Here is a 109658-nt window from a genome sequence, read left to right on the forward strand (position 1 = left end):
CGCCTTATAGAGGGCAGAGTAGAAATCCACTGCACGTTGGCACATCTCACCGTCATCTGTGGTCACCTTCCCATCAGGGAGAGGAAGGCAGACCATCTGTTTGCATTGCAATGTAGACTGCCCTAGGTTTTTAAAAAATGCATATCCTTGAGGGTAGCAAAACGAGACCTAATCAAGGCACCTTTCATGTAAAAACGACCTCAGTTCATGTCTCTCGTCCTGTATGTTCATTAGTCTGGGTCATTCTGAGAGAGCAACTTCAATTCAATAGATTTGATGTCCTGTTCAAGGGCCCTGATAGTCTTTTTAACTTCAATATTATTTCCCAAAACAACAAAAACCTTTCACAAAACATGGCATCATGTAACATTAAAATACCAATAAGGTGATGACCTTCGTGGACAGGACAAGTGAATATCAGACATATCATGGTGATCATAAAAACACACAGGAGTAATGGCACACCTTCCAACCCTACTACAGTAGTGATCAGATACATACAACCTGTCTAACCTTCCAACCCTACTACAGTAGTGATCAGATACATACAACCTGTCTAACCTTCTAACCCTACTACAGTAGTGATCAGATACATACAACCTGTCTAACCTTCCAACCCTACTACAGTAGTGATCAGATACATACAACCTGTCTAACCTTCCAACCCTACTACAGTAGAGATCAGATACATACAACCTGTCTAACCTTCCAACCCTACTACAGTAGTGATCAGATACATACAACCTGTCTAACCTTCCAACCCTACTACAGTAGAGATCTGTCTAACCTTGCTGCACTGACACCACCTTCATTAACTTTTAACCATGTGTACCGCCTAACTTTTGCATTCCTTACTCTCCACACATCAGAAAGCTCAAATTCAGTTAATAGACCAGACAGGCAGGTAGCTGACCGCAGGTGAGGTTCTTCAGCAGTGCGGTCAATAGTAAAATCCACTGTACAGTTCCAGTCTCCCCCTAAAACCATACACCCCTCTTGGTCACACTGTCTTCAGGTTTCCTTTATTTGATCAAATACAACAATACGCTCTGAACCCTCATTAGGAGCATAAACAGAAAACCTATAAAAACATAACATCTGCCTTGACCAATAAAACCCGACCCTTGACCATCTCTGTTGTAGACACCACAGTCACCCCTAAGCCTGAGGAAAACAAAATTGCCACCCCAGCACTGAAATGAGTTCCATGACTGAGTATATGCTGCCCCTCCCACCACATACCCCAGTCAACCTCATTGGCCTCATCACTATGTGTCCTGTATTAAAAAACACATGAAGCCTTTTCTGTTTTATTACTTCTAATACCCAAGCCCTCTTATTCCTATCCCTTCCCCCATTAATATTGAGAAAACCTACCCTTAGTACCTCCATGTAGAAAAGAGAAAAGAAAAGCAGAAGAAACCACAGAGAAACCAGACAAGGAGAAAAAAACACTCTATGAGGCATGATCATCATCGTTGTTTTAATTTTCTCTGAACCTGACCATGTTTCCCACTACCTTTTGCTGCTGTGATAACAGTAACACATTTTCTCAAGCAAAAACGCTTCTTCTCACTCAACTGGTCTAACCCCACCGTCTTCTGTAACGTCACAGCTGACCTCACACACTTCTTACCAATTTGACAGATTTCCCAAAAGTCTGATCCAGGAACCCATTTACCTCCTCTTGATTGTAAATTGAATCATCACCAGCTGCTTTCATATCAAAAGAGATATCAATATCCTTCTCCTGATCTTCCTCAACTGAGGACACAGACCTCTGACTCCCCTCAGCCACATCCCTCTCAACACTCCCCACTTGCACCCTATCAATCGTAGTGGGCATCTCTTCCACTACCTGGGAGACTAGCCCAACCTGAACCCCCTCCTGTTCCCCATTACTCGTACAGGATATCTCCTCCACTACCTGGGTGACTAGCTCCACATGAACCCCCTCCTGTTCCCCATTACTCATAATGGGCATCTCCCCCACTACCTGGGAGACTAGCTCCACATGAACCCCCTCCTGTACCCCATCACTCATAGTGGGCATCTCCTCCACTACCTGGGAGACTAGCTCCACATGAACCCCCTCCTGTACCCCATCACTCGTACTGGGCATCTCCTCACCAGTCTGAGGAAATGGCTCTCCAGATCCGTCCTTACCTCCTACAACAATATTTTTCCCTTCATACGATCAACAAAACACTCTTCTTTAAGAAGTACACCATGCTCAACCATAAAATCAATAAAACGCTCTTCATTAAGAAGTACACCATGCAACCATATGATCAACAAGACACTCTTCTTGAAGAAGTACACCATGCAACCATATGATCAAACAAGACACTCTTCTTTAAGAAGTACACCATGCTCAACCATAAAATCAATAAAACGATCTTCTTTAAGAAGTACACCATGCAACCATATGATCAACAAGACACTCTTCTTGAAGAAGTACACCATGCAACCATATGATCAAACAAGACACTCTTCTTTAAGAAGTACACCATGCTCAACCATACGATCAACAAGACGCTCTTCTTTAAGAAGTACACCATTCTCAACCATACGATCAACAACATCCTTTAAGAAAAACCACCACCGCTTTCCTCATCCACGACGCATAAGCAACATTCTCATAGCCTACATTCTCTCCTATGGGAACCAGAAACTCCACAGTGACAGTAGCTTCAGTAACACACCTAAAGCCGTGCCGAAGTGACAGGGATGGCGTCTCCATGTGGGTCGCCATTCCCGCCAAAACCAGGGCAATTCCGACAAGAAAAACACACAACAAATTAACCAAATAAATAATCACTGTAATCATGCATAGAAAAAGAAAAACCACCAAGAGAAGTAAAACAAGTAGGGAAAAATAGGCGATCTAACCCCAGACAACACTCGCTCATACAATTCCCAGCACACACCACTTTATGGAACTTCTGTGAGTGTAATGTTCACTGTTCATTTTTATAGTTTATTTCACTTTTGTTTATTATCTACTTCACCTGCTTTGGAAATTTTAACATGTGTTTCCCATGCCAATAAAGCCCCTTGAATTGAATTTATTTGAGAAATGATAGAAAGAGAGAGACGATAGAGAGAGAGACGATAGAGATAGACGATAGCGAGAGAAAGGCGATTGAGAGACAGACAATAGAGAGAGACAGAGAGAGAGTGTGAGAGAGGGAGGGAGGTAAATAGACAGACACAAAGAGAGAGAGTGTGAGAGATGGAGGGAGGGAGAAAGATGAGAGACGATAGAGACGACAGAGAAAGAGACGCTAGAGAGAGAGACGATGGAGAGGATAGAGATAGACAATATAGAGAAAGAGAGAGGCGATAGAGAGACGAGAGAGAGACGATAGAGAGAGACAGAGACAATAGAGAGAGACAGCAAGATAATGAGAAATCTCTTAGAAAGTATATAATTACATTGTCTTATTTTAGGAACACAATATCATATAATAAAGACAGGAGCTGTGTGAAGATACTCCCACACATATAATCCTGGAATTCCTTCAGTTCTACTGTACGATCCACACAGCTTATGTGTCTACGGGTGGAATCTCTTCAGTTCTAATGTACGATCCACACAGCTTATGTGTCTATGGGTGGAATCTCTTCAGTTCTACTGTACGATCCACACAGCTTATGTGTCTACGGGTGGAATCTCTTCAGTTCTACTGTACGATCCACACAGCTTATGTGTCTACGGGTGGAATCTCTTCAGTTCTACTGTACGATCCACACAGCTTATGTGTCTACGGGTGGAATCTCTTCAGTTCTACTGTACGACCCACACAGCTTATGTGTCTACGGGTGGAATTCCTTCAGTTCTACTGTACGATCCACACAGCTTATGTGTCTACGGGTGGAATCTCTTCAGTTCTACTGTACGATCCACACAGCTTATGTGTCTACGGGTGGAATCTCTTCAGTTCTACTGTACGATCCACACAGCTTATGTGTCTACGGGTGGAATCTCTTCAGTTCTACTGTACGATCCACACAGCTTATGTGTCTACGGGTGGAATCTCTTCAGTTCTAATGTACGATCCACACAGCTTATGTGTCTACGGGTGGAATCTCTTCAGTTCTACTGTACGATCCACACAGCTTATGTGTCTACGGGTGGAATCTCTTCAGTTCTACTGTACGATCCACACAGCTTATGTGTCTACGGGTGGAATCTCTTCAGTTCTACTGTACGATCCACACAGCTTATGTGTCTACGGGTGGAATCTCTTCAGTTCTACTGTACGATCCACACAGCTTATGTGTCTACGGGTGGAATCTCTTCAGTTCTACTGTACGATCCACACAGCTTATGTGTCTACGGGTGGAATCTCTTCAGTTCTACTGTACGATCCACACAGCTTATGTGTCTACGGGTGGAATCTCTTCAGTTCTACTGTACGATCCACACAGCTTATGTGTCTACGGGTGGAATCTCTTCAGTTCTACTGTACGATCCACACAGCTTATGTGTCTACGGGTGGAATCTCTTCAGTTCTACTGTACGATCCACACAGCTTATGTGTCTACGGGTGGAATCTCTTCAGTTCTACTGTACGATCCACACAGCTTATGTGTCTACGGGTGGAATCTCTTCAGTTCTACTGTACGATCCACACAGCTTATGTGTCTACGGGTGGAATCTCTTCAGTTCTACTGTACGATCCACACAGCTTATGTGTCTACGGGTGGAATCTCTTCAGTTCTAATGTACGATCCACACAGCTTATGTGTCTACGGGTGGAATCTCTTCAGTTCTACTGTACGATCCACACAGCTTATGTGTCTATGGGTGTAATCTCTTCAGTTTTACTGTACGATCCACGCAGCTTATGTGTCTACGGGTGGAATCTCTTCAGTTCTACTGTACGATCCACACAGCTTATGTGTCTACGGGCGGCCTTTCAACCTCAGTGGTCTTACACTGGCAACATGAGCTCACGGAATTACAGAGCAGGTATGTCTATCAACAAACAAAAAGTCAGCAGAACATCAAATATATTTTTCAGCTGCGAGTGCACTGATCTCATCAGATACATGAGTGGAGAGTAGTACACTCTACTCCTCCATCCCTCTCCTCTTTGTATGTGGCAAGGGAATCCCTGAGACTGAAGTCCTTTCCCTATCCAGATTTGTAACTAAGCCTACTCTACAGAAGCTCATTCAAGGCAGTTCACGTCAGTTCAAGTCATCTGTTTATTCCCCAAACAGTAAATAAACTGCTAATATTGATGATATTGTATCACCAGGAGAATCCAGTGTACTGTGCAATAGCCCCCTCTTCCTCCAGCTAAGCACCATCGTGCGGAGGCCAGCGGCCCAAAGGATCTGTCTCTGTGCAGTGCCTCCGTCAGTGCTCGGGCCTGATATAATGTGGCTGGTCCCTAAAGTGCATGGCATTGCATGACAGACACAGCTGTGTTCCTCTAAAACAGCTCTCACAATCCCGATCTGGGGGAGCTGACTGGAATCTCACATGACAACAGGGAGAGAGGGCATACAACAGCGCAGACAACTCATAAAAACGTTTAAATAGAGTGAGGAATATAGTAATTTGTTTTCTTATATTGCCGAAGGCTAGGGTACGCTGCATCTCAATACTGTCAATCATCTCGGAGTCTCCTCACATTACTGGTAAGAGAGAGAGGCAGCCTTTAACACCTGAAACACCTGAACTGATATCTATACATCCAGCTGGACGCCGTGACAATCCACAAAGACGGTCACGTACACCTGGTGGAAGGCGCTGGGGGCAGGATGGAGGTCATACATCTAATTCACACAATATAAAATGGGAAAAGAGCTACAGTATAGTTCCATTGACTTCCACTGACTGTCAGTCTCAAGGGAACTGCTGTGCTTTCCTCATTCAGGTGTATATTGTGCCTTCTCATCCCATGAGGACAGACACCATTAAATGGAAGGAGATGACGTTTTGACATCATATTCTAGAGCAACCTTTAATATTGCAATGCTGAGAAAGAGAGTAAAAACAATATGTCAACTACATTTTCAAAGTGAACAATGAGGAAAATATTCTTCAGCGGATAAATATCCAGCCTCCTATCTATGTGTTTTCATACTTTTAGTTATTACTTGAGTTGTCTTCTATCAGCCACACATCTGAGATTGACGGCTCAGCCGGGCTGGCTAGCACAGCCTCTTCATACAGATGTAAAAGATAAGCACTCTGAGATGTGGACCACGCACGACAAAAGGATTTCCAAAAATCACAGTGTCATCTTCTCTTGTTGAAAACAATTGTAGGCACCCTCTAGCTCAGACAGAAGGGGTAAATCTCAGCCATCCTGACAAGCTGACTTGAGTGTCCACCATACAAAACGTAAACAACCGGATATGACACAATACATCTGTACATAATCTGGCAAACAGGAAACAGTTACTATCACAGTAACCCAAACTGTAGCAACACCCTCGTTACAGAATCTAGTGAAGCATGCCTTCCTAATTTATAACATCCACATGGGAGTGAACCTCAGGGTCTCCTGAAACCCACTGTGAGGATGTCTCATTGTGCTCATTTTAGAGTCCATCCCCACAATCTGATCCCACTGAGACTTTCACCACTAGGAGAGAAAGAGACACTTCAACAATGACGGAGTTGAGCAAAGCCTTGAAAATGTACACAAATGCACTCGTAGGTCAAATGAGAGATCACTTCCAGCCCACGCAAACACATATAGCAGCTGAATCGCACCAACATGTTGGTACATAATCTTTTGTAGATGGTGTTGAAATATACTGAAGAAGATGAAATGATAAGATGGAGGATGGAGGTTTGAGTTACCTCTACGTGGTTTAACAGGATAGAGGTTTGAGTTACCTCTACGTGGTTTAACAGGATGGAGGTTTGAGTTACCTCTACGTGGTTTAACAGGATAGAGGTTTGAGTTACCTCTACATGGTTTAACAGGATAGAGGTTTGAGTTACCTCTACGTGGTTTAACAGGATGGAGGTTTGAGTTACCTCTACATGGTTTAACAGGATGGAGGTTTGAGTTACCTCTACGTGGTTTAACAGGATGGAGGTTTGAGTTACCTCTACGTGGTTTAACAGGATGGAGGTTTGAGTTACCTCTACGTGGTTTAACAGGATAGAGGTTTGAGTTACCTCTACGTGGTTTAACAGGATAGAGGTTTGAGTTACCTCTACGTGGTTTAACAGGATAGAGGTTTGAGTTACCTCTACGTGGTTTATCAGGATAGAGGTTTGTGTTACCTCTACGTGGTTTAACAGGATAGAGGTTTGAGTTACCTCTACGTGGTTTAACAGGATAGAGGTTTGAGTTACATCTAAGTGGTTTAACAGGAGAGAGGTTTGAGTTACCTCTACGTGGTTTAACAGGATAGAGGTTTGAGTTACCTCTACGTGGTTTAACAGGATAGAGGTTTGAGTTACCTCTACATGGTTTAACAGGATGGAGGTTTGAGTTACCTCTACATGGTTTAATTAACCTCTTAAGCCTACCCCCCTACTTTGTGCAATGGTTTGAGTTACCTCTACGTGGTTTAACAGGATAGAGGTTTGAGTTACCGCTACGTGGTTTAACAGGATGGAGGTTTGAGTTACCTCTACATGGTTTAACAGGATGGAGGTTTGAGTTACATCTAAGTGGTTTAACAGGATGGAGGTTTGAGTTACCGCTACGTGGTTTAACAGGATGGAGGTTTGAGTTACATCTAAGTGGTTTAACAGGATGGAGGTTTGAGTTACATCTAAGTGGTTTAACAGGATGGAGGTTTGAGTTACCTCTAAGTGGTTTAACAGGATGGAGGTTTGAGTTACATCTAAGTGGTTTAACAGGATGGAGGTTTGAGTTACATCTAAGTGGTTTAACAGGATAGAGGTTTGAGTTACCGCTACGTGGTTTAACAGGATGGAGGTTTGAGTTACCTCTACATGGTTTAACAGGATGGAGGTTTGAGTTACCTCTACATGGTTTAACAGGATGGAGGTTTGAGTTACATCTAAGTGGTTTAACAGGATGGAGGTTTGAGTTACCTCTACATGGTTTAACAGGATGGAGGTTTGAGTTACATCTAAGTGGTTTAACAGGATGGAGGTTTGAGTTATCTCTACATGGTTTAACAGGATGGAGGTTTGAGTTACCACTACGTGGTTTAACAGGATGGAGGTTTGAGTTACATCTAAGTGGTTTAACAGGATGGAGGTTTGAGTTACATCTAAGTGGTTTAACAGGATGGAGGTTTGAGTTACATCTAAGTGGTTTAACAGGATGGAGGTTTGAGTTACATCTAAGTGGTTTAACAGGATGGAGGTTTGAGTTACATCTAAGTGGTTTAACAGGATGGAGGTTTGAGTTACATCTAAGTGGTTTAACAGGATGGAGGTTTGAGTTACCTCTACGTGGTTTATCAGGATAGAGGTTTGTGTTACCTCTACGTGGTTTAACAGGATAGAGGTTTGAGTTACCTCTACGTGGTTTAACAGGATAGAGGTTTGAGTTACATCTAAGTGGTTTAACAGGAGAGAGGTTTGAGTTACCTCTACGTGGTTTAACAGGATAGAGGTTTGAGTTACCTCTACGTGGTTTAACAGGATAGAGGTTTGAGTTACCTCTACATGGTTTAACAGGATGGAGGTTTGAGTTACCTCTACATGGTTTAATTAACCTCTTAAGCCTACCCCCCTACTTTGTGCAATGGTTTGAGTTACCTCTACGTGGTTTAACAGGATAGAGGTTTGAGTTACCGCTACGTGGTTTAACAGGATGGAGGTTTGAGTTACCTCTACATGGTTTAACAGGATGGAGGTTTGAGTTACATCTAAGTGGTTTAACAGGATGGAGGTTTGAGTTACCGCTACGTGGTTTAACAGGATGGAGGTTTGAGTTACATCTAAGTGGTTTAACAGGATGGAGGTTTGAGTTACATCTAAGTGGTTTAACAGGATGGAGGTTTGAGTTACCTCTAAGTGGTTTAACAGGATGGAGGTTTGAGTTACATCTAAGTGGTTTAACAGGATGGAGGTTTGAGTTACATCTAAGTGGTTTAACAGGATAGAGGTTTGAGTTACCGCTACGTGGTTTAACAGGATGGAGGTTTGAGTTACCTCTACATGGTTTAACAGGATGGAGGTTTGAGTTACCTCTACATGGTTTAACAGGATGGAGGTTTGAGTTACATCTAAGTGGTTTAACAGGATGGAGGTTTGAGTTACCTCTACATGGTTTAACAGGATGGAGGTTTGAGTTACATCTAAGTGGTTTAACAGGATGGAGGTTTGAGTTATCTCTACATGGTTTAACAGGATGGAGGTTTGAGTTACCACTACGTGGTTTAACAGGATGGAGGTTTGAGTTACATCTAAGTGGTTTAACAGGATGGAGGTTTGAGTTACATCTAAGTGGTTTAACAGGATGGAGGTTTGAGTTACATCTAAGTGGTTTAACAGGATGGAGGTTTGAGTTACATCTAAGTGGTTTAACAGGATGGAGGTTTGAGTTACATCTAAGTGGTTTAACAGGATGGAGGTTTGAGTTACATCTAAGTGGTTTAACAGGATGGAGGTTTGAGTTACATCTAAGTGGTTTAACAGGATGGAGGTTTGAGTTACATCTAAGTGGTTTAACAGGATGGAGGTTTGAGTTACATCTAAGTGGTTTAACAGGATGGAGGTTTGAGTTACATCTAAGTGGTTTAACAGGATGGAGGTTTGAGTTACCGCTATGTGGTTTAACAGGATGGAGGTTTGAGTTACATCTAAGTGGTTTAACAGGATGGAGGTTTGAGTTACATCTAAGTGGTTTAACAGGATGGAGGTTTGAGTTACATCTAAGTGGTTTAACAGGATGGAGGTTTGAGTTACATCTAAGTGGTTTAACAGGATGGAGGTTTGAGTTACCTCTACATGGTTTAACAGGATGGAGGTTTGAGTTACATCTAAGTGGTTTAACAGGATGGAGGTTTGAGTTACCTCTACATGGTTTAACAGGATGGAGGTTTGAGTTACCGCTACGTGGTTTAACAGGATGGAGGTTTGAGTTACATCTAAGTGGTTTAACAGGATGGAGGTTTGAGTTACCTCTACATGGTTTAACAGGATGGAGGTTTGAGTTACATCTAAGTGGTTTAACAGGATGGAGGTTTGAGTTACATCTAAGTGGTTTAACAGGATGGAGGTTTGAGTTACATCTAAGTGGTTTAACAGGATGTGGGCGATATTGAAAGAAGACTTAAAAGAAACATTTGTAAAAATACATAAAAGGAAGAGGTATTCCTCTATCTGCATTCTTACACATCAGATTGCACGATTGCAGTGATGTTGAACTATGCAGGTCCTTTCCACAATCAGCAAGAAGAGGACATTTCACCCATTAAGGGGGAGTTGCATACCTAAACTCACAAGTAAAAAATAATGTTTTAGAAATAACGTGTGTGTGCACACGCCTGGGAATGCTGAGAATGTAGGATGATGATAGAAACCTGCCTATCACTCTTCTTCTCTCTTCCTTTCTTCTTCTCTCTAATGCCAAGGCCATGTCAAGGACACCATATGCTCCTCCAAGCTGACTGCAAAGCCATTAGACAACGTGGGATTATGATCGGAGTCTGAGGTCTGGGTCATTAACTTTTGTTGTGTGTGTGTGTGTGTGTGTTTCAGTGTATGAAAGTGGATTGATTTCCTCAGCTACAGTTTAGCATTAGCTTCACTGACAGAGCAAAAAACCCAGACTTGGTATCCATTTGATTAGGTAATCTTCCAATTTGGGTAAATAATACTGTTACTTTAATATCAGTTGATGAACTTCTCCAGCCCGTAATGATGGCACACATGATCACAGTGACCATGATAACAGTTCTCTCTCCAGGTGGGATAAACATAGACATGCATATCTGTATCTGACAGGTCCCGACCACACACCCTGCATTCTCTGATGGTGAAGTAACACACATAACAGAGTTCCCACTCACTGTGACACGCTAACGGCAATATCAAATCATTAGGATAATCAAAACCATCACACATTTAAAAAATGTATTTTAATGCATAGGACAGGGAGTGTGTAAATGAGAAACAAACCAAAATCAAACTAGATTTGAATACATCTCTGAACAAATAATTGCTAGTTTAACAAATAAAAACTGTCCTGGAAGTAGTAGATATAGTCAATACAGAGCCTCTATCAGACCGCTGTGTCACGTTCGTCATATGAAGGAGACCAAGGTGCAGCGTGATATGCGTACAGTCTTTTTATTAAAAGAATGAACACCAAACAAACTAACAAAAAACATGAAGATGAAGACCACAAAGGTGCGGACTCCCGGCTGCAAACCTGAACCTATAGGGGAGGGTCAGGGTGGGCACCTACCCTCGGTGGCGGCTCCGGTTCTGGACGCAGCCCCCCCTCTTTATGCTGATCCCTCCGCCTTTGTAGAACCGAACCGTGGATCATCGCAGGAGGCCTCGGACTGGGGACCGTCGCTGGAGACACCGGACAGGGAATCTGTCGCCGGAAGCTCTGGACTGGGAACTGTCACCGGAAGCTCTGGACTGGGAACTGTCACCGGAAGCTCTGGACTGGGAACTGTCACCGGAAGCTCTGGACTGGGAACTGTCACCGGAAGCTCTGGACTGGGAACTGTCACCGGAAGCTCTGGACTGGGAACTGTCACCGGAAGCTCTGGACTGGGAACTGTCGCCGGAAGCTCTGGACTGGGAACTGTCACCGGAAGCTCTGGACTGGGAACTGTCACCGGAAGCTCTGGACTGGGAACTGTCGCGGGAAGCTCTGGACTGGGAACTGTCGCTGGAAGCTCTGGACTGGAAACTGTCGCCGGAAGCTCTGGACTGGGAACTGTCACCGGAAGCTCTGGACTGGGAACTGTCGCCGGAAGCTCTGGACTGGGAACTGTCACCGGAAGCTCTGGACTGGGAACTGTCACCGGAAGCTCTGGACTGGGAACTGTCACCGGAAGCTCTGGACTGGGAACTGTCGCCGGAAGCTCTGGACTGGGAACTGTCGCCGGAAGCTCTGGACTGTGGAGGCGCACTAGAGACCTGATGAGTGGTGCCGGCACTGGTGGTACCGGGCTGAAGACACGCATCTCAGGGCGAGTGCGAGGAGCAGACATAGGACGTACTGGACTGGACTGTGGAGGCGCCCTGGAGGCCTGGTGCTTGGGACCGGTACAGGTGGCACCGGGCTGAAGACACGCACCTCAGGGCGAGTGCGAGGAGCAGGCACAGGACGTACTGGACTCTGGAGGCGAACTGGAGGCTTGGTGCGTGGGACCAGTACAGGTGGCACTGAGCTAAAGACCCGCACCTCAGGGCGAGTGCGGGGAGGAGGCACAGGACGTACTGGACTGTGGAGGCGCACTGGAGGTCTGGTGCGTGGTGCCGGCACTGGTGGTACCGGGCTGGTGACACGCACCTCAGGGCGAGTGCGGGGAGGAGGCACAGGACATACTGGACTGTGGAGGCGCACTGGAGACACAGTACGCAGAGCCGGCGCAGGATATCCTGGTCCAATGAGGTGTACTGGAGACCAGGAGCGCTGAGCCGGCACCATCCGTCCTGGCCGAATGCCCATTCTAGCCCTGCAAATGCGAGGAGCTGGAATAGAGCACACCGGGCTATGAATGCGAACTGGAGATCCCGTGCGCATCACTGCGTAACTCGGTGTCTGACCAGTCACACCCTCCCCACGGTAAGCACGAGGAGTTGGCTCAGGTCTCCAACCTGACTCAGCCAATCTCCCCGTGTGCTCCCCAAAAAATGTTTTATGGGGCTGCCTCTCGTGCTTGTCTCGTTGGTACAACTCCTCGTAATATCGACGTTCCGCTTTCGCTAGTACCACTCTCCTCCCCCAGTCAGACCAGTAGTATTTATAGCAGTACCACTCTCCTCCCCCAGTCAGACCAGTAGTATTTATAGCAGTACCACTCCCATCCCCCAGTCAGACCAGTAGTATGTCTAGCAGTACCACTCCCATCCCCCAGTCAGACCTGTAGTATGTCTAGCAGTACCACTCCCATCCCCCAGTCAGACCAGTAGTATGTATAGCAGTACCACTCCCATCCCCCAGTCAGACCAGTAGTATGTATAGCAGTACCACTCCCATCCCCCAGTCAGACCAGTAGTATGTCTAGCAGTACAACTCCCATCCCCCAGTCAGACCAGTAGTATGTCTAGCAGTACCACTCCCATCCCCCAGTCAGGCCTGTAGTATGTCTAGCAGTACCACTCCCATCCCCCAGTCAGACCAGTAGTATGTATAACAGTACCACTCCCATCCCCCAGTAAGACAAGTAGTATGTATAGCAGTACCACTCCCATCCCCCAGTCAGACCAGTAGTATGTATAGCAGTACCACTCCCATCCCCCAGTCAGACCAGTAGTATGTCTAGCAGTACCACTCCCATCCCCCAGTCAGACCAGTAGTATGTCTAGCAGTACCACTCCCATCCCCCAGTCAGACCAGTAGTATGTCTAGCAGTACCACTCCCATCCCCCAGTCAGACCAGTAGTATATATAGCAGTACCACTCCCATCCCCCAGTCAGACCAGTAGTATGTATAGCAGTACCACTCCCATCCCCGAGTCAGACCAGTAGTATGTATAGTAGTACCACTCCCATCCCCCAGTCAGACCAGTAGTATGTATAGCAGTACCACTCCCATCCCCCAGTCAGACCAGTAGTATGTATAGCAGTACCACTCCCACCCCCCAGTCAGACCAGTAGTATGTATAGCAGTACCACTCCCATCCCCTAGTCAGACCAGTAGTATGTATAGCAGTACCACTCCCATCCCCCAGTCAGACCAGTAGTATGTATAGCAGTACCACTCCCATCCCCGAGTCAGACCAGTAGTATATATAGCAGTACCACTCCCATCCCCCAGTCAGACCAGTAGTATGTATAGCAGTACCACTCCCATCCCCCAGTCAGACCAGTAGTATATATAGCAGTACCACTCCCATCCCCCAGTCAGACCAGTAGTATGTCTAGCAGTACCACTCCCACCCCCCAGTCAGACCAGTAGTATGTATAGCAGTACCACTCCCATCCCCCAGTCAGACCAGTAGTATGTATAGCAGTACCACTCCCATCCCCCAGTCAGACCTGTAGTATGTATAGCAGTACCACTCCCATCCCCCAGTCAGACCAGTAGTATATATAGTAGTACCACTCCCATCCCCCAGTCAGACCAGTAGTATGTATAGCAGTACCACTCCCATCCCCGAGTCAGACCAGTAGTATATATAGTAGTACCACTCCCATCCCCCAGTCAGACCTGTAGTATGTATAGCAGTACCACTCCCATCCCCCAGTCAGACCAGTAGTATATATAGTAGTACCACTCCCATCCCCCAGTCAGACCAGTAGTATGTATAGCAGTACCACTCCCATCCCCCAGTCAGACCAGTAGTATATATAGCAGCACCAGAATCCCCAGTCTCAGCAACAGCCCAGTCCTCTCTGGCTCACTGATGTGATTAATCACTGGCCCCCTTAATGCCCAGAGGTATACATTCAATCAAACGTTATCTTTTTAATATTCCGGTCCTCGCACACACACACACTTACAATGAGCAAATACTGGGAATAATTACTGGGAATAATTGGAACCAAATGACTAAATCAATCAAGGTTTCAACTGATTCTAAATGTCAAGTATTTTGAGTGTTTAGAATAAGTGTTGATATCCATGAGGTATGGACTTCATGAAGCCCATTTAGGAAACAGGCAACGCAGCTTAATGTAAAGCCAATACTGCACATCAATTTTATCAAAAGTCAGCACATTGTTTTATTGTCCAGTTAAAGTTTATTGTCCTGTGAAAGTGAAAGGCTCAGACAACCAAAGCCTTCAGTCGACCTTCCTTACACTCTTACCCTATCTCAAATTCCTGCCCTAGCCAGCACCAAACAGACTTACTACATCACAATTTTTATTGTCTGAATGCCAAAGACAATTTGCAGAAACAACAACTTTCTGTCCCCGTAGTGCAGACATACAGTACCTCCATTACACACCTCAGCTCAGAGCTGCAAGGCAGGATATGTAGGTGTCAGATTCCAATAGGTGGCATATGACAGAAATGGTAATACTACCATAAAGCTGCTAGCTGTGGGGCACAACCATGTGACTAATGCTCTCAAAGGCCCAGGAAATGGAATCCGTATGCAGCTTATCTACTCCTATACTGTGGCCCGGAGGAAGACTTCCTACCATAACTCATAATGATAACTTACACTTTTACCGCCTATACACCTCTAACATGTATCTGAGACTTATTCTAATCTATTGAAATGGCCATTGAAAAGAAGGATAGACTTAAGTGCCCACCTTTTTAAGCTGACTTTAAAGTGCTTCTATTATAATGTGCCTGCGAAAATTAGCCAAGCCACATAAAGACATGGGCTAACAGAAACAAAAAGAGGGAGTGAAATCCCCTGGCTGGATTAGGTGGATCCTTGCTAAAGAGAGACAGACAGACACAGACAGACAGACAGACATCACATGGCCTGCTTTGAACTCTCTGGAGAAATTAAACCAGCAGGTATCTACATCTCCCTAGCAACATTAGAAAGGTTACTACCGGGCTCTTAGGTCAGATCCCAGACAGAGAAAATAATGCTGTGCCCATCATCAATGCTACATTTAGCCAACCAGATATTGTTGGAAGACATGGAATTGCTTAATTGCATCAAGGGAATATAGCTCCACATGGTGAATGTACTATATGCATTCAGGGGTGGGCAACTCCAGTCCTCGGAGGCCTGATTGGTGTCACAGCTTTGCCCCAGCCCCAGCTAACACACCTGCATCCAATAATCACTTAATCGTGATCTTCAGTTTAGAATGCAATTTGATTTATTCAGCTGTGTTTGCTAGGGATGGAGAAAAAGTCTGACACCAATCAGGCTCCTGAGGACTGGAGTTGCCCACCCCTGCGACAACTGTAATGGATCTTTGCTACACCTCATTTGGCGACCAGCAGCAGCACAGCTCACGGATGAAGGCCATGTCAAGTGAAAAGCCATTGCAATGCTTTGCGTGTAATGACTACCGCAAAGTCATGGTTAGTTGTTGTTGTATTATAGAACAGCATAGTCTATTGCCTCTAGCAATGTTTCTGTGATGTCACAATCCACGCATCATTACCTGTCCTGTCTTTTTCCTCTTATTCTCATTATCCAACACATACAATTGTGTCAGAGGAGGCTGGTGGGAGGTGATATAGGAGGACATTGTAATGTCTGGAATGGAATGAACGGAACAGTATCATACACATCAAACACATGGAAACCATGTTCGACTCCATTCCATGGATACCATTCCAGCTATTACAATGAGCATGTCCTCCTCTAGCTCCTCCCACCAGCCTCCTCTGGTGTCAAAGGCTTTCTATTTCACCTACTCACAGGAAATGGTCTGGCAGACCTAGACATACTTAAAGGTACATCTGTGTCTTGCTAAACAAACACTACAAACTCCACTACCCACCAGTTGCTATGATCTGATAGAAGATACAATGTTTGAAAAGTACTGTAGGTATTTCAGGAAAAATCTGTCTCTTTCCCAGGTGTTCATATCCTTCCTTCACTGGCTCATAAAAAAAGCAAACATGCCCTTGTACGACAAGGATTTAAAGCGCAGATCCATTGTAAGACCGTCACAATATGACCTGTTTCCATAATTACCCAAATGTTTATGCAACTCTCACTGCAGAACTGGGGCAGACATAGTCAGAATACATTCAATGTAATTAAAAAATGCAGCTGCTATTCACTGTCAAATAAAAGGTATGCTATCTTACCAGATTGCGTTGATACGGCTGCGAGGAGAGAAGAAGAAAAAAACAGTCAATCAAGGCTATGATCAAATCTTTCAAAGCCAACTCCATCCACTCAAAACAGAAAGTCAGGGTCTTGATCAAATCCTTCAACGTCTACTCCATCCACTCAAAACAGAAAGTCAGGGTCTTGATCAAATCCTTCAACGTCTACTCCATCCACTCAAAACAGAAAGTCAGGGTCTTATTCAAATCCTTCAACGTCTACTCCATCCACTCAAAACAGAAAGTCAGGGTCTTATTCAAATCCTTCAACGTCTACTCCATCCACTCAAAACAGAAAGTCAGGGTCTTGATCAAATCCTTCAACGTCTACTCCATCCACTCAAAACAGAAAGTCAGGGTCTTGATCAAATCATTCAACGTCTACTCCATCCACTCAAAACAGAAAGTCAGGGTCTTGATCAAATCCTTCAACGTCTACTCCATCCACTCAAAACAGAAAGTCAGGGTCTTGATCAAATCCTTCAACGTCTACTCCATCCACTCAAAACAGAAAGTCAGGGTCTTGATCAAATCCTTCAACGTCTACTCCATCCACTCAAAACAGTCAGGGCGTTGATCAAATTCTTCAACACCTACTCCATCTACTCAAAACAGTCATTCAGGGCGTTGATCAAATCCGTCAACACCTACTCCATCCACTCAAAACAGTCAGAAAGAGGTTTCAATCAAATCCTTCAACACCTATTCCATCCACTCAAAACAGTCAGTCAGATCAAATCACTTAACACCTACTCCATCCACTGAAAACAGTCAGTCAGGGTGTTGATCAAATCTTTGAACAACTACTCCATCTACTCAAAACAGTCAGGGCTTTGATCAAATCCATCAACACCTTCTCCATCCACTCAAAACAGTCATGACAATGTCTGCCTTTTGAATGCTTTTTATAAAGCATACTCTAGTCAGTCTCATGTAGGCAATATACCATGGATATAAATATTGTTTAAGATGATCTTAGTATGCATTCTTCCTGTTTGTGCACCCAGTAGCAGAAAAGCCACACTGCTCTTTCACTGTTCACAAATGTCCTCACGGTTAGCAGACAAGTTGTTGTGCCGGGATCACAAAGTGACAGTAGGTCAACAGTGTCCTGAAACATGAATGGACAGCTACAGCATGTGAAGCTGGGTTATTTCAACTGAGTAGACATACCAGTTCAGCTGTCCTCCTTTACCTATGCCTCAGAGTGGCGCAGTGTTCTAAGGTACTGCGTCACAGTGCTAGAGGCGTCATTACAGACCCTGGTTCGATTCCAGGCTGCATTACAACCGGCTGTGATTGGGAGTCCCATAGGGTGGCGCACAATTGGCCCAGCTTCGTTAGGGTTTTGCCGGGGTAGACTGTCATTGGAAATAAGAATTTGTTCATAACTGACTTGCCTAGTTAATAATAAAGGTTAAAACATTTTTTATATGTGAAATTCATTCATTCAGGTCATGTGATGTGAAATATACGGTAGACACAGGTATAGAGAGCAATAGTACTGGAGTCTTTTTGTAGGCATTTCCGACATGGCTCGTTGGCCAAAGCCTTTGGGGAAATAAATGTCTTGGGGGGGGGGGGGGGGGGTTGGATACATGCAGAAAATAAGGTCTGTGGTAAACACAGGCTTAGGAGATCTTATACGTTTTGTTCTATGAGAATATCTTTATCAGCTAAACGTCACTTTCTGGTGTCAAGTCGGAGGGCCTTTTGTCCGGATCTCTGGCAGTCTCTGTGGGGGTGCCACAGGGTTAAATTCTCAGGCCGACTCTCTTCTCTGTATACATCAATGATGCCGCTCTTGCTGCTGGTGATTCTCTGATCCACCTCTACGCAGACCACACCATTCTGTATACTTCTGGCCCTTCTTTGCACACTGTGTTTACTAACCTCCAGACAAGCTTCAATGCCATAGAACTCTCCTTCCGTGGCCTCCAACTGCTCTTAAATGCAAGTAAAACTAAATGCATGCTCTTCAACCGATCCCTGCCCGCACCTGCCCGCCCGTCCAGCATCACTACTTTGGACGGTTCTGACTTAGAATATGTGGACAACTACAAATACCTAGGTGTCTGGTTAGACTGTAAACTCTCCTTCCAGAATCACAGTAAGCATCTCCAATCCAAAATTAAATCTAGAATCGGCTTCCTATTTCGCAACAAAGCATCCTTCACTCATGCTGCCAAACATACCCTCGTAAAACTGACTATCCTACCGATCCTCGACTTTGGAGATGTCATTTACAAAATAGCCTGGCTACAGGTCATCTACAAGTCTTTGCTAGGTAATGCCACGCCTTATCACAGCTCACTGGTCACCACAGCAGCACCCACCCAAAGCACATGCTCCAGCAGGTCTATTTCACTGGTCACCCCCAAAGCCAATTCCTCCTTTGGCCGCCTTTCCTTCCAGTTCTCTGCTGCCAATGACTGGAACGAACTGCAAAAATCACTGAAGCTGGAGACTCATATCTCCTCACTAACTTTAAGTACCAGCTGTCAGAGCAGCTCACAGATCACTGCACCTGTACATAGCCCATCTGTAAATAGCCCATCCAACTACCTCATCCCCATACTGTATTTATTTATTTTGCTCCTTTGCACCCCAGTATCTCTACTTGCACATTCATCTTCTGCACATCTATCACTCCAGTGTTTAATTGCTATATTGTAATTACTTTGCCACTATGGCCAATTTTATTGCCTTACCATCCTTATCTTACCTCATTTGCACACACTGTATATAGACCTTTTCTACTGTATTACTGACTGTATGTTTGTTTATTCCATGTGTAACTCTGTGTCGAACTGCTTTGCTTTATCTTGGCCAGGTCTCAGTTGTAAATGAGAACCTACCTGGTTAATAAAGGTGAAATAAATCAATAAAAAAACTTGGTGAATTTGGAAGAATTGATGTAATCAAACGACGCACGTAAAGCACATAAAGGCTTCATAATTCATGAAGGTCATGTTAACTGACCGCTATTATCTCATAGAACAAAACATAGAAGATCACATAAGCCTGTGTTAAATGCCAAAAATAAGGTCAGAGGTTATCACAAAACCCCATTCTTTCCCCGTTCATTTTCCCCATAGGAATGACTGAACAAACTAGAGGTAACTAATTTCCCCATTTATTTTCCACATAGGAATGGCTGAATGGCTGAATGAACTAGAGGTAATTCATTTTTAGGACTACAAGCTTTTAGGACTACAAGCTGGCAAGCTCTTTGATACCATAGACAGTTTGAGTACAAAATTCTGTATGGATCTACCTCTACATGAGATGCAAATATCCATTAAAGCTGCTTCCTTCATTATCTCAAGTACTTTTGTCAAAACCATAAAGGAAAATGGTGCTAGTACAAAAAATATTTGGTGGTTAGAATCAGTAATAGGAGTGACGGTATAGACACTATTCAAACGGTTTCTTTGGACAGCTCAGTAATTGGCAGTTAACAAGAAGGAACCATGTCATTATGTAGCCTAGCTAGTTTGTTAGATGTTTGACCCTGAAATGAATGCCTGTGTCAGCTAGCTAGCGATGGAGAAAGGATGCAGCGTATTACGACGCTGTTCGAACCAGTGAGCAGCAGAGCAGTGTGTTAGTCTAGCTGTAGAAGGACTGTAATTGCCGATCCTTTCTGTTGACTGGAAGGCAGGGCAATTGCCATGGCGACAGGATGAATACTTTGATCAGCAAAAGCTCAACTTATTCCTGTCTGAAGCAAAGTAGTAAATGATCATGTACTTGATTGAAGGCATTACTTTTGATATGTCTGACATTCAGTATTAATACCAAAGCCCACATGGACAGTTGACACCACACCTCACTCTGAATGGTAATGGCACTCACAGCGTTATCTAGATTAAGACCCAGTATTCATCAGTAGGTACTGGGCTCTCTTTGTTTATTTAAATAGAAGTAACCAGAGGAAGCCATGTGGACATACAGATGCAATTGGTGAATCTAGGAAGCTTTGTTTTCCTCCTATTAACTGCAGAGTATTGTCTATATTAAGTGCTCTATGTCTTTTTGTATTAGGTACATCATCTAGAGAGAGCATCAAATGCTGTCCATGAACAATTCAAAGATGTATTAATTTGGCTATAATTTGTTCATGAAAGATGAACAAATCTGGTGGTCCAATATGGTGCGTCAGCTTGCCTGCCTGTCATCCTTCTGTGTCGCCGTCTGTCTGGCTGCGACTGTTCGTCTGATTTGTCTCTCAATGTTTTCATTCCTCTAGAATACCTCCCTGTTATGCTATTAACGTACTGCTGGGAAAGAAAACTCATTCTGTTACCAGGAAACCTTGATGTAAAGGCCTGAAATGTGTATTTATATCTGGCTGGCCTTAGGACAGGCATGCCTAAATACTAACTAAATCTGGATCTTAAAGGCATGCAGATTAGATTCATGTGTGCAGCACAGCCATGCATAATTCTGCCTGGAAAATGCAGATGCACAAAGATAATATTTTCCTAGTCACTTGAATAATGGAACACTTGTCACTTTAATAATGTTTACATACTGTTTTAACCACTTCATATGTGCAGTACCAGTCAAAAGTTTGGACAAACTGACTCATTCAAGGGTTTTTTCTTTATTTTCACTATTTTCACTAAGACATCAAAACTATGAAATAACGAATATGGAATCATGAAGTAACCCCAAAAAAGTTTTAAACAAATAAAAATATATTTTACATTTGAGAATCTTCAAAGTAGCCACCCTTTGCCTTGACGGCTTTGCACACTTTTGGCATTGTAACGGTCTGAGTGTAGTGGGTGAGGAGTCAGGCGCAGGAAGCAGAGAGTTCAGGGGAGTGCTATTTTAATGCACTGAGAAAACGCTGAACATAAGCCAACCCTCACAAAAACACAGGGCGTACTGAACAAACAAATGCCCCAAACAGGGGACTTAAACTGTCCAGGGAAAACCCACAAAATGGGAAAACACAAAACCCATAGACGTGCACACAAGTACACCAAACAGACGATCACAATAATTAAAGCCTTACTACCTAACTCAAAACAGGTGCATACAATCAACACATAAGGAGGGGGAGGAAATATTCAGTAGCAGCTAGTAGGCCGGCGACAACGACCGCCGAGCGCCACCCGAACGGGAAGGGGAGTGTCCTTCGGTCGGAGTCGTGACAGGCATTCTCTCAACCAGCTCCATGAGGTAGTCACCTGGAATGCATTTCAATTAACAGGTGTGCCTTGTTAAAAGTGAATTTGTGGATTTTTTTTCCTTCTTAATGCATTTGAGTTAATCAGTTGTGTTGTGACAAGGTAGGGGTGGTATACAGAAGATAGCCCTATTTGGTAAAGACATGAAGGTCAGTCGATCCAGAAAATGTCAAGAACTTTGAACGTTTCTTCAAGTGCAGTTTGAAAAACAATCATGCGCCTTCATGAAACTGGCTCTCATTAGGACCCACACAGGAAAGGAAGACCCAGAGTTACCTCTGCTGCAGATGACAAGTTCATTAGAGCTACCAGCCTCAGAAATTAACTGCACCTCAGATTGCAGTCAAAATAAATGCTTCACAGAGTTCAAGTAACAGACACAACTCAACATCAACTGTTCAGAGGAGACTGCGTGAATCAGACCTTCATGGTGAAATTGCTGCAAAGAAACCACTACTAAAGGACACCAATGAGAAGATGAGACTTGCATGGGCCAAGAAACACGAGCAATGGACATTAGACCGTTGGAAATGTGTCCTTTAGTCTAATTCCAAATTTGAGATTTTTGGTTTCAACCGTCGTGTCTTTGTGAGACGCAGAGTAGATGAATGGATGATCTCAGCATGTGTGGTTCCCACCGTGAAGTGCGGAGTAAGGGCAATTTGACCAAGAAGGAGTGATGGAGAGCTGCATCAGACGACCTGGCCTCCACAATCACGCGAGCTCAACCCAATTGAGATGTTTTGGATGAATTGGACCACAGAGTGAAGGAAAAGCAGCCAACAAGTGCTCAGCAAATGTGTGAACCCCTTCAAGACTGTTGGAAAATAATTCATCATGAAGCTGGTTGAGAGAATACCAAGAGTGTGTAAATCTGTTTTCAAAGCAAAGGGTGGCTACTTTGAAGAATATAAAATATATTTATATTTGTTTAACACTTTTTTGGTTACTACATCTTCACTGTTATTCTACAATGTAGAAAATAGAAAAAATAAAGAAAACCCCTTGAATGGGTAGGTATGTCAAAACTAATATATACACACATACACATACAGTTGAGGTCGGAAGTTTACATACACTTAGGTTGGAGTCATTAAAACTTTTTTTTTTTTTAAACCACTCCACAAATTGCTTGTTAACAAACTAATAGTATGGCAAGTTGGTTAGGACATCTACTTTGTGCATGACACAAGTCATTTTTTCCAACAATTGTTTACAGACAGATTATTTCACTTATAATTCATTGTATCACAATTCTAGTGGGTCAGACGTTTACATACACTAAGTTGACTGTGCCTTTAAACAGCTTGGAAAATTTCAGAAAATAATGTTATGGCTTTAGAAGTTTCTGATAGGCTATCTGACATAATTTGAGTCAATTAGAGTGGATAGCAATACAATAGCACGCTAGTATAAACACCATGAGACAACGCAGCCATCATACCGCTCAGGAAGGAGATGCGTTCTGTCTCCTAGAGATGAACGTACTTTGGTGCAAAAAGTGCAAATCAATCAAAGAACTACAGCAAAGGACCTTGTGAAGATGCTGGAGGGAACAGGTACAAAAGTATCTATATCCACAGTAAAACGAGTCCTATATCGACATAACCTGAAAGGCAGCTCAGCAAGGAAGAAGCCACTGCTCCAAAACCACCATAAAAAAAGCCAGACTATGGTTTGCAACTGCACATGGGGACAAAGATCATACTTTTTTGAGAAATGTCCTCTGGTCTGATGAAACAAAAATAGAACTGTTTGGCCATAATGTCCATTGTTATGTTTGGATGAAAAGGGTGAGGCTTGCAAGCCGAAGTACACCATCCTAACCGTGAAGCACGGGGGTGGCAGCATCATGTTGTGGGGTGGCAGCATCATGTTGTGGGGGTGCTTTGCTGCAGGAGGGACTGGTGCACTTCACAAAATAGATGGCATCGTGAGGCAGGAAAATTCTCAAGACATCAGTCAGGAAGTTAAACCTTGGTCGCAAATGAGTCTTCCAAATGGACAATGGCCCCAAGCATACTTCCAAAGTTGTGGCAAAATGGCTTAAGGACAACAAAGTCAAGGTATTGGAGTGGCCATCACAAAGCCCTGACCTCAATCCTATAGAAAATGTGTGAGCAGAACTGAAAAAGTGTGTGCAAGCAAGGAGGCCTACAAACCTGACTCATTTACACCAGCTCTGTCAGGAGAAATGGGCCAAAAAGCTTCCCACAACTTATTGTTGGCTCCCGAAACGTTTGTCCCAAGTTAAACAATTTAAAGGCAATGCTACCAAATACTAATTGAGTGTATGTAAACGTCTGACCCACTGGGAATGTGATGAAAGAAATAAAAGCTGAAATAAATAATTTTCTCTACTATTATTCTGACATTTCACATTCTTAAAATAAAGTGGTGATCCTAACTGACCAAAGACAGGGAATTTTTACTAGGATTAAATGTCAGGAATTGTGAAAAACTGAGTTTAAATGTATTTGGCTAAGGTGTATGTAAACTTCCGACTTCAAATATATATATATATATATATATATATATATATATATATATATATACACATAGTTTGGACATACCTACTCATTATATACATACATACATACGTACATACGTACATACGTGTATATATATATATATTTATACTCCGGTCTCTGACATTGGTCGTCCTAATATGTATATATTTCTTAATTACATTCTTTTACTTTTTAGATTAGTGTGTATTGTTGTGTATTGTTAGATATTACTGCACTGTTGGAGCTAGGAACACAATCATTTCGCTAAATATGTGTATGTGACCAATACAATTTGATTTGATTACGACTGACTACCTTTTCAAACTCAACAAACATTGTCGATGAGCAAACAGACTGCATAACATTAACTTTTAAATTATTGGGTTAATTGTGTGAATATTAATTAAACATTGTACATATTCTCCTATTTCATCTTCATTCAATTGTATCATAACGGAAGAGAACCATAGTGTATGTATACAGAAGAAGCAACATGTATGTTGTAATTTCAAAGACAGATTTAAGAGCAATTGTCATCACGAATCATCTGAACTGTAATCACAAATCATCTGAAGCACGAGGTATGTTTTCTCTTGGAAAGGATCACCGATGAAAGACTGTGGGCGTAAAAGCTTTACCTTGGCGAAAGGCTGTAGAGGTCAAAGGTGAAGTTCCAGTAGCTGGCCAGAGGTGGGGACAAGGGTTTGACGGACATAGTTGAAGTGGTGTGGGCACAGATAGCACAACATGACAGGAAGCAGAAATGAAAGGACAAGAAAATGGAAGGGGGAAGAGGAAGGGAAATGTCAGTGTGGTACAATGAAGTAAAATGATTTCAGGGAAGTAAAATGATTTCAGGGCAGTGAGATAGAGTGTGTAGGTGGTTGAGGGAGGAAAAGAAAACCAACAGACCCCATACCTTGGCGGTTTAACATCAAGTGCGCCAGACCTTGAGGGAGAGAACAGAAAAAAGAATAGGAACAACAGGAAGGTCATAAAAAGGATCGGGAAGAAACAAAAGCATTGTCACAACCGATGGACTGCAGTTTGTGACAGACATCCTGGGATAGGTACGGATGTCAGAGTTCAAATCAAAACTAAAACGGAGGAGGAAATTAAACTAAAAACAGACAAACGCCTCAGTCCCTTCAACAGGATGAAGGTAGTGAGGACTGATACAAAGAGTGGGAAGAGCGGGATAAGAAAAAAAGCTTCTAAATTGGTGCAACCCTCTAGGGTAGTTGCTCACACAGAAGCTTTTTTTCTAATGGAACACACAGGCTTACTCTTGAGCAGACAGCTTTCTCACATAAGGTTTTTGTCACTTTTACAATAAACATTTTCTTCATATGAAGTTCTCCAATGTTCTCCAGTGTAAATAAATCGAAACGAGCACCGCAAATATATACCTCGAACAATGCATGCGACAGGGACACAAACCAGTCCCTTCAATAGGATGAAGGTAGTGAGGACTGTATCCTTAACTAGATTCAAACCGGTCCCTTCAATAGGATGAAGGTAGTGATGACTGTATCCTTAACTAGATTCAAACCAGTCCCTTCAATAGGATGAAGGTAGTGAGGACTGTATCCTTAACTAGATTCAAACCAGTCCCTTCAATAGGATGAAAGTAGTGAGGACTGTATCCTTAACTAGATTCAAACCAGTCCCTTCAATAGGATGAAGGTAGTGAGGACTGTATCCTTAACTAGATTCAAACCGGTCCCTTCAATAGGATGAAGGTAGTGAGGACTGTATCCTTAACTAGATTCAGCATTACAACATAAGCAGGTCCAGGGCCAGGGAGGGCCATAACAATCAATAACCCAGGGTGTGGGAGGCATAATGTGACAGCTTTAATGTAATCATAGTGCTGCAGTTGTTGGCCAGGGAAGAACACATCATATGCAAAACACATTCATAAAATACAATGTAACTCAATAAACTAGAACTGGAACGCACCGATTCTGTGGACATCACAGAATCAATTATATTGTGTAAACAAATGGACCAAAGGCCTTGTGGCTTGCAGCTTGAATGTGAGCATTTAGTAATTAAAATGAACAGGAATTGTGTTAGACAAGGAATGTGGCTGATTGAACAAGTCTTTAAATGACCAAAGATAAGCATTTGCCTCACACAATTACGCCATAAGCATCCACACGCAAGAAATTAAGGGAATTGTTCAGCCCGAACAAAGACCAGGTAGAATTTTTTAAGCGATTTCTTGCAGTCTTTTTTTGACAGTTATATATTTTTTATATATCATCTTCAGGGTGCTGGAAGTTTCCTTATAAAGTATCTGTATAATGTAGGACATTTTAACACTTTTAGAGATCAAAATGGTAACCATCTCATATATGCTGCGTCATCAGTGATGTTCCTCTCCCTGGCATTTTAGCAGGTTATTTGTGGTATAACCTTTTTTCCAGCTCAACAAACCTCATACATTGTCATTTCACGTACAGATTAATCAAAAACGAATAGCATTCCTAACACATTTAGATAAACAGCTATGCCTCAATTGAAAACAAAGAAACCGTGAACACAATTGGATTAAACAAAACACAGCCTTGTGTATTGGAAGGACTTTTCCACCAGTAACAGACAGACAGTAATCACTCCATCAGCACATCTATGGTATTTACTGTGTTGACAGAGACAACAACATTTATTCAAAAGGGCATTGAGTCTTCCATAACAAATGTGATTCACGGAGCTAGCTGGTTCTCTTTGTGAGACCTGTGTTGGAGGAAATTGGCAAATTTAACTATGGAATGAGATGTTATCGATCATCTAATCAGAACACAAGAGATCTTTAGACTATGTCCATGTACCAGTTTTTCATGAATAAGGTGTCACGTCCTGACCTTAGTTCCTTTTTATGTCTCTGTTTGATCCTGGTCAGGGCGTGAGTTGGGATGGGCATTCTATGTTTTTGTTCTATGTTTTGTATTTCTGCTTTTGGCCTGGTATGGTTCCCAATCAGAGGCAGCTGTCAATCGTTGTCTCTGTGTTATTATTTTTACCCCAATTTTACCCCACTTGTTATTTTGTTTTGTGCGTTATGTCAATAAATTATGACGAAATCTTACCACGCTGCATATTGGTACGATCCGTCTTACTCTTCCTCAGACGAAGAAGAGATCCGGTGTCCCCGGTGCGCAGGCATAGCCCGGTGCGCTACATCGCAGCGCCTCGTATCGGCCGGGCTAGAGTGGGCATCGAGCCAGGAGAAATTAAGCAGGATCAGCGCATCTGGTCTCCAGTGCGTTTCCTCGGCCCGGGGTATATGGCACCAGCCCTACGCACGGTGTCCCCGGTTCGCCAGCACAGCCCAGTGCGGTCTGTTCCACCCCGCACTTGCACTTGCCGGGCTACGGGGAGTATCCAGCCAGGACAGGTTGTGCAGGCTCGGTGCTCGAGACCTCCAGTACGCCTCCACGGCCCGGTCCATCCGGTGCCTCCTCCACGCACCAGGCCTCCTGTGGCAGCCCCACGCACCAGGCTGTATCTCCGTCTCCTCCCTGCAGGTGCTCCCGCCAGTCCAGCACTTCCGGAGTCTCCCTCCTGTCCAGACTCCTGCCAGAGTCTACACCTTTGGGGAGGGGGGGGGGGGGGGGGGGGGCTATTGTCACGTCCTGACCTTAGTTCCTTTTTATGTCTCTGTTTTAGCCTGGTCAGGGCGTGAGTTGGGGTGGGCATTCAATGTTTTTGTTCTATGTTTTGTATTTCTGCTTTTGGCCTGGTATGGTTCCCAATCAGAGGCAGCTGTCAATCGTTGTCTCTGAGTGAGAACCATACTTAGGTAGCCTGTGTTCCCACTATGATTTGTGGGTAGTTGTTTTTTGTTTAGTGTATGTCACCTTACAGAACTGTTTTGTTTCTTCCATTTCACTTTGTTATTTTGTTTTGTGCGTTCAGTAAATGATGACGAAATCTTGCCACGCTGCATATTGGTCCGATCCTTCTTACTCTTCCTCAGACGAAGAAGAGATTTGTTACATAAAGTGTTTACACATGTATCGGTTTGTTATACACATTCATTGACCTTTCAGAGGGCAGGAGGAAATGGGGTCAACACAAGGCCTTAGGCTAGAGGTCAGAGCTGAGCAGAGCTAGACAGCATCAAAGAGCTTTGTCACAGCTGAAATATTCTGTTTTTGACTAAGATAAACATCACCAGCTTTATTTTTCCTTTTGAAGTATCAAACCTGACCGTGGTGGATGCATCTTGTGCATACCCAATCTGTGTTGGCATAGCAACAGGCTCTCGTGTTTCCCCCCAGTATGACGTGGACCACGATCCCCCTTTCCCCACTCCCCTCCTCCATGCTCCCTTTCCCCACTCCCCTCCTCCATGTTACTTTTCCCCACAACCCTCCTGCATGCTCCCCACTCCCCTACTCCATGCTCCCCACTCCCTTCCTCCACGCTCCCCACTCCCCTCTTCGTCTGAAGAGGAGAGGCGAGAAGGATTGGAGGACCAATATGTGGCATGGTAAGTGTCCATGGTTTTTAATGAGAAAAACTGAACATGAACACATAAACAAAGTAACAAAGTGAAAACCCCAAAACAGTCCCGTGTGGCACAAACACTGACACAGGAAACAACCACCCACAAAACCCAACACAAAACAGGCTACCTAAATATGGTTCCCAATCAGAGACAATGACTAACACCTGCCTCTGATTGAGAACCATATCAGGCCAAACATAGAAGTAGACAAACTAGACACACAACATAGAATTCCCACCCAGCTCAAGTCCTGACCAACACTAAAACAAGGAAATCACACAAGAACTATGGTCAGAACGTGACAGATCCTGGCTGACTGGCGGCTCTGGCAGATCCTTGCTGACTGGCGGCTCTGGCAGATCCTTGCTGACTGGCGGCGCTGGAAGATCCTGGCTGACTGGCGGCTCTGGAAGATCCTGGCTGACTGGCGGATCTGGCGGCTCCATGCTGACTGGCGGCTCTGGCGGCTCCATGCTGACTGGCGGCTCCATGCTGACTGGCGGCTCTGGCGGCTCATGACAGACGGGAGACTCTAGCGGCTCTGGACAGATGGGAGACTCTAGCAGCTCTGGACAGACGGGAGACTCTAGCAGCTCTGGACAGACGGGAGACTCTAGCAGCTCTGGACAGACGGGAGACTCTAGCAGCTCTGGACAGATGGGAGACTCTAGCAGCTCTGGACAGACGGGAGACTCTAGCAGCTCTGGACAGACGGGCAGCTCAGGCGGCGCTGGGCAGACGGGCAGCTCAGGCAGCGCCGGACAGGCGGGAGACTCCGGCTGCGCTGGAGAGGAGGAAGGCTCTGGCAGCGATGGGGACAAGCGAGGCGCACTGTAGGCCTGGTAGGTGGTGCCGGCACTGGTGGTACTGGGCCGAGGACACGCACCTCAGGGCGAGTGCGGGGAGCTGCCACCGGAGGGCTGGTGCGTGGAGGTGGTACTAGATAGACCGGACTGTGCAGGCGCACTGGAGCTCTTGAGCACCGAGCCTGCCCAACCTTACCTGGTTGAATGCTCCCGGTCGCCCTGCCAGTGCGGTGAGGTGGAATAGCCTGCACTGGGCTGTGCAGGCAAACCGGGGACACCATGCGCAAAGCTGGTGCCATGTACGCCGGCCCAAGGAGATGCACTGGAGACCAGATGCGTAGAGCCGGCTTCATGACACCTGGCTCGATGCCCACTCTACCCCGGCCGATACGAGGAGCTGGTATGTACCGCACCGGGCTATGCACCCGCACTGGGGACACCATGCGCTCCACAGCATAACACGGTGCCTGTCCGGTCTCTCTCGCCCTCCGGTAAGCACAGAAAGTTGGCGCAGGTCTCCTACCTGGCCTCGCCACACTTCCTGTGTGGCCCCCCCCAATACATTTTTGGGGCTGACTCTCGGGCTTCCATCCGCGCCTCCTTGCTGCCTCCTCATACCAGCGCCTCTCCGCTTTCACCGCCTCCAGCTCTTCTTTGGGGTGGCGATACTCTCCTGGCTGTGCCCACGGTCCTTTCCTGTCTAGGATCTCCTCCCAAGTCCATTTTTCCAAATAATTCTGCCTCTCTTGCTGTTGCTGCTGCTGCCTCTCCTGCTGTTGCTGCTTTTCACCACGCCGCTTGGTCCTGTTGTGGTGGGTGGTTCTGTAAGGGATATCCTCCTCTTCGTCTGAAGAGGAGAGGCGAGAAGGAGGACCAATATGCGGCGTGGTAAGTGTCCATGGTTTTTAATGAGAAAAACTGAACATGAACACATAAACAAAGTAACAAAGTGAAAACCCGAAAACAGTCCCGTGTGGCACAAACACTGACACAGGAAACAACCACCCAATTATTCCACCTTCACACTGTTATTTTTCCCCACTCCCTTCCTCCATGCTCCCCACTCCACACACCCCACTCCCCTCCTCCACGCTCCTCACTCCCTTCCTCCATGCTCCCCTCCACAACGCTCTCTACTCCCTTCCTCCATACTCCCCACCTCCACGCTCTCCAATCCCTTCCTCTACACTCCCCACCTCCACGCACCCCACTCCCCTCCAAAACGCTCCCCACTCCCTCCACCATGCTCCACACTCCCCTCCTCCACGCTCCCCTCCATCACGCTCCCCACTCCCCTCCTCCACGCTCCTCACTCCCTTCCTCCATGCTCCCCTCCACATCGCTCTACACTCCCCTCCTCCACACTCCCTCCTCCATGCTCCCCACTCCCCTTCTCCATGCTCCTCACTCCCTTCCTCCAAGCTCCCCTACACCACGCTCCACACTCCCCTCCTCCACGCTCCCCTCCTCCATGCTCCCCACTACACTTCCTCCATTCTCCCCACTCTCTTCCTCTACACTCCCCACCTCCACGCTCCCCACTCCCTTCCTTTACACTCTCCACCTCCACGCACCCCTCTCCCCTCCACCACGCTCCACACACCCTCCTCCATACTCATTTTCCCCACTAACCTCCCGCATGCTCCCCATTCCCCTCCTTCACGCTCCCCTCCACCACGCTCCCCACTCCCCTCCTCCACACTCCCCACTCCCTTCCTCCATGCTCCCCTCCACCACGCTCCCCACTCCCTTCCTCCACGCACCGCTCCACCACACTCCCCACTCCCCTCCTCCACTCCCTTCCTCCATGCTCCCCTCCTCCAAGCTCTCCACTCCCTTCCTCCACACTCCCCTCCTCAACACCCCCCACTCCCCACCACCATGCTCCCCACTCCCTACCTCAACGCTCCCTGCTCCCCTCCACCACGCTCTCCACTCCCCTCCTCCACGGTCCCCTCCTCCACACCCCCCACTCCCTTCCTCCATGCTCCCCACTCCCTTCCTCCAAGCTCCCCTCCACCACGCTCCCCACTCCCCTCCTCCACACTCCCCACTCCCTTCCTCCATGCTCCTCTCCACCACGCTCCCCACTCCCTTCCTCCATGCACCGCTCCACCACACTCCCCACTCCCTTCCTCCAAGCTCCCCTCCACCACGCTCTCCACTCCCCTCCTCCACACCCCCCACTCCCTTCCTCCATGCTCCCCACTCGCTTCCTCCATGTTCCCCACCTCCATGCTCCAAACTCACCTCCTCCAAGCTCTCCACTCCCTTCCTACATGCTCCCCACCTCCATGCTCCCCACACCCCTTCCTCCATGCTCCCCACTTCCCTTCCTCCATGCTCCCCACTCCCCTCCTCCACGCTCTCCACTCCCTTCCTCCATGCTCCCAACCTCCATGCTCCCCACTCCCCTTCCCTCATGCTCCCCTTCCTCCATGCTCCCCACTCCCCTTCCCCCATGTTTCTATTGTCGAGGTAAATTATTCCACCTTCACAGTGTTATTTTTCCCACGAACCTCCCGCATGCCACCACCCCACGCTCCCCTCCACCATGATCCCCACTTCCCTCCACTACGCTCCCCACTCCCCTCCTCCACACTCTCCACTCCCTTCCTCCACGCTCCCCACTCCCTTCCTCCACGCTCCCCTCCTGCACGCTCCCCACTCCCATCCTCCACACTCCCCTCCTCAACGCTCCTCACTCCCTTCATGCTCTCCTCCACCACGCTCTACACTCCCCTCCTCCACACTCCCCACTCCCCTCCTCTACGCTCCTCACTCCCTTCCTCCATGCTCCCCACTCCACTCCTCCACACACCCCACTCCCTTCCTCCATGCTCCCCTCCTCCAAGCTCTCCACTCCCTTCCTCCACACTCCCCTCCTCAACACCCCCCACTCCCCACCACCATGCTCCCCACTCCCTACCTCAACGCTCCCTGCTCCCCTCCACCACGCTCTCCACTCCCCTCCTCCACGGTCCCCTCCTCCACACCCCCCACTCCCTTCCTCCATGCTCCCCACTCCCTTCCTCCAAGCTCCCCTCCACCACGCTCCCCACTCCCCTCCTCCACACTCCCCACTCCCTTCCTCCATGCTCCTCTCCACCACGCTCCCCACTCCCTTCCTCCATGCACCGCTCCACCACACTCCCCACTCCCTTCCTCCAAGCTCCCCTCCACCACGCTCTCCACTCCCCTCCTCCACACCCCCCACTCCCTTCCTCCATGCTCCCCACTCGCTTCCTCCATGTTCCCCACCTCCATGCTCCAAACTCACCTCCTCCAAGCTCTCCACTCCCTTCCTACATGCTCCCCACCTCCATGCTCCCCACACCCCTTCCTCCATGCTCCCCACTTCCCTTCCTCCATGCTCCCCACTCCCCTCCTCCACGCTCTCCACTCCCTTCCTCCATGCTCCCAACCTCCATGCTCCCCACTCCCCTTCCCTCATGCTCCCCTTCCTCCATGCTCCCCACTCCCCTTCCCCCATGTTTCTATTGTCGAGGTAAATTATTCCACCTTCACAGTGTTATTTTTCCCACGAACCTCCCGCATGCCACCACCCCACGCTCCCCTCCACCATGATCCCCACTTCCCTCCACTACGCTCCCCACTCCCCTCCTCCACACTCTCCACTCCCTTCCTCCACGCTCCCCACTCCCTTCCTCCACGCTCCCCTCCTGCACGCTCCCCACTCCCATCCTCCACACTCCCCTCCTCAACGCTCCTCACTCCCTTCATGCTCTCCTCCACCACGCTCTACACTCCCCTCCTCCACACTCCCCACTCCCCTCCTCTACGCTCCTCACTCCCTTCCTCCATGCTCCCCACTCCACTCCTCCACACACCCCACTCCCCTCCTCCACGCTCCTCACTCCCTTCCTCCATGCTCCCCTCCACAACGCTCTCTACTCTCTTCCTCCATACTCCCCACCTCCACGCTCTCCAATCCCTTCCTCTACACTCCCCACCTCCACGCACCCCACTCCCCTCCAACACGCTCCCCACTCCCTCCATCATGCTCCACACTCCCCTCCTCCATACTCACTTTCCCCACTAACCTCCCGCATGCTCCCCATTTCCCTCCTCCATGCTCCCCTCCACCATGCTCCCCACTCCCTTCCTCAACGCTTCCCGCTCCCCGCTCTCCTCCACCATGCTCTCCACTCACTTCCTCAATGCTCCCTGCTCCCCTCCACTACGCTCCCCACTCCCCTCCTCCACGCTCCCCACTCCCTTCCTCCACGCTCCCCTCCATCACGCTCCCCACTCCCCTCCTCCACACTCCCCTCCTCCACGCTCCTCACTCCCTTCCTCCATGCTCCCCTCCACCACGCTCTACACTCCATCCTCCACGCTCCACACTCCCCTCCTCCACGCTCCTCACTCCCTTCCTCCATGCTCCCCTCCACCACGCTCTACACTCCCCTCCTCCACGCTCCCCACTCCCCTTCTCCATGCTCCTCACTCCCTTCCTCCATGCTCCCTTCCACCACGCTCCACACTCTCCACCTCCACGCACCCCTCTCCCCTCCTCCACGCTCCCCACTCCCTTCCTCCACACTCCCCTCCATCACGCTCCCCACTCCCCTCCTCCACACTCCCCTCCTCCACGCTCCTCACTCCCTTCCTCCATGCTCCCCTCCACCACACTCTACACTCCCCTCCTCCACACTCCCCTCCTCCACGCTCCACACTCCCCTCCTCCACGCTCCACACTCCCCTCCTCCACGGTCCCCTCCCTTCCTCCATGCTCCCCACTCCCTTACTCCAAACTCCCCTCCACCACGCTCTCCACTGCTCTCCTCCACATTCCCTTCCTCCACGGTCCCCTCCTCCAAGCTCTCCACTCCCTTCCTCCACACTCCCCTCCTCAACACCCCCCACTCCCCTCCATCATGCTCCCCACTCCCTTCCTCAACGCTCCCTGCTCCCCTCCACAACGCTCTCCACTCCCCTCCTCCATGGTCCCCTCCCTTCCTCCATGCTCCCCACTCCCTTCCTCCAAGCTCCCCTCCACCACGCTCTCCACTGCTCTCCTCCACATTCCCCTCCTCCACGGTCCCCTCCCTTCCTCCATGCTCCCCACTCCCTTCCTCCAAGCTCCCCACCACCACGCTCTCCACTCCCCTCCTCCACACCCCCCACTCCCTTCCTCCATGCTCCCCACTCCCTTCCTCCAAGCTCCCCTCCACCACGCTCCCCACTCCCCTCCTCCACACTCCCCACTCCCTTCCTCCATGCTCCTCTCCACCACGCTCCCCACTCCCTTCCTCCATGCACTGCTCCACCACACTCCCCACTCCCTTCCTCCAAGCTCCCCTCCACCACGCTCTCCACTCCCCTCCTCCACACCCCCCACTCCCTTCCTCCATGCTCCCCACTCGCTTCCTCCATGTTCCCCACCTCCATGCTCCAAACTCCCCTCCTCCAAGCTCTCCACTCCCTTCCTACATGCTCCCCACCTACATGCTCCCCACACCCCTTCCTCCATGCTCCCCACTTCCCTTCCTCCATGCTCCCCACTCCCCTCCTCCACGCTCCCCACTCCCCTTCCCTCATGCTCCCCTTCCTCCATGCTCCCCACTCCCCTTCCCCCATGTTTCTATTGTTGAGGTAAATTATTCCACCTTCACAGTGTTATTTTTCCCCACTAACCTCCCGCATGCCACCCCCCCACGCTCCCCTCCACCATGATCCCCACTTCCCTCCACTACGCTCCCCACTCCCCTCCTCCACGCTCTCCACTCCCTTCCTCCACGCTCCCCACTCCCTTCCTCCACGCTCCCCTCCTCACGCTCCCCACTCCCATCCTCCACACTCCCCTCCTCAACGCTCCTCACTCCCTTCCTCCATGCTCTCCTCCACCACGCTCTACACTCCCCTCCTCCACGCTCCCCACTCCCCTCCTCCACGCTCCTCACTCCCTTCCTCCATGCTCCCCTCCACCTCGCTCCACACTCCCCACATCCATTCTCCCCACTACACTTCCTCAATTCTCCCCACTCTCTTCCTCGACACTCCCCACCTCAACGCTCCCCACTCCCTTCCTTTACACTCTCCACCTCCACGCACCCCACTCCCCTCCTCCACACTCCCCTCCATCACGCTTCACACTCCCCTCGTCCATACTCCATTTCCCCACTCTCCCCCTTCCCCATGCTCCCCACCCCCCTTCCACCATTCTCCCCACTCTCTTTCTCCACACTCCCCACCTCCACGCTCCCCACTCCCTTCCTCAACGCTACCCGCTCCCCTCCACTACGCTCCCCACTCTCCTCCTCCACGCTCCACGCTCCCCTCCACCACGCTCTCCACTCCCCTCCTCCACACCCACCATTCCCCTCCTCCATGCTCCCCACCTTCATGCTCCCCACTCCCCTCCTCCATACTCCCTTTCCCCACTAACCTCCCACATGCTCCCTATTCCCCTCCTCCACGCTCCCCACTCCCTTCCTCCATGCTGCCCTCCTCCACGCTCTCCACTCCCTTCCTACACGCTCCCCACTCCCTTCCTCCACACTCCCCTCCTCCACACTCCCCACTCCCCTCCTGCACGCTCCTCAATCCCTTTCTCCATGCTCCCCTCCTCCACGCTCCCCACTCCCCATCTCCATGCCCCCCACCTCCATGCTCCCCACTCCCCTTCCTCCATTCTCCCCACTCTCTTCCTCCACACTCCCCACCTCCACGCTCTCCACTCCCTTCCTCTACACTCCCCACCTCCACGCACCCCACTCCCATCCACCACGCTCCCCACTCCCCTCCCACACGCTCCCCAACTCCACGCACCCCACTCCCATCCACCACGCTCCCCACTCCCCTCCCACACGCTCCCCACCTCCACGCACCCCACTCCCCTCCACCACGCTCCACACTCCCCTCCTCCATACTCACTTTCCCCACTAACCTCCCGCATGCTCCCCATTCCCCTCCTACACGCTCCCCTCCACCATGCTCCCCACTCCCTTCCTCAACGCTCCACGCTCCCCTCCACCACACTCCTCACTCCCCCCCTCCACACTCCCCACTCCCTTCCTCAGGCTCCCCACTCCCTTCCTCCACGCTCCCCACTCCCTTCCTCCATGCTCCCCTCCACCACGCTCCCCACTCCCTTCCTCCACTCTCCGCTCCACCAAACTCCCCACTCCCCTCCTGCATGCTCTCCACTCCCCTCCTCCACGCTCCCCTCCACCACGCTCCACACTCCCCTCCTCCATACTCACTTTCCCCACTAACCTCCCGCATGCTCCCCATTCCCCTCCTCCACGCTCCCCTCCACCATGCTACCCACTCCCTTCCTCAACGCTCCACGCTCCCCTCCACCACACTCCTCACTCCCCTCCTCCACACTCCCCACTCCCTTCCTCAGGCTCCCCACTCCCTGCCTCCACGCTCCCCACTCCCTTCCTCCATGCTCCCCTCCACCACGCTCCCCACTCCCTTCCTCCACTCTCCGCTCCACCAAACTCCCCACTCCCTTCCTCCACACTCCTCACTCCCTTCCTCCACGCTCCCCTCCTCCATGCTCCCCACTCGCTTCCTCCATGTTCCCCACCTCCATGCTCCAAACTCCCCTCCTCCACGCTCTCCACTCCCTTCCTTCATGCTCCCCACCTCCATTCTCCCCACTCCCCTTCCTCCCTGCTCCCCACTCCCCTTCCTCGCTGCTCCCCACTCCCCTCCTCCACGCTCTCCACTCCCTTCCTCCATGCTCCCCACCTCCATGCTCCCAACTCCCCTTCCTCCATGCTCCCCACTCCCCTTCCTCCATACTCCCCACTCCCCTTCCTCCATGCTCCCCACTCCCCTTCCTCCATGCTCCCAACTCCCCTTCCTCCATGCTCCCCACTCCCCTTCCTCCATGCTCCCCACTCCCCTTCCTCCATGCTCCCCACTCCCCTTCCTCCATGCTCCCAACTCCCCTTCCTCCATTCTCCCCACTCCCCTTCCTCCCTGCTCCCCACTCCCCTTCCTCGCTGCTCCCCACTCCCCTCCTCCACGCTCTCCACTCCCTTCCTCCATGCTCCCCACCTCCATGCTCCCAACTCCCCTTCCTCCATGCTCCCCACTCCCCTTCCTCCATGCTCCCAACTCCCCTTCCTCCATGCTCCCCACTCCCCTTCCTCTATACTCCCCACTCCCCTTCCTCCATGCTCCCCACTCCCCTCCTCCATGTTTCTATTGTCGAGGTAAATTATTCCACCTCCACACTGTTAATTTTTCATTGTAGTAATTACATGTCTATGAATACATTTACAATAAATCTTTGAAACAATAAAATTAGTGCTAAATGCTAAATCTAGTTAACTGCTGTCTCTGCTATGCTCCATAAAACAATCAAAATGAGTGCAAACAAGCTATAAAGGTCATTAAGACTGATTAAAAAAAGAGAAAAAAGGTGTTCTATGCAATAAGTCGATTTTCTTGTGGGTTTAAAGAAATATTGCAATAATATTTCTCTCTGATAATTCTTTCTCCATTACTACTACAGATATATATTTGCCATTCAGCTCTGTTTGCAGGTGCGTAGAGAACCTTTCAACATATTAAAACTTATCTGTGAAACATGTTGCTGTTGTTTGTTCATTCATTTCTAACCAGTTCTAACTATTCAGTTCATCCATGATTCCAAGAAAAATATGAGTGAACCCATTTCTTTGAAAGGGAAATACATGTGTCACTGTGTATATAACGTTGCACTATGCAGAAAATTGCCCCGCCATTTCCTGGTTGCTAAAACTTTAATAGTTCGCTTAGTTTCAGTTTATATGACAAGATAAGATAGTATAGTGTAGAGAATCATTGTACCACATAAAGCACTGAGAAAAATATATGTTCCATAAGCAAAAATATTGTTGTTTCAGCTGGTGTACAAAATTGAAATTAAAAGATGCAAAAAACAAAACTTAAGAACAGAAAGCATAGAACATTAGCACATAGAACATATATACCGCTTCTTAGACTTGCTTTCAAGTAGAGTGATAGATCTATAACTCACATTTCTATGTGAATTTGGTCAGGTCACCCAAAAAGTGACATATTGCCACTTTTAAATAATGCTAGTTAACCTCCAACCTAGCAGTCTGATCCAATAACATCTGAGCCCTAAAAATGGGGGACTATGTACAAAAAGTGCTGTAATTTCAATATGAATGAAAATACACTGAAATTAAAGCTGACAATCTGCACTTTAATAACCTCATAGTTATTGTATCAAATCCAAAGTTCACAAGTGGACTATGAGAAGGCCATCTGTGAAATATCCACTCAGATTTTACATTTAATGTGTGAGAATATTCTGAAGAAAAAGGCAAAGCGTAAAGAGTTAGGATTTGTGCTTGTGCTGAGTTTGTTCCTCCATGCAGTTGCAGTGTTTTGTAGGAGAGTATTCTTGAGGGGATTAAACCAAGGACAGTGGTTCTTTAAGCTCCCTGGCCACCAGCAGCAGCAGCTGTGTCCTGTCCTGTCCTCTCGTTTAAAGATGTCTGTGCTGAGGTTCTCACAGGGTCAGAGTCATTCACACCATCACTATCAACTATTAAAAGTACCGTATGACATCGTAACATCTCTTAAAAGAAAAAGAAGCACAACAAATAATAATAAAATAAACAACCAACCCACTGGGCACAGAATCACAGATGTCAATTCAATGTCTGTTCCACGGTGGTTCAGTGTCATTTTATTGAACTTACGTGGAAACACTATTGAGTCAACCAGTGGGAACCAAGTAATTGGAATGAAGTCCTTCTCCAAAATGGTTTCGTTTTGTAGATGGTGGTTTGCATAATGCACACACAAACACTATTAACACACAGAGGAAGCTGTGGTTACTGTCTGTTGGTGTTCTACATTCACGTGTGGATTCTCTTATCTCTCTTTCACAGACCCAGTTTTGCTCACAGCACATCAGAGGATGCTACACTCCACGTCTCCTGGCCTGAAAAGCATTCCCCACCTTGCCCCCCCCCCCCACCATTCAGGTAGCCCAGGCTCCATGACGGACTGCAGACATGGGGGATTCCACAGGCTGACTCCTGGAGACACTCTGGAGTTCCAACCACTTATAATCCAGAAGTTGTCATCACTAACCCACAGTACGAAAGCCCTCAGTGCAGACAAAATAAAAAGCATTGAGGTTACTATTTTTAAATGGGGTGTTGTTCACCGTTTTGTATAGGCAGCCATTGGTCCATTGATAGGGGGACTACAAAGACTTACTGCTGGATGTCACATTGCATTGCCCCGGATAAAGCAAAAGGAGGAGATCTAGCTCAACACATCCTTTTTCAAGTGTCATCTTTGTTTTCATGCCTTGTTCACCGGGATGTGACGCAGACTCCATGTCAAAGCTTTAATCCAGTAAAGGCTCATTCCTTCTCTTTGCAGCATGTCATTTAATTGAACAACGCTCGCCTTTGCTGTGAGTGTGGTCATAGCACCCTTGCTCATCACAAGGGAAATTAAGAGTGACTAGAAGCTGGGGTTGAAAGAGGACCCTTCTGAACTGAAGCTTTCTACTCATCATCATCATCCCATGTAGGGCCTGGATATAGCCCTTCACATTACAACCAGCCCCTGCTTACGAATCAACTCTACCAGTCCACTGTTGGACACTGACAGTGCAGTGTTCCATAGGAATACACACAGAATAGTATGTTAGAATTAGTCAGGGAAACCATTTGGAATAGAATGGTAACATGTGCATTCAAGCACACCAACGTTCATAGCTACTGTACAGTACGCACAGTGCTGACTGTCAACACTCATTGCGAACTATGTGGATATCGTTGCATGCTGTAAAAATGTAACTGAAAATACCATTCATTCCTTCTGTGCAGTCATTTATAATATACAAATGTACAGAGCAACAGTATTAGATAACAGGTGTGGGTAGCTGGCTGTTCCGGTGAGCAGCAGCAGTGATTTCTAACATGCAGAGGCCCAGCGCACCCAGAGCATGGACCCAGAGCATGGACCCAGAGCATGGACCCAGAGCATGGACCCAGAGCATGGACCCAGAGCATGGACCCCTGAGCCTGTTGGATTCTCTGGCACCACTACACCACCAGAGCTCCTCCTAACAGGCCTGATGGAAGTCTCTCACTGCACGACAACTCAGCTACACTGGGCTTCCCCATCTCCACGTTCAATCTTCATTTACAGTCTGACGAGCAATTAGATTTGTTTTATTGTGATGTGGTTAAACAGACTGACAATGATCACATTATCAAAGACAAATTGTGTTTTCCTTCTAACAGGGACAAGTAATGCTGGCCGAATATTTTCAGTCTGCAAGCAAAGCATTTCCATTAGTGTGTAATCAGTGCCAATCTTTTGACAGTGTGATATACTGCCTTGATGTCAATGGCTTGGTAATCAACCATCTTAATAGCTGGGTTCTTTTAGATGGTAGCTACAGTTAGCACAAAGCACAGCACTGATCACTGAGATGATGACATCCCTACTGTGTGTGTGTCTGTGTGAGTCTGCAAGTCTCACAGAGAAAATCACTATAACAAAAAAGAAACGCAGACCCAATTTCAGACAATTAAAAGTTGGGTTAAAGATAGCCGTTTGCTCTTCAAACGTTAATAGACAGCTAAATCCAAAGTCAGGGCAAAGTTACTGGACATAGATGCCATGAAAAATGGCCCAGGGAAAAGCAGCCTCCAAGTACATTATGCAGCACATCGGAGATATTCTAGAAAGAAGATGATAGTCAAGTAAGTCAAAGTGTGTTGCAGTGCAAACCACCCAAAATAACACTGTAGTTTGTTCACCTCATAGTAGCAGAAAAAAACAAACAAAAGAAAAATGGTCTTACCTTCTACTGCTTTCTGGATAACTGTATGGAATCAGAGAAGACAGAGAATCATTAGTATTGGTGACTGAAGCACATTCACAATCTATAAATGAATAAAGAGCAGCACCAAACATTTAATGCTAATTCTTCTGGGTTTATTTTATTTATTTAGTTCACCTTTATTTAACCATGTAGACAAGTTGAGAACAAGTTCGCATTTACAATTGCGACCTTTAACTAAAACACATACAGTAGGCCTCTGTTATTACAACACATACAGTAGGCCTCTCTAATTACAACACATACAGTAGGCCCCTCAATAAAACACATACAGTAGGGCTCTCTAATTACAACACATACAGTAGGCCCATCTCTAATTACAACACATACAGTAGGCCTCTGTAGTTACAACACATACAGTAGGCCTCTGTAATTACAACACATACAGTAGTCCTCTCTAAATACAACACATACAGTAGGCCTCTCTAATTACACCACATACAGTAGGCCTCTGTAATTACAACACACACAGTAGTTCTCTGTTATTACAACACATACAGTAGTTCTCTGTTATTACAACACATACTGTAGGACTCTCTAAATACAACACATACAGTAGGCCTCTCTAATTACAACACATACAGTAGGCCTCTGTTATTACAACACATACAGTAGGCTTCTCTAATTACAACACATACAGTAGGCCTATCCAATTACAACACACACAGTAGGCCTCTGTTATTACAACACATACAGTAAGCCTCTGTAATTACAACACATACAGTAGGCCTCTGTTATTACAACACATACAGTAGGCCTCTGTTATTACAACACATACAGTAGGCCTCTGTAATTACAACACATACAGTAGGCCTCTGTAATTACAACACATACAGTAGGCCTCTGTAATTACAACACATACAGTAAGCCTCTGTTATTACAACACACACAGTAGGCCTCTGTAATTACAACACATACAGTAGATCTCTAATTACAACACATACATTAGGCCTCTCTAATTACAACACATACAGTAGGACTCTGTAATTACAACACATACAGTAGGACTCTGTAATTACAACACATACAGTAGAGCTCTAATTACAACACATTCAGTAGGCCTCTAATTACAACACATACAGTAAGACTGTTATTACCACACACACAGTAAGCCTCTGTAATTATAACACATACAGTAGGCCTCTGTAATTACAACACACACAGCAGGCCTCTAATTACAACACACACAGTAAACCTCTGTAATTACAACACATACAGTAGTTCTCTGTTATTACAACACATACAGTAGTTCTCTGTTATTACAACACATACAGTAGGCCTCTCTAAATACAACACATACAGTAGGCCTCTAATTACAACACATACAGTAGGCCTATGTTATTACAACACATGCAGTAGGCCTCTAATTACAACACAAACAGTAGGCCTCTGTTATTACAACACATACAGTAGTTCTCTGTTATTACAACACATACAGTAGGCTTCTCTAATTACAACACATACAGTAGGCCTATCCAATTACAACACACAAAGTAGGCCTCTGTTATTACAACACATACAGTAAGCCTCTGTAATTACAACACATACAGTAGACCTCTAATTACAACACATACAGTAGGACTCTGTAATTACAACACATACAGTAGACCTCTCTAATTACAACACATACAGTAGACCTCTAATTACAACACATACAGTAGGTCTCTAATTACAACACATACAGTAGACCTCTAATTACAACACATACAGTAGGTCTCTAATTACAACACATACAGTAGGACTCTGTAATTACAACACATACAGTAGGCCTCTAATTACAACACATACAGTAGACCTCTAATTACAACACATACAGTAGACCTCTAATTACAACACATAGAGTAGGTCTCTAATTACAACACATACAGTAGGTCTCTAATTACAACACATACAGTAGGCCTCTAATTACAACACATACAGTATGCCTCTAATTACAACACATACAGTAGACCTCTAATTACAACACATACAGTAGAACTCTGTAATTACAACACATACAGTAGACCTCTCTAATTACAACACATACAGTAGGCCTCTGTAATTACAACACACACAGCAGGCCTCTAATTACAACACACACAGTAAACCTCTGTAATTACAACACATACAGTAGTTCTCTGTTATTACAACACATACAGTAGTTCTCTGTTATTACAACACATACAGTAGGCCTCTCTAAATACAACACATACAGTAGGCCTCTAATTACAACACATACAGTAGGCCTATGTTATTACAACACATGCAGTAGGCCTCTAATTACAACACAAACAGTAGGCCTCTGTTATTACAACACATACAGTAGTTCTCTGTTATTACAACACATACAGTAGGCTTCTCTAATTACAACACATACAGTAGGCCTATCCAATTACAACACACAAAGTAGGCCTCTGCTATTACAACACATACAGTAAGCCTCTGTAATTACAACACATACAGTAGACCTCTAATTACAACACATACAGTAGGACTCTGTAATTACAACACATACAGTAGACCTCTCTAATTACAACACATACAGTAGACCTCTAATTACAACACATACAGTAGGTCTCTAATTACAACACATACAGTAGACCTCTAATTACAACACATACAGTAGGTCTCTAATTACAACACATACAGTATGACTCTGTAATTACAACACATACAGTAGGCCTCTAATTACAACACATACAGTAGACCTCTAATTACAACACATACAGTAGACCTCTAATTACAACACATACAGTAGGTCTCTAATTACAACACATACAGTAGATCTCTAATTACAACACATACAGTAGGGCTCTAATTACAACACATACAGTAGGCCTCTAATTACAACACATACAGTAGGCCTCTAATTACAACACATACAGTATGCCTCTAATTACAACACATACAGTAGACCTCTAATTACAACACATACAGTAGGACTCTGTAATTACAACACATACAGTAGACCTCTCTAATTACAACACATACAGTAGGCCTCTAATTACAACACATACAGTAGGACTCTGTAATTACAACACATACAGTAGGCCTCTAATTACAACACATACAGTAGGACTCTGTAATTACAACACATACAGTAGGACTCTGTAATTACAACACATACAGTAGGTCTCTAATTACAACACATACAGTAGATCTCTAATTACAACACATACAGTAGGCCTCTAATTACAACACATACAGTAGGCCTCTAATTACAACACATACAGTAGGACTCTGTAATTACAACACATACAGTAAGCCTCTAATTACAACACATACAGTAAGCCTCTGTAATTACAACACATACAGTAAGCCTCTGTAATTACAACACATACAGTAAGCCTCTGTAATTACAACACATACAGTATGCCTCTCTAACTTTAACACATACAGTAGGCCTCTCCATAGACCGTTCTAATCTATACAATATCACTTCTAATAATGATCCTGATACTCAACACATACATTTAGTGGGCAATAGGCATCTCTTTAAAATACTAGCACATAGCATTTTACCCCATATGTACTGTAATAAAGGCTGACACTGCTGTACTAAAGCAGTTGTATCAGAGGATCCCTCATAGCTCATACCTACATGGAGGTTATATTGGATATCTATGCTTTCGATGAGGCACATTTACATGAGACAATCTACATTATGAGAACAGGATATGGTCTTCTAGGAAGGTTATGGCCGTATGTTACATATGATTCACCCAGTCAAGCCTATAAATGCCATATCATTACATACCGATATACTGTTACAAGCATAGACAAATTACAAGCCAACAGAGTTAAAGATGCACCGACACTGACTCACAATGAACACACACACACACACACACACACACTTTGGGGAAATATTGTAAGTTATAAGGTCCCAACATAAAGTTCTCTGCGGGAACATTAATGGAAGAAATGATGAAATAAACAAATAACGTCAGGAGAGTGGAAACCTGATACAGTCTCTCAAAGGTTTGGAAGAGGCCCAACAGTTTAAATTCCACATTACTTTTACCACCATTCACCCCTGGTAGTTGATTAGCAATGCCTCTGAAGTAGTGGCCACAGAGACCCGAGACCACATCAACTCAATTCCCCTGTGACGACAGGAACCTACTGACGGCAACACACAGCCTCACCCAGACCTAGTGTGTAATGAAGCACGGAAAGCCCCAGATTGCCAAGCAATAAGTGTCTGCGGGGCGGATGTCAGAGTTGTCAGAGGAGGGAAGGTGGGAGTCAAGGCAGTGCTTTGCCTTGGTGATGAGTGAGTCACAGTTCCACTTCCTTGTTGGAGACTGCGATGCCATCGTGATAATGAGGGGAAAGAGGCTGAGAGCAATGCGTTGTGTCAAGATCCTGGGGCTCAAAGGAATCTATGATGCTAGCCCTTAAAGAGGCTATATGAATGCCAACATCACTTACTGGTTTAAAGACCAACGGATTGGATTGAATGGGAAAATGAAATGTATTCAGAGAGAAATTCATTTTCATTCACTACTACTTGAGGAAGGTAAATTCAATTTCCCCAAATTGTGATAGATAAAAAATGAATAAATGTGGCTGTGTAATCTCACTTGAAAGGAGAAAGAAAATATTCAGAGAGAATCAGGCCACATTGTATATACTGTCTTCCAGACAGTGAAAAGACAACGTCTCTGTGCGTGAGCATATTACGGAGCACGGCCAACTGTCACTATAAATCACGAGAGTGCACAGGGTCCCAATGATGAGAGTTCAGATACAGGTGAGTTGATGTCCCAGCACAATGACTGATCTGCCTCAACATTATGGCAACATCTTATATGGGTCAGAATGACTAATATTGGTGAGACTAAACTACAGAGTTACAGGATCACAAGTGATTTCGAGATTCAATGTAACCTTTTATAAAGATCCTGATACTCCACATGTATCAGTCCAGAGCTTAACTTTCATTCATCCAGAAAATAGATATGACAAACTGATAACTCAGTTAAAAGGTTTATGATAAATAACCTCCACTGAATGTGGTCCAACTAATGCTTCCAGTCTTCTGTTCTGAAAAAAACAAATCCATAAATAGCTAGAATGATTAAGTCCTGAGCAAATGAAAGCCCTATGACTCAACTAAACAAAATTCTAGGGCTAGAATCCAGATTCCTTAAAGGACAACAGGGCTTTGTGTTCCGTCAAGCCTTCACACAATGAGACAGACAGAGGCATTAGTCCTGCTTTCTAATTGTAATCCAATTGATGTGTGCAGCTCATAGAAGTGAAATACAGTACGCAGCTTTATGGAATAGTGAGAGTTGGCAGAATAAATTCAACATATGACGGTGGTGGAAGCTTGACAAGAAGTGAGATACACTGAGTTAATGGAAAATATAGGGTTGAATATAACCAACAGACCCAACCAGGCAAATGTTGAAGAAATATATGGAGAGGTCCGTATATCTTTTAATCTTCACTTGTTTACTTTGGCTTGAAACTTGGCACAATAGTAAAGGCCACGATGGAGTTGAATGCCAGTTATAGCTTAAACTGCCAGAGGCAATTTAACGTTAACAAGCAATTTCTCTGTCACTGTGAAACTCATTATGGCTAGAAGAACATTTGAAAGAGCTTGAAGGCAACTACAAGTGTTCCAAATGTAGGGTTCAAGCTGGGCCAATACCTTGTCAGACGTTACTTGTGTTATTGATTTCTTAACATTTAAAAAAGAGGAAGGTCCATTAAAGTTGATACAAACGAGGGACAAAGGTTTGTGAGTAGTGATTTGTTTGGATGGGTGTCTCGCATCAACTACTAGAGACAGTGTGTATGCCAATCAGTGACCCCTGGTGAGCTGTTTCTATGCCGTTCAACCATATTGGAATAAATCAAAAACATGGGATTTGGTTGGACACTTTGATCAATGCTACATGGCACAAAAATATCCAGAAAACGTTTTAAAATAGGAGTTTATTCAGCTAATCAAACCCACCACCCTGGTCTGTGCGTATACTGAACACATTTCTTCCATAGAGGAGTCAGGCTATAACAACTAACAACTCGGTCATCTTTGTTGGTTGTAAAATCAACCCTTCCATGCTGCAATAAATTGCTTTTTTATTGAAATGAAAATTGACATTTAGATTCATCTCCTGCAGGCAGACAAAGACAGTATCTAATACTGAATGACCTTGAGCAAACACAATACCCAATGTGTCGACACAGACAACATATTCAACTCAAAGTGACTTCTGAGACACACCGAAGAGCTTTCATTGAATGAGATGAATGCTATACACATACCCATATATGTGTTTGAACTAGGAAAGCTTCTCTCGAGAGCTTGCTTTTTCCTCAACCATGTCTTTAAGAACAATCAGGCGAGAGCAGGACAGGACATGGGTTTAAGTTGCTGTCATAACTCTTTTAAAATAAAGTGCTACATAACAATGAAGACTACTCTATGACAACAACAAAACATCTGGTGTGAGGACAATGCCCAACATTAATGGTGTCCCATGTGAGGACAACCAACTACATTACTTGAAGACACAATACATTCCAAATCCCTTCAAGTTAATCATTGGGGTAACAGTTCACTTGTTAACCATCTTATACACCTCATAATGATGTATTCTACTGATGTCTGCTCTCTACAATTCAGACTGCAGTGCCGAAGATTGGCTCTGTCAGGTAACCTCTATAACAGCAACAGTTTGTGCATACTACATCCGTGTAAAACTCAGACCCCTACTCATAATATACGGTGCCTTCAGAAAGTATTAATTACCCCTTGACATATTCCACATTTTGTTGTGCTACAGCCTGAATTCAAAATGGATTAAAATGGATGAAATAGATTTCTCTCTCACTATTTACATACAATGCCCCATAATGACAAAGTGAAAACATGTTTTTAGATATTTATTTTGCACATTTATTAAAATGAAATAACTAATTTACATAAGTATTCACACCCCTTTGCTATGACACTCCAAACTGAGCTCAGGTTCCTTTGATCATCCTTGAGACGTCACTACAACTTCATTGGAGTCCACTTGTGGCCAATTCAATTGTTTGGACATTATTTATTTTGAATGAAACAAATGTCTATAGAAGATCCCACAGTTGAGAGTACCTGTCAGAGCAGAAGCTTTACCATGAAGTCCAAAGAACTGTCCGTAGATCTCTGAGAGAACTGTGATGAGGGGAAGGGTATTAAGCAACTTCTATAGTGTTGAAAGTTTCCGAGAGCACAGTGGTCTACATCATTGGGAAATAGAAAATATATGGAACTAGCCAAACTGCCTAGAGCTGGCCGTCTAACCAAACCGGGCAAGAAGGACCTTGGTCAGATAGGTGACCAAGAACCCAATGACCACTCTAACAGAACTACAGAGTTACTTGACTGAGAAGGGAGAACCTGCCAAAAGGACAACAGTCTCTACAGCTTTTCACCAATCTGGACTTTATGGGAGAGTGTCCAGATGGAAGCCACTCCTGAGAAAAAGGCAAATGACATCACAAATGGAGTTTGCAAATAGGCACGTGACAGACTGAGAGCATTAGGCAAAAGATGATATGGTCGGATGAGACAACAAATGAACTCTTTGGCCTGAATGCAAAGCACTATGTTTAGAGAAAACCAGGCACAGCTCATCACCCGTCTAACACCATCCCTACCATAAGGCATGATGGTGGCAGCATCATGCTATGGGGATGCTTTTCAGCGGCACGGACTGGGAGACTGGTAAGGATAGAGGGAACAATGAATGGAGCCAAATACAGGCCAATCCTTGATGAAAGCCTGCTTCAGAGTGCAAACACCCTTAGACTGGGGTGAAGATTTACATTCCAACAGGACAATGACCCCGAGCATACAGCCAAAACAATGCTGGATTGGCTTCAGAACAAGTGTGTTAAAGTCCTTTAGTGGCACAGCGAAAGCCCAGACTTGAATACCATTGAAAATCTGTGGAAAGGCTTAAAGATTGCTGTTCACCGCCGCTCCCCATCGAACTTAACAGAGCTTGTGAAACTCTGCAAGGAAGAAAAGGAGAAAATCCCAAAATCCAGATGTGCAAAGCTGATACAGACATACCCAAAACGACTCAAAGTTGATACAGACATACCCAAAACGACTCAAAGCTGATACAGACATACCCAAAATGACTCAAAGCTGATACAGACATACCCAAAATGACTCAAAGCTGATACAGACATACCCAAAACGACTCAAAGCTGATACAGACATACCCAAAACGACTCAAAGTTGATACAGACATACCCAAAACGTCTCAAAGTTGATACAGACATACCCAAAACGACTCAAAGCTGATACAGACATACCCAAAACGACTCAAAGTTGATACAGACATACCCAAAACGACTCAAAGCTGATACAGACATACCCAAAACGACTCAAAGCTGATACAGACATACCCAAAAATGACTCAAAGCTGTAATCTCTGCCAAAGGTGCCTCTACAAAGTATTCAGTCAGGGGTGTGAATACTTATGTAAAAAATGTATTTCTGTATTTCATTTTCAATAAATGTGAGAGAGGAAAATTGTAAAACATGTTTTCACTTTGTCATTATGGGGCATTGTGTGTAGATGGTTGAGAAAACCATATATTACTACATTTTGAATTCAGGCTATAACACAACATGTGGAATAAGTCAAGGGGCATGAATACTAAATAATAGGAACTGTAAAAAATATAAAACAGAGTTTCCTACATAGCTTCCATGTCAGGAGACACAAAACGGTTTCAAATGTCAGTAGGGCAAGGCCAGCAGTGCATCAGAGAGGGATGGATAGCAGAATGAGTTGATTTGAATGGGAGCAGAGCAGGCCTACAGATTCTCCATGTCTTTGCATCAGAGTACATGAGTGTATCCCCATTCCCTGGATTGGCTAGCAAATGAGGCGTGTGTCAGAGGGAGACGTGCGTACAGCAGTCTGATTTATGTCGCTGTCCTAATTCTCCTCTCTGGTGAGGAGCGCTGTAATCGACTTTGACCCTCCTCTTGGCTCTGGGGGTAAAGGTTAGTCCAGATACACTTGAGAGAGATGACTGGGCCAATGAGGCTCTGTAATGACCATGTGGCCGTGTGATTTCTTGACAGATGCATGGTCTTGGAATGGCTACAAATTCCAAGTCTTTGCTCCTTTGAGCTCTGTCAGAATTCAGCAGATACAGTTGAAGTCAGAAGTTTACATACACTAAAGTTGGAGTCATTAAAACTTGTTTTACAACCACTCCACAAATTGCTTGTTAACAAACTATAGTTTTGGCAAGTCGGTTAGGACATCTACTTTGTGCATGACACAAGTCATTTTTCCAACAATTGTTTACAGACATATTATTTCACTTATAATTCACTGTATCACAATTCCAGTGGGTCAGAAGTTTACATACACAAAGTTGACTGTGCCTTTAAACAGCTTGGAACATTCCAGAAAATGATGTCATGGCTTCAAAAGCTTCTGATAGGCTAATTGACATCATTGTGAAGATGCTGGAGGAAACGGGTACACGGGTACAAAAGTATCTATATCCACAGTAAAATGAATTCTACATCAACATAACCTGACAGGCCGATCAGCAAGGAAGAAGCCACTGCTCCAAAACCGCCATAAAAAAGCCAGACTACGGTTTGCAACTGCACATGGGGACAAAGATCGTACTTTTTGGAGAAATGTCTTCTGGTTTGATGAAACAAAAATATAACTGTTTGGCCAGTTTGGAGGGAAAAGAGGGAGGCTTACAAGCCGAAGAACACCATCTCAACCGTGAAGCACGGGGGTGGCAGCATCATGTTGTGGGGGTGCTTTGCTGCAGGAGGAACTGGTGCACTTTACAAAATAGATGGCCTCATGAGGAAGGAAAAATGGTTTAAGGACAACAAAGTCAAGGTATTGGAGTGGCCATCACAAAGCCCTGACCTCAATCCTATAGAAAATGTGTGAGCAGAACTGAAAAAGCGTGTGCGAGCAAGGAGGCCTACAAACCTGGCTCAGTTACACCAGCTCTGTCAGGAGGAATGGGCCAAAATTCATCCAACTTATTGTGGGAAGCTTGTGGAAGGCTGCCCGAAACGTTTGACCCAAGTGAAACAATTTAAAGACAATGCTACCAAATACTAATTTAGTCTATGTAAACTTCTGACCCACTCGGAATGTGATGAAAGAAATAAAAGCTGAAATACATCATTCTCTCTACTATTATTCTGACATTTCACATTCTTAAAATAAAGTGGTGACCCTAACTGACCTAAGACAGGTTTTACTAGGACTAAATATCAGGAATTGTGAAAAACTGAGTTGAAATGTATTTGGCTACGGTGTATGTAAACTTCTGACTTCAACTGTAACTATAATTGGCTCGTTTCAGGAAACTAGGAGTATGTCCTACTTTAAAAAAAATCTAAATATGTTTTTTGGCAGAAATACCTTCTGGAACATGTGAACTTTCCTGTGCCTAAAAAAACTTGTATGCCATCTGTAAATATGAATAAAATTGTCAAATTATGAGCCTAATTGGTTTAACCACAACCTTCCAGTCAGCAACCTTCCCGCTAGCCATGATTGGCTGAGATAATGAGTGGGCTGGACATGCAGAGAGAGGAGTTCAGATTGGCCTGCCATTTAGCACGCTTCTGTCTATTTGAGCTGGTCAGTATGTGTAGGTAATCGTCTCTAAAGCAGCATTTAAACAAATATATCGCGATAGTAGAACTGCATAAGTGTTTCTCTCCACTTTCTGGAGGACTGTTTTGAAATCAGTGGAATTAGAGTATGATAGCTAAGGAGATGGAGAAAACACCTGTCTCTGGATTACGTCTTCAAACTAATGGCAACCATGGCATCTGTGAGAGGGAGAAGCGTCCATCCATGTATACAGGTAAGATAGTCTAGCTAGCTACATTTTCAGATATTACACATTTCTAATTTTGTCAGAAAGTCGTTTTCATTTCAAGTTAAGTGTAATGTTAGCTAGCTAGTTAACATTAGCTGGTTGGATCGCTAACTAACATTACGTGTATGATCTGTGTAGTAATATTATTTGTATTTCAGAAGCATTTGTTTTGCTTGTTACAGCCTAATGATAACTAGCTAATGTTGAACTGGTTGGTTAGCTACCTGCAGATTCATCCATGGTAGTAACGTCATGAGTTGGGATTATAGTTCCTTGCTTAGCTAGCTAGCTACATGTCTTAATTAAAGACAACTATGCAAGTATCCATATCAATAGGGCGAGTAAAATGGTCAGAGTGAGCTCTTCTCTCATTTGTGTCTGGAAGTAGCTTGCAAGCTAGCCAACATTAGCCAGTTAGCTTGGGTGCTTGACTGTTGTTGTTAGGTCAGCTAGCTAACATTACATGTATGATCTGTGTAGTAATATTATTCGTATCTCAGAGCCATTTGCTTTTCTAGTTATAGCCTAATGATAGATAGCTAGCTAACATTGAACCTGGTTGGTTAGCTACCTGCAGATTCATGAACGGCAGTAACATTATACGTTGGGATTATGGTTAATTGTTTAGTTAGCTAGCTACATGTCTTAACAAAAGACTCCACTATGCAAGTAACCGTTTCAATCGAATGTTAATGATGTCACTGCGACAACTGTTGATAGACATAACTGGTCAATTCGCTATCTACTCCGATTTCAGAGCACTCTCATCTGAGTGTGTCAGAGTGCAGAGTAACTGACAAATTTCCGAACGCTCAAACCCGTTGAATATGTCTGGTGTCAGTAAATGTTGGCAAAAAAGGGTAAATTGTTGCCAGCAGCACAGTTGCAGTCACCAACACTCTGGATAACAGAAAAACAGCCTAACCAGCTCTGTTAGGGTGAGTAAAATGGTCATAGTGAGCAGTTCTCTCATTTGTGTCTGAAAGTAGCTATCAAGCTAGCTAGCCAGTTAGCTTGGGTGCTTGACTGCTGTTGTTAGGCCAGAACACTCGGACCAACCCTTAAAGAGATGGGTGGGGCTAAAGCTTAAGAGGGTGTGAACGATGCTGAATGGGTGTAGACAAAGAAGAGGTCTCCAGTAGGTGTACAAAAACATTAAAAGGGAATTTTCTCAAAAGTGAGGTTACAAGTTCCGTAACTTTCAAAGCAGAACTACTTTCCCATTGTTCCTCAACTGTAGTGTATGCATTTTCTAGCTCAGAGTCTCTACTTTTATCCAATCTAAAAAACACAATTTAAAATTTTGCTACGGAAGACCGAATCGAGTGGGCTGGTCACAAATGCATTATTTGTACATTTCTTATAAGTCATATTTCTTTATCGTGTCTTGTTATCTTTTATCTCTTTCTCTCTCTCTCTCATAGCTTTTGGCTTGCCTGATTTTATATTCTAGGTGACAAATATTGTCTGCAGTCAAAGTGTGACACCACATTGGTATTCTACTGTATGTCTCTATTTAGAAATAAAAAAAGGTGCAGTATCAGCTCACACAGAAGCCGCCCTCTGTGGATCAGAACACAAAGGGAAGTGTGGAGGTAGTGGGGGAAGGGTCTGATGCAGGCAGTGGATGACAGCCATGGCCATGTTATACTTGGGCATGGAACCAGTTAGCCCTGGGTGTATTGATCACTCTGAGGTGAGCATCCAGCCTATTGTTGAAATGTCATTATGTTGCTATAAGCTACAGTATTCTGTTCCTATGGTAGCAGATATCTAGTATCAGGTAACAGCATGGGTTCAGAATGATGAACGGTAACGCCATTATGAAATGACATGATATTAATTGACATTCTGAAAGGATCAGAACAAGTCAACTTTTTATTTCTATGAAAACATTCCCTTACACTCAGTAGGTGACTTCTACTAGCATGAGGTTTCCACCCTGCAGTATATGAGAATGGTAGCAGTAGAACAAAATGTCTGGGTGGAGGCTTGTAGATTTGCTTATTTCCCTTTAGCCATGAAACAGTCATCCACAAATGAGTTACGTGGGCCTAGCTAAACTCAGACAAAACCTCATCATAATCAACCGCCTATCCAACAATCTCAGTCAAACCCCCTAAGCATTCAGAAACAGAGCATCAAGCTGTGCTGAAATGTAGATAAACACAACTCTCCCACAAATAATTTATTAAAATGAAAATCTGTTCAGATAATGGCTCAGAATTACAAGTAAAACCCCGAAGGAATCCCTCAAAAACCATCATTTAACTTCACAAAGCAATCAGTTTTACTGCTAAGGCATTCAAATGGAAAAACAGGCCCTTTCCAAAAACTCATTCAGCTCATTTTGTATTTGGCTCACCTTCATGGCAGTAATTTCCCTTGTATCCAGTGTCGGTGCAGTCACAGAGGACCTCTCCCTGGTGGATGGAGCAGAGGCCTCTGTTGCTGCAGGGGTTCTGTTTAATGCACAGGTATTCCAAATCATTCTGAACACCCTGGCCATCCAGGAGCACGGGGAGGGTCTCCCCCAGCTTTAGGTTGGTGATCAGGCCCTGGAAGGGTGGCTCGTATTTGACGGTGCTGGACGTGAGGGCAGATAGGCGAACATCTGGAGAAATGCCGCCTACGTAAAGGTCGCTGGCCACCACCATTTCACTCCTCTTGGACTTGACCTCGGCCACCTTGTCCTCGTTGTCCACCACCAGGCTGGTCTCTCGGTAGTTACGGGTGAGCAGCACGCGGTGCCAGCGCTGGTCGTTGACACGAGTCTCCGTGTGCAGGGAGGCCGGCTCTGCACAGTGGATGGTGAAGCGAAGATGCAGCCGGCCGTCTGCGATCAGAAGCTCCAGGAAGTCACAGTTCCCTCCGTCGTCCTGGTAGAGCACCATGGCCTTGCTGATGTTGGTCTTCAGAGCGAAGCTCAGCTGGCCTGTGGCCTTGGCTTCCCAGTGGCCGTACCGTGCCCACTGACCAGGGACTCCCTCGTACTCCAAGGCCGTGGCCATGACTGTCAACAGCAGCCCAGTCAATAGCAGGGGCCACACGGCCCGAACTTCACACCTCCCCTGTCTGCTTATCATCTTCCACTTCTGACCCTAATCCCTCGAACTAGGTCTCGTTGCTTTTAATCCACTACCGCTGGGAGAGAGGCCGAAATGATCTCCAGTCTACACTGTTGTTGTGTTTTCCCTAAAGGGTACAGCAATAATATGATTCAAATTCTTCTCTTTAGCTTTGCCTCTCTATCCTGATTCTCTTCTTAGCCTCTCCATTGAGTGGAAAAATTGGGAATTGTGTCACCTGTTATCCAGAGAAGCGGCTACAATAACGTTCTGGTGATATCATAGAATCCATATGGTTTGGAATCTAGGAACTAGCACTAAACATTTAAGAATCTAGGAACTAGCACTAAACATTTAAGAATCGAGGAACTAGCACTAAACATTTAAGAATCTAGGAACTAGCACTAAACATTTAAGAATCGAGGAACTAGCACTAAACATCGAGGAACTAGCACTAAACATTTAAGAATCTAGGAACTAGCACTAAACATTTAAGAATCTAGGAACTAGCACTAAACATTTAAGAATCTAGGAACTAGCACTAAACATTTAAGAATCTAGGAACTAGCACTAAACATTTAAGAATCTAGGAACTAGCACTAAACATTTAAGAATCTAGGTACTAGCACTAAACATTTAAGAATCTAGGAACTAGCACATACTGTAGCCTACACTTAGGAATTTTGGAACTAGCATATAGCCTAGGTTTAGGAATCTAGGAACTAGCATATAGCCTAGGTTTAGGAATCTAGGACCTAGAACATACGTCTAGGAGTCTAGGAACTAGTACATTTACAAAACCAAGTGAAGTGGTGATTGTTGCAGAATGTTGAAGTGTGGTAGTTGGGTCAGAAAAAATAGAAAACTAATTCAAGGTTCTCTGTTCCTCTTCCCCTCCCTCATAAACCAAATATCCTGGCCTCCTTCCAGCTGCAGTCCAGTCCAGTCCAGTCTCCAGGGGTTAGCTAGGCACAGAGCCAAGCAGAAACAGGTGCAAGCGCCATCTTCCTCAGTGTCCCATTGCTCTGGAACACACACAAGAAGACTATGTTATTTGGAGAGAAATAAAAGATAATTGACAGCGTAGCATCATATTAAAACTCCTGCCGCTGGAGCTTTCTAATCTACTGAAGTTGCATAATCATATAACCAAAATAATGGCATAACATAATACAATATAAACCCAACATGTAAAATGTTGGTCCCATGTTTCATGAGCTGAAATAAAAGATCCCAGAAATGTTCCACACGCATAAAAAGCAGATTTCTCTGAAATTTTGTGCACAAATTTGTTTACATCTCTGTTACTGAGCATTTCTCAGTAACAGGTGTGGCATATCAAGAAGCTGATTAAACAGCATGATCATCACACAGGTGCACCTTGTGCTGGGGACATTAAAAGGCCACCAAAATTAGCATTTTTGTCACACAACACAATGCCACAGATGGTGCAAGTTTGAGGAAGTGTGCAATTGGCATGGCAGGAATGTCCACCAGAGCTGTTGAGGGATAATTGAATGTTCATTTCTCTACCATAAACCACCTAGAAAATTTGGCAGTACTTCCAACCGGCCTCAGAACCGCAGACCACGTGTATGGCGTCATGTGGGCTAGCGGTTTCCTGATGTCACTGTTGTGAACACAGTGTCACAAGGTGGTGGTGGGGTTATGGCATGAGCAGGCATACGCTATGGACAATGTACACAATTGCATTTTATCTATGGCAATTTGAATGGACAGGCCCCATTGTGAGGCCCATTTTTTAAGGTATCTGTGACCAACAGATCCATATCTGTATTCCCAGTCATGTGAAAACCATAGATTAGGACCTAATGAATTTATTTAAATTGACTGATTTCCTCATATGAACTGTAACTCAGTAAAATCTTTGAAATTGTTGCATTTTGCATTTATATTTTTGTTGAGTATATAATAACTCATGTTATTATATGAATGTATGTTTTTTATGTTCTGAAGCTATGTAAATCAAATAATTAAAGAATGACATTAAAGAGAGAGAGAGAGAGAGAGAGAGAGACAGAGAGAGAGAGAGAGGGAGAGAGACAGAGAGAGAGAGAGAGAGAGAGAGAGACAGAGAGACAGAGAGACGGGAGAAGACAGAGAGAGAGAGAGAGAGAGAGAGACAGGAGAGAGACAGAGACGAGAAGAGAGAGAGAAGACCAGAGAGAGAGAGAGGAGACAGAGAGAGAGACAGAGAGAGAGAAGAGAGAGAGACAGAGAGAGACAGAGAGAGAGACAGAGAGAGAGACAGAGAAGAGAGAGAAGACAGAGAGAGAGACAGAGAGGAGAGAGAGAGAGACAGAGAGAGAGACAGAGAGAGAGAGAGAGAGAGAGAGAGACAGAGAGAGAGAGAGAGAGAGACAGAAGACAGAGAGAGAGAACAGAGAGAGACAGAGAGAGAGACAGAGAGAGAGACAGAGAGAGAGACAGAGAGAGAGAGAGAGACAGAGAGACAGAGAGAGAGACAGAGAGGAGACAGAGAGAGAGACAGAGAGAGAGAACAGAGAGAGAGACAGAGAGAGAGACACGAGAGAGAGAGAGAGAGACAGAGAGAGAGAGAGAGAAGAGAGAGAGAGAATAGAGAGAGAGAGAGAGACGAAGAGAGAGAGAGAGAGATAGAGAGAGAGGAGAGACAGAGAGAGAGAGAGAGAGAGATAGACAGAGAGACAGAGAGTAGACAGAGAGAGAGACAGAGAGAGAGACAGAGAGAGAGAGACAGAGAAAGACAGAGACAGAAGAACAGAAAGAGAGACAAAAAGAGAGAGATAACAAAGAGAGAGACAGAGAGATACACAGAGAGAGATAGAGAGACAGAGAGAGAGAGACAGAGCAGAGAAGAGAGACAGAGAGGAGAGACAGAGAGAGAGAGAGAGACATAGAGAGAGAGAGAGATATAGAGAGAGAGAGACAGAGAGAGAGACAGAGAGAGAGAGAGAGAGAGATAGACATGAGAGAGATACAGAGAGAGAGAGAGAAGAGAGAGAGAGACAGAGACAGAGAGAGAGAACAATAGAGAGACAGAGAGAGAGACAGAGAGAGAGACAAGAGAGAGACAGAGAGAGACAGAGAGATAGACAGAGATAGAGAGAGATAGAGAGAGAGAAGCAAGAGAGAAGACAGGATAGAGAGAAAGATATAGAAACAGAGCAGAGAGAAATAAATACACAGAGAGAGATACAGTTAGATAGAGACAGAGAGAGAAAGACAGAGAAGACAGAGAGAGTATACATGATAGAGACAGAGAGAGAGACTATTGTTCAATGCATTATTTATTAGTCCCTGGCAGACACAGAGATAACCCGAGAGGCACGGGAGGAAGGTTGCCTATCGATCACATCAATCGGGTGGAAGCTTCGTTGATATCACTATGGATAGTATGTTGATTGAGAGGATAAAGAGCGATATACGAGAGAGACAGCGAGAGAGGGGAGGAGAGAGAGACAGGAACAGACAGAAGAGAGAGGACAGAGAGAGAGACAGAGAGAGAGACAGAGAGAGAGAGAGAGAGAGAGACAGAGAGAGAGACAAGAGAGAGAGACAGCGAGAGAGGGGAGAGAGAGCAGATTGCTGTGTTCATTTTGGTGCATCTAATCAAATATGAAATGTATTTTTAGCAAGATTACCATTGTGTGCTGTAACTTTTCTCAAACGTCAGAAACACTGGGTGACATAAGGGAGAAAGTCTCAAATGTACAGTGCTCTCAGATTAGCTTCATCAGGATGGCCCTGCTGTTGTCACTTTCCAGTGCTTCTGTGCCCTTGAATGTAAATTCCAACAGCAATTCTCTTGCATAAATGAGAATAACAGTCAAGTCCCGTCAGTTATCTGCTAATAGATAGATAAAAATAGATATAAGAGGAAGGTGAAACATTCCTCTTTCATGTATGCACCAAAATGACGAATACAGTACACACAATAACAAACTGTTTTCCCTGTCCCTATTACTTCAGTAAAAAGCTAAAGGTTGGGGCTCGACCAATGCAAACACTCTCAAGTTCATAGAAATATGACTCACCATCCATAATATGAAATGTAAAGTTAACCATGTTTTGAAGCTATTTAGTGTTTGTTTACATTTACTTTGTTTACAAACATACAAACAACTATATTTGGGGTTCTGATAGGGTACGGCAGTTGAACTAAGCTCATGAGGCATTTATACACTATATTTTTCATGAATCAATGGGGACATATCAATCATTTCTAAGTGCAACAATGGATGTAGCAACTGCAGATTGCTCCTTTTAATATAATTAAAAAATACCCACTTTCAATGAACACAATTATAGTCAATAAGCCAGCGTGATGCTGTAGTTCCAAGTTCCCCTCACCGCTCTATCTAATCATCTTGATTAAAAACAGTTCTATTCACCTCTCTCATCAACCAAACCAGAAAGTGCTAAAGACTGCATGTCTTTTCAGACAAATCAGTGTATGTCTGCCTCCAGGAAAGCAACTGTAGAATCAAAGAAGCCTAATTGCCTTTGGATTACCTGCTGAATTGCTGTGGCCAGTTTGGGTGGAGGCATTATGTCCTGCGGAACACAAATCTCACAGCTCTTGAGGATAATGAAACAGCCCAGGACCCTTGCATGTTGAATCGTCACTTGAAAAAAGAAAAGGCCTTGTGACCGCCTCAGTTTATTTATCTACAAATAACTTGGTAACACACTCGAATCAAAAACAGGGGTCATTGATACAATTCGATTGCAGAATCAAAGACACTGAATATATAGAGTGCAGATAGGGGTCACAGCAGAAGGACTGAAACCAACACATCAACAATCCTTTGCATTTGTTATGTTATGGATATAAAAGGATATTTACTTGTTGCTAGCCTGAGGTATCTCCACACAGAAGGCTCCAGGTCAGACCAAGCACGAAGCACAGCACCATCAAACATCTCTCCTCCTAGCGAGACAACAGGGATGAAGCTGAGGCTTAGAGGGCAGAAAGATATGTGTGGAGAAAACAGCGGAGAGTAATGAGCCCAACCAGTTCTGTTTACAGTCCAGCGAAGACCCTCTCCAGACCGGCTTTGAGCTGGATAATTCTCTGTCTCTGAGAGGTGAGGTGCGACGACAGGCTGGATAACAATGCATCACTAATGCAAATGATCTATCAGACACCAGAGACCAGACTTAACTACATTTACGAGTGGCATTTAGAACACCAACAATTATAAAATTACAAACAACCTTTTGTGCTAGGGAATGTTAAATGAACTAGCAGGAACACAAAGACAAACCATTGTCCTGCCCACCCACTCTATGTGTCTGAATACAGTCGGAATACAGTGAATAATATTTTTCTCCCTCTCCCTCACTCGGACTGTGGCTGTGTTGGGAGGAAAGGGCAGCTATCCTCTCAGATGTGTCAGAGTGGTGCGATGCAGGTACAGAGCAGCCCTCTCCCCTGCCCTTCACTTCTGAACATTACCTCTGACTCCAGTGTTGCATCAGGGCTCACTAACTCACTGAACATACAGGAGGCTGGGTGATGGTGGGGAACCAGGGCTGCTTCTGAAATGGCATAGTTCATTATATGGGGAATAGGGTGCCATTTCAGAGGCAGCCTGGGGGTTTCACAGCTCAAATGGAGAAAGATTAAGGCTTATGTCTTGATTTTATTTGTTGAAGTGTATGGAGGAGGAGATGAGAGGCAGTGTAGTGTGTGGAGGAGGGGATGAGGGGCAGTGTAAACGTATGGAGGAGGAGATGAGAGGCAGTGTAGTGTGTGGAGGAGGGGATGAGGGGCAGTGTAAACGTATGGAGGAGGAGATGAGGGGCAGTGTAAACGTATGGAGGAGGAGATGAGGGGCAGTGTAAACGTATGGAGGAGGAGATGAGGGGCAGTGTAAACGTATGGAGGAGGGGATGAGGGGCAGTGTAAACATATGGAGGAGGAGATGAGGGGCAGTGTAAACGTATGGAGGAGGGGATGAGGGGCAGTGTAAACATATGGAGGAGGAGATGAGGGGCAGTGTAAACGTATGGAGGAGGGGATGAGGGGCAGTGTAAACGTATATGGAGGAGGAGATGAGGGGCAGTGTAAATGTGTGGAGGAGGAGATGAGGGGCAGTGTAAACGTATGGAGGAGGGGATGAGGGGCAGTGTAAACGTATGGAGGAGGGGATGAGGGGCAGTGTAAACATATGGAGGAGGAGATGAGGGGCAGTGTAAACGTATGGAGGAGGGGATGAGGGGCAGTGTAAACGTATGGAGGAGGGGATGAGGAGCAGTGTAAACGTATGGAGGAGGGGATGAGGGGCAGTGTAAATGTATGGAGGAGGGGATGAGGGGCAGTGTAAACGTATGGAGGAGGAGATGAGGGGCAGTGTAAACGTATGGAGGAGGGGATGAGGGGCAGTGTAAACGTATGGAGGAGGAGATGAGGGGCAGTGTAAACGTATGGAGGAGGGGATGAGGGGCAGTGTAAACGTATGGAGGAGGGGGTGAGGGGCAGTGTAAACGTATGGAGGAGGAGGTGAGGGGCAGTGTAAACGTATGGAGGAGGAGATGAGGGGCAGTGTAAACGTATGGAGGAGGAGATGAGGGGCAGTGTAAACGTATGGAGGAGGGGGTGAGGGGCAGTGTAAACGTATGGAGGAGGAGATGAGAGGCAGTGTAGTGTGTGGAGGAGGGGGTGAGGGGCAGTGTGGTCTGTGGAGGAGGGGATGAGGGGCAGTGTGGTCTGTGGAGGAGGGGATGAGGGGCAGTGTAGTGAGGGGAGGAGGGGATGAGGGGCAGTGTAGTGAGTGGAGGAGGGGATGAGGGGCAGTGTAGTCTGTGGAGGAGGGGATGAGGGGCAGTGTAGTCTGTGGAGGAACGGATGAGAGGCAGTGTAGTCTGTGGAGGAGAAGATGAGGGGCAGTGTAGTGTGTGGAGGAGGGGATGAGGGGCAGTGTGGTCTGTGGAGGAGGGGATGAAGGGCAGTGTAGTGTGCGGAGGAGGGGATGAGGGGCAGTGTGGTCTGTGGAGGAGGGGATGAGGGGCAGTGTGGTCTGTGGAGGAGGGGATGAGGGGCAGTGTAGTGAGGGGAGGAGGGGATGAGCGGCAGTGTAGTGAGTGGAGGAGAAGATGAGGGGCAGTGTAGTGTGTGGAGGAGAAGATGAGGGGCAGTGTAGTGTGTGGAGGAGGTGGTGAGGGGCAGTGTGGTCTGTGGAGGAGGGGATGAGGGGCAGTGTAAACGTATGGAGGAGGAGATGAGGGGCAGTGTAAACGTATGGAGGAGGAGATGAGGGGCAGTGTAAACGTATGGAGGAGGAGATGAGGGGCAGTGTAAACGTATGGAGGAGGGGGTGAGGGGCAGTGTAAACGTATGGAGGAGGAGATGAGAGGCAGTGTAGTGTGTGGAGGAGGGGGTGAGGGGCAGTGTGGTCTGTGGAGGAGGGGATGAGGGGCAGTGTGGTCTGTGGAGGAGGGGATGAGGGGCAGTGTAGTGAGGGGAGGAGGGGATGAGGGGCAGTGTAGTGAGTGGAGGAGGGGATGAGGGGCAGTGTAGTCTGTGGAGGAGGGGATGAGGGGCAGTGTAGTCTGTGGAGGAACGGATGAGAGGCAGTGTAGTCTGTGGAGGAGAAGATGAGGGGCAGTGTAGTGTGTGGAGGAGGGGATGAGGGGCAGTGTGGTCTGTGGAGGAGGGGATGAAGGGCAGTGTAGTGTGCGGAGGAGGGGATGAGGGGCAGTGTGGTCTGTGGAGGAGGGGATGAGGGGCAGTGTGGTCTGTGGAGGATGGGATGAGGGGCAGTGTAGTGAGGGGAGGAGGGGATGAGCGGCAGTGTAGTGAGTGGAGGAGAAGATGAGGGGCAGTGTAGTGTGTGGAGGAGAAGATGAGGGGCAGTGTAGTGTGTGGAGGAGGTGGTGAGGGGCAGTGTGGTCTGTGGAGGAGGGGATGAGGGGCAGTGTAGTGTGTGGAGGAGGTGGTGAGGGGCAGTGTGGTCTGTGGAGGAGGGGATGAAGGGCAGTGTAGTGTGTGGAGGAGGGGATGAGGGGCTGTGTAGTCTGTGGAGGAGGGGATGAAGGGCAGTGTACTGTGTGGAGGAGGGGATGAAGGGCAGTGTAGTCTGTGGAGGAGGGGATGAGGGGCTGTGTAGTCTGTGGAGGAGGGGATGAGGGGCAGTGTAGTGAGGGGAGGAGAAGATGAGGGGCAGTGTAGTGTGTGGGGGAGGTGGTGAGGGGCAGTGTGGTCTGTGGAGGAGGGGATGAAGGGCAGTGTAGTGAGGGGAGGAGAAGATGAGGGGCAGTGTAGTGTGTGGAGGAGGTGGTGAGGGGCAGTGTGGTCTGTGGAGGAGGGGATGAGGGGCAGTGTAGTCTGTGGAGGAGGGGATGAAGGGCAGTGTAGTCTGTGGAGGAGGGGATGAAGGGCAGTGTAGTCTGTGGAGGAGGGAATGAGGGGCTGTGTAGTCTGTGGAGGAGGGGATGAGGGGTTATTCCACCAGGAAGGGCAGAGCATATGATTTACAGATGAGATCTTCCAAATGCTCACATGTGTTATACACATTGCAAGGAGGATCTCCTACCACTGGCCTGCAACTTCTGGGAACTCAAACAGGCAGCTTTGATGAAAAAGCTAGTAGTGGCCAAATCCTATTTTACAGCAGTACTTGACATTGTTTTATCTCCAAGAATAACATTCACTCTTATTTAGATAACAGATATGCCCATTAAAATCAGGATATTATCCATGGCTAATACATATCCAGCAGCCTTCCACAGACCTAATCAAAATAATGTACATCTCAGAGTTAAAAATATCCATAACTCTTGAAGACAGTCAGTGTTGGCCCAGAGGACTCAGCTGTGAACACACTTCCAAACCTGCTCCACAAGTCCCTGGCTCTGCACTAACTCATTATGGCATCTGTGTCACAGCCATTCACATTAGAGCACCACTACAGCATTCTTCCGGTGTCACAGCCAGTCACATTCAAGCACCACTACAGCTCAGATATTTCCCTACCATTGTGTCGCTGAGTTCTCGGGGTGCTGCTGCAAATGTACATTGTCCCAGGGGTGTTAGCAGACACAATGTAAGTAACTTAATTTATGCCCTGAATGCCTCTGTTGATCCTACAGCGGTTGTATTCAGTAATCATGTCCCGATGAACCAGAGTTATACTGTTAGCACTGAGGCAGTGTGCCCTAGTAGGAAGTCCACTGTATGCAGCTCACCCTTCACTAACAGCTCAAACATAAATAACATTGTCCTGTCTACTACTGATAAGTTTCCCTTTAAACCAATAAAAACTATCAAGACTCCCAGAAAGTACTAAAAATAGCCTACATTAACATATGTAGCCTAAAAAAACAAAGTTCATGAAATCAATAACTTTTTAGTAACAGATGACAATCATATTTTGACAATCTCTGAAACTCACTTAGATAATACCTTTGATGATACAGTGGTAGCAATACATGGTTATAACATCTACAGAAAAGACAGAAATGCCAATGTGGGCGGTGTTGGGGTCTATTTTCAGAACCACATTCCTGCTTAGAGATGCATCTCATGTTAAATTCTGTTGAAGTAATATGGCTACAGGTTCATCTGTCTCACCTAAAGCCCATTCCTGTGGGAATCTGCTATAGACCACTAAGTCTGTATCTGGATAATGTGTGTGAAATGCTTGATAATGTATTTGATATCAACAGAGATGTATATTTTTATGGTAATTTTAATATTGACTGGGTTTTCACAAAGCTCAAGAAAAAGCTTCAAACTGTAACCAGTGCCTGCAACCTGGTTCAGGTTATCAGTCAATCTACCAGGGTAGTTACAAACAGCACAGGAATGAAATCATCAACATGTATTGATCACATCTTTACCTATGCTGCTGAAATGTGCTTTAAAGCAGTATCCATCACACTATAGTAGCCATAAGTTCCAAAGGCTGGGGCTAATATAGTGTATAAGAGGTCATACAATACGTTTTGCAATGATTCCTATGTTGATGATGTAAAGAATATTTGCTTGTCTGTGGTATGTAATAAGGAGCAACCAGACACTGCAATTGATACATTTATAAAAATTATTACAGTTACTAATAAGCATGAACCAATTAAGAAAATGACTGTAAAAACGGTTTAATCCCCTTGGATTGATGATATTCAGACGTCTTCCCTTTTTCCAGACGTTGTTATGGTACTCAAAAATGCATTAAATAAAAAATGTCATCAAACTATACACAATACCCAATAATGACAAAGCGAAAACAGGTTTTCAGAAATGTTTGTAAATGTATTACAAATTTTAAAAAATAAATTGCTTTTTTACATAAGTATTTAGACCCTTTGCTATGAGACTCAAAATTGAGCTCAGGTGCATCCTGTTTCCATTGATCATCCTTAAGATGTTTCTACAACTTGATTGGAGTCCACCTGTGGTAAATTCAATTGATTGGACATTATTTGGAAAGGCACACACCTGTCTATATAAGGTCCCAAGGAATTGGCCGTAGAGCTCCGAGACAGGATTGTGTCGACGCACAGATCTGGGGAAGTGTACCATAAAACGTCTGCAGCATTGAACGTCCAAGAACACAGTGGCCTCCATCATTCTTAAATGGAAGAAGTTTGGAAACACCAAGACTCTTCCTAGAGCTGGCCGCCCGGCCAAACTGAGCAATCGGGGGAGAAGGGCCTTGGTCAGGGAGGTGACCAAGAACCCTATGGTCACTCTAACAGAGCTCCAGAGTTCCTCTGTGGAGATGGGAGAACCTTCCAGAAGGACAACCATCTCTGCAGCACTCCACCAATCAGGCCGTTATGGTAGTGTGGCCAGATGGAAGCCTCTCCTCAGAAAAGGCACATGACAGCCCGCTTGGAGTTTGCCAAAAGGCAGCTAAAGAAACCAAGATTGAACTCTTAGGCCTGAATGCCAAGCGTCATGTTTGGAGGAAACCTGGCACCATCCCTACGGTGAAGCATGGTGGTAGCAGCATCATGCTGTGGGGATGGTATTCAGCGGCAGGGACTGTGAGACTAGTCAGGATTGAGGGAAAGATGAATGGAGCAAAGTACAGAGAGATCCTTGATGAAAACCTGCTCCAGAGCACTCAGGACCTCAGACTGGGGCAAAGGTTCACCTTCCAACAGGACAATGACCCTAAGCACACAGCCAAGACAATGCAGGAGTGGCTTTGGTTCAAGTCTCTGAATATCCTTGAGTGGCCCAGCCACACTCCGGACCTGAACCTGATCGAACATCTCTGGAGAGACCTGAAAATAGCTGTGCAGCAACGCTTACCATTCAACCTGACAGAGTTTGAGAGGATCTGCAGAGAAAAATGGGAGAAACTCCCCAAATACAGGTGTGCCAAGCTTGTAGCGTCATACCCAGGAAGACTCGAGGCTGTAATCGCTGCCAAAGGTGCTTCACCAAAGTACTTAATAAAGGGTCTGAATACTTATTTCATAACCTTATCCATTTTAGAATGAACCGGAAGGTTGCAAGTTCAAATCCCCGAGCTGACAAGGTACAAATCTGTCATTCTGCCCCTGAACAGGCATTTAACCCACTAGGCCACTAACCCACTAGGCCCTCATTGAAAATAAGAATTTGTTCTTAATAACTGACTTGCCTAGTTAAATAAAGGTATACATATATATATATATATATAAGTGCCTTAATAATGTGTTCAGACCCCAGGAAGAGTAGCTGCTGCCTTGGCAGTCACATTAGAGCACCACCACAGCCTTCTTCCTGTGTCACAGCCAGTCACAATAGAGCACCACCACAGCCTTCTTCCTGTGTCACAGCCAGTCACAATAGAGCACCACCACAGCCTTCTTCCTGTATCACAGCCAGTCACAATAGAGCACCACCACAGCCTTCTTCCTGTGTCACAGCCAGTCACATTAGAGCACCACCACAGCCTTCTTCCTGTGTCACAGCCAGTCACAATAGAGCACCACCACAGCCTTCTTCCTGTGTCACAGTCAGTCACAATAGAGCACCACCACAGCCTTCTTCCTGTGTCACAGCCAGTCACAATAGAGCACCACCACAGCCTTCTTCCTGTGTCACAGCCAGTCACAATAGAGCACCACCACAGCCTTCTTTTGCCCTCAGAACAGCCTCAATTCTTTGGGGTCGAAAGCGTTCCACAGGGATGCTGGCCCATGTTGACCCCAACGCTTCCCACAGTTTTGTCAAGTTGGCTGGATGTCATTGGGGTGGTGGACCATTTTCGACACACACAGGAAACTGCTGAGTGTGAAAAACCTTGCAGCACTGCAGTTCTTGACACAAACCGGTCCATCTGGCACCTACTACCATACCCCGTTCAAAGGTACTTAAATATTTGGTCTTGCCCATTCACCCTATGAATGGCACACATACACAATCCATGTCTCAATTGTCTTGGGGATTATGAATCTTTCTTTAACCTGTTTCCTCCCCTTCATCTACACTGATTGAAGTGGATTTAACAAGTGACATCAATATCGGATCATAGCTTTCACCAGGATTCAACTGGTTGGTCTATGTCATGGAAAGAGCAGGTGTTCCTAATGTTTTGTACACTCAGTGTATAACGTATGCCAACATCAAGAGGCCCACTTTGAGGTCTATCTACAGAAGACCTCACCAATCATAATATACCAGCCCCAGTAACTAACCTATGGTCACCTTTCACCTGGACTCAGTCATCCTGGCCTCTCCGGAGAGATTCAAAAAGATTGAGTTAGTTTCCTTCCACCTGTCTGTGGAGCTGCAGGCCACCTGACCTAGCCTCTGTCAGCCCTGTGCACTGCAGCAACCTCTCCTTCTATGATGTGTATTCCCTCTGTGTCTCTCTGCACCTCGCTCTGCCTCTCTCTGGGCACAGCGGAGGTGGATGGGCCCCCAGGCCAGAGAGATGAAAGAGGTAGGCAGGGGTGGAGGGGGCCCTGGGGAGTACCTCCATTGAGCCTGCCAGAGAGAGAGAGAGAGAGAGAGAGAGAGGGAGGAGATGCACCCACACAGTGGAATGGAATGCCTGCCACACACACATACACACACCAGAAAATAAAAGACAAAACAAAGATTCATCATGGTATAGCACTTTAGAGGAATGGACAGTATTGTATAACAGAGTTCATCATTGTCATTTTGCAATTCATGTCTCCCAGTAATATATACAGTAGTTGATACCTCCCAGTAATATATACAGTAGTTGATACCTCCCAGTAATATATACAGTAGTTGATACCTCCCAGATAATATATACAGTAGTTGATACCTCCCAGATAATATATACAGTAGTTAATACCTCCCAGTAATATATAAAGTAGTTGATACCTCCCAGTAATATATACAGTAGTTGATACCTCCCAGATAATATATACAGTAGTTGATACCTCCCAGTAATATATACAGTAGTTGATACCTCCCAGTAATATATACAGTAGTTGATACCTCCCAGTAATATATACAGTAGTTAATACCTCCCAGTAATATATACGTAGTTGATACCTCCCAGTAATATATACACTACTACTGTAATACAGTACTACTGTAATATATACAGTAGTTAATACCTCCCAGTAATATATACAGTAGTTAATACCTCCCAGTAATAAATACAGTAGTTAATACCTCCCAGTAATATATACAGTAGTTAATACCTCCCAGTAATATATACAGTAGTTAATACCTCCCAGTAATATATACAGTAGTTAATACCGCCCAGTAATATATACAGTAGTTAATACCTCCCAGTAATATATACAGTAGTTAATACCTCCCAGTAATATATACAGTAGTTAATACCTCCCAGTAATATATATACAGTAGTTAATACCTCCCAGTAATATATACAGTAGTTAATACCTCCCAGATAATATATACAGTAGTTAATACCTCCCAGATAATATATACAGTAGTTGATACCTCCCAGATAATATATACAGTAGTTAATACCTCCCAGTAATATATACAGTAGTTAATACCTCCCAGTAATATATACAGTAGTTGGGAGGAACAAATGTGAAGAGAGGTCTGTTAATAGATTAGTGGTTAGGGAGTCATACTCAGCATTAGAGCAAGCAAAAGGGCATTTCGTCTCTGTCTCGTGGGTAAAAAGCCAAGGTCAGCTATTATGTGCCAGGCATCTGTAATATATGTTGATATATTACAGAGACTATACATACTTCAGTATGTAAGTAGCAAGATAAAACCTCAATGTTACTAGAACCAATGAAATGATAGCCATTTTAGGGCAATATTTCTACATCATTAAAGACTGAACAAATGTACACACAGAATGCATCGACACAGTCCTTAAGAATTTTCTGTCTCACTTGCAAATGTGCGCACGGATATGCCCACGCGCACCCACACAATCTCTCTCTCTCTCACACACACACACAGACACACACAACGCCACTAAATGATTATTTATTAGATTTATTACAACAATTACACTGATGTTCATTGATTATTAATTGCCATTAGTATCTATCCTGCTACTGTCCACTATTACTCCAGTTAACATGTTTATATTACCATTAGTACTGTATCTATCTATTTATCCTGCTACTGTCCACTATTACTCCAGTTAACATGTTTATATTACCATTAGTACTGTATCTATTTATTTATCCTGCTACTGTCCACTATTACTCCTGTTTACATGTATATATTACCATTAGTACTGTATTATTATTATACATTCTGCAAACAGTCACTTTTACCTAATATCCCGCCTACATGTACCTATCTATCTCAAATACTCCAGTATCACTGCTTCTTGTAAAATTTGGTACTGACACTGGTCATATAGCTTCCTTTCTTAATTAGTGTTTTCTTTATGATTATATACAGTGCCTTGCGAAAGTATTCGGCCCCCTTGAACTTTGCGACCTTTTGCCACATTTCAGGCTTCAAACATAAAGATATAAAACTGTATTTTTTTGTGAAGAATCAACAACAAGTGGGACACAATCATGAAGTGGAACGACATTTATTGGATATTTCATACTTTTAAAAAAAATCAAAAACTGAAAAATTGGGCGTGCAAAATGATTCAGCCCCTTTACTTTCAGTGCAGCAAACTCTCTCCAGAAGTTCAGTGAGGATCTCTGAATGATCCAATGTTGACCTAAATGACTAATGATGATAAATACAATCCACCTGTGTGTAATCAAGTCTCCGTATAAATGCACCTGCACTGTGATAGTCTCAGAGGTCCGTTAAAAGCGCAGAGAGCATCATGAAGAACAAGGAACACACCAGGCAGGTCCGAGATACTGTTGTGAAGAAGTTTAAAGCCGGATTTGGATACAAAAAGATTTCCCAAGCTTTAAACATCCCAAGGAGCACTGTGCAAGCGATAATATTGAAATGGAAGGAGTATCAGACCACTGCAAATCTACCAAGACCTGGCCGTCCCTCTAAACTTTCAGCTCATACAAGGAGAAGACTGATCAGAGATGCAGCCAAGAGGCCCATGATCACTCTGGATGAACTGCAGAGATCTACAGCTGAGGTGGGAGACTCTGTCCATAGGACAACAATCAGTCGTATATTGCACAAATCTGGCCATTATGGAAGAGTGGCAAGAAGAAAGCCATTTCTTAAAGATATCCATAAAAAGTGTCGTTTAAAGTTTGCCACAAGCCACCTGGGAGACACACCAAACATGTGGAAGAAGGTGCTCTGGTCAGATGAAACCAAAATTGAACTTTTTGGCAACAATGCAAAACGTTATGTTTGGCGTAAAAGCAACACAGCTCATCACTCTGAACACACCATCCCCACTGTCAAACATGGTGGTGGCAGCATCATGGTTTGGGCCTGCTTTTCTTCAGCAGGGACAGGGAAGATGGTTAATATTGATGGGAAGATGGATGGAGCCAAATACAGGACCATTCTGGAAGAAAACCTTATGGAGTCTGCAAAAGACCTGAGACTGGGACGGAGATTTGTCTTCCAACAACACAATGATCCAAAACATAAAGCAAAATCTACAATGGAATGGTTCAAAAATAAACATATCCAGGTGTTAGAATGGCCAAGTCAAAGTCCAGACCTGAATCCAATCGAGAATCTGTGGAAAGAACTGAAAACTGCTGTTCACAAATGCTCTCCATCCAACCTCACTGAGCTCGAGCTGTTTTGCAAGGAGGAATGGGAAAAAAATTCAGTCTCTCGATGTGCAAACTGATAGAGACATACCCCAAGCGACTTACAGCTGTAATCGCAGCAAAAGGTGGCACTACAAAGTATTAACTTAAGGGGGCTGAATAATTTTGCACGCCCAATTTTTCAGTTTTTGATTTGTTAAAAAAGTTATCCAATATCCAATAAATGTCGTTCCACTTCATGATTGTGTCCCACTTGTTGTTGATTCTTCACAAAAAAATACAGTTTTATATCTTTATGTTTGAAGCCTGAAATGTGGCAAAAGGTCGCAAAGTTCAAGGGGGCCGAATACTTTCGCAAGGCACTGTATACACACACACATAGACACACAAACACACACAGCACCAGTTAAAAGTTTGGACACACCTACTCATTCCAGGGTTTTTCTTTATTTTTAATATTTTCATTGTAGAATAATAGTGAAGACATTTAAAACTATGAACTAACACAAACGGAATCATGAAGTAATCAAAGAAAAGTCAAACAAATCAAAATAGATTTTATATTTGAGATTCTTCAAAGTAGCCACCCTTTGACAGCTTTGCACACTCTTGGCATTCCCTCAACCAGCTTCATCAGGTAGTCACCTGGAATGCATTTCAATTAATTAATTGGTCTGATGAGTCCAAATTTGAGATTTTTGTTTCCAACTGCCGTGTCTTTGTGAGATGCAGAGTAGGTGAACAGATGATCTCCGCATGTGTGTTCCCACCATGATGCATGGAGGAGGAGGTTTCATGGTGTGGGGGTGCTTTGCTGGTGACACTGTCAGTGATTTATTTAGAATTCAGGGCACACTTAACCATCATGGCTACCACAGCATTCTGCAGCCATACACCATCCCATCTGGTTTGCGCTTAGTAGGACTATCATTTGTTTTACAGCAGGACAATGACCCAACACACCTCCAGGCTGTGTAAGGGTTATTTGACCAAGAAGGAGAGTGATGGAGTGCTGCATCAGATGACCTTGCCTACACAATCACCCGACCTCAACCCAATTGAGATGGTTTGGGATGAGTCGGACCACAGAGTAATGGAAAATCAGCCAACAAGTGCTCAGCATATGTGGAAACTCCTTCAAGACTGTTGTAAAAGCATTCCAGGTGAAGTTGGTTGAGAGAATGCCAAGAGTGTACAAAGCTGTCATCAAGGCAAAGGGTGGCTATAAAATAGTAAAAATAAAACCTTGAATGAGTAGGTGTGTCCAAACTTTTGACTGGTACTGTATATAAATATTAGGACAAACAATGACAGAGTGACATTGGCTAAAATAAAGTAGAATAGAATACAGTATATACTAATTAGATGAGTAAAGCAGTATGCATTCGGAAAGAATTCAGACTCCTCCCTTTTTCCAATTTGTTTTATGTTACAGGCTTATTCTAAAATGAATTAAATAATGTTTCCCCTCACCGGTCTACACACAATACCTCATAATGACAAAGCGAAAACAGGTTTTTAGATGTTTTTGCAAATGTATAAAAAATTTATTAAAAAAATACTTTATTTACATAAGTATTCAGACACTTTTTTTTATGAGACTCGAAATGACCTCTGGTGCATTCTGTTTCCATTGGTCATCCTTGAGATGTTTCTACAACTTCATTGGACATGATTTAGAAAGGCAGACACCTGTCTTGATAAGGTCCCATAGTTGACAGTGCATGTCAGAGCAAAAACCAAGCCCTGAGGTCGAAGGAATTGTCCATAGAGCTCCAAGACAGGATTGTGTCGAGGCACAGATCTGGGGAAGGATACCATAAAATGTCTGCAGCATTGAAGGTCCCCAAAAACACATTGGCCTCCATTATTCTTGAATGGAAGAAAGTTGGAACCACCAAGACTCTTCCTAGAGCTGGCTGCCCGACCAAACTGAGCAATCGGTGGAGAAGGGCCTTGGTCAGGGAGGTGACCAAGAACCCTATGGTCTTTATGGTTGAGTGGCCAGACAGAAGCTGCTCCTCAGTAAAAGGCATATGACAGCCCGCTTGGAGTTTGCCAAAAGGCACCTAAAGACACTGAGTCCATGAGCAACAATATTCTCTGGTCTGATGAAACCAAGATTGAACTCTTTGTCCTGAATGCCAAGCACCACGTCTGGAGGAAAGGACCTCAGACTGGGGCACCTTCCAGAAGGACAACGACACTAAGCACACAGCCAAGACAATGCAGGAGTTGCTTCTGAATGTCCTGGAGAAACTCCCCAAATACAGGTGTCCAAGCTACAAGCTTCATACCCAATAAGACTCAAGGCTGTAATTTCTGCCAAAGATGCTTCAACAAAGTACTGAGTAAAGGGTCTGAATACTTAGGTAAATGTTCTATTTAATTTTTTTCTGTCTGGTTATTTTTGTTTTTGCTTTGTCATTATGGGGTGTGTAGATTGGTGAGTATTTTATTTATTTAATCCATTTAAGAATAAGGCTATAACGTTATAATTTTTTTGTCTGAATACTTCCCGAATGCACTGTATATACAGTATTTTGTATTATTACTGCAATGTTGAGTGGATTGTAAGTTAAGCATTTCACTGTACATATGCATGCGACAATAGAACTTGAACATGCACGCACGCACACGCGCACACACACACACACACACACACACACGCACATGCACACAGGGGGACAAGTACAAAGAGTATACAGTGTCAGTAGAACTAGCACAGGGAAAGGGAGAAATGGTGACACTGAGTAATGGCACTTGATTGGAAAGACCAAGAGCCATGAGGTGTCCCAGAGGAGCTGTGTGGGCCATAATTAATAGAGACGTTGCACATGTAAGAGAGGGATCACACAGCTGCAAAACGAGCCTCTATCAAAACTGAAGTGGAAAAGGAGGCTTCTGGGACATGGGCTAGCAGCTAGCTGGAAGGACCTGAATTATATTATGCCCCAAAGCTAGTGCAGACAGAATGTTGTAAGACTTTAGTTTTCATAGTCTATATGCTTAGGTTGTTGGTCCTGTGAGTCTGGAGTGTTGTGGTGGTGACAGCTAGTGGTGTGCGGGTCAGCCATTTGTTCACCCGCAATTGCTAATAACCCAGCCACAACCACCCGACTATACACTGAGAATACCAAATATTAGGAACACTTTTGTTGATTTGCTAGTTTTAAAAAAATATATGGATAGCAAGGGGCACACTCAGATATCACTGGGGTGGCAGGGTAGCCTAGTGGTTAGAGCATTGGACTATTAATCGGAAGGTTGCAAGTTCAAATCCCAGAGCCGACAAGGTACAAATCTGTCATTCTGCCCCTGAACAGGCAGTTAACCCACTGTTCCTAGGCCGTTGAAAATAAGAATTTGTTCTTAACTGACTTGCCTGGTTAAATAAAGGTAAAATAAAGGTTAATAAAATAAAAATCAGAAAGCATTTGTGTTTAGTGAGTCCTCCAGATCAGAAGCATTAGAGATTACTAGGTATGTTCTCTGTTTAGTGAGTCCTCCAGATCAGAAGCATTAGAGATTACTAGGTATGTTCTCTGTTTAGTGAGTCCTCCAGATCAGAAGCATTAGAGATTACTAGGTATGTTCTCTGTTTAGTGAGTCCTCCAGATCAGAAGCATTAGAGATTACTAGGTATGTTCTCTGTTTAGTGAGTCCTCCAGATCAGAAGCATTAGAGATTACTAGGTATGTTCTCTGTTTAGTGAGTCCTCCAGATCAGAAGCATTAGAGATTACTAGGTATGTTCTCTGTTTAGTGAGTCCTCCAGATCAGAAGCATTAGAGATTACTAGGTATGTTCTCTGTTTAGTGAGTCCTCCAGATCAGAAGCATTAGAGATTACTAGGTATGGTCTCTGTTTAGTGAGTCCTCCAGATCAGAAGCATTAGAGATTACTAGGTATGGTCTCTGTTTAGTGAGTCCTCCAGATCAGAAGCATTAGAGATTACTAGGTATGGTCTCTGTTTAGTGAGTCCTCCAGATCAGAAGCATTAGAGATTACTAGGTATGTTCTCTGTTTAGTGAGTCCTCCAGATCAGAAGCATTAGAGATTACTAGGTATGGTCTCTGTTTAGTGAGTCCTCCAGATCAGAAGCATTAGAGATTACTAGGTATGGTCTCTGTTTAGTGAGTCCTCCAGATCAGAAGCATTAGAGATTACTAGGTATGTTCTCTGTTTAGTGAGTCCTCCAGATCAGAAGCATTAGAGATTACTAGGTATGTTCTCTGTTTAGTGAGTCCTCCAGATCAGAAGCATTAGAGATTACTAGGTATGGTCTCTGTTTAGTGAGTCCTCCAGATCAGAAGCATTAGAGATTACTAGGTATGGTCTCTGTTTAGTGAGTCCTCCAGATCAGAAGCATTAGAGATGACTAGGTATGTTCTCTGATTAGTGAGTCCTCCAGATCAGAAGCATTAGAGATGACTAGGTATGTTCTCTGATTAGTGAGTCCTCCAGATCAGAAGCATTAGAGATGACTAGGTATGTTCTCTGTTTAGTGAGTCCTCCAGATCGGAAGCATTAGAGATGACCAGGGATGTTCTCTGTTTAGTGAGTCCTCCAGATCAGAAGCATTAGAGATGACCACGGATGTTCTTTGTTTAGTGAGTCCTCCAGATCAGAAGCATTAGAGATGACCAGGGATGTTCTCTGTTTAGTGAGTCCTCCAGATCAGAAGCATTAGAGATGACTAGGTATGTGCATGAATTAGGCCATTTCTGTTCTGCTAAGTATTCAAAATGATGTAACGAGTACTTTTGGGTGTCAGGGAAAATTTATGTATAAATGTATAAAGTACATCATTTTCTTTAGGAATGTAGTGAAGTAAAAGTAAAAGTTGTCAAAAATATAAATAGTAAATATACCCCCAAACTACAGAAGTAGTTTTACATCACTGCCAACTCCCATACTCTATTCAAAAGCACTTAAACATTTTGTCTTTCCCATTCACCCTCTGAATGGCACACATACACAATACATGTCTCAATTGTCTCAATGCTTAAAAATCTTTCTTTAACCTGTTTCCTCCCCTTCATCTACACTGATTGAAGTGACATCAATAAGGGATCATATCTTTCACCTGGATTCACCTGGTCAGTCTGTCATGGAAAGAGCAGGTGTTCCTAATGTTTTGTACACTCAGTGTATAACGTATGCCAACGTCAAGAGGACCACTTTGAGGTCTATTTACAGAAGACTTCACCAATCATAATATACCAGCCCCAGTAACTAACCTATGGTCACCTTTCACCTGGACTGTCATCCTGGCCTCCAGAGAGATTCATAAAGATTTTTAAGATTCTAAAGATTTTGTATACTCAATGTATGTGATAAAGTAAAAATCTGAAGCCCAGACCAGACCCTAACCCGCAAAATGCCTGATTTAGATATGTTTCCACTTATAATTTCCAACATTTTGGTAGGCTATTTGTTATTAAATGTCATAAATCAATAGAATGCATGCTTCAACCTAGTTGACATTTGTACATTTCTATGTCATCGTCTTTCGAGTAGCAAAGATGTTTAGGGGTCGGGGAGAAAATGCAATAAAAAAATATATATATTTTTTTTCTGTGAGAAATGTTCAAATTACATCAGTTTGATCGGTTGTATGGAAATAGAAAGCTGTGAAAACAACCAAACATGCTTTGATAAGATTTCAGTTCGGCTTGGATACATATTTTATGTGGTTGAAATACTGTCAACTTTTAGGATACTGATAAAGATAGATACCATGTGTAGAGGTGCTAACTGAGCATTCATATTTATTGAAGGAATTTTATTCCTCTGTTTTAATTCCCAATTAAAATGAAACACTCTGTCAATTCATAAGAATTTGTAAGACCCTTATTTTATAGGAATGGACAGAGCCCGGTCTTAAAGTCAAATAGCAGCCTTTATTCAAGAGAGTACTCCCGCAATACAGGTTACCACAGGTTATAAACTGAAAATGACGTCATTAGTTCCAATACCACCCCGCGCCATCTCCGTTCCAGTACAAAGGCTGTATCTCGAGCCTTCCCACATCCGTCTCCCTACCAATTTAATATAATTTACGAGTCAAGGTTTTTCTCGTGTAGATAAGCATTCTAGCCAGTCTGATTCATTTGTACCAAGGAACAGATAGTCATTGTTCTAAACTCTTGACCACATTCACACATTCAGTACTGGGATCAGATAAGAAAATTCATACATATACAGTAACATTTAGTATTCTGATTAGTACATCCTGATTGAAATGTATACATTTTTTAATTTATTTTTATTTTATTTTTTATTTCACCTTTATTTAACCAGGTAGGCTAGTTGAGAACAAGTTCTCATTTGCAACTGCGACCTGGCCAAGATAAAGCAAAGCAGTGTGAACAGACAACACAGAGTTACACATGGAGTAAACAATTAACAAGTCAATAACACAGTAGGAAAAACAAAGGGAGTCTATATACATTGTGTGCAAAAGGCATGAGGAGGTAGGCAAATAATTACAATTTTGCAGATTAACACTGGAGTGAAAAATGATCAGATGGTCATGTACAGGTAGACATATTGGTGTGCAAAAGAGCAGAAAAGTAAATAAATAAAAACAGTATGGGGATGAGGTAGGTAAAAATGGGTGGGCTATTTACCGATAGACTATGTACAACTGCAGCGATCGGTTAGCTGCTCAGACAGCAGATGTTTGAAGTTGGTGAGTGAGATAAAAGTCTCCAACTTCAGCGATTTTTGCAATTCGTTCCATAATTGACCAGGGATGTTCTCTGTTTAGTGAGTCCGTTACATAATTAGTCATTATAGATCAAAATTCCCTTAACAGTATTCTCTCAAGATACTGAAATAAAAAAATCATATTTCTCCACTCCTGTTCCCGAGTCAAAATTTTGCCTAGATTTGGTGTATAATTTTACTGCAAGAAATGCTTAATCATGTAATGTTAAGGCTGTGTGAGAGGTTATTGACCTACAATCAGTGTCCAGATGTCAGTTTCCATTTAACCCATCTGAACAGTAGGCTACAGTGCCATTGACGTGCCTTAGGCTAATTATAACACCTCACAATCATCACACATGACATAGCCGGCACTGTTATCCTCCTCTTTTACCACTTCAACAAATCTTTCCCAAACATTACTTTTCTGGCCTCCCTTCTCTTTATATTCAACTCTCCTTTCACAGCTTTTTTGGCGAAAGTACAGTTAGACCCGAAAGCTTAGGAATATGCACGAATGTCAGATAGCCTAAAATAATTTAAGAAAAACCTCAATGTAGCCTATACACACATTGTAACCTATACATACATTGCACAAGAATGATAAATCCAGAAATCTAAGTTGTTTTCTCTTTATTCAACCCGCCCACCACCCACCTGCCCTTCAACCAAACAATATTTAATTACCCTCGCGCATCACTAGTGACAACCAATACTGCTTTTGCATGTAGCCTAATTAGCGCTATTATACAACTATTTGCATACTGATTTAATAGGAAACAAAAACCTAACCCATCAGTTCAACGTCTAGTTTTGATTTAAATTTGGTTGAGTTGTCAACTAACATCAAATAAAATTGTATTGGTCACATTCACATTGTCATGACGTTGGCCTGTGGGTAAGGTTAATGAGCCCCCCATAAATACCTTTCCCCCCTCTCTCTCTTGTTGCGCCTTCTTCACCACACTGTCTGTGTGGGTGGACCATTACAGGTTGTCCGTGATGTGTATGCCGAGGAACTTAAAACTTTCCACCTTCTCCACTGCGGTCCAGTTTATGTAGATAGGTAACAGCAGAGGGAGCACCCCCCTGAAGTCCACGATCATCTCCTTTGTTTTGTTGATGTTGAGTGAGAGGTTGTTTTCCCGACCCCACACTCCGAGTGCCCTCACCTCCTCCCTGTAGGCTGTCTCGTTGTTGTTGGTGAATTCAACATGAAATTAACAAAAAAAATGTCAGCATACCATTGGATTTATGTTAACGGTTGGGTGGAATTTTTAAAATGAAATTCCCTTACGTTGATGACTTGTTGTTGATGAAATGGTTTGGAAACAACGTTGATTCAACCAGTGTTTGTTTGCCCAGTGGAAAGCCTCTGGCTGTGTCATAGATAGCACAAACAGACTGGAACTCCGGCTATCAAGTCAACTCCTTGTCAAGCCAAACAATTGGCTTGACAAGGACAGCAATGGAGTTGGCGCGAGCACAAACAGATCAGGGACCAGGCTGTCATATACAGTTGAAGTCAGAAGTTTACGTACACCTTAGCCAAATACATTTCAACTCAGTTTATCACAATTCCTGACATTTAATCAGAGTAAAAAATCCCTGTTTTAGGTCAGCTAGGATCACCACTTTATTTTAAGAATGTGAAATGTCAGAATAATAGTAGAGAGAATGATTTATTTCAGCTTTTATTTCTCTTATCACATTCCCAGTGGGTCAGAAATGTACATACACTCAATTAGTATTTGGTAGCATTGCCTTTAAATTGTTTAACTTGGGTCAAACTTTTCCAGTAGCCTTCCACAAGCTTCCCACAATAAATTGGGTGAATTTTGGCCCATTCCTCCTGACAGAGCTGGTGTAAATGAGTCAGGTTTGTAGGCCTCCTTCCTCACACATGCATTTTCAGTTCTGCTCACACATTATCTATATGATTGAGCTCAGGGCTTTGTGATGGCCACTCCAATACCTTGACTTTGTTATCCTTAAGCCATTTTGCCACAACTTTGGAAGTATGCTTGGGGTCATTGTCCATTTGGAAGACCCATTTGCGACCAAGCTTTAACTTCCTGACTGATGTCTTGAGATGTTGCTTAATATATCCACAATTTTCCTACCTCATGATGCCATCTATTTTGTGAAGTGCACCAGTCCCTCCTGCAGCAAAGCACCCTTACAACCTGATGCTGCCGCCCCCGTGCTTCATGGGCTTCATTCGGCTTGCAAGCCTCCCCCTTTTTCCTCCAAACATAACGATGGTCATTATGGCCAAACAGTGCTATTTTAGTTTCATCAGACCAGAGGACATTTCTCCAAAAGTACGATCTTTGTCCTCATGTGCAGTTGCAAACCGTAGTGTGGCTTTTTTATGGCAGTTTTGGAGCAGTGGCTTCTTCCTTGCTGAGCGGCCTTTCAGGTTATGTCGATATAGGACTAATTTTACTGTGGATATAGATACTTTTGTACCTGTTTCCTCCAGCATCTTCACAAGGTCCTTTGCTGTTCTTCTGGGACTGATTTGCACTTTTCGCACCAAAGTATGTTCATCTCTAGGAGACAGAACACGTCTCCTTCCTGAGTGGTATGAAGGCTGCCTGGTCCCATGGTGTTTATACTTGCCTACTATTGTTTGTACATATGTACAGATGTACAGATGAACGTGGTACCTTCAGGCGTTTGGAAAAAGTCTGGATGAACCAGACTTGCGGAGGTCTACAATTTTTTTCTGAGGTCTTGGCTGATTTCTTTTGATTTTCCCATGATGTCAAGGAAAGAGGCACTGAGTTTGAAGGTAGGCCTTGAAATATATTAACAGGTACTCCTCCAATTGACTCAAATGATGTCAATTAGCCTATCAGAAGCTTCTAAAGCATGCCATCATTTTCTGGAATCGTCCAAGCTGTTTAAAAGCACAGTCATCTTAGTGTATTTAAACTTCTGACCCACTGGAATTATGATACAGTGAAATAATCTGCCTGTAAACAATTGTTGGAAAAATGACTTGTGTCATGCACAAAGGAACCGACTTGCCAATACTATAGTTTTGGCAAGAAATGTGTGGAGTGGTTGAAAAACGAGTTAATGACTCCAACCTAATTGTATGTAAACTTCCGACTTCAACGGCAAATGTTAAAAACGTATATATGTATTTACGTCATGTTTCATCTTCATATTATCTCGTGAGTTATGCCTGTGGTGTAAGTGCGCACTAGAAACACTCTGTGTCCTATAAAATGTGCTAAAACCGTAGATAGTTTTTTGACATGTTTCACCTTGATATTCTGTCATGTATATCATGGTACCGCTGTACACATATAGTTCCACTGCTAGTGGTTTGGGAGTGCTTCCTTTTAGGGAAGTGCACATCTCTTTGTATCACCCTCATGGTCCTGTGTCCATGCCCTACAAGGTGCAGTACGTCAGCACTAGGGTATGTCTTGGCTCTTAGGTTGCCCAAGGTGGTTGTTTTGGGGAAATATGTAGGATCTTAATTTGATCACCCTCTTGCCGGAGAAATTGCCTCAATGCGTGACATGTCAAACTTGTAGTGTATTTGAGGTTTAAAAAGGCTTCTGAATTTCCACTTTGAAATTTCAGACCCTTATGAAAAATGTATCAACCACTTCCAAAATGTCCATTAATTATAATCCACATTTGCTGTTGCTGCAGGATTTTTTTTCTTGCTGTAGCAAACTGTCTGAAATTAATATCCTACATCTGTACATCACATTAATTCCCCCTGTTTATCCCAGTACTACATTAAGGAGATGTGGAGAAGTAAGGCTGTCTTACTCAACACTGAGTAGAAAATATGCTGCTGAAATTAGCATCATATCTGTGTGTGGGTAAATAGCAAACAACACACACACACACGCACGCACGCACACACACACACACACACACACACACACACACACACACACACACACACACACACACACACACACACACACACACACACACACACACACACACACACACACACACACACACAGACAGACAGAAACAAAGTCATTTGGTGGCTGATGATCAAACATCCCTGCAGTACGGGGGAGAGAGTGTGAGCAACGAGCTCATGAATAATTCGGTGGCTGTGCCACCTGTTCTAGGCCTCTGCTAGGACACACAGATACGACCTGTGACGTGACCCAATGACATCAGGAGGACTGTGTGTGAGGAGAGCTCTGCCGCCTGCACTACGTGAGCACAGCAAGCTGCTACTGCTGTCTCACAGCACACTGCACACACTCACACCAGTCAACCTTGGTCATGATGAGGAGAGTCCGGATGCTGGACAGGCTGAGCTCAGAGATCACCAGGGCCCATTTTGCCCTCAACGGGGCCTCAGAATGCCAAACTGGCCAGCTAACAAGCCAAAGACTAATGGGTAATTGGGTATGATGCCCAGGACAAAACACTACATTTAGCCATGGGGTGTTATAGATACCAAGTATTTGGTCATCAGTAGATAAATACAGAAATTAAAGATATGTTGTTAACCAAGAACTTGTTTGCACAATCCATGTCAAATATCAAGAAGTGTCTAAGTAACAGTTATTTTTCTAAATAAAACTTAAAATGGACTTGACCCAATTTAAATGATCTCCTGGCCATACAATATGGATAAATCTAGTCCAACCAAAACAGGGCCATCTCGAGATGAGGGTATTAATGACCACTGTCATCTCATCGGCTGTTCACATTCTGATTCTGCTGGACACTGCTGTGCTGCATCTGACACCGTGAGAAGAGCAGAGGCCTGGGCTGAGAGAGAGAAAGAGAGAGAGAGGCTGGCCACCACCCTGGGCACAAACTACAGTCCATAAATCAGTCAACCTACTGCTCAATGGCAGGATGTTATAGCTGCCAGAATGCAGCAGTCACAAATGTCCTCTGTCATGACGGGGGACATGCCCCAGGGTTGAACAGAGTAGTTCTACCTCAAATGTGGAGACAGTCTTGTACTAGAAACAATCATGTCTATGGTACATTAGGACAAATGAAATGGGGTTGGATTGTGTAAAATAATCAAGTATGTACAGCAAAGGTCTGGTTCATTTCAGGAAGTACACTGAAATTCCAAATCAAATTCTACTCAATGCTTTTCAATGAGGACTATTTGGTTTGCTTTCTAAATTGACTGGAATTGAAATGGAATTGACCCCAACCCTGATGTACAAATCAAAATCAAATCAAATTGTATTAGTCACATATACATATTTATCAGATGTTATTGCGGGTGTAGTGAAATGCGTTCCTAGCTCCAACAGAGCAGTAGTATCTAACAATTCACAACAATACACACACATCTAAAAGTAAAAGAATGGAATTAAGAAATATATAAATATTAGGATGAGCAATATCAGAGTGCATTTCCTAAAATACAGTAGAATAGAATATAGTATATACATATGAGATGAGTAAAGCCGTATGCAAACATTATTAAAGTGACTAATGTTGATTTATTAAAGTGGCCATGGAATCCATGTCTATGTATATGGGGCAGCTACCATGATGTACAGTGGATTCATCATGAATGCAGATGGTGATCGACAGCTGAAAACTGGTGGATACATTATGAGCCCCCCCTAGCAGTCTCTACTGGTGGATACATTATGAGCCTCCCCTCCCCCTCAGCAGCCTCTACTGGTGGATACATTATGAGCCTCCCCTAGCAGTCTCTACTGGTGGATACATTATGAGCCTCCCCTAGCAGTCTCTACTGGTGGATACATTATGAGCCCCCCCTAGCAGTCTCTACTGGTGGATACATTATGAGCCTCCCCTGCCCCTCAGCAGCCTCTACTGGTGGATACATTATGAGCCTCCCCTAGCAGTCTCTACTGGTGGATACATTATGAGCCTCCCCTAGCAGTCTCTACTGGTGGATACATTATGAGCCCCCCCTAGTAGTCTCTACTGGTGGATACATTATGAGCCTCCCCTCCCCCTCAGCAGCTTCTACTGGTGGATACATTATGAGCATCCCCTCCCCCTCAGCAGCCTCTACTGGTGGATACATTATGAGCCTCCCCTGCCCCTCAGCAGCCTCTACTGGTGGATACATTATGAGCATCCCCCCCCTCAGCAGCCTCTACTGGTGGATACATTATGAGCCTCCCCTGCCCCTCAGCAGCCTCTACTGGTGGATACATTATGAGCCTCCCCTCCCCCTCAGCAGCCTCTACTGGTGGATACATTATGAGCCTCCCCTCCCCCTCAGCAGCCTCTACTGGTGGATACATTATGAGCCTCCCCTCCCCCTCATCAGCTTCTACTGGTGGATACATTATGAGCCTCCCCTCCCCCTCAGCAGCCTCTACTGGTGGATACATTATGAGCCTCCCCTAGCAGTCTCTACTGGTGGATACATTATGAGCCTCCCCTAGCAGTCTCTACTGGTGGATACATTATGAGCCCCCCCTAGTAGTCTCTACTGGTGGATACATTATGAGCCTCCCCTCCCCCTCAGCAGCTTCTACTGGTGGATACATTATGAGCATCCCCTCCCCCTCAGCAGCCTCTACTGGTGGATACATTATGAGCCTCCCCTGCCCCTCAGCAGCCTCTACTGGTGGATACATTATGAGCATCCCCCCCCTCAGCAGCCTCTACTGGTGGATACATTATGAGCCTCCCCTGCCCCTCAGCAGCCTCTACTGGTGGATACATTATGAGCCTCCCCTCCCCCTCAGCAGCCTCTACTGGTGGATACATTATGAGCCTCCCCTCCCCCTCAGCAGTCTCTACTGGTGGTTACATTATGAGCCTCCCCTCCCCCCTAGCAGTCTCTACTGGTGGATACATTATGAGCCTCCCCTGCCCCTCAGCAGCCTCTACTGGTGGATACATTATGAGCCTCCCCTCCCCCTCAGCAGCCTCTACTGGTGGATACATTATGAGCCTCCCCTCCCCCTCATCAGCTTCTACTGGTGGATACATTATGAGCCTCCCCTCCCCCTCAGCAGCCTCTACTGGTGGATACATTATGAGCCCCCCTTAGCAGTCTCTACTGGTGGATACATTATGAGCCTCCCCTGCCCCTCAGCAGCCTCTACTGGTGGATACATTATGAGCCTCCCCTCCCCCTCATCAGCTTCTACTGGTGGATACATTATGAGCCTCCCCTCCCCCTCAGCAGCCTCTACTGGTGGATACATTATGAGCCTCCCCTCAGCAGTCTCTACTGGGGAATACATTATGAGCCTCCCCTCAGCAGTCTCTACTGGTGGATACATTATGAGCCTCCCCTCCCCCTCAGCAGCCTCTACTGGTGGATACATTATGAGCCCCCCTTAGCAGTCTCTACTGGTGGATACATTATGAGCCTCCCCTGCCCCTCAGCAGCCTCTACTGGTGGATACATTATGAGCCTCCCCTCCCCCTCAGCAGCCTCTACTGGTGGATACATTATGAGCCTCCCCTCCCCCTCAGCAGCCTCTACTGGTGGATACATTATGAGCCTCCCCTGCCCCTCAGCAGCCTCGACTGGTGGATACATTATGAGCCTCCCCTGCCCCTCAGCAGCCTCTACTGGTGGATACATTATGAGCACCCCCCCCTCAGCAGCCTCTACTGGTGGATACATTATGAGCCTCCCCTGCCCCTCAGCAGCCTCTACTGGTGGATACATTATGAGCCTCCCCTCCCCCTCAGCAGCCTCTACTGGTGGATACATTATGAGCCTCCCATCTCCCTCAGCAGTCTCTACTGGTGGTTACATTATGAGCCTCCCCTCCCCCCCTAGCAGTCTCTACTGGTGGATACATTATGAGCCTCCCCTGCCCCTCAGCAGCCTCTACTGGTGGATACATTATGAGCCTCCCCTCCCCCTCAGCAGCCTCTACTGGTGGATACATTATGAGCCTCCCCTCCCCCTCAGCAGTCTCTACTGGTGGATACATTATGAGCCTCCCCTCCCCCTCAGCAGCCTCTACTGGTGGATACATTATGAGCCCCCCTTAGCAGTCTCTACTGGTGGATACATTATGAGCCTCCCCTGCCCCTCAGCAGCCTCTACTGGTGGATACATTATGAGCCTCCCCTCCCCCTCATCAGCTTCTACTGGTGGATACATTATGAGCCTCCCCTCCCCCTCAGCAGCCTCTACTGGTGGATACATTACGAGCCTCCCCTCAGCAGCCTCTACTGGTGGATACATTATGAGCCTCCTCTCAGCAGCCTCTACTGGTGGATACATTATGAGCCTCCCCTAAGCAGCCTCTACTGGTGGATACATTATGAGCCTCCTCTCAGCAGCCTCTACTGGTGGATACATTATGAGCCTCCCTCAGCAGTCTCTACTGGTGGATACATTATGAGCCTCCCCTCAGCAGTCTCTACTGGTGGATACATTATGAGCCTCCCCTCAGCAGCCTCTACTGGTGGATACATTATGAGCCTCCCCTCAGCAGCCTCTACTGGTGGATACATTATGAGCCTCCCCTCAGCAGCCTCTACTGGTGGATACATTATGAGCCTCCCCTCAGTAGTCTCTACTGGTAGATACATTATGAGCCTCCCCACAGCAGCCTCTACTGGTGGATACATTATGAGCCTCCCCTCAGCCGTCTCTACTGGTGGATACATTATGAGCCTCCCCTCAGCAGCCTCTACTGGTGGATACATTATGTGCCTCCTCTCAGCAGCCTCTACTGGTGGATACATTATGAGCCTCCCCTCAGCAGGCTCTACTGGTGGATACATTATGAGCCTCCCCTCAGCAGTCTCTACTGGTGGATACATTATGAGCCTCCCCTCAGCAGCCTCTACTGGTGGATACATTATGAGCCTCATCTCAGCAGGCTCTACTGGTGGATACATTATGAGCCTCACCTCAGCATCCTCTACTGGTGGATACATTATGAGCCTCCTCTCAGCAGCCTCTACTGGTGGATACACTGTGTACGGCACATGAAATACATGCAGTAGAGTTCACCTACTGTAATTCAAAAACATTTTTAACTGACTCTGGACTTTGTACACTACAGTATGGGCTCTGGTTAAGTGCATGCATTGACGTCAGTCCCACGCCGTTGCATAAAATACATCAGGGGGTGAACTGTACAGTATACCGACTGACACGGACTATATACACTTCACTCATTATTTACAGTTTACACCGTATTGGAATTATGAGCGTTCCTCATAACCACTTCCTGAAAATACACTTGAATTCCAATTCCTCCATCATTAATATTGATGAACCACACAAGTGTCTAACTCTACAGTAGTAGCCTATCCTCATCTGTAGCGCCGTGAGGGCCTGATGAGTGCATTATTCATGGTGCTCTGACTGGCCTGGCAGTAGCCCTGGATACTGGAACTGTGGAGAGGGGTAAGCAGTTCAGTTGGACTTTACCGCATCTGGGATAGTGCTAACACCATTAGCTAACTGAGTAGGCATGTAATCGCACTGATCTGGAGGGTGTGTGAAACCTTAAGTGTTACGAGTTAACTGGAGCCATTTCAACTCATATCGCTGATGCACTGTGGGGGGCACAATAGTATTCATAATGTCCAGGCTAGGGCGGTGACGGTCATGGCATTTTGGATGACGGTAATTGGCTGCCATGGAAATAAAATGAATAGAACATGTGTCCCCATTCAAGTCAATGATGGCATAATGAGTGGACTGGTAGCCATTGCGAGGAGCAAAGCAGGAAATAAAAGTAGGAAGTTTACCCATCGATATGTGCTGTGATTTGTTGATTAAACTCTAATGACATAAAATACATTCAATTGCATGAGCCACATCAATTAACATCATTTGAACTAACATTCTACATTACCATGGCAATTATAGCATTGAGTTTATCAGTCAAATTGCCACACGAATGCCTGGCTGTCCAGTCTTCAGTCAGCTGTTTGTACCACACACAAAACAATAAAAAAAACTTTAAAAAAAATGTAAAACGATTATGGCGCTTATTTTACTGATAGTCTTCATCCATAACCGTCAGTAACACGGTAATTGTGCCAGCCTTAAATTCCCTTGTACCGCACTGCTGTGAGTTTGATTACCAAGACAATCATTACACCACAAATCATCTGTTTCTTACATGTGTTCACTTTAATGGCAAATGCTTGAGTGAAGTACACTTGTGGGATTTAGCACAAATCGCACGCACTAATTCATAACCACTGATTCTATATCAATTCCATTGCAAAGAACACAGTAAGCTTCCTCTCTCTGCCCTGGATGAACCTCAGAATAGGAGTAGTTAGACCTTTCCATTTGTCCTATACAGTCCTTCATAATAGCAATGTTGTCCAATCGCAGTGCCGGATAATAACTGGGGAGGAGAGGTAATCATCAGTATGCTCTGTGGGAGGCTCTGTGGGAGGTTAGCTCATCTTCTGCTGGCTCATGTTGCCTGACATATTGTGTTGCGGACACAGGCAGCTCTGTGGGAGGTTAGCTCATCTTCTGCTGGCTCATGTTGCCTGACATATTGTGTTGCGGACACAGGCAGCTCTGTGGGAGGTTAGCTCATCTTCTGCTGGCTCATGTTGCCTGACATATTGTGTTGGGGACACAGGCAGCTCTGTGGGAGGTTAGCTCATCTTCTGCTGGCTCATGTTGCCTGCCATATTGTGTTGGGGACACAGGCAGCGCTGTGGGAGGTTAGCTCATCTTCTGCTGGCTCATGTTGCCTGCCATATTGTGTTGGGGACACAGGCAGCGCTGTGGGAGGTTAGCTCATCTTCTGCTGGCTCATGTTGCCTGACATATTGTGTTGGGGACACAGGCAGCGCTGTAGGAGGTTAGCTAATCTTCTGCTGGCTCATGTTGCCTGCCATATTGTGTTGGGGACACAGGCAGCGCTGTAGGAGGTTAGCTCATCTTCTGCTGGCTCATGTTGCCTGACATATTGTGTTGGGGACACAGGCAGCGCTGTAGGAGGTTAGCTCATCTTCTGCTGGCTCATGTTGCCTGACATATTGTGTTGGGGACACAGGCAGCGCTGTAGGAGGTTAGCTAATCTTCTGCTGGCTCATGTTGCCTGCCATATTGTTTTGGGGACACAGGCAGCGCTGTGGGAGGTTAGCTCATCTTCTGCTGGCTCATGTTGCCTGACATATTGTGTTGGGGACACAGGCAGCGCTGTAGGAGGTTAGCTCATCTTCTGCTGGCTCATGTTGCCTGCCATATTGTGTTGGGGACACAGGCAGCGCTGTGGGAGGTTAGCTCATCTTCTGCTGGCTCATGTTGCCTGCCATATTGTGTTGGGGACACAGGCAGCACTGTAGGAGGTTAGCTCCTCTCCTGCTGGCTCATGTCGTCTGCCATATTGTGTTAGGGCCACAGGCAACTGAGGGTGTGTGGGAACATGAACCCTCTGCCTTAGTGCCTTCCCCACTGAGGCTAAATGGCTCTCTGCTGAGGGTGTTTCTGTGTGCCGCTGTGCACAACCTCCGTCTAGTTCTACATGGGACAGACAGTCACACTGCAACTGGAAGAGCCCCGTCTGCTTGCAAAAACTACTACATTTGACATTTTAGTCATTTAGCAGACACTCTTATCCAGAGCGACTAGCCTGCTATGCTCTTTGATTCATGCGCTGTGCATAGAACATTATGGTGTCTGGTCTCTAGATGCTGCCCTCATTCAATATGCAAAACATAATCAGACATTCATGGGATAGACTAGGTGAGGTTAACACATAATATGTACTGTTTGGTAAGCCCTAAAGTAATGTAGGCTAGGACTATCCATATGTCCCCAAAGCATATCTTCAACTTGTGTCATGTGGGCAGCTGTGAAACAGAGCAGAAGATTAGGTTTTGACAGATAACAGGCCTACCGCAGAGCCTGGACTGATAACAGGCCTACCACAGAGCCTGGACTGATAACAGGCCTACCACAGAGCCCGGCCGGAGGAAATATTTAGTTTGCTTCTAGAGAAATGACTGTTCACAAAGAAAGTCACTCAGGCCTCTGATATACAGTACATGTGCAGATGACACTTCCGTCCATTGATAGCCTCACACTAGTACCTTTCACTGGGGATTGTGTTGAAATGTAGCTAGGAAACAACACGGTAACAAGAGCAGTGCATCCCCACTGTAGAACATGAAAGTCAACCCGCCTGGGTGTTGTCACTGTGTTTAACGGGGATTGAGGGTATCAAGGAAAATGTTCACTGACCATTGAAAACATTGTAATGCTAAAATCCATTTTCATGCCACTACATGCAAAAATGATATGTGGAGGAATATATTTAAAGTGATAAAATGGTGAGTGATGGAGGGATCCAAGAGATAAGGAGAGATTGTCCCATAATTTCTCTCTACCCTGGAATGTCACTATCCATCAGGAGCAGAAAACTCGACAGGCTATCCTTAGGCTGGCCATACACCAGGAACATGATTTATGATCCTCAGTCACGACCCCATAAAAGCGCAAAGGCCCAAGGGAGAAGGAGAGACAGAAGACAACCTCCATGTTGCCAATTATGGTTACAAATGAATACATTCCTGTATGGCCTTCACTTTCAATTGATACTCTCGTCTGCCCGCATTCGTCATCTCCACACACAACCTTTTCACGTCAGGTTCCCGGACTTCTCTCCAGCCTGCCAGGGGTCGCCAACACGCCCTGCCTACGCTTCTCCTGTCATCTCTGAATTGAAGCTTTTCATCTGTGGACAAGGTCTATACTCTACTACACCATACGAATATATTCACAGAAACCATTTCTTAAACATGAATACAGAGAGGTGGCCACAGAACACACACTGGCAAAATAGTTCATAGAAAGATAGGAATTGACATCTATTTCCTAGGTTCTTAACCCATTTCAAGTGCCCATTTTCTCCTTCTAGTTCCAATATAGTTTATTATGTATGCACAGTACGTAAATGTATGGCTGAATGATGACCAGTGAATCCCAGTTGGCAGCAGCATGGACATGGACTCAATGAGGAACTCTCTGTGTGTACACAGTGGTGTGCTCGTTGTCTGTTTGGTTTCATGCCGGTTTGGAGGAAGAGGAGCAGACAGAACTGTACTGTATAAAGAGGAGAAGTGGATGGCTGTCACCCTCCATCTCTCCCTCCCTCCTTGCGATCAACCTTGGATGAAACTAGCTGTTAGACGATACAATATAATAGTCCCATTGTCTCACAGCCAGTATTTCCCTACAAATAATGTATTGTGATGGAGATAAATAAATATGAGCAATTCCTTTCAGTGTGAATATTAATTTGTACAATAAATGTTAAGTATCAGTTTCAAATTTGCACGGCCCTAGGACCAAACCAAACCACTTTTGCACCAAATGACAATCTTCTGACACTATATTCTGGAGGGGAACATTAGCCCAATTGATAGTGTCTTTTGGCTGGTGTTAACATTATGAAAAGAGATGGCTTCTTTTGAGGGAGGGGGTTGTCCGTGCACGATAGAAACCCTGAATAGGATATTCAGGTATTGGAGTCCCAGTTAAAGACACATTCTACAGACAAAACCAGAAGTCTAGATCTGCATATTTCTGCAGAAAATGTAGATTTAATATCTCTTCACATCTACCTTCACATATTGGGAAATTCCTCTCAAGAATATAGTTACTGTTTCTCTTTCCTTATGGAAAAACAAGACATGCAAACACTACCACCTGCAGAGACGACAAATAATGTCATTCATCATTTGATTGAAATTCCCTGTGAATGACTTCATACCATCAACTGTCAAACGCCTTATGTTCATGCACACTTATAAAAGTAATGATGAATCCACAACCAGCCCACCACAGGCACGTTCTACCTTACCAACTCTTATATCAACACCCATTTCACACTGATACAGATGGTAGCACCGATACAGATGGTAGCACCGTACAGATGGTAGCATTGATACAGATGGTAGCACCGATACAGATGGTAGCATTGATACAGATGGTAGCATTGATACAGATGGTAGCACCGATACAGATGATATTTGTTTGGCATCACAAACAAATACACACACACACAGCACACTCAATCAACAGAATACTTAAATATCAACTTTCCAAATGAAAAACCCATCTTAAAACGAAATAGTCCAGTTTCCATTGGAAATGGGAGCAACAGATGTGACTCACACACTGATGTGAATGTTATTCCATATTCCTAAGGAAGGCTGACTCATGTATCATGCGGGCTCAGAGAGAACAGCCCTTCTTCCGTAATGGACTCACACAGTTTCTATTTTGGAACAATGAGTAAGAGCTGCTCCCTCCCTGATGTATTCAACATCATCATTCTAATTCCATGAGACACTTACTTTGCCTCTCTCATCTGGAACCATGGTGGACAAAAACATCCCAGCAGTATTTGGGTAGAGGCGATAAGAGAGGTGGAGTATGATCTGTTCCTCTCCGCTGCAGCTGCTATCTTCCTGCCATATGCAAGCCTCGAGTGATTTGCATTCTTAAAGAGGTCTATAGGCTGCTCTCCATGTGTTGAATGAGCGAACACTACTGGACATGTCTGTTCAAAGCCATGGCCAGGACAAGACACGAGATCTAGAAGAGAGCAGCCAAAACACACTGCAACACTGTCCTTCTGAATCAGTTAGCATCTCAACTGTGCTCCAACTGTCCTCTCCAGCCTCCCTCCTCACTCTCATACCTTTGACTGCACAGAAGGCTGGTGAGGAGAGGACAGCTAATAATAATGGCTGGAATGGAGTATATGGAACGGTATCAAACACATGGAACCATGCGTTTGATGTGCTTGATTAAATTACATAGATTCCATTCCTGCCGTTACTAGGAGCCCATCGTCCCCAATTAATGTGTCACCAGCCGCCTGTGCTTGACTGTATTTTTGTCTGCTACAACATGGCTCCTATTCTGTTTCCCAGGACACAATGTAACCTTCAGCTTAGCACTCTGTAAATACAGAATGTTCACTAGCTACCTGATCATCTTTATACCTCTTCATATCATGGTACTGTATGGTTGTTGGTGTAGGGCTGTGTACAAACTACACTCTTGGAAAAAAAGGTGCCATCTAGAACAGGTTCCTCGGCTGTTCCCATGGGAGAACCCTTTGAAGAACTCTTTCTGGTTCCAGGTAAAACCCTTTTGGGTTCCATGTAGAACCCTTTCCACAGCGGGTTCTACATGGAAGCCAAAAAGGTTATCCCATGGGAACAGCTGAAGAAACCTTTAGCAACCCTTTTTTTTCTGAGAGTGTAGGGGGTGACATTTTGACAGCACCAAAAAAATTCTAAAACATTTCAAAAACTTGGCACAGCACTTAATTTGAATGAGTTACACAGTAGCCCCTCCTGCAGCTTGGAATACTGTTGCATGCGTCACAAGTTCTACACAGACGTTTTGAAGTGCATGAATCGACACATGTTGGTACTTCTCAAAATGAGGCCCTTGGTCCCACGTGGTATCTCTCTACACAGATGACAGGGCCTGGGTGGAATGACACTTATAACGTGTCTGGGGAAAAGATGTGGTGGAAGTGTGGAAGTCAAGAATTAGAAAGTAGACTTGGCTCTGCATAAACACACATCAGATGTCTTCTAGAGGAGCCGGTAAGCAGGTGCTGCAAAACAGCCGGTAAGCAGGCGCTGCAAAGTAAGCAGCCGCTGCAAAACAGCCAGTAAGCAGGCCCTGAAAAACAGCCGGTAAGCAGGCGCTGCAAAACAGCCTGTAAGAAGGCGCTGCAAAGTAAGCAGGCGCAGCAAAACAGCCAGTAAGCAGGCGCTGCAAAACAGCCGGTAAGCAGGCACTGCAAAACAGCCGGTAAGCAGGCACCGCAAAACAGCCGGTAAGCAGGCGCTGCAAAACAGCCAGTAAGCAGGCGCTGCTAAACAGCCAGTAAGCAGACGCTGCGAAACAGCCGGTAAGCAGGCGCTGCAAAACAGCCAGTAACCAGGCGTTGCAAAACAACCGGTAAGCAGGCGCTTTAAAACAGCCAGTAAGCAGGCGCTGCAAAACAACAGGTAAGCAGGCTCTGCTAAACAGCCAGTAAGCAGGCGCTGCAAAACAGCCGGCAAGCAGGCGCAGCAAAACAGCCGGTAAACAGGCACTGCAAAACAGCCGGTAAGCTGGCGCTGCAAAACAGCTGGTAAGCAGGCGCTGCTAAACAGCCGGTAAGCAGGCGCTGCAAAACAGCCGGTAAGCAGGCACAAAAAAACAGCCGGTAAGCAGGCGCTGCAAAACAGCCAGTAACCAGGCGTTGCAAAACAACCGGTAAGCAGGCGCTGCAAAACAACCGGTAAGCAGGTGCTGCAAAACAGCCAGTAAGCAGGCGCTGCAAAACAACCGGTAAGCAGGCTCTGCTAAACAGCCAGTAAGCAGGCGCTGCAAAACAACCAGTAAGCAGGCGTTGCAAAACAACCGGTAAGCAGGTGCTGCAAAACAGCCAGTAAGCAGGTGCTGCAAAACAGCCGGTAAGCAGGCTCTGCTAAACAGCCAGTAAGCAGGCGCTGCAAAACAGCCGGCAAGCAGGCGCTGCAAAACAGCCGGTAAACAGGCACTGCAAAACAGCCGGCAAGCAGGCGCTGCAAAACAGCCGGTAAACAGGCACTGCAAAACAGCCGGTAAGCAGGCGCTGCAAAACAGCTGGTAAGCAGGCGCTGCAAAACAGCCGGTAAGCAGGCACCGCAAAACAGCCGGTAAGCAGGCGCTGCAAAACAGCCGGTAAGCAGGCGCTGCAAATCAACCGGTAAGCAGGTGCTGCAAAACAGCCAGTAAGCAGGCGTTGCAAAACAACCAGTAAGCAGGTGCTGCAAAACAGCCAGTAAGCAGGCGCTGCAAAACAGCCGGTAAGCAGGCTCTGCTAAACAGCCAGTAAGCAGGCGCTGCAAAACAACCAGTAAGCAGGCGTTGCAAAACAACCGGTAAGCAGGTGCTGAAAAACAGCCAGTAAGCAGGCGCTGCAAAACAGCCGGTAAGCAGGCTCTGCTAAACAGCCAGTAAGCAGGCGCTGCAAAACAGCCGGCAAGCAGGCGCAGCAAAACAGCCGGTAAACAGGCACTGCAAAACAGCCGGTAAGCTGGCGCTGCAAAACAGCTGGTAAGCAGACGCTGCTAAACAGCCGGTAAGCAGGCGCTGCAAAACAGCCGGTAAGCAGGCGCAAAAAAACAGCCGGTAAGCAGGCGCTGCAAAACAGCCAGTAACCAGGCGTTGCAAAACAACCGGTAAGCAGGCGCTGCAAAACAACCGGTAAGCAGGTGCTGCAAAACAGCCAGTAAGCAGGCGCTGCAAAACAACCGGTAAGCAGGCTCTGCTAAACAGCCAGTAAGCAGGCGCTGCAAAACAACCAGTAAGCAGGCGTTGCAAAACAACCGGTAAGCAGGTGCTGCAAAACAGCCAGTAAGCAGGTGCTGCAAAACAGCCGGTAAGCAGGCTCTGCTAAACAGCCAGTAAGCAGGCGCTGCAAAACAGCCGGCAAGCAGGCGCTGCAAAACAGCCGGTAAACAGGCACTGCAAAACAGCCGGCAAGCAGGCGCTGCAAAACAGCCGGTAAACAGGCACTGCAAAACAGCCGGTAAGCAGGCGCTGCAAAACAGCCGGTAAGCAGGCGCTGCAAAACAGCCGGTAAGCAGGCACCGCAAAACAGCCGGTAAGCAGGCGCTGCAAAACAGCCAGTAAGCAGGCGCTGCTAAACAGCCAGTAAGCAGACGCTGCGAAACAGCCGGTAAGCAGGCGCTGCAAAACAGCCAGTAACCAGGCGTTGCAAAACAACCGGTAAGCAGGCGCTTTAAAACAGCCAGTAAGCAGGCGCTGCAAAACAACAGGTAAGCAGGCACTGCAAAACAGCCGGTAAGCAGGCGCTGCAAATCAACCGGTAAGCAGGTGCTGCAAAACAGCCAGTAAGCAGGCGTTGCAAAACAACCAGTAAGCAGGTGCTGCAAAACAGCCAGTAAGCAGGCGCTGCAAAACAGCCGGTAAGCAGGCTCTGCTAAACAGCCAGTAAGCAGGCGCTGCAAAACAACCAGTAAGCAGGCGTTGCAAAACAACCGGTAAGCAGGTGCTGAAAAACAGCCAGTAAGCAGGCGCTGCAAAACAGCCGGTAAGCAGGCTCTGCTAAACAGCCAGTAAGCAGGCGCTGCAAAACAGCCGGCAAGCAGGCGCAGCAAAACAGCCGGTAAACAGGCACTGCAAAACAGCCGGTAAGCAGGCGCTGCAAAACAGCTGGTAAGCAGGCGCTGCTAAACAGCCGGTAAGCAGGCGCTGCAAAACAGCCGGTAAGCAGGCGCAAAAAAACAGCCGGTAAGCAGGCGCTGCAAAACAGCCAGTAACCAGGCGTTGCAAAACAACCGGTAAGCAGGCGCTGCAAAACAACCGGTAAGCAGGTGCTGCAAAACAGCCAGTAAGCAGGCGCTGCAAAACAACCGGTAAGCAGGCTCTGCTAAACAGCCAGTAAGCAGGCGCTGCAAAACAACCAGTAAGCAGGCGTTGCAAAACAACCGGTAAGCAGGTGCTGCAAAACAGCCAGTAAGCAGGTGCTGCAAAACAGCCGGTAAGCAGGCTCTGCTAAACAGCCAGTAAGCAGGCGCTGCAAAACAGCCGGCAAGCAGGCGCTGCAAAACAGCCGGTAAACAGGCACTGCAAAACAGCCGTTAAGCAGGCGCTGCAAAACAGCCGGTAAACAGGCACTGCAAAACAGCCGGTAAGCAGGCGCTGCAAAACAGCTGGTAAGCAGGCGCTGCAAAACAGCCGGTAAGCAGGCACTGAAAAACAGCCGGTAAGAAGGCGCTGAAAAACAGCCAGTAAGCAGGCGCTGCAAAACAACCGGTAAACAGGCGCTGCAAAACAGCTGGTAAGCAGGCGCTGAAAAACAGCCGGTAAGAAGGCGCTGCAAAGTAAGCAGGCGCAGCAAAACAGCCAGTAAGCAGGCGCTGCAAAATAGCCAGTAAGCAGGCGCTGCAAAACAGCCGGTAAGCAGGCGCTGCAAAACAGCCGGTAAGCAGGCGCTGCAAAACAGCCAGTAAGAAGGTGTTGCAAAACAGCCGGTAAGCAGGCGCAGCAAAACAGCCAGTAAGCAGGCGCTGCAAAACAACCGGTAAGCAGGCACTGCAAAACAGCCAGTAAGCAAGCGCTGCAAAACAGCCGGTAAGCAGGCGCTGCAAAACAGCCGGTAAGTAGGCGCTGCAAATCAGCCGGTAAGCAGGTGCTGCAAAACAGCCGGTAAGCAGGCGCTGCAAAACAGCCAGTAAGCGGGCGCTGCAAAACAGCCGGTAAGCAGGCGCTGCAAATCAACCGGTAAGCAGGCGCTGCAAAACAGCCAGTAAGCAGGCGTTGCAAAATAGCCGGTAAGCAGGCGCTGCAAAACAGCCGGTAAGCAGGCACTGCAAAACAGCCGGTAAGTAGGCGCTGCAAAACAGCCAGTAAGCAGGCGCTGCAAAACAGCCAGCTTATTACAGCAGTGATTACATTACTTCTCTGAAGATCCTCTCAAGCTCTGTCAGGTTGGATGGGGAGCGTTGCTGCACAGCTATTTTCAGGTCTCTTCAGAGATGTTAGATCGGGTTCAAGTCCGGCTCTGGCTGGGCCACTCAAGGTCATTAAGAGACTTGTCCCGAAGCCACCCTGTGTTGTCTTGGCTGTGTGCTTAGGGTAGTTGCCCTGCTGGAAGGTGAACCTTCGCCCCAGTCTGTGATCCTGAGCGTCCTGGAGCAGGTTTTCATCAAGGATCTCTCTGTACTTTGCTCCATTCATCTTTGCCTTGATCCTGACTAGTCTCCCAGTCCCTGTTAATGAAAAACATACCCACAGAATGATGCTGCCACCACCATGCTTCACGTAGGGATGGTGCCATGTTTCCTCCAGTGTTTCCTCCAGAGTGATGCTTGGCATTCAGGCTAAAGAGTTCAATCTTAGTTTCTCTCATGGTCTGAGAGTCCTTAGGTGCCTTTTGGCAAACTCCAAGCTGGCTGTCATGTGCCTTTTACTGAGGAGTTTCTTCCATCTGGCCACTCTACCATAAAGGCCTGATTGGTGAAGTGCTGCAGAGATGGTTGTCCTTCTGGAAGTTTCTCCCATCTCCACAGAACTCATCGGGATCTGGGTCACCTCTGGATTGCTCAGTTTGGTCGGGCGGCCAGCTCTAGGAAGAGTCTTGGTGGTTCCAATCTTCATCCATTTAAGAATGATGGAGGCCACTGTTCTTGGGGACCTTCAATGCTGAAGAAAATGCTGGTACCATTCCCCAGATATATGCCTCGATACAATTCTGTCTCGGAGCTTGCAACCTCATGGCTTGGTTTTGCTCTGACATGAACTGTCAACAGTCGGACCTTTATATAGACAGGTGTGTGCCTTTCCAAATCATGTCCAATCAATTGTATTCACCACAGGTGGACTCCAATCAAGTTGAAGAAACATCTCAAGGATGATCAATGGAAACAGGATGCACCTGAACTCAATTGAGTCTCATAGCAAAGGGTCTGAATACTTATGTAAATAAGGTATTTCTGTTTTTTATTTTTAATACATTTGCTTTGTCATTATAGGGTATTGTGTGTAGATAGCTGTGGATTTATATATTTTTAATCCATTTTAGAATAAGCCTGTAACGTTACAAAATGTGGAACAAGTCAAAATGTGGAACAAGTACTTTCCGAAGGCACTGTATGTGTGCTTGTTAATGGTATAGCCCAGGGTTTCCCCTATATTCATTCATATTGTTAATGGTATAGCCCAGGGTTTCCCCTATATTCATTCATATTGTTAATGGTATAGCCCAGGGTTTCCCCTATATTCATTCATATTGTTGCCACCACTGCAGAAAATATGATGTAATTCTTTATATATACATATCTGCCTACACACGCTTATAAATGGATAGTCATTGGCTCAATGACTGACAGTCTATGGGAACAGCTAGTATGTCATTGGGCTAACACTAGCAGCAATGCAGCCCCTCCCCGCTACCCTTGCCACCAGTGCTGAAAGAAATCCTAGGAGAAACAATGTATAGACTCTGTTGTTTATGTGTGGTTGGTTGGTTGGTGTATTGTGTGTGTGTGTGTGTGTGTGTGTGTGTGTGTGTGTGTGTGTGTGTGTGTGTGTGTGTGTGTGTGTGTGTGTGTGTGTGTGTGTGTGTGTGTGTGTGTGTGTTTAGAAGAGGGATAATAGTGGATGGAAATACCAATGGAGTTCTTCAAAAACAATTTCCTCAGTGTAATCATATAACCAAATGAGAGGACACATAATATAATACAGGGAAGACAGAGATTATAATGACTCACCAAAGGGAATTAAACCACAGACTAACAAATCAGGCTAGGCATCAACAGGGTAATTAAACCACAGACTAACAAATCAGGCTCGGCATCAACAGGGTAATTAAACCACAGACTAACTAATCAGGCAAGGCATCTACAAGGGTAATTAAACCACAGACTAAATAGTCAGGCTCGGCATCAACAAGGGTAATTAAACCACAGACTACCAAATCAGGCTAGGCATCAATAGGGGGAATTAAACCACAGACTAACAAATCAGGCTAGGCATCAACAGGGTAATTAAACCACAGACTAACAAATCAGGCTCGGCATCAACAGGGTAATTAAACCACAGACTAACTAAATAGGCTCGGCATCAACAGGGGGATTTTAAACCACAGACTAACAAATCAGGCTCGGCATCAACAGGGTAATTAAACCACAGACTAACAAATCAGGCTCGGCATCAACAGGGTAATTAAACCACAGACTAACTAATCAGGCTCGGCATCAACAGGGTAATTAAGCCACAGACTAACAAATCAGGCTCGGCATCAACAGGGTAATTCAATCACAGACTAACAAATCAGGCTAGGCATCAACAGGGGGAATTAAACCACAGACTAACAAATCAGGCTAGGCATCAACAGGGTAATTAAACCACAGACTAACAAATCAGGCTCGGCATCAACAGGGTAATTAAACCACAGACTAACTAATAAGGCAATGCATCTACAAGGGTAATTAAACCACAGACTAACAAATCTGGCTTGGCATCTACAAGGGTAATTAAACCACAGACTAAATAGTCAGGCTCGGCATCAACAAGGGTAATTAAACCACAGACTAAATAGTCAGGCTCGGCATCAACAAGGGTAATTAAACCACAGACTAACTAATCAGGCAAGGCATCAACAAGGGTAATTAAACCACAGACTAAATAGTCAGGCTCGGCATCAACAAGGGTAATTAAACCACAGACTAACTAATCAGGCAAAGTATCAACAAGGGTAATTAAACCACAGACTAACTAATCAGGCAAGGCATCAACAAGGGTAATTAAACCACAGACTAAATAGTCAGGCAATGCATCTACAGGGGTAATTAAATCACAGACTAACTAATCAGGCAAGGCATCAACAAGGGTAATTAAACCACAGACTAACAAATCAGGCTCGGCATCAACAAGACCAGTAGCTGGCCTTTTACACCTGTATGTCCCCTCTACAATACCATCCAGATTTTAAGTAACAATCTTGCCAAACTCTGCGGAGTCTGGCCCTAAAACCTTTGACTGACAACATGAATTGACTTCCGCTCCACTGATTGCTCCATACAGTCTGAACCTGTTTGTGCTGACATCAAAATGACATGATTCATGAGTCGTGTTAGCCAGCTCTGGTCGAACCCATCGATTTCTGGCACCAATCAGAACCGTCTGAATATGTTCGCATTTGAGAAGTCGTTGCCAACATTCCAAAGTATCCCTTTAAATATCAGGGAATTACAATGAATTTTGAGGCTGAATGTTTTGAATAAATTTTTAGGCTGAATGAGTATACGTAACTAGCATAAGTCCTACAGGACCCCATACAAAAAGAATGACCATCTTTTCAGATAAAAGAGCACAGAGGTGCTACTGTACACCAGTTAATGTGACTCAGGCTCACACACAGCTAGTGAAGTCAAGCCCCATTACTGAATAACACAAGGTTACAAAGAATTCTGTAGTGCATCTTGCGGTGTTGCATTCAAACTCAGCGTTCTTACTCACACACTCCCACATAGAGGGTGTGAAGTAGTGCTCATTGGGAAGAGCTCATTTTCTTTACTGTCAAAACACATCCACTAACGCAGAAGAATCATACAGAAAATTGCCATGGAGAAAATAGCTACGATTTGCAGGTATCAGAGATCACTGCAGTGGTTCTCAGTGAAACTCAACCAAAATTGCGCATCTGTCAAATTGCCACTTCAGCACCTAAGTCAGGATATGCAAATTGGCCAACTACATGAACAAGCATTCTGAAAAGAACTGGAGTGATTATGAAATAGATTCCGTGGTGTTTTTCCACAACTCTTAACAAGATTTTTTGAATTGCTGAGATTTCCTTAAAAGCATCCTCCAACGCAAAGACTATTATAAACTACAGTGCAAAGTGTAGTTCCATCCTCGAAATACACGCAACACAAAACAGGACCATGTCTAGTTCCTAGAAGCAGAATAAGCCAAATCAAACTATGAATTTGTGTGCAGCAAACAACCTAGCCTGGCTACCCATCCACACCGTTCCGGAAAAATGGACGATGAGTCTGGATTTGCCTCCCCTATGATTTGTAGAACACAAACAACATTCTGACGGTTCTGATTGGTCCCAGAAACCGATGGATTGGGCCAGAGCCGGTCTACATGATGACTTCATCAATTTTGATACTCTGATTAGTTAGAGATGATCCAATCGTTGATGAATTGGTTTTGTAGAGCGCCCCTCATTTTAACGTTACACAAACGTCTCCTAGGATGGCAGATTCAGACTGAATGTATGTAGCGATTGATATCAGAGGAATTGATTCCAGGTGAGTTGTCAGGCAACAAACAACCCTCATCCTGTCTCACACATACCCTCCTCAGAGTTCTGCACCACAACAGCAGGGGTAAACGTTTGGCTACGGCATCTTAGCCAGAATCTGATAGCCTTGCAAAGGATTGGTGAGCAGTGACATTGATGTGCTGCGGAGGATCTACATGCAGGCAGGAAGACACTTGAGACAAGCTGCTTTAGAAGAGACATCCTAAGGGAGGGCACAAGCATTTTTTGCAATGCGGCATAGGGATGGATTTTTCTGTGCGTATACTATTCCAAATCAGCATGAATCTCTCTACCAGAGGAACAGCCTGCAGAGACAGACAGTGTGAATTGAAATATAGGAGTGTGCGCCAGCTTTTACCAGCATGGCCCTGCTCACCAGCGGTGCCTGGGCCCCGCACAGAGCAATGTGATGGATGGACACCCAGACAGCAACATCTCAAGATTTACACATTGCCTGATGCGTCACTCACTGACCGATTGGGTCCAAGTAAATCGCAGGTCTGGCATCAATGTGACACGATAAGCAAGAGGGACTGAGGAAGAAACAGCAGACCCTTCTTCTTCTTCATCTTATCCCAGGTCCTTGTCTTGTAAAAGGTGAATCCTTCCTCTGCCTTCCCTTCAATCATGCTCTTCTTCTACAGAGCCATTCTCCTCCTGCTGCTTTCTGTCAGAAGAGACTAGGAGTCTTTATTGAATGATGGCTGTGTTTGCCATGGCTTTAATACATCTGATCCCCAGGGTGACTGGCCCTAACAACACAGTACTGATTGGTCCTTTCTAAATCTGCTTTACAGCAGCGGGCCAACATTGGTGCACTTCTGTTGGGGTTGCCATTTGTTTCCATGGACTACCTGCATAATGTATTAGCCTGACAGGCTGATATCCTGTTTCATATCTCTAAGGGCATAGACTACACTGGACACATTTTATTTAACAGCACAGTTATTCTGCCCTCCTGTGGGTCACAGAGTAAGAGTGGTGTATCAGCAGAAATACAGTTTCAACGTAACGTTACACTTCCCAGCGTGGGAGCTAAACAGATACAGGACCACTTTCTCCACACAGTATCACCACTAGCGTCTTTGCTCCTCCGACTATTAGGTTTCGTTATCAGCCTATTACACAACTCATGGTGATGCTTGACACAGTTAACATGACATAATAAACAAAAATGTTGAGTTCACAACACTGAGTTGTGCTAAATCCATGTACAAACTGTGCCTTCCTGTATTAAACTTATGCAGCAAAAATAAAAGTATTCTATTCTACTGAGCCATTTACTTTATGTTCCTATTCTTATATTTGTGTTATTTCTTATTGTTGTTCCATTGTGGAGAAGGAACCTGCCAGTAAGCATTTCATTGGATGGTGGGTACCATGCGTATCCTGTACATACGACTATTAATGCGACTCATACAGGAGTTTCCTGTGTAAACTTACTGAAAATGCAAAGTCCCTTCCAATACTCACTGCATGGGGTTATGACTTGTTATGCAAATTGGACTAGAAAGACAAACTGACTCATTACAACAGTCTGTGTGGCCGGCATTTCTAACATAGCATTGTGATGTCTAGCTCTCTCTGGTTTAAGCTCATTTAAACACTGGCTATTCCCAGAGAGCCACACACTCCCACATCCAATGTGTTGCTGCATCCTGAGAACCACTAAATCTTCTACTCTTGCTCCCTCTCTCTTCTCCAGATCTCCTCTCACTCTTTCTCCAGATCTCCTCCTCTCTCTCTCTCTCGCTCTTCCACAGATCTCCTCTCTCTCTCTCTTTCGCTCTTCCACAGATCTCCTCTCTCTCTTCCACAGATCTCATCCTCTCTCTCTCTCTCTTCCCCAGATCTCCCCTCACTCTCTCTCTCTCTCCCCCCCTCCAGATCTCCTCCTCTCTCGCTCCTCCAGATCTCTTCCCTCATTCACTCTCTCTCTTCTAGATCTCCTCCTCTCTCTCTCCTACAGATCTCTTCCCTCGCTCTCTCTGTCTCCTCCAGATCTCCTCGCGCTCTCTCTCTCTCCTCCAGATATTCTACTCTCTCTCTCCACCAATCTCCTTCTCTCTCTCCTCCAGATCTCTCGCTCTCTCTCTCTCCTCCAGATCTCCTCCTCACTCTCTCCTCCAGATCTCTTCCCTCGCTATCTCTCTTCTCAGCTCTCCTTCTCGCTCTCCCTCTCCTCCAGATATTCTCCTGTCTCTTTCAGATCTCCTCCTCCAGATCTCCTCTCTCTCTCCTCCAGCTCTTCTCCTCCATCGCCATCTCTCCTCCAGATCTCCTCCCTAGCCAACTCTCATCCAGATATTCTCCTCTCTCCTCCAGATCTCCTCCCTTGCTCTCGCTCTCCTCCAGATATTCTCCTCGCACTCTCGCTCCTCCAGATATTTCCCTCTCTTTCCTCCAGATCTCCTCTCTTTCTCCTCCAGATCTCATCCTGTCCCTCTCCTCCAGATCTCCTCCTCTCCCTCTCTCCTCCAGATCTCTTCCTCTCCCTCTCTCTCTCTCCCCTCCAGATCTCCTCCTCTCTCTTGCTCTCTCCTCTAGATCTCCTCCTCTGTCGCTTTCGCCTCCAGATCTCCTCCTCTCGCTATTCTCTACCAGTTCTCCTCCTCTCGCTATTCTCCTCCAGATCTCCTCCTCTCGCTATTCTCCTCCAGAACTCCTCCCTCGCTCTCTCTCTCCTCCAGATATTCTCCTCGCTCTCTCTCTCCTCCAGATATTTTCCTCTCTTTCCTCCAGATATCCTCCTCTCCCTCTCTTTCTCCCCTCCAGATCTCCTCCTCTCCCTCTCCTTCTCTCTCCTTCTCCTCTTCTCTCGCTCTCTCCTCCAGATCTCCCCCTCCTCTCTCGCTATCTTCCTCTCCTTGTCTCTCTCTCTCCCCTCCAGATCTCCTCCTCTCTCTTGCTCTCTCCTCCAGATCTCCTCCTCTCGCTATTCTCCTCCAGATCTCCTCCTCTCACTATTCTCCTCCAGATCTCCTCCCTCGCTCTCTCTCTCCTCCAGATATTCTCCTCGCTCTCTCTCTCCTCCAGATATTTTCCTCTCTTTCCTCCAGATCTCCTCCTCTCCCTCTCTCCCTCCTCCAGATCTCCTCCTCTCCCTCACTCTCTCTCCTCCAGATCTCCTCCTCTCTCTCTCTCCTCCAGATCTCCTCCTCTCCCTCTCTCCTCCAGATCTCCTTCTCTCCCTCTCTCTCTCTCCTCCTCCTCCCTCACTCTTTCCTCCAGATCTCCCCCTCTCCCTCTCTCCTCCAGATCTCCTCCTCCTCTCTCTCTCGCTCTCCTCCTCCTCTCTCGCTATCTTCCTCTCCTTGTCTCTCTCGCTCCCCTCCAGATCTCCTCCTCTCTCTTGCTCTCTCCTCCATATCTCCTCCTCTCTCGCTATTCTCCTCCAGATCTCCTCCTCCCGCTATTCTCCTCCAGATCGCCTCCTCTCGCTATTCTCCTCCAGATCTGTTCCTTTTCGCTATTCTTCAGATCTGTTCCGTCTACGTGGCTTCTAAGCAGCCTCTCAGGATTCATAATGACTTGCAGTATATTTGGGCTGTTATTCTCTGTTTTTAATAGGTACCCTTTCAGATACCCTTTGTCAATCAACTGTTAGTGCTGCTTGTTTTCTTCAGCCATTTCCAATGTTCACTCTTCCTGGATTTTAACATTATCCTTCTGGATATAAATACAATCAATCTCAAGTGTTTCCTCAAGAAAATAGCACAGTGAACCACATGGGATTTCAACCATAATGCCTTGTATTCCACATAATGCTTTGTATTATTGTCATGTGCACATGGGAACCTACGGCATAAAGCAAATCATTCCAGTTAGTAAGCAAAGTTCAACAGAGCCAAAGCCCCAGAATGAAATACATAAAGCAGTGATCCCTGAAGGTGTAGAGAAACAAATATCTCAACAGTGACCTTCTTTCCTCTTCGTCATCCAGGGAAGCGATCTCTGTTTGGCTGTATGTGCAGCTGGCATGCGGCTGAGTCACGCGTCAGGCCTGATTAAAAGCAGCAGTGCTCTCCGGGCAGGGCCCATTTCTCTGGCAGGGCCAGGAGTGCAGTGGGCCAGGGCCACTGTGCTCAGTCTGTAGACATGACCTTGGTGGGGCATGATGGAGAAGGAGACACACAAGCCAGAGTGACACATGGTGTTTATAACCCCGCCAACTCACACACACACCACACGCACGTCATCTCCAATTAAGCTCATCATTACCTCAAGCACTACTCCCTGTCTCCTTCAATGCATATTGACTGATATGCTTTGACTGAAACATTTCTGAAGAGAATCAAATCTACTTACAAACCAAATACTGCTGCATTAGTTAAGTCTCTACAGCTGTCATTCAAATAATACAATTATATCAAGAATGTACATGATGAAAAAAGGCTATCCAGTAGCTTACATTAAAAAAAAACAAATTGCGTAAATATATATATTTATTTTATCCCTCAACGGGCTGAGTTTTCCTCATTATGAATACATCAGAAACAGTTCCAGAGCGATGAAGGCACCACTCTGTCGACTGTGATGTGACAGAGAAAATAACATCAGCTCTAATGCATCACAGATCTGGAGCATGAAGCAACCATGTTTCTTAGGACAACAGACGGTGCAATGTTCACTGCAGTAACATCCTTAGAGTGGTAAAGTAAAGACATCCAGCAGCTTCCCACATACAACCTGTTGCTTAGAAATACGCTTTGTTCAAAGGCTGGGACATACAGCACAGGGGTGCTGTCCACAAGTGTGGTGCTGAAATGAGATATTCACCGTACGGCAAACGAAAGAGAGACCAGTCTTTCTACCCCCTCCATCATACATTCACATTTGAATCATTTAGCAGTTGCTCTTCAAACCAGAAACCTTTCGGTTACTGGCGCAACGCTCTTAAATGCTAGGCTACTTGCCATCCCTTCACTGATAACTCATTTCCATTAACATGTAATGGTCTAATGGCCAGTGGCAATCAACAAGGTAATCTCTGTCACGTCTACACTGTTAATTTGCTCCCTTCTCACGGCAATTAAAACACTAGCACCAGGTCGAGAAGACATTAGTGGCACTGTGAGAAAGAGAAGGAACATGGGAGAAGGAATCCAACAGTCATCCTGGTCCTTCCAGAGCCACCTCCTCACATGCTCTATATGGAATTGTATGGCACATCCAGATTATGGGATTGTTGTGTTGTTTTTATACTCAAGCTGCCCTTCTGGTCAGGCCTCTCTCCTAAAAAGGGATATGATTTTTCATCTCAAGTGATAAATGGCTAAAGAAAGGATCAACACAAACAACAATATGTAATTGTGGGTATAAGAAGCTTCCTCTGTATCCGATAGGCTACCTCTTTACTCTGTTTGAACAGGGCTGATTATCAGATAGCTGTAGGCTACGTTTGACCACTAATCAGATGGTCCAGAAAGACAAAAATCAAACAAATCCTATCTGTAAGCTATTTAAACATAACATGTAATCAGTCTGCTTGATCACCCTTGGAGGCTAATCGGTCAGTGCGCTGCAGTTCCAAGTCTGAGTGAGTGAGGCCGTTTGCTGGATCAGTTTGACCACTGGGGTGTCAGGTGCAGGTGTGATGATTCTACGTCATGTGAACAAACAAAAAAAAAGAGAGAAAGATATTGTTTATTTCACTTTTGTTTATGATCTAGTTCACTTGCATTGGCAATGTAAACATATGTTTTCCATGCCAATAAAGCCCTTTGAATTGAGAGAGAGCGAGCTGTGGACAGTTGGTAATAAAGCGCATCACACTAGGACACCTCTACCGGCTGACAGTAAGGTGCCGATGGTGTGTTACCCTTAACAGGGAGCTGAGAAGATACACCACCAGAGGCCTGAAGTGGCCTTATGTGTTTAAGTTCAGTTACTTCTCACAGACAGGGAGATGCCCCCAGGTGTGTGAGTGTGAGAGAGTCTCACCAATGTCTGGATCAGAAGCTTACTTCATTCCAGAGGAAACAAATGCGATGAAATGACAAAAATGGTCATGATTATACTCTACATTATTGGAGGGACTGTGCATCGCCTAAAACACAGAGCACCACCTTGACATTAGTTTCGCCAAATGTAAAACTGGCCAGTTGCCTACATCTGCTTATAGGCTACTACACGTAATAACGTCTAATTCACACTATTCACCATTGCGCGATGTGAGCCAGCAAACAAGCTAAATCTGCGGGCAAGCTTGCCAAGCCACTACTACCCGCATGCACTAAAGCGACTTTATGCTCTCATAGATATATATATATTTATGTCTATGAGTTTGACTGTCCTCTCCCCTCAATTGATGCTGCTCTAAGCCAGTCAATACATAAAGAAACGGAATGACTCCGAGAAGCTTCATTTATAGCATAAATATAACGCATGTCCTATTACTTGACGACAGACAATGATTATTTAATGATTGGAAAGCAGGATATGTGTAGGCTAGTGCAGACAATCACAGGTCTGATGATAGCGAGAGATCCGTCCTGCAAAATCAAACCACGGTTCAGAGTCTACAGATACAAGATTTACTGAAGCACATGGAACAATATGTCAATGTTTATTTTCGAAGTCATTCCCCAGAGAAATGTGCAGTGGTCTCACCTGGGCATTATTCTGTGCTCCAACACCCGATAGAAAGACAACGTTCGTGGCAGAATTCCTGCGGTCTTTTGAATATTTACATGGAGGTGATATGCTGCAGACTTCTTCGTCTTCCGGGAGGACAGACTTCAGACTCACATGCCGTTATGAGCCCAGCCGATCCACCTGCATCCCCGCATTAGACAATGGTTGTCTTCCTACGCCGCACTGAAGGTAGCAGCATCAATCCCCGTACTCACCGGTGCTGATTGTTCCGTATATGGTTGAGGGCGCGGTCAGCAGCAGTTGACCAATCATTTGCACTCCCAATGAAACTTACATGTGCGTTGCCATGGAGGACAAATCACACCGTTAATGGGTTCAAGCTGTTATCTGATCAAATATAGGCACAGCATTGGAACATTTTGAGAGCATTATTGTAACCACCAAATATATTGATTAACTCAAGCTGTTATGACGGTGGCAACTTTCAGCATGAGCATTTTGAATATAACTTCACCAAACCTTTTCATTGTTCCTTTTTAAATGTTTCATGTTATGTAGCCTATTTCACATGCAACATACTCTGGCCTTCATGCATGTAGATGCTACACACATGATAACTGGCCTCGGAGCCACTACAGTCCAGCTCCCTCCATCTGTTCCACAAAACTGTTAATGCAGTGTGACAAGGTCATATGGGTTGGAAATCTCCCTCAGTAGTAACCTTGTTTCAGTAGGGGAGAGTGGGAGGGAAAGTTGTGGCCTATTTTTCCACAT

At 45.4% G+C, this 109658-nt stretch overlaps 3 protein-coding genes across 3 annotated transcripts in view; all 3 read right to left on the minus strand.

Annotated features, from left to right (window-relative positions):
- The window catches only part of LOC109873865 (neurexin-2), a 274209-nt gene extending 257362 nt beyond the window's left edge, over positions 1-16847 (minus strand). The window contains exon 1 of the mRNA XM_031808787.1: positions 16834-16847. The gene's annotated coding sequence lies outside the window, so the exon portion shown is untranslated. The remainder of the gene's footprint in view (positions 1-16833) is intronic.
- Positions 16848-37261: 20414 nt separating this feature from the next.
- LOC109873866 (keratin, type I cytoskeletal 9-like) lies at positions 37262-38002 on the minus strand. The gene has a single exon (XM_020465580.2). The coding sequence runs from the start codon at positions 38000-38002 to the stop codon at positions 37262-37264; it is 741 nt and encodes a 246-aa protein (XP_020321169.2).
- Positions 38003-39792: 1790 nt separating this feature from the next.
- LOC116358254 (neurexin-2) lies at positions 39793-109130 on the minus strand. Its single transcript, XM_031809067.1, has 4 exons — positions 108900-109130; positions 55009-56736; positions 41702-41741; positions 39793-39898 (listed from the first exon to the last, which is right to left on the minus strand). The coding sequence occupies exons 2-4, from the start codon at positions 55727-55729 to the stop codon at positions 39793-39795; spliced, it is 867 nt and encodes a 288-aa protein (XP_031664927.1). The 5' UTR covers positions 55730-56736; positions 108900-109130.
- Positions 109131-109658: the final 528 nt, after the last annotated feature.

The sequence above is a fragment of the Oncorhynchus kisutch genome, linkage group LG29 (assembly GCF_002021735.2).
Source record: "Oncorhynchus kisutch isolate 150728-3 linkage group LG29, Okis_V2, whole genome shotgun sequence".
Classification (NCBI taxonomy): Eukaryota; Metazoa; Chordata; class Actinopteri; order Salmoniformes; family Salmonidae; genus Oncorhynchus; species Oncorhynchus kisutch.

Excerpts from the sequence above, each read along its gene's own strand:
- LOC116358254 (XM_031809067.1), bottom strand. The coding sequence starts at position 55,729 with ATGATAAGCAGACAGGGGAGGTGTGAAGTTCGGGCCGTGTGGCCCCTG. Across the intron at positions 41,742-55,008 it reads GGGAAATTACTGCCATGAAG|TTATCCAGAAAGCAGTAGAA; the intron begins GTGAGCCAAATA and ends GATTCCATACAG. Across the intron at positions 39,899-41,701 it reads GGTAAGACCATTTTTCTTTT|TCCGTCATGGAGCCTGGGCT; the intron begins GTTTGTTTTTTT and ends CCATGTCTGCAG.
- LOC109873866 (XM_020465580.2), bottom strand. The coding sequence starts at position 38,002 with ATGGAGGAAGGGGAGTTGGGAGCATGGAGGAAGGGGAGTGGGGAGCAT.